General features: G+C 42.1%; 9 protein-coding genes across 11 annotated transcripts; 5 read left to right on the forward strand and 4 right to left on the reverse strand.

Moving 5' to 3' along the window:
• Window positions 1-691: 691 nt before the first annotated feature.
• ldha (lactate dehydrogenase A4) lies at window positions 692-7,778 on the forward strand. The gene is made up of 8 exons (XM_073472514.1): window positions 692-774; window positions 2,927-3,052; window positions 4,008-4,125; window positions 4,235-4,408; window positions 4,540-4,713; window positions 4,865-4,982; window positions 6,218-6,341; window positions 6,453-7,778. Exons 2-8 carry the CDS (start codon window positions 2,927-2,929, stop codon window positions 6,615-6,617), a joined length of 999 nt encoding a protein of 332 aa, XP_073328615.1. The 5' UTR covers window positions 692-774; the 3' UTR covers window positions 6,618-7,778.
• Window positions 7,779-8,405: 627 nt separating this feature from the next.
• On the reverse strand, window positions 8,406-16,457 carry tsg101a (tumor susceptibility 101a). Its single transcript, XM_073472149.1, has 10 exons — window positions 16,075-16,457; window positions 14,967-15,054; window positions 14,796-14,861; window positions 14,043-14,206; window positions 13,550-13,676; window positions 12,737-12,794; window positions 12,405-12,499; window positions 10,651-10,853; window positions 10,312-10,551; window positions 8,406-9,855 (listed from the first exon to the last, which is right to left on the reverse strand). Exons 1-10 carry the CDS (start codon window positions 16,114-16,116, stop codon window positions 9,766-9,768), a joined length of 1,173 nt encoding a protein of 390 aa, XP_073328250.1. The 5' UTR covers window positions 16,117-16,457; the 3' UTR covers window positions 8,406-9,765.
• A 1,420-nt stretch (window positions 16,458-17,877) lies between these two features.
• On the reverse strand, window positions 17,878-19,124 carry LOC141000863 (tumor susceptibility gene 101 protein). Its single transcript, XM_073471744.1, has 6 exons — window positions 19,083-19,124; window positions 18,909-18,993; window positions 18,738-18,803; window positions 18,441-18,604; window positions 18,229-18,331; window positions 17,878-17,996 (listed from the first exon to the last, which is right to left on the reverse strand). The coding sequence occupies exons 1-6, from the start codon at window positions 19,122-19,124 to the stop codon at window positions 17,878-17,880; spliced, it is 579 nt and encodes a 192-aa protein (XP_073327845.1).
• Window positions 19,125-20,739: 1,615 nt separating this feature from the next.
• Window positions 20,740-40,392, reverse strand: LOC141001586 (GTPase HRas). The gene is made up of 6 exons (XM_073472707.1): window positions 40,068-40,392; window positions 30,070-30,226; window positions 29,082-29,260; window positions 27,445-27,604; window positions 24,622-24,746; window positions 20,740-23,686 (listed from the first exon to the last, which is right to left on the reverse strand). Exons 2-5 carry the CDS (start codon window positions 30,178-30,180, stop codon window positions 24,627-24,629), a joined length of 570 nt encoding a protein of 189 aa, XP_073328808.1. The 5' UTR covers window positions 30,181-30,226; window positions 40,068-40,392; the 3' UTR covers window positions 20,740-23,686; window positions 24,622-24,626.
• Window positions 40,393-41,519: 1,127 nt separating this feature from the next.
• lrrc56 (leucine rich repeat containing 56) lies at window positions 41,520-52,720 on the forward strand. The gene is made up of 14 exons (XM_073471745.1): window positions 41,520-41,567; window positions 41,851-42,022; window positions 42,574-42,661; window positions 43,179-43,190; window positions 43,499-43,559; window positions 44,791-44,887; window positions 45,590-45,787; window positions 49,388-49,546; window positions 49,656-49,872; window positions 50,164-50,231; window positions 50,761-50,903; window positions 51,601-51,809; window positions 51,973-52,312; window positions 52,425-52,720. The coding sequence occupies exons 2-14, from the start codon at window positions 41,858-41,860 to the stop codon at window positions 52,606-52,608; spliced, it is 1,941 nt and encodes a 646-aa protein (XP_073327846.1). The 5' UTR covers window positions 41,520-41,567; window positions 41,851-41,857; the 3' UTR covers window positions 52,609-52,720.
• Window positions 52,721-56,939: 4,219 nt separating this feature from the next.
• On the forward strand, window positions 56,940-94,788 carry rassf7a (Ras association domain family member 7a). 3 transcript variants are annotated; one of them, XM_073472206.1, is made up of 7 exons: window positions 56,940-57,021; window positions 63,241-63,373; window positions 87,715-87,913; window positions 88,711-89,639; window positions 91,719-91,893; window positions 92,854-92,961; window positions 94,483-94,788. In XM_073472206.1, exons 3-7 carry the CDS (start codon window positions 87,811-87,813, stop codon window positions 94,512-94,514), a joined length of 1,347 nt encoding a protein of 448 aa, XP_073328307.1. In that variant the 5' UTR covers window positions 56,940-57,021; window positions 63,241-63,373; window positions 87,715-87,810; the 3' UTR covers window positions 94,515-94,788. The 3 variants fall into 3 exon arrangements, with proteins under 3 accessions (XP_073328307.1, XP_073328309.1, XP_073328308.1); XM_073472208.1 differs by lacking the exon at window positions 63,241-63,373 and having other exon boundaries at window positions 56,957-57,021; XM_073472207.1 differs by lacking the exons at window positions 56,940-57,021; window positions 63,241-63,373 and adding an exon at window positions 72,074-72,379.
• A 6,721-nt stretch (window positions 94,789-101,509) lies between these two features.
• phrf1 (PHD and ring finger domains 1) lies at window positions 101,510-114,592 on the forward strand. Its single transcript, XM_073471432.1, has 20 exons — window positions 101,510-101,572; window positions 102,187-102,262; window positions 102,397-102,543; window positions 102,694-102,828; window positions 103,124-103,320; window positions 103,419-103,502; window positions 103,618-103,751; window positions 104,162-104,253; window positions 104,632-104,810; window positions 105,148-105,280; window positions 105,437-105,558; window positions 105,724-105,917; window positions 106,218-106,340; window positions 106,892-107,046; window positions 107,473-109,309; window positions 109,427-110,799; window positions 110,894-110,970; window positions 111,586-111,735; window positions 111,837-111,965; window positions 112,075-114,592. Exons 3-20 carry the CDS (start codon window positions 102,456-102,458, stop codon window positions 112,216-112,218), a joined length of 5,346 nt encoding a protein of 1,781 aa, XP_073327533.1. The 5' UTR covers window positions 101,510-101,572; window positions 102,187-102,262; window positions 102,397-102,455; the 3' UTR covers window positions 112,219-114,592.
• Window positions 114,593-114,754: 162 nt separating this feature from the next.
• Window positions 114,755-119,048, reverse strand: irf7 (interferon regulatory factor 7). Its single transcript, XM_073471433.1, has 10 exons — window positions 118,981-119,048; window positions 118,496-118,649; window positions 117,131-117,302; window positions 116,938-117,038; window positions 116,775-116,826; window positions 116,533-116,649; window positions 116,234-116,430; window positions 115,929-116,130; window positions 115,712-115,827; window positions 114,755-115,603 (listed from the first exon to the last, which is right to left on the reverse strand). The coding sequence occupies exons 1-10, from the start codon at window positions 118,986-118,988 to the stop codon at window positions 115,412-115,414; spliced, it is 1,311 nt and encodes a 436-aa protein (XP_073327534.1). The 5' UTR covers window positions 118,989-119,048; the 3' UTR covers window positions 114,755-115,411.
• A 6,963-nt stretch (window positions 119,049-126,011) lies between these two features.
• Window positions 126,012-126,688, forward strand: ascl1b (achaete-scute family bHLH transcription factor 1b). The gene has a single exon (XM_073472939.1). The coding sequence runs from the start codon at window positions 126,063-126,065 to the stop codon at window positions 126,675-126,677; it is 615 nt and encodes a 204-aa protein (XP_073329040.1). The 5' UTR covers window positions 126,012-126,062; the 3' UTR covers window positions 126,678-126,688.
• The last annotated feature ends 15,448 nt before the right edge of the window (window positions 126,689-142,136 follow it).

Here is a 142,136-nt window from a genome sequence, read left to right on the forward strand (position 1 = left end):
TCAGATCTTTTGCTCCTGTGGCCACTGTGTATTATTTGTATTGTTGGATGTGTCTGTCTGTGTTTATGTTTTGAGGAGCGTTATAAAACACTGTATATTACTGCTCCACTGAGATAAATCACACTCAATATCAATTTTTTTTTTTACATTAGACACATTTTAACCCAGAGCTCAAGTTACATGAGTCATGGGAAATACCCATTAGGATAATCTTTACACTCATTACACTACTATATCGTGTAATTTTACACATTAGAATTATACATAAGTGTTGTTAAATTAAATCAAAGCCTGAATAAAATAAAATATCCAGGTCCATTATGGTGATTACTAATGGTAGAAAAGCCTCATTGGAACATCTTGTTCATTTTCTCCACCATCCTTGAACTACATCTTTGCTACGTCACACAGTCCAGCCAATGAAGTTGTGGTTAACCCTTAGTGTTTTTTTAAATAAAGCTGGCACGTGCGCTGTGATGACATGATGATTAGGAGCGAAATTACACGTTTTTCTTGTTACACCTCCATCTTATTATTAAGAAGAGGCAGTGACACACACTCTCCCACTGCCGCATCCTGCCCGGGACGTGACAGGACACACGCGCAGCCAAACCCCAGCGTCATTACCACGAAGCACGTAGCGTCTGCGCGGGGGCAGTCTTTAAATACCGGGGCGCTCCCCCTCCGCGGCACCACTTCTGCGGAAACGCTGCACTGAGGAGGAGCAGACACATTCCAGCTCGTTGTTTCTACATCTTAACTGAAGCCTGAAAGGTAAGACCACACCGCATCCTGGCTAACACGTTAGCGCGTAGCACTCCAAAACGTACCCGGAAGTCATCGTTCAGGTCTGTGCGTAAAGAGTTTGGAGAGACTTCACCAACCTGATGCGCATTTCTGTGAGGATAGAGGCAGAGAGGGGCGTGTCCGCTCAGTGTCGATAGTGTTGATTGGTTGTGATTGAGGCAGCTTCATCTTCTGACTGCCACTCTACATTTGTGTGATAAGGATTTTTATTTTTTTTTATTTTTGTGAAACAGAAGCAGAAGCAACAGGAAGTGAGCTTGTCAGTGCGCTACTCGTGTCAGCTAATTGAATGGGTTTTTAATATGATGTTATAAATTATTCACATACACTTAATACAAATTACTTACACCACAGAGCCCGCGCGAATAAGATATATAATAAGCTATAGGACATATCACATGTCACATCACCATATGATAAGGTCACCGTTGCCTTCTGTTACATCAGTTGGATGTACTGGAGTAATATAACGCAGTGTTACACAAGCCGTCACGCATGCCCCCTGCTGTCTGTGACGAGCCATCGAGCAGACTGGGCCACAGTGAACTTGGCACAGGAAATGGACTGCATTCAAATGCTGACCCGTGGGGAGGCAGATCTTAATGAGAGTGGTGCAGATATGCCATCGCTGGAGTAACTAATGCAGTAAAATGTCACTTTTATGAGTGTATCAGGCACTCAAAAGATTGAGCCACCAAAAAACTTTCTTCTGATTAAATAAACTAATGCCATTCTTGGCAGAGCACTGGTGTGGATGAATATTTCACTTGCATCCTGTTGGCAGGTACCGCCTGGCTACACTCTTATCAGTGCACTACGAAAACAAAATCAAGTTTTTCCTGCTGGTGAAACTGCATTTTTGAAAAAAGCAAATGAAAGTTTGGATAGGCTGAGCCTGTGGCTGATCACAGAGCCTGAAAAAACTAGATTCTGAACCTCAGCCGTGGCACCTGAAACCCCATCAGAGAGGAGCTCTGCAAAGCCTCATTGAACCCACAGGGATCATATCCAGTAAATGTCAAATGTACTGGGAAGTGTGATTATGCATTAGTGTGCAACAGTTGCTTATTTTAAGTCCCAGGAAAGCTCGACTCAAAACATCCATCTCCCTCTCTCCTTCTGACTATATCACATTAAGTTCTTTCAGCTACTAATAATCCTTCTTGTAATCCTCAGTCGGACATGCTTCAGTAGTAATTTAGCTGATTTGTGCAGCATATTTTCTACAGTAAAGAAAGGAACTCTGACCAGAATCAAACATCTACAGTAATCCTGTACTGTAAGTGAACAAAGGGTCCTCTTATAAAGTGCAAACCCAGTTCAGGGTCAGCCCCCTGGTATGTAAGCTTTCAGCTCACCTCGGCTCGGAGTGAGAGATAATTGGATAAAGGGGATATTAGGTATGACTGCCCCACTTATATATACTGCTATTGTGTGCAAACTCACTGCGGAGAGAGTCTTAAATATCCTCTTAAGGAAGGGTATTACAGTGTATTAACGCTGTGGGGCGATCCACTACGTGCTCGCCTGCACATCAGCCGAGTCATGCTGGTGATGTAAAGCTGGAGCGGCTGCCACAACCAGGAAACATAAATAGTAGTGTGTGTGTGTGTGTGACGTCAGCCGGGGATGGTCTTTTCTGCACAGAGACAGGCTGCAGTACCTCCCCAGGCAGTGGTTGCCATGGAGACCCAGAGGGGCGCTGTGAATGGAGAATTAAACCATTTAAGGCGGTAACATGATAGTGAGTGTGAGAGTGAATACAAAAAATGGAACTTGTGGTTGTTAGAGGTCGTGTTTTCGAGGTCAGGGGAAGGGCGCACTTTCAGTTCTGTTAATGAGACAAAAAGGGAAACCCAAGTTTAAGTCAGTCATTGTTGGTTCAGCGCAAAGTCACGTACGCCACTGTCTGGACCTGTTGGTAGTAATCCATTCAAGCTGGCACATACATTATGCAGGACTGCTCTGACTCTCTTTCCACCCCTGCCTACTTACTTTTTCCTAAAACCTCTTTCCCATCACATCCTCCCCGTTTCCCCACTTTTTCCTCTCTCGATGTCTCTCACATGTGGTCGTCTATCCCTCGCCCGCTTCACACAACTTTTTTTTCTTTCCACAGATGTCCACCAAGGAGAAGCTGATCACCCATGTGATGAAGGAGGAGCCTGTTGGCAGCAGGAACAAGGTGACGGTGGTGGGTGTCGGCATGGTGGGCATGGCCTCTGCCATCAGCGTCCTGCTCAAGGTGAGACTGAAAGAGGAAGAGGAGGTGTGAAGTGAAGTGAAGTGAAGTGAAGTGAAGCGATAAAGCCTGCTGATGTGTGTGTGTATAAAGAAGAAGTGTTGAAACGAGCAAAGAGGAAGTTACTTGGTTACTACAGTACAAGAAACTAAAGCGTACTCATGAGAGGGTGTAAGAGGCTTTATATTAACCTTTATAAGTACAAACTTACAAAACTTAAAGGTGCACTATGTGGTTTTGGTGGAAGAGAAAGACCTTCGCTGACTGATCTTTCATGGCTAAACAAACTCTCTTTATTTCATGACTGAATAAACAAACTGACCTTAAAGGACAACACTTTGATACTGTTTTACTTTGTTTATATGTGGCGGACCCTGCCACCCTGCTAGCTTCAAACAGAGTTGTGGGGACCTTGTTTTCTTCTGAGAACAGTTTGTTTATTCAATCAGGGAAAAGATAAACATTTCTGAGTTTGGATTACGACCTCATTGAAGTCTGAGTTTGAATTTCTTTTCCAAAACTACACAGTGCCCCTTTAAAAGTTTTACATGTACATGAATGAGTAAGCAAATCCATAACGTCACTAGTCCTAATATTATAAAGATTTGCAAATTAGTCTCCGATGGATGAGTGTGTGCTGAGGGAAATCAACTTCAGTGTAAAAACCCTGCATGCGGCCTTGTTATCCAAAACTGGACAGGAAATATCACATTTCCCTCATATTGTCCTGCCCCGTTTCACAACAAGTTAGCTGGATCAGTGCCAGCTGAGGAACAACAGAGGCTAAACCAGAGAAACCAGGTCACAGGTTCTTACAGCTAACTGCTGCTGAGTAGACAAGGCAGAGATGAACGGTGTTTTTCCTCCTTTTCATATCAAGGTTGTTTACTGAGACCAGCTGCTTTGAGTAAGCCTCGCTGCAGCTTTATCCCCTCATTGTATTTATGTCTATAATCAGGACTTGTGTGATGAGCTGGCCCTGGTTGATGTGATGGAGGACAAGCTGAAGGGTGAGGTCATGGATCTGCAGCACGGATCCCTCTTCCTCAAGACACACAAGATTGTGGCCGACAAAGGTGAGAACGCTCAAAACTAAACACAACCTGTGACTGTTAAGAAATTAGTTTTTAGTCACTTAAACTGTTATTTTATTTATCTCAACCCAAATATTTCTGCTTTTGTCAGACTACAGTGTGACAGCCCATTCCAAAGTGGTGGTGGTGACCGCTGGTGCCCGCCAGCAGGAGGGCGAGAGCCGTCTTAACCTGGTGCAGCGCAACGTCAACATCTTCAAGTTCATCATCCCAAACATCGTCAAGTACAGCCCCAACTGCATCCTGTTGGTTGTTTCTAACCCAGGTGAGACGGACGGGGGAGGAGGAGGGAAATGTGATGAGAGGATGTGTGGTGTGGCTTGAAATAGTGTTGCTGGAGTAACACCTGTAGGTCATCGTTTCTAAGAGTTGTCCCCTCATCCTGTAACCTTCCAGTGGACATCCTGACCTACGTGGCCTGGAAGCTGAGTGGCTTCCCACGTCACCGCGTCATCGGCTCTGGCACCAACCTGGACTCTGCACGTTTCCGCCACATCATGGGAGAGAAGCTCCACCTCCACCCTTCCAGCTGCCACGGCTGGATCGTCGGAGAGCACGGAGACTCCAGTGGTACGCAGCTCTGACTAAAAATAATGTTTCCCCCAGCCGTCCACTTTACCTGTGTGATGGTGATGCTGAATAGCTTAATAAAGCATCATATGAATGCTTTATAATTAGTTCGCGAGATAACTTATGGCTATTACATGTCTGTTTCTTATAGTGCCTGTGTGGAGCGGTGTCAATGTTGCTGGAGTTTCTCTGCAGAGCCTCAACCCAAAGATGGGGGCTGAGGGCGACAGTGAGGACTGGAAGGCAGTTCATAAGATGGTGGTTGACGGGTGAGTTCAAATCATTTCCCTACAAACCACATCTCTCCCGATTCAATCTGCATAACAAACAATTATCCACGTGCAGCACTGAGGTTGGAGCCTCAAGTGTTGTATTTTTTGGAAACAGACCTCTTAGGTTTAATGCCTTCAGTCACCATTGAATATTAACATAAAGAGTAAAAGTGCCAACAGGCTCAATTCAATCCAGTGAAGCTGACTAACCCTGGAGAGGAATCTGACCTGGGCTGTGGTCCAAAAGGCAAGCTGAGGCAGATACACAGTAACACTACTGTGTTAGGGGCTCACTCCTGCCTGGCAGGTGCCACTTTACTGTACAGTAGAGTCATATCACACTTACACGCCCAGGTCTGCATGAAGGAAATAGCCAGTTATATTACAACTAATAAGTCTACTGAAAAGACGGGTTCACCTGTCTATAAATAACTCATCCATGTTACCTAATCTGTACTGCGCGTTTGTTGGATTTCTTTGAATAATGAAGTCATTTCTTTGAAAGTTAAGTGATGCAACAGTTTTTCCTGTAAACTTTGATATTGCACCATGTTTTTTCATTGTCAGGAAGTCAACCTGACTTATCTTCAGCAATGAGGCGTTTAAGAGTTCAACCATGTACAGAAGAATAGTTTTATCATGTTTGCACAAGATTAGGTATGAAATAAAATATTTCAAAAGTAGGACAAAGACGAGGGTTATATGTACATAACGGATGTCGCAATTTTAAAGGAGACATTCTGCTCATTTTCAGGTTCATAATTTTATTTTGGATTACTACTTGAATAGGTTTGCATGCTTTAGTGCTCATCCTCGTCTGTTCAAGTTTCTCTTCAGAGTAATTGAGGGTTAGGATTATTTTAAAGGCATTCATACAGTAGAAACTGTAGCGTATGTGTCCAGATTTAATAACAGATGTGAGTTTATGGCACGCTACCTTTTATCATAGCTTTAGCTACCTTACATGGACCAGACGTACATACATATATCAAGCTCAGCTCAGCAGCACATGCACATGCTTCTCTCGTGGTGATAAACAGCTGGATTCTCGGCATGAAAACATCTGGAGGGAAGATTAATGAGGGATATTAGAGGAAAATGACCAAGTCGGCGCGAACACAGTCCCAAATACCAAAGCAGACGGACAGCTTGACTTTCTCTTCAGTCCATCGAGTCTACAAGCTGTTCTCACTTTTAATTTGTTGTTTCTTTATTATGTGTGTGCACTGCAGAGCCTACGAGGTTATCAAGCTGAAGGGCTACACCTCCTGGGCCATCGGTATGTCCGTGGCTGACCTGGTGGAAAGTATCACCAAGAACCTGCACAAGGTGCACCCTGTGTCCACACTGGTCAAGGTGAGGAGAGCCATTCATTTTGTGATTCAACATGTTGATTATTTCAACCAGCATATTGTACCTTCTTCAGATACTCTGAAATGACCTTTCTGTGCTACCTTCATCTCACAGGGCATGCATGGAGTGAAGGATGAGGTCTTCCTGAGCGTCCCTTGTGTCCTGGGCAACAGCGGTCTGACAGATGTGATCCACATGACACTGAAGCCCGATGAGGAGAAGCAGCTGGTGAAGAGCGCTGAGACCCTGTGGGGAGTACAGAAGGAGCTCACTCTGTGAAAAGCCTTCCTCTAAATCCTCACCTGAAACCACAGCCCAACACCTTGTGGTTGACTCCCAACATCTGTACTTCCTGTTGTCCAAACAGGCGAATGAAACCTCTGAATATCTAACAAGGCCAAGTGTTTGTAGCTAAACCAGCGGAGGCTAGATTTTACCATCAGATAATCATGCATGGGTGTCATTTTCCTTTGCTGCCTCCCACCCGTCCTCCTTCCAATCCTTGACTGAATCCTCAGAAAACACAACTCATACCTTTTGGCCTTTGAGCTCAGCCTGTGTTGGTGAGAGGTGATATTATTCGTTGTCCTGTCTACGCAAGAAAACAAGGCCATTGTAAGCAAATTGAGCATATACAAGTCTATGTACTGTACGTTACCGTGCACTGTTGCTTCTGCTGTACACTCCTTGTCTGTAGTGTGTATTGTGTGTAATCTGTGATTGTTGCCAGTTGGTTTTTTCCATTTGGTGATCTCTGTTTATTTTTTATTTGGAGTATAATGGAGACATTCCATTCTCTATGAGGAGGGCTTCCTATCCACATACAGTCATAACAACACTGCTGCAAATATCACATGGCCAATATCCTGTGATACCAAAGTACCTTATCATTTGAGAAAAACAATGCTACATCTACTGGTTAGCATTGAAGCCTTTTATAAAAACAAACCTAACCACAAGTGCACTGATAGAAAAAACTATTTAAGGGTAAGAGAAACTGGCAAGAAGCGACACATTTTTCACCTAGATAATTAAAAAGGTTTGCTAACGAGGTGACTAATCATAATTTTACTCAGCATAGAGATAACAGAGAACCAATGGGAAAGACTCAGCTACAATCATGACTTAGGATCAGGTTTTGAATCCGCACAGAAAGAATCAATCCTGAAGGTGTTGTGTGTCTGCGCACACTAAATCCCCTCAAAGGGGTTTTGTATTTATTTTACTCCACCTGACTCTGGAAAAAAAAAAGGATATAAAGAGAACTATGATGGTATTATTTATAACTGTTAATACTGTTCAGATCTATTTATGTATTAATGTTACAGCGTTAGATACGGTCTATCAATCACCTGACTCAGTGAAGAACTGTACCTGCCATGGCAGCTGGTTACTGATTTTTATTTGCCGTAACATCAAATAAATCTGCCAGGTTACTGATACGAGTGTCCTTTGTCCCTTCCTGTGTTTGTCATCCAACCAAGCAAAAAGGCAGTTTGTGTGTGTTCAGAGAGCTGACTCAGCTGCCCTCAGTGCACAGCTGTGGGTCAGCACAGGGCAGATTAGAGGGTTTTTATGCAGGAGATCAAAATGTGGTCACTAGAGTCTACATGTGAGTGTTACAAGGTGAGCATATACACCTGAATACTAGTTAAAACAAACTTTCATTATGTTTGTGTGTGAGAGAAAAAACTTTTGGATTTTACTTTTCTGTGCTTAGGAACCCAACACCTAAACCAGGGTTCCTACGCCTGCTCCTTAAATTCAGAGGACTTTTCAATGACTTTCCAGGCCCAATTCCCTGAAATTTAATGACCCTATTCAGCAGTTTGAGAAACAGATCAATGTTAATTAACAGTTACAACCAGAACCATTTTTATGTGAACCAGCAGCCTTTACAGAAGACCACAAACAATTTTCTGTGCTTGCATAAAATATATAAATTCAACCCCCTTCAATGACCCACATCTATTTTCAAAAACTCAAGACTCTTGTCCCGTTAAATACACAAACTCTAAGGATTTCAATGAAACAAAACTATAATAATGAAATGATCACACAGAGATGAACATTTTTTAAATCAGATTTCTTTTATTTGTACTGATTTACATAAATCTACAGATATAAAAGAACAGGTGGTCTATGGTTGAATTGGAAACAAGAAAAAAAAAACAGTAGATATTCTATCATACAATTCAAAGTGCATTTAGTAAAAGGCTAATTTAAATGAGACCTGTTTGCAAACTTTACATAAGTTAACTTTTTTTTTGATTAGTACAATAGTTCTTTCCTTTTTGTACCTCTGTACACTCAGGCTTCATTCACAACATCTTCCTTTATGTTTACTGAAAAGCTAAAGCTCTCAGCAGGACTGAGAATGAGTGTACAGCACAAAGAAAAAGTGAAGAAAAGACATTACAGAAGTTCCTTTGTAATACCTTAGAATAAAGTACGTCAAGACCGTCGCCCACCTTGAGCAGAGACACTGTACAGAGTAAACCAACCAATGTACATGATTGACTGGTTAATGCAGTCAGACTGGAGGGTCGGCCTGAGCAGCTGACACACAATGAATGAACCTCACTCACACCAGTGGAAAGAGACACACACACACAGAAAAGGGGGGGAAAACAAATAGTAGTGAGGACAGGTGGGCATGGGGAGCTCAAAATGAAGCTCATTAATAGACTCAAACAACAAAACACAGTTTTGTCCCACATTCAGCATCACTTTGACACCATACTGAACACGACCCATACCTCATACAGCATTTAATCCTGAGGCTGACCCCGGTCCTCCCTGAAAGGTTGCCCCGGGTATTTATATCAGAGCTTAACCTTTTCATTATGAACAGCGTGGATACATGGGGCTTGCTACAAAGCCCCTCTCTACTAGCCCCTAACAATTTGTGCTTACTCACCAAATGACTTTGTTTCTGGCAAAGAACCTGTGGGCCACCCTGCAGCGCAATATGTATAGGTCGACACACTAACTCACTGTATGCCGATCCAGTTACACCACACGCAGGGCGAACGCAGAACAGACTCGCATCCACTGTTCTTGTGTGAATCGCAGTACCTTCACAGTGATTTTTACTTACATTTAGAGGGAAAAAGGTTAATGCTGTCATGTCTTGCAAATGAGTCGCGACCGTTAACGAATAAGGACCTCAAACGAGTATTTGGTCTGATCAAAATACAATGATGGCCACACAGTTGGAAATATCACTGTGCTAAACAAGAGAGGCCAATATGTTTTGTGATTCACTGTTGATGCTGCTCAGATTTCTGTCTCACAAGAACAGATATTATAAAGATTAAAATGATGGCAGCTGTCTATAAGAAGACGTTAAAAAGGGAATAAAAGAGGGGATGAAGAGAGTAAGGGGTGATGAAGATTTGAATGATTTCCAGGTAGTTGGTGCAGGTCAGTAGAGGTCACTAAGGCCGGCAGTCTTGCGGGCTTTCTGCATGAGGGCACGGAGCTGGAACTGCTTCCTGGACAGAAGGCGTACATGCTGTAACAAAAGAGAGTACGAGTCAATAAGGATAAAAACCACAGAGGAGTCAAGTTTGTGTATGTCCATGTCTCTTATGTCTTCCATGCCTCTGTGTGTTTATATTGTTTATATTGTATATATTATAGTCACTGTTTGTTTGTTTGTTTATTGTCTTCAATGCATGCACCTTATTCACCAAGAAAAATTCCTCATCGGTGTAAAACCCCTCTTGGCAATAAATCTGTTTCTGATTCTGATTCTGATTTCTTAAGCCGTATATCTACACAGCAGGCGTTTCAAAACACCTTTTTCACACCGCAGCCTCTGCATATTTTTACGCTTCAAGTCTATCGGGATCGGTGCCTGAACACATCCTGTGTAGACACAGGTGGAGGACTGAAGTTGCTGCTCTGAGTATGCGGGCTGTGTAGACATTATGTTGTGAATTACTGGCAGCTGTGTTGACGTGTTCACCTTGAGAAAAACCTCCAGGTCTATGACACCCCTGCGCAGGGCCTCTCCCAGATAGAAGATGGTGTCCTCGATTGCATTTTCTTCAGCATAAAGGTTCAGGATCTGTTTGTACAGCGGAGCTGTAGGCACAATGACGTCATCAATGTCATTGTTCTCTGATTGGTTCTCCATCTTCTCCAAGGCTTCACTCAGCTCCTCGTCCTTTCTCTTCAGCAGCTCGATATTCCTGTCAACCTCAGTCTAGTGGAAACACAATGATCACAACCACGTCATGTTTGTTACTGTGGAAAAACAAAAACAGAAAACAGAAGAGGACAGAAAAAGAGGAGAAGCTCTCACCACTTCCTGGTCAAGCCTCGACACCATCTCCTCCAGTTTCTGATGTCCCTTCTTCAGATCCTCCTCTGTTCGCTTTAGGGCATCCAGCTCTGCCTGAGCTCTGTCCATCTCCTCCTTCATCCTCCAGCGAAGCTTGTCACTCACAGCTGAAATCAGAGATGCACGGATGGTGTCCTCGCCAATGGTGCCATCTCTGCTCTGGCCTGGAGAGGAAGAAGACAAGAAGAAATGTGAGACAGTGGACAGAAGAAATGGAGATTGTTTTTTGCCAGCTTTTCTTAGGCAAAAGGTTTATTACTACTGTATATTATTGACATGAAGTATTAACTGATGACTCCAGTTTAGAATGAACATACTGAAAAATGCATTTATAATGCTAATATATATCACAGCCGTGCCCGGTTTCCTCATTATGGACACTTTTAAAATAAATGATCAGCAGAACAGCATCACCTCAACATACCACCTTTTTTCCTTTTTAAAACGTGGTGCCTACATTACCCACAATGCCACTTAGCCACTGAGTGACATCACTTGAAGAAATTTATCAGATTACACGCAGCTTCCTCTGGAGCCACACAAGGCTTTATACTACTTTTTTCATATATGCAGTCCCAAAGACCTCTAAACACACATTTATGTTTAAAATTGGTGGAGTTACCCTTTAACAATTATATCGAGTTACTGGAACAACTGTAACAATGCAGTCCAATACAATACATGAGAATGACCATACTAATAAAATATAATTTGACATATCAGTCAATAAAACACCATTACAAACTAAAGCCTCAGAAAGTGGTTATTATGTAAGAGAAACAGTGCTGATGGGTGTCCTGAGAGTCAAGACCACTTCATGTACAGTCTGGAGTCAGCACTACAAATGTCAGAGTTGACATTACTAAATATAGGAGGCAGCTAAAGCTCCTTCTGTCTGCTGGTCCTTGACCAGCATTTCACTGGTGGTAACTGATGTTGGGGCAGCAGATGGATCCCCTGATCTTAGGTCTGTCTTTGTGAGGGGTTACTGTTCCCATCCTAAATATAGCGCTACGTGCTTCTGGGGTGTAGGCTATGAGGGCTGAAGGGGGGACTGGTCCTTCCCCTTCAAGTCCATCCCACCCTTTGGCCTTTAATGCTCCCTATTTAAGTTACACTAATGACCTTTCACTGGCGGCTCAGCGCGCCACCGAAGTCACACAGTGGGTGAGAGAGTCTGAGTCAAAAGGTCACATGTATTAATTCAAGGTCAACTAAAGACCATGGAAAGGAGGGAATGTTTTGTTTTTTTAGGGGTGAATTCAAATTTGGCTGAGTTTTGAATCACTTGTATTGTAATATTAAGACACAAAGGAGATGTGCATGGAGAAGTGCAGCCAGTAACAATTACTAATAGTACACATTGTTCTGTGTCCTGCTGTGCTCAATATTTGTGTAAAAAAGGTTTTATCTACAGGTGGAAAAGAGAGGAAGGGGGATGATTAACACATCCTGAATATCAGGGTAGGATACAGGATATAGAGCCTGGTGAGGAGGTGTCAAGCAACAAAGCACCACCCATAACCCGCTACTTCATTATACAGTGGTTTAATCAATAATCATGCGATCAATGCATCATATTTTATCAGCTGCTCTCACTGTATGTTTTGAATGTAAAATATTTAGTAGTTTAAATTCTGTGCCAAATTTAAACTTTAAAACATAGTCAAGAGAAAGAGAAATAAAGCGCTCCAGATACTAAATGTGATACATACCCACTGTGGAAACTGGAGTCTGGGAAGGGTAGTGTGCTGGTCCAGCTGTGGCCGGATAAGAGTTGCTCCCTGGGTACTGGTATGCTGGGTAGCCTCTGCAAATAGTTACATGATCAACAAAGAGCTAAGTCATTTAATCAAATGTTTACTGTTAATGTTATTTTTAACTCTTAGCTATAAATGTAAGTGAACCAGCTGAACTGTGTTATCAAGAATAAATATGCTTCTATGTGATTTGCTGCTTAAGAATCTATGAAAACAAACAGGCCAGGACAGGTTTGGTGGGAAACACAGTGTGTGTTTGTTTAGTTGGTGCTTGGCAAACATCTTACCCTGGGTTAGGATTTGGGCCATAGGATGATACTGCGGGCATGCAAGGCATGTAGGAAGCTGAGGTACAGAGAGGTGAGAGTGAAACAATCAGATCTGATAACATACATGTGAAAATATTCTTTATCTCTTTGGTTCCCACACGGACACGGTTACTTTCATTTTCCCATGGTGTGCTGAAGTGGTATCTGAGCTCCACCTGGTGCTTGAGGAAATAAATGCATCACTTACAGCACAATGCATCAGTAAGGCCAGTGTACCAATAATGTTGAGTATTGCCAAAGCATATTCTGTAATTTGATGAACCTTTAGCCAAAACTTGAAGGTACAATAAAAAGCCAGTGAAGATATGGCAACAAAATTGGAGAACATCACTTTGACTAAAAATTCCTATCATCAGAAAATGTTTTAATTAATTGGTTTATTAGGAAATACGACTCAGTTGCCAGTTTTGCAGGTACACTTGGCTAAAGCTAAAGCAATCTAAGGCCTACAATTATTCCCACATTTAAAGAAAGGTTGTAATATGTATTTTAAACTGTTTTATCAAGTTGTTTATTCAACTTCTTGTAAGCTGTATTTTGTGGTGCGTATTAATTTATTTATTTATCATAGAGAGGTGTTTCTAGTATTTAGACTCATCATTGATATAAAAGGGGCTTTTTCTCCTTTCAGTGTACTGACAGCTGTTCAGTGTGTAAATACTTTGATTAACACCACATCACTTTCTGTGAAAACAGTCTTTCTTACAATTCCACGACAACTCAATGGCCACTGAGATTACCCTCTTTACCACAAAAATGCATGTCACTCACGGTTAGGGGGTCCAGCTGCTTGGAAGGCCTGGTAGGGGGCTTGTGTGGTGGGGCGAGAAAACACGGGAGGCTCTTCTCCAAAGACCACGATCATCACCTGAATCAGACCGTACAGATCTGACTGAGGCTGTGAGACACACGGTGAAGGGCAAGTTTTAGTAACCAAGACATCAAATGCAAAATGCAATTGTAAATTATTAATAGGCAAGCCACCCTTCAAATATTATCTGACGCCACAGTTACATTTATGGCCTTAATGACGGCGCCATTTTGCGCTGACTTTCCACAAAGCTACAGTTTATTGTCTATAGATTTAAAAAATGTCACTGCTGGAGTCAAATCTCAAATCTTCTACAACAGCATTACACAAAACTTTTGATTTATTGCCTTTTTTAAATCTGTGTCTTTATATTTTACACATTCCACATATTTTCATGGCCTAAATAAACAAACAAACCGTCTATAATTAAACTTACTGATTCATCATACTTACATGCTTCCACTCATGCAGATAAGGCAGGTAGATCTTGCCGTTGGCGTCGATGTGCTTGCCAGTTTTGATCATCATGGCACTGGTAGGTTTGACAAAACATATGGGAGGGTTGTAGGGATATGTGTCCAGCAACCACAGACACACTGGGATGTTGTAGATATTGCCTACAGGAAACATACACAGACAGCATGTTGCAAAATGACCCTTTTAAGTCTCAATATTCTCATCGCTCCACCGATTATACTTGACAAACTTGGTTATTTTGAGACACATGTCTGTATCCTGCTGAGTACAGGGGACCGCTACATGAAGGAAACCCCAATCACGATACGCTGTACAGTAAACAAATATACATTTTACAGTCTAAAAGTTAAAAGTTTTGATTTCAACCATCAATATATGTTAGCAATCCAAATCCCTAAGTTGAGAAACTTTGGGGTTAGAGTAACACAGTGCAAGATGCAGCCTGTTTGCAGGTACATGCTTGAGTGATTCTCTCTCTGGCTTGCCTCAGCTGGCACAGGAAGGCCCATTTGCTGCTTACTGTACTTGAACCAACAGACGACAAGTTTGAGAGTTTCTCTTGCATTTTTTTAAAACCAAACTAGAGTGAGGATACTACAGAGAAAGAGTAGGTGAGCGAATAGGCAAAACTAAACAGAAACTTCCTTCCTATGCCTCAGTCTTTCAGATTCTATGAAGGAACAATACGTGCAATATGTCTTTATAGACTAACTGTTTTTAATTGTTTACCTCTGTAGCTCACTGGGACAGTGCCTGTCAAGCTCATCAGGTCTCTTGTGGAGCCATCATTAAAAACTGAAATACAAGAAGTTCTCATGTCAAGCAAAACAAGTATACCATCATATAAGGGTAAAATAAATTATGCAGACCAGACAGGGGGATCAGTTTCATTTAATTTACCATAGGCATCCATAACTGGCTTCAAGTCCTTGTACTGGGAGATGACATTGGTTATCTCCCGAACGGTCAGATCTCTGTATTTGTATTGCTGGACAGAGGCAACAAAAGGAGAGGAGGAAAAGTCATGAATGTTAATATACTGACAGTTGAGACACAATTGCTGACACTCAGGATCCTACCTGAGAATGAACAGACAGAAACCTGTTATTTGTTTAGGTAGTAATTTTTGTGTAGCCAATAGTTTATAGTTGTTTAGTCACTTTCTGCTTATATACAACAGTGATTTATATCAGGTCCTGAAAGGCAGAGTTGCCTATTTGAATTTGAAAGTCAAACCTAAGGACTGAAACCACCTATCAACCAAATCAGATTGGTTCAGACATTTGATTAATTTTCATTCTGATCCTCTGGCATCTGTAATCCTTGTTTTAAACACCTGAAAGGCCTACATCTAAAATTGGGATCAGTTATGAAGTACAAAAAATGCTTATGTTTGATCTGTTAATAAAATTCTTAGTAGGTTTGTAGTTTGCATGATCTAAGATGTGGCTGAATGAGCTCAAAAGAACTTCTGCATTTTAGTATGAACGGGTGGCCTGCTTCTAACATGGGAAGCATACATAATTTATATTTGATACAAGTACAAATACTCAACAATGTAGTATTTTCTTCTATATTAGGATAACAAGTAACGGTCAAAAAGCTCTTCTGTAGGCTGTGAAACATCTCATCAGCATGTGGTAGCATTGTTGTAAAAGCAATATATGAAAAATGGTCGTATTCAATCCCAGAAATGCTTGTTGAAAACATGTTTCTAGTTAGCATATTGGTGATGTTTGCTAGCTAGGTGGCTATGCTGCTTTGTAAATCACAACACAAAGATTAATACGAGGGATCTTGGCCAAATGTGTCATTAATGACCCTTAGAACCAAATTTAATGTTTAAGCTACTAAAATTGAGGAAAACGGGCCGTTTATTAAGTATTATCTACACCAGGAAATGCAAATCTGCTAACTGTAATGCGATCATGTTTGGTATCGGTACATTTAGCTAACTAGCTACAGTTGGCTACAGCAAGTGCCCCCAACAGTTGAGCATCAAGCTTACCTTCAGCATTTTCTTCAGGGCTCCCTCGTTGACAACTGCCATGGTTTTTAAATGTTGGTTTCAACCGCACTTATTAATTAGTATTAACGATTGAACAGCTGACTTTTAAGACAGCTGGGGTGACAGCTAACGCTAGCAAGTCGGACTTCAGTGAATGCTAGGCTAAAGTTAGCCCAGCCTCGGGCCCGACTAAGACTGAGACACTGGTTCGTGTCTGTGTGAAACTCTCAAGTTCAACACGACTTCAGTCTCTGTTGTTGACGCGCCAAGACTCAATATATTCAATGAGAATAGGAACTAGACAAGAAGAGCTATTCAATAGTCCTCAAGAGAGGCCGAAAAACAAATATCCGACAGTCAACAAAAGGAATTTCCGGTATTCCACCTGACTATTTCCGGTCCCCGTCTGACGTCAGCAGTAGAGGCGTGGTTCCCAAGGTGTGGTCCGCGGGCCCGGCGTCCAGAGCATGTTTGTTTGTGTGTTTGTTTGTTTGTGTGTTTGTTTGTTTGTTTTTGTCTCTGTATTCTTTGTCTTCTTTTTCCTCTTTCCATAAACTTACTATATTCAATTTTTGTAGATGTACTGAGATGTAGCCATTTGGCCTTACATGGTAAATTACAAAAAAAGGAGAAGAAGAAGAAGAAGTGAAGAAGAAGAAGAAGAAGGAGAAGAAGAAGAAGTGAAGAAGAAGAAGAAGAAGAAGAAGAAATTTAATAATAATAACAATAATAATAATAACAATAATAATAATAATAATAATATATGAGGATAAGTGCCTTCCCACATCATCTACAGTAGGCTACAGTTACAGGTATTTTGATTTTAAAAAACAAATATCATCATGATCTCTTAATATATATTCCTGATATACCGCCCTATTTTAATGATTCTTCAGGTAAACTATAAATTTATACGATTTTTTAATTCTCTTAAAATCAAATAATAGCCGACATTAAAGGTGGATATCAAGTGCACACCACTTCTAGTAGTGACAGCATATAACAGTAGAAAAACAAAGAGAAAGTAGAGAAATTGTTTCTAAAACTTTGATGATTGGATTAAAAATAAAGAACAGTGTCAAACACTGTTCATGGCAAGTCGACCGAAAGTTGATCCCACAGTGAAAAGGACAAACTTGTTTAAAATTGCACTTTATTTACAACAGCAGTCACTTTTTATTTTACAGGAGGTTGTTTTATGATGTAAATCCACAGTCCTGTCTTTGTGACTCATTTATGACTTTCCATCTTATAACAACGACTTAACAAATAAGTCACAACAATTTAAAAACAGTAACAGAATTATATACATTTCAAAAAGCCTTGCTGGCTACAGCTTTTCAAAGCAGTTTATAACCGAAGCGCAGTCAGAATTTCTGTTGTATATTCTCAGGCTTTTATAATAAACCGTTCTACATTGCGCTCCACCTGGCTGTGTACGTGTTCTCCAAATAGCTAACTGCTCACTTCACTGGTCAAAAGTCCAAAACAAATGGCTTCAGGTGCAGTTCAGGGACGGTTTTACAAGTCACTCATAAAGCAATTCCAGTCTATCACACAGACATTCAAATCCCAAAGAAGTTATGGTTCTCATGACCAACATCAAAGACATTTTTTAAAATAATGCGGCACATTCAAGCCAGAGACAGTCAGTGGACATTAATAGTCTTGGTCAGTTTAAAAAAGTACACATACAGGATATTGTTGAACATTACCAATTAATGAAACATACAGTAAAATACTCAATGGATACCATCTGACATTGTGCACAAAATAAAACACAGGCAACACACAAACTCATTTTCAACAGTTGGTTTCATTTTGTTGCAGGAAAGGTTGACCGTCCTCTCTGTCTATGTACATGTACAAACTTCCATCTGTCATGGAGTGCACCTCTAATTCTCTCTGGAACTGCAGCCAACCTGAAAAGAAATACATATATCTCATTTAAGAAGGGTGTTTATTATCACAGCAAACTCATAAACATGTCGACACGGGAAAGATATCTTCAGGTGTGGCCTCGATATGAATCTTGGATCTGTCTTATCAACACCAGCTTGTATCTGGGGCAAAGATGCTGCTGTTGTTTTTGAAACTCTTGCTCTCTGCCTGTGTGTGTGTGTATGTGTGTGTGTGTGTTTGTGTGTTACTTACAAGAGGTTTGTTCAGGCTCTGGTTGTGGCTGCATACACACAGGAGGGAAGTCTCCAAACATGGCAGCCATCACCTGCAGTAGGCTCACGAGATCACATTCGCCCTGATAGAGGAAAAGATGCTTTAAAACACATCGTTCTGTACGTTTTGATGATGCCATTGTCTCTTTTTACATTCAGTCAAAGATTACAAGATAACGTTTCAATTCTCACACTCTTCCACTCCTCCAGGTAGGGCAGCATGACTTCACCGTTGCTGGAGACGTACTTTCCTCTGACGACCATCATCTCAGTCGTGGGTCTGACGTAGCAGATGGGGGCAGACTGCGGGTAGGTTTCTTGAAGCCAGACGCACACCGGGATGTTGTAGGTCTTGTCTTGTGTACAGAACAGAGGGGAAAGGTGTTTTGTCTCATACGTTCTGAGCTTTATCTTTTCAGAGTCAGCTTGAAGTGAGGATTTAGCCATTTCAGAGGTATAAACAGTATAAAAATGCAAAGTCATTATTACCTTGATACAGGACAGGAATGGTTCCAGTCAGACTCATCAAGTTCTTTTTGGTTCCATCGTTGTAAACTGTAAAACAGATGAAGAAAATGCTGTTTCATTAACATCCACAAGTTCAGCAACAGATTGTGAGCTGATTAATTAATTAATCAATTAATTAATTTTTGTTCTTACCATATAAATCCACCACAGGCTCCAGGCTTTTGAAGCGAGCCAATGTAGCGTGTATTTCATGGGCCACATGCTTGTGAAGATATGCCTTTAAAAAGACAATAAACAAATCCATGCATATAAGTTGTTGTTTTTTTTAATGTTTGATGAAGACAGATTGATTATTTCAATTCTTACCTTAGGAAGCATTTTCTTGATCCTCCCTCCAGAGAACGACATGATTACAGTTTATCCAGAGGAAAGAAAAATCTCACGTTTTTCTGTGTTTCCTTTCCGATCGACAACACTCAACAGTCCCTGTCTTCCCGTCCGTCTGGGGTTTATGGATAACCTGATGTCTTTTATGACCCCTTGAGAGCCAGTCACAGGAAGGCCTCACGAATTATGCAAATCATTTGCCCTGAAAAAGCAGCGACTAGGATACAGGAACTGAACGTGACCTGAAAAAACAACACGCTGTATCTAGACTATATTGATATTATTGATAATGATTATTTCTGACTGATAGAGGAGCCATGCTTTGAGATGGTAAAACTGTCTAATCTCTTGGATCATTAGTTTATTTTGCCCCCTGCAACTGTATTGGCTCATGTTTCCTGCTTTCTCACTCTCTTTTACATCTATTCAGCACTTGTAATCATATTTGCATTTCATATTTGATGAGAAAACATGAATACAAGCAGTAATAAAATGCTACGACCTTCCACATGCTGTGTTTTGATGTTTACTGACTGTACTTCAACACATCAGTAGAGATTCTGTAGAGATTTGTACATCATAAGAGAATATAATAAACCACATTAGTTAGTTATATTCTTATGCCATGCCTTGTTGAGCTGCTCCCCCTCACTCAGTATTTCCTGCATACCCTCCTTTTCAGTTTTCTGGAAGTGACCAAAATAAAAAGCCCAATCAATCATACATCAGTTGTATAGAGAGGCTTAATATCTACCAAATATAAATCAGATTCACATAATCATAAGCCGAACTTATTGACTTTACAAGAACCAAAAACCTTCCTGTAAACGGGCACCGCTGATGATGACAGTCCTCTGCAAACACAATATTTACGACTGTCCTTTGAGCTTTGATAACAGCTGTACTCGCCCACATTGTGCAAACAACACATTATTATACATTATGATATCAAGAACATTTATAGAGTTCAGGCGTGTTCACTGCTGCATAAAGTACCAAAAAGTCATACTTGGCTAGTAAAGGTAACAAAATGTTACTCTGTGTAAAAGTTGAAGGTAAAGTCACCACGTAAGGAAGAGTAGGAATAGTACTTGAGTAAAAGTATTGAAGTCTGATATATATATATATATATATATATGAAATCTGATAATAACTATAAGTATTAAAGTAATTTTCTGGCAATGATTTGAGTCTCAAAAGTACAAGTAAAAGTGAATGGATTTTTTTAATTTCTTAACTTGATTGCTGATTAAATAAAGTAACTTAAAAATGCCCTAATTTGGCTCTGATACAGTTTGAATCTGCAAAGTAACCAGTTATTAAAGTCATTAAATACGTGTAGTGGAGTAAAAGTACAGTATCTGCCTTCAAAATGTCGTGGAATGGTAATTAAAAGTAACACAAAAAAAATGGAAATAGTCAAGTAAAGTACTAGTAGGTCAAAATATTACTCAAGTACGGTACTGGAATAAATGTACGTAGTTATATTCTAGTGTATACTAGATGAATAACAGTGTGTTATTCAGTGTGTATGTGCAAAAATACACACAGCAGCCTGTAGGTGGCAGCAAATCTCAAATTTGAGAGGAAGCCGATGTGAAAGTTTGACGACTGAGAGATCACAGACAGAAGAGGGTTCATCTTGACATCTTTATTCCTGTCCTGCAATACAATTTGCCACATTTTCAAAGAGTAAATACATCTTAAATAGCTAAACAGTTGACATTTTTCACAAATTCCTTCCACGCCTCTGTTCCACAGTTTGCAAGGGAGAAACAAGCCCTTGAGCCCACTGTATCCTTGTGCAAAACTCCCAATGGTCCGTACAGTCTTTGTCATGCTCGCCAGGTTTCGCTGACATGTATACTTGTGGTTTTGCTGGCTGGAGTATCGCTGCGGCAACATGACGCTGATATTCTAATGCAATGGGAATTTGAATACATAGATTTGTGGAGGTCTATGATATTATTATTATCATGGGTGAACTGTTTAACGATCGACAGGGAGAGGGGGACAAGCGTACTGTAAGGACTGTCATTACTTGTTACAAACGCCACACTCTTTTTCCATTTAAAAAAGTTTGAGTAAAATGGGTGAAAAATAAATGTTAGGAACAACACAGTCAAAAGTGGGACCAAGGATCAACTCCTGCATTATTTCAACATTGTACTTTTTTTTTTTTTAAACACGAGGCTTCTTTCAAAACAATATCTAAAGACTCAAACACGTTCACAGTTCATATCCTTCCTCCAGAGCAGAGAAATGAACAGTAAACTGATAAAAAAAAAAAACAATTGACCACTACCATCCACACAGTAAATAGACTGAACGTTTTTTCTCTCATGAGTGGAAAAAGAGACATTTTAACTGTACAAATTCAATTTGATCAGAAATAAAAAAAAATCTGAGACGATAGCAAAATAAGATTTGACGTCTGTCATGGAAGAGGTGCGAGATGTCTGTGAGGTTTGCATCTGAAGCCTGTTTGCCAAAACTTGCCTGTAGTGTTTGGAAACTCTGTACATTATCATACACGGTCAATCATCTGAACTGTTAAAAACATAAATCTGGACTCAAAGCAACAATTTGTTTCCAGTGTGATGGGAATGAAACGTCACATAAACATGGAGAGTGAGACATCGTGGCTTATACTGGGCTTTTCTTAAACTATGTTGTTTTTTCCAGTCATGTTAAACAGAATCACATTCAGATGCACAAAACCCTTTTTTAAAAAAGAAAAAAAAAAAAAAAATCAGTGTAGTGTTTTTAGGGGCTTTCAAATTCTATACAGCGCACGTCTAAACTCAACATACTTCTATAGTTTTTTTTTTTAGTTGCACACATAATCAAACATAAACAAAAACAACGCAGCCAACAGGACATATACTCGTCTCAGGTAGAGCTCGCTGCATACATGAGGTACAAACTAGCTAACAGATAAGGCAAAGTAAACACAGAGCAGTCTTTCTCATTTTTAGGCAGCAAATTAATGGAGTCATGGAGAGCGCAAGCTGGTCAGTATTAAGAAACGAGCAATGCACTCCCATAACCTAATATCCATCACTTATTACACACAATAGTCCCACATATACAGCACATATGCTTCTGACATGAGTAGCACCTGATCTGTTATTGTTCCATTGTAGAGTTGAGGTGGCAGAGAAAGAGGAGCAGTTTGAGGATAGTATGGTGTGTGTGGAAATAAACGACGTTCGACTTCTGAGGCAGGGCTTGTGCGTTACACTCTGCAAAGCTAACCGGTGACATCCTTTAACCCCGGTGTCCAGGAACTGTTCCTGGACCCCGATTCCTGAGCCTTATTATCCACAAGAAGCGACTCTTGCAAACTAAAAATTAGCTGTTTTTTTTTAAATCAACGTGTAGTAAATAAGAGTTGTACACCATACAGAAACGAAATGCTCGAAAAATCAACTGGTTTAAAACCCATCTCCTGTCATTCTATAACTGTACAAGTGTAGGGCTTTCCTCCTATTCTACAGGCAACCTTCTCCAGCTGGAAAAATGACAACTACACTTTTCATGCACGGTACCTCTCCTTCCTAAAACGTAAAAACGAAAAATAAGTAGCCATGAAAGGTGGTTTATTCCCAATACTCTGTGGACAGTAAAGAATCCTATTGCACCAGAACCTACGTACACTAGCCATCACTATTAATATTCCACAAAGACAACTCTTAGCAAAGAAACATCTGTAAGGAGAGAAGGCAGCCGCAATCTGGAAGTCCGTCTATCTTTATATTCTCAACATCTATCTCCCGAAAAGTCATTCCGACTACGTCAGGCAGGTCATAAAAAAAAAGTCAAACCAGGTGCCGTCTGAAATAAAACACCCTTGCTCACATATTGCTCAGTGAGAGTCAAATTCTGCAACCACAAAAAAAATTATTGTATTGTTTTATAATTCATATAAAAAACAAAAGGTTTTTATTCTTTTTTTTACCGCTAGGCTAACTGTTAAACACCAACAACAACATCATAGTCATTCCTCAGCCTCCGCCTCCTGTATCCAGTATAATGAAGGGACTACACAGCCATTTGAGGGGTAGAGTAGGATATGGGGGTTATTTATGTGAGAGGTGTTTGGGTAACTAAATGTCCATTCCAGTCCTTTCCATTTCAGTCGTCAGTCCTTCCAGTGGGCAGGCAGGGGGGGAGTGGGATTAGGCTTTCAAGGTGGGAGGAGGTCACAGACGCCCCCTTTAAGACCAGTGTTGAGACTGAAAACAATAAGTTAGCAGGAAACTTGTGGAGCTACCCAGCGAGACCACACTGGAGTTGACAGAGAGTCATTAGTGGTGTTGCTCACAGGTCGACGTGTGGACCGAAAAGGGGGCCGGACCGGGCTAGTTCAGGTAGCCACAGAGGCAACAATCCAGTTCCTCCTTTCCGTAAAGGTCTGTGGTTCAGTCAGCTCTGGTGGTTTCCTTGAGAGCTTCTGCTTCAATCGTCCTCTTTTTGAAAAAAGTTTATATTTCATCATTGACTTGTTTTTAATCGTTCTATCTTTAAGTCCATGCTGCCGCTACGCGCTGTAGCATTTCTCTTCGACGTGCAACTGTCAGCTGGGGAATGAAATGACACAAGAGTGGGGACACAGATGTTAGAGCCATTATATTGTTTGAAGGAAAACAGAGACAGTGAAAAGTTTAACTGGTTTCACATTTGTTTTAACTTACAATGGGCAGTTATATACATACAAAGACTGTAGGGCTGTACTGTATAGTTCAAAGCTTTATTCATAATGTTGACATTTAAAATCTGCTGCACAGCTTTATTCATTTATCCTTTTTTGTATGATTATTCACTGTTTATATATTCTGTTTCAGATACAGATTAGGCTACACTTATATTATTAGTATTACACCATTTGGAGAATAAGATTCCAGTGGAGGCTGCCTGGTTTTTCCCGACACGTGCAATCGAAAAACACTGCCAATAGTAAGTGTTGTAAAGTCCGAAGGTCAAAAATTATTTAAACATTCACATGTTTTTATCTAACAAAATCTTCTGCTTCAATCCATATTTGTTGGCGTTTAGCCTTTCAAAAGATTTTCACTGCGGTCAAAAAACTGTTCACTCTCCCACACAAGAGGGAGGCATGCACCTGTATTATCAGGGCAGTCTAGCAGCGATGTGATAGCACCATAAATTACATTTACATAACCACAATAAAAAGAAACATCTATTTTGGCTCCAACACTGTTGAAGTATTATGTTGCTATAAGCCTAAGGACAAGATTATTGTTTTATCATTATTATATGGCTTTACTGGATAAGCCTGCAGCCTACATGTATTTACGCTGACAAAACTGATGAGTTATGTTCATTAATGAAATTTGTTTTAATTTAAAAAAGACATTCGAAAACAATAATAGAAGTCTCAAAGGTGCAGGAAAGGGACATTCGGTACAGCCCTAAAGATCAATTTGGAGATTTGTTATATTACTGTGTAGCCGTCCAAGAAGATAAAGACATTTCTGGAAAAAAAAAGGCTCACCTGCATCACGATACCACACAGCGACAGCTCATACAGTCCTGACCGCTCTCATCAGGTGGGTTCAGCTTCCTCAGCTTATGCTGTCTGATCTCCCTTACCAGTGTGTAGAAGGCGTCCTCGACTCCCTGTCAACAGACAAACGCAGAAATGTTACAGAACAGTACTTACAATGGTCAATTAGAAGTGCAAGCACCTCTTGTAAATAACAGAAAACCTCTCAGGTGTACTCCGCATTGAGAGGCTTGGTAACATCGCCATGGCAACCCTGAACAATTTAGACACTGTTAATAACGATATAATGACTAAAAAGAAGTCAGCGCTTAGTTCATGCATCTCCTTGAATGGCAGACTTGTTGCCGGTTCAGTGTGCTGAATGTGAGATAGTGTATGCTGCTACATAATGTGTGACAGTGAGTCAGAGACAGTGGGAGCTGTGCAGCGACTTGTCCCTATGAAGGCCTTTCAAATACTGTAGCTCTGTTCTCAAGCCAAGGTAACCTGGCTATGACTCACTGCCTGCGGCATAATAAAATGTTCCCAGCTACACAAATCACATCGTACTGCAGCCCATTCGCTGCTCTTCATGTGCATGAATACACATGCAAAATGTTAGATTGCAGAGCCCATTGCAAAACACTGTCATCACTTGTTGGCTACAGTACGATGCAGCACTTCTAATTTACATCAAATCTGAGTGTTGTAGCTTGCAAAGATGGGAGGAAAAATTAAGATAACTTAAAGACAGAAATGTAGAGAAGAGTAATTCTGTTTCCAGTGCTTTTCTTCTTGTTCCTACAGCTGAATGTTTGATATTATCTGTGGAGAATGATGTATGTGCACAGTTTGAAACTAGATGGCTGTTTTCACATTTTTTGCTGAAAGTGTACACTTTCTCTGTGCTCACTGAACTCTGTGCCAACAAACATGATTTGTGACATGACAGACAGTTTTGACATCTTGCGTCCAGCAGTTCAACCTGTAAAATGAAAACGTATTTATATATTCTGTAATTTCTAACGAGGGAGAAGCAATACGCGTAATTTTATGGATTTAACTTTTTTAAATACACCTTTTTCTGCAAAGAGGATGCCAGAAACACATTGTGCCATCATACACTGCAGCATGGAAAGAATTAGAAGGCACGATGATAAAGGGAATCCCAATAACAGCCCTACTAAGTGACAACAAATTACAAAGAGAACAGGAGATCCCAGAAGACTCTATAACAAGCAGTCTACTGAAATCCTGGCAGGAAATAGTCAAAATTTGCAGATTAAAAGACGCATCTAAAATTATGAGGTGGTGTGCCTATGATTCAGACTTTACACCAAATAGGATCGACGGCAGATTTAAGATTTGGATCACAAAAGGTTTAACTACCTATTATTCACTTGTCCACAAAGGGGCATTTCAGAGTTTTGAAGCCCTACAGAAGGACAATCGTCTGGGAGGAGACGATTTTTATAGGTACCTGCAAGTGAGACATTATTTTTAACAAAAATCTTAAAAAGGTGTTAGGAAAAGGTGAGTCAGGGTTCATGGAGGTATTTTTATCATTAACTAAGCCCGGACCATGCAACAAAATTATCTCCAAATTATACAATGCCATACAATTATCTAAACAAGAGAATACAGAACACATAAAGAAAAAATGGGAAAAGGAAGCAAGGGTAATGATCACACAAGAGAGCTGGGATAAAATATGTCAGCTACAATGGCTCTCAACCGGGTCAAACACATGGCGGGACTTCTGCTGGAAAAACATTGCAAGATTTTTTTATCACACCCATTCAGAAACGATATCAAGGCAGCAGGGACGCTTGTTGGAGACTTTGTGGGTCTAATGGAACCAACCGCTTCCATATATTTTGGGACTGCCAAGCAATAAGACCTTACTGGGAAGAGATCCACAAACACATTAAAAATGTATTTAATGTGAACATTCCATTTAAATGTGAAACTATGTATTTGGGCAATATATTGTGTGAACCATGGACTTTTTTTTTTTAAATGTGATGTTTTGATTGTCAGAAGTGGAGCGCTCCCCGGTTCTGTTTTGTTCCCAACTGAAAAATGAGTGGTCCGTAAAAGAAAACCCCAGAAGGGCAGTATGGACAAAATCACTTAAACTTTCTACATCCATCCTTTCCTATGTCCTTGAATGACTATGGCTGTAATTGATGTATGTGATGGAAGTTTGCCTTTCTAAATAAAAAGAGAAGTTAAAAAAAAAAAAAAAAAAGAAACACATTGTGGAATTTCTCATGAGATCATGTCTAGGGGAAAAAACACAAAACATATTTTTGACTGGGGAATAGTTTTCTATATTACAGTGCATTTAATTAATTGATACAAGTAATAATAACACAAGTTTTCGGAAGCCCAGAGATCCCAAATTGATTTGAAAAAACATTACTTATACCCCTTGGTGCACTGTCAAGCTTATGCACCAACTGCAGACAGTGTGTGCACTAACACTTTTAGCTTAACAGCTATAGTGAAGATTTTGGCTTAGGGCCTCCGGAGACTTGCCACACAAGGTGTATGGAGCCATTTTAAGTTTTGTTTTTTGGTCCCCATCTACTTCAGTTTTTGAGGAGAATGCTGCAACGCTGTTTTGCTCTGAAGCTCCAGAAATGTTTTGTGGACTACGAAACTTCACCCGACTCTCCATCGGCATGTGGTGAGTAGATAATGACTCAATTTTCATTTTTGGGTGAACTTCCTTCCTTTAATACATGTGTGGGTGGTACCTTTAGGATAATAACAGGGTTCTTGATGAGTGTATGGCATGAGGGCGTGTGCTTCTTGTTCACTACCTACCTGTCGTGTCTTGGCAGAGGTCTCGATGTAAGGGATGCCGTAGGAGCGGGCGAGCTCCTGGGCTTGCCTTGTGTCCACTGTGCGTGCCGGGAGGTCACATTTGTTTCCCACAAGCACCATGGGAACGTCGTCTGAGTCCTTCACACGTTTGATCTGTTCTCTGCAAATTGTAAAACAAAAAAAAATTGCAACCGTTGACATCTTATTTGCAAAGCATTCACCGCTTCCTTAGCCCACCCCAGCACTGTGTTTAGTGACAGTGACATATCTCTTGTTTCACAAACAACAGCAGCTCCACCACTGGAGAGCCAACCACCCAGGGAGCTCTAGGACCCTGAGGAAGAGCCAGGGCCCGCCGGTGGTGCTGGGCTGTGCTGCACTGCTGAAGGAGGGAGGTGGAGAAGAAAGGAGGGAGGGAAGGGGGGGATGGACAACAGGCAGGCGGCGAACAGCATTACCTCATCACTACAGCAGCCAGCGCCAAACGCCAGGCAGCCAGGGGGAACTGAGTGAGAGGAATGGGTCAGATCAATCTATCAGCTCAGCCCTTCTTCTCCCTGAGCCACAATACAGCAGGATGCAACCACTCCAGTCAGACCTGCCCTCCTGCAGTCAACACTGCTAATAATTATGAACACAGTTGATCTGAGTCTTGATGTCATACCAGGCATGGTACTCTATTTAGATCGCTGACTGTATATGCTGGTGAGGCAGGTATATCAAGTCTAATAATATGTGATCTCATCTTATGTACGTATGGTACATTACTACTGTTTCTTTTACTTAAAAGAAGAAAAGAAAATCACAATGCACTGGCCAGTTTTATGCAGGTGCAATGCTGCTATATGCTACTAGTGGAGGAGGATGTTTCGCAAAAAATGTGATAGACGGTAATAGTGATAGACAACAGGTCTTTGAATAAGTCAACAGCTCTAACCAGGCCACCAACTACTCCAGCACCCATGTTGCACAATGGCTTTACAGTGATACCAGCAGTTAAAGCTGGGCTGCAATGGCTGCGAGCCAAACAAATGCGTGTGTAATAAACTCAAAAACCCTGCAAATCTGCAAGAGGAGGTGGCAAAGTTAACATGCAGCCTCTTCCACCTTCCATGTGCAAAACTGGCAAGTGCACTTCTAATGTGATGAGAAAGACAAAATGTGGGAAAGAGAGAGAGCACTGTCATCTCCAGCTGAATCTCTCCCCGCTCCCTCCCTTTCTCCTTCCCTGCCCTTGAAAGTGCTACCTCTCCCCGCTCCTCTAATTGAGTCAGGATCGATTTCATTGGCATCGTGCTGTAATCCTCCAGTTGGGGGCTAAGCTTTCTTTAGCCGTGTTAAACGCTACAGCATGACATCACCCAACTACTGCAGAGAGCTGGCACACGTACGTATACACACCCCTCTGCATCCAGACCCCGTGGGAGTCCCTGCAACACACACTGCATTCACAAATACACAGAACATCTGAAGGGAACTGACAGGAATGATTTTGTGTCTGAGCTCCACCCCGACTAATCTGGCAAGTAAATACACATCTGCAGCAACAGATCCCATCATTCTCTTTGTCAATGTCATGATTTGTGAGGCCCCTGCATCCCTTAATCCTAACCCCTCTTTCTTTGCCTCATACACACCTGTACTGGTGAATGTCCTCAAAAGACTTGGTGTTATTGATGGCGAAGACACAGAGGAAACCCTCCCCTGTCCTCATGTACTGATCCCTCATGGCGCTGTACTCTTCCTGACCTGCAGTGTCCAGGATGTCCAGCAGGCAGGTCTCCCCGTCAATCACGACCTGTTTCCTGTACGAGTCCTGCAGAAAAAGGGGGAAAACTCCAACATTTAGACGGCCAGTAAAGATATAGGTGGAATGTGTGATTCAGGAGGGGTTTGAGGCAACCATCACTGAGGTTGTCACATCTTTGGCATTTGTCACTAAGCAGCATGTATATATATTCTGTGTATTAACTGGTATTAATTCCCCTTCCACTCCCAGGTCAAATGTACATTAAGAGATCAGAGGAGCAGGGTACTGGAGCCAATGTTTAGCCTTCCAACACGCAGCCACAAAAACATGGAGTGCCGTCCCTTTGTTTGTTAGAGCATAGGGGCCAGGAATGCAAACACACAAAAAGGACATTGTCCGGCCAGACGCAGGCGTGGTGAGAAAGAGAGGGAGAGAGTGGAGACAGAGAGGGAGAAAATGAGAGAAAAGAGACGAGAAAGCACTTCTCACTGGCTTCCCTCTAGTCTTCGCAATGTCTTATTTTCATGAAAATATAAGAATTACTGAGGGGCGGGATTAACATTTCCTCTTAAAAGAAAATTTGAAATTTCTTCCACAGCCTGACCTTATGTTGTATTGCCACAGCATTCGATTAATGTAATTAAATTAACTTGATTTAGACTGAGCTGTCGTCTCAGTAGGGTCCAGGAAATATTGTTCAGCAGTAACTATGGGAGTGGGCAATTGATATACATACATACATACATCAAACTAATCAAAGAGGACCTTTTTTTTTTTTTTTTTACTGGATGATCAAGCCTTCTCTACCTTCCCACTGCAAGCCCAAGAAGCCTCCCACGGGAATAACACTGAGAACATGCTGAAGAGAGCCATACCTCTATGGTGGGGTCATATTCATCCACAAAGTGGTTCTGGATGAGCTGGATGGTGAGTGCACTCTTGCCCACACCTCCAGCTCCCACCACCACCAGCTTATACTCCGTCATCCTTTGCCGCTGCAGCTCACCGCACACACACACACGCACGCCGCTTCTGGAGAGGAGAGAGGAGAGAGACAGGAAGATGCAGGTTAGCATTTTGACAGACGTACGCACAGCTGGACTGGAAATGATGCAGTCCACAAGTGGCGATACAGACAAAGCATACAGATATTACCATTACTGCCCAGTGGTGAGAAACATAAGTGGTTTGTGTGTGTATGTGTGTTGGAGTGTGTGGTGTGTAGAGGGGGCTGAGGTTGAGACCCTCAAAGGGGAATGTGAAAAATGTGCTGAAGGTACTCGATGTTCCAATCCTCTCCCACTCAGTGTGAGCAGCAGAGAGTGTGTATGAGGGGGAGAGTGAGGGAGGCAGTGAGGGAGAAAAGGGAGAGGCATGACACTGGCAGACTGACCCTCATCACTCAGGATTCATTTACCGGTGTCTACGTTTGAACCAAGAGCGACAGGCACCAGAGTGAAAACGATCAAATAAGAAAATAAAAATAGAGCAATTAAAAACACATTGAACAAAAGATTTAAAAAGGTAAAAATGTGTATGATTTAAATCACCACTGCTTACACAGCTAGCCTGCTGCCGTGAACTGTTTCTTGTTGGGTTTGCCTTGCTTCTTCCATAGGGATCAATCCATAGCAACAGAATGAAGGGCCTTAAAGGGGACTTTATGACTCCAGGTGTGCCTGCAGTTGTCCCCTATGGACCCACTGAACCTGCTTAATAGGTCTAGTCGGTGCAGCAGGGCCACCATGAATATAAATCAAGGCATGTTATTAAAGAAACATGTCGGCCTCTTGAGGAAACGTAAGTGATATCCATTTTCTGTTGTTACAGAAAGTTACACAACACAGGTACACAACACCTTTAGGAAAAAATAAGGGCGTAAAGCAGTTCCAGCATTGACAGGCAAGATTTAAAGTACACTTCTGGCTTGGAAGGACATGGAAAATCTGCTTGATTATCAAAAAAAAAATAATGGGAGACTTGGCTGGCCTCAAAAGACATTTTTTCGCCTGTGGATGTGCATTTGAAATTCGCAGGGCTCAACATCTCAGGAAACATTCATTAAATGCTTAAAAGCTTTTGAAATCATTTAGTTGTAACTCGAGGTCGAGATGTTGTAAATTGGTTGGGTTGCGACACCTTAATCAGCAACTGTCAACAGCAACAGATACTGGCAGAACTGATGGATAGAGCGGGTAGCAGCTAATCTGGATTTCACCGGAAAGACCAGGCGTGTTCAAAAAATGTGGAAAATGTGTAGAAAATGTCAATTTTACTATCACAGTGTAAACTATGTAGTCAGCTGGAACCACACATGGACGTATATCCATGAATAGACAGCCGGTACAAAGACACATACACACAGGAACGGTTCCCCTCACAACCCTGATGTCCAGTGAAATTCCAGGCATGTTGAGTCAACGTGTAGAGAAAGTAGTCATATGGGTGTTTCCACCGCATGAAGTGGCAAAGTGTGACTCAGCTTATTTCAGATTTACCACAAAGTTACCAAATCTATGACCTGAGAATGACCTGATGCCAATCCTGCGAACATGACGGCACACGATGAATCAGCGTTAGAAACACATGAAGCGATCGTGGAGATTTTGAAAGATTAAGTCAAATACAAGTTGGGGCTCGTGTGACCACAGCCTCCTGTAGTTACGGCGTGAGCCTGACAATATACAGACAACAATGAGTGGTTAGGTGAGGTCACCACAGCGATGTCATAGCCCAGAGGAAAATCACTGGGAAGGCCTGTTTCTCCCAGGATGCAATTGCCCTCGAGCAGCAGTTTGGTTTCACTTTCTGTTTGACGGTAGTGACCAAAAACTCAACTCCAGCAGTTTTTATACATTCATACTATGAATTCAATTGAACACTGCCAATGACATCAGAATCACATTATGCCCCGTTAGACACTGTTATCTACATCTGCAGCACCCTTACACCAGACGCAGCCTTGTTTCTCTTCCTCAAAATCAGTCTGTCTCATGTCCTGTGTGGTTCAGATGAAGCGGCTCACAGTAAAATAAGGTCAAACGGGGCTAAACATCTCGCCGCGTTCATCGACACGGTCTCACTCTGCGGAACGTTCCTTAAGTGAGCTCAAGTAGAAAATCACTAACCTTCACCACCTGCTGGCGTGTGTAATCAATCTGTCGGGATTTCATGAGTACGTCAGGTCACATATGCTGGTTTACCTTCTCCAGGGCACCGACTGTCATCCCTAACATAAAATGTACTCCATGTAGCTCTGTTACACGAAGCCCTTGCTCGCTGCAGGGCGGTTGAACATAGGCGCTGTAGACAGCCTGAGAGGAACACGCACACACCCTCTCTCTTGTGCTTTATCTCCCAGAGGAGCACACGCAGCTGGAGTGAATCTTAAACTCGTCTCTTAGAAAAAGCGGAGTAACAGGTGGACAGTTTAATGGCAAAGAATGCAAAGAAAAACTAAATTTATGAAGCCAAATTCGGTCGTGGGGAGTCAAAAGTAACAGACACGTTCACCTATATTTGTCACTGGGAGTGGTGTATTATTAATAGAACCTGCATTCACCTCTGTCAAAACCTATTTGTGTCTCAGATGTGTGTGTGTGTGTGTGTGTGTGTGTGACTGTGTTCATGTGTGTACAGACTAAGATTAGCCAAGACTATGACCGGCTCACTGATGTTAATGACTGACAGAAAAGCGGACTTGCTAACTGACAACACAGCCATTTAGCAGCTCTTGTTCAATCACACACACACACACACACACACACACACACACACACACACACACACACACACACACACACACACACGATCATGTTAGCCTTTGCTCGCCTTAATGGAACAGGTAGCTCTGAACACCATCACCAATATCAACAATGGCCTCCTTGTAAAAATACCCTCGCTGCTGTAATTCTCAAGCACAACAGGAAGGGAATTATCCTGACCCCCTCAATCTTGTGGCCAAAACATTTAGCTTCCTTTTTCCCTCACTGTATATAAATCAACCTGGTACACAGTGCAGCCCGCCCTGGCTGGAGTACAGAGACCGTGGCAGCGCCGCAGAGCCAGCCCAGCTCCTCACAGCCTCCTTTAACCAAACAAACAGCAGCTGTGCGTAGAGGAGAGACTTGTGCAGGGCGGAGGGATGCTGGAACACCTTTGGTTACTGTCGGCTTTGAGCTGCAACTAACAATAATTGTCATTATAGATATAATCTGCAGATTATTTTGAGAATTCAGCGATTTCTCTATCAAGTGAAAGAAAACGATCGCTGCAGCCTTATTGGGCTAAAAGCTCAAGACAGGGCAAGGATTCACATCATCTACTTGATGGGATGGAAACAGCATGGATGCGAAGTAACATGTGAAAGTATAGACTGGTCAATGGGATTAGAGAAATTAGACTGAAACTGAAACTGTATAGTATTACAGGAACAGTAGTCAGTAACAGTAACAGGAACATATGCGTCATAAATATCCGTGTAGATGATTAATTTTCTTTTAACTGTCTAAGTGATGAATGGAGTGACGTATGGTTTATATAAAAACGGAGACAAACCTGTGTAATGATTCCCAGTCTAGTCTTGTGGATAAAGGTGACAGGACAAAGACAGGTGCTGACCACAGACTAGTCAGCCAATTTCCCTGAGGGATACCTGTATCCTCCTTCCCTCCAATATTTCCCTTCTGTTCTGCCTTCTGTGGCGACTGTACGATAACCTTCCACACCAGCAACATAACCCAATTCTTAACCTTAGTCAGAGCGTCATTAGTCATAACTGGTCTGGTATTAGTAATTTCTCCTGGTTAATCAGATTTTCCCAATACTTCCAGCTTACACACACCTACCCCAAACTTTACTCATACATTACCTGGCAATACTGCATGATCATCATGACATATTCATGCGTAAAAGCATTTAAATAAATTATATGGATCAATATGTATCAAAACTTAAATCCTTAACAGAAGCTGATATGTAGTAAAGACAGAAAATGTAGGGCACACACACACCAAACGAACGAGATTGACACCTGCACTCTCTCCCACAACAACAGCTCTGCTGATTCTGCCACGGTCGGTTGCCACATTTCTTCTGCATAACCAGATCTCGAGTGTACACCTGCCAAACATTTAAAATTTACAGTCTGAAATGCAAATTCAACGCACCCGCGCCCGCTGCTGGGAGACTGGGGGAAGGAAAACAGACAGCCATGCCATCTCCTCTCTCAAACTAGGCCACATGACAGCGGCTGATTAATAATCCACACATACATATGGAGATGAATAGCAAAATTAATCATTGATAGAGATGCCGTCTCTTTCTCAGACCCACTTGTTGGCAGTGGGGGCTCATACAGAGCTGGTCTTTGTGCAGACAGAGACGAGGGCTGAGGACACAGCGGCTGGAGATCACAATCATCCATGCATCATCGATCTTTTTATATATTTCACCCACATTTGTTTTTTATTCAGTTCACGCAGATAGTTATCTTCCTGCCCCTATAGCAGTGTTGTGCACTCCTCTGCTGTCCTGATTTTCATTTTGTATCAAAGTGCATAGGTAACCTGTGAAGTCCTTATCTGCTCCAGCCATGTAACAGTCTGCCACATTTGCACGTGCACATACATGCATAAGTACACCTGCAAAAACCATAAGTAAAACCATGATGAGGGCTGCAACTAAAGCCTATTTTCATTAATGAAAAATCTGCCAATTACAGCTAAAGACACTTATTCTGGGTGAGCAGCACGTGCATGCGACATAACTTTTTCCTTTTCATTTCGGCGCTGACGTGAGCAGCGTGGCTGACATGCGTCTCATGCCGCGGTTCTCTGCAAATATCCACATCAAACCAGCTTTTCACTATAGTTTTATTGTCTGTATCAGTAGTATATGTCACATTACCTATGCTGTAATATTGCAAATTTCCCAGTTCAGGGACTAATAAAAGATAATCTTATGTCTTGTCTTATCTTAGACATGAAAAGACCACACGCAACAGGTGAAGGCCAGTATTTATCCTTTTTCTTTCTCCCTCTCCCTCATTTTCTCTCTCTCTTTCAATGAAGGTAAATCGTAAAGGAAAATCATGCCATCATATTTATTGATAATTATCATAGGTAAACTCCATGTAGAAAGATAGGGCTGGCAATAGCAGCACTGCAGCAGCAACACTGTCTTTGCGGACACACATGTGAGCCGCAGCAATGCAGCCATCATGGGCCGCTCGCGCAGGTAATGCGTCTCGGATGTTATTCTAATTAATTGTTTGGCCTGACAAAATGTAAAAAAAAAAATGCAAAATTCTCATCACAGTTTCCCAGAGCCCAAAGTGATGTCTTTAAATGACCAACCAATAATCCAAAAACCAAAGACTCTTCATTTATTATCATAAATGAGAGAGAAAAGCAGCAAATCCTCGCATTTAGGAAGCTGGTACTCGCAGTTTTATTCGATAAACTATTTTGACAGATATTATGGTTGTGAATATGATTCATGATTAGCGGGAATGATCATTTTTGCATCACAATTTTTCACCAAAACCTATGAAAATCATGATGGTGTAATATTTGTTGGGGTCTGTACCAAACTTGAGAACAAGATTTGTTGACCAAGGCATCTCTGGAGCACTACAATACTTCATTATAATGCTGTTCTGTCACAGATCTCATACAAGGTGCATATCAACCAGCCAAGGTATACTAACAAATCAGCACATCAAAGTGAATAGAGTAAAGATTCCTCCTACCAATGTCAACATACATGACTCTGAGATCATCCACAAGTTGGTAACCTACTCCATTTCAAAAAACCCCAAATCTTTGCATAGCTGTCCCCTTTTTTGATCAAGGAGCATAATACAGTCTGTATGTCTGTGTTTAGAGTTATTTATAGCATGCCACCTCCAGCCTGGGAAATTAACAGTTCGTTTTGAAACCCTAGAGCCCCGCCTGGACCAAGAGGATAATCTTACATGACAGCTTACGGAGGGTGCGAGTACAGAGCAGCGAGAGAGAGGGGTGATGGGAGGAGAGCGGCTGAGGGCGAGGGAGGGAGAGGGCTACTCTTACTATGTGCCAAGGGCATAGAAAACCACAGGAGGGAGGGAGGGGTCGACCTGGAAACTGAAAAATGTATAAAGGAATCAATAATGAAAACGCTCAACGTTCTCCAGGATTTCTCCCCCAGCTACTTCAGCTGTACGATTAACATCTCTTTACTTTTTCTACGATTCCTCATAAGCTTGAAGACACTTCAAAACACATGATGTAAGAAGGGAGGGATCATGGATGGCCATCTTCCTCAACATGCATTTTGATCTCCATTAAAGTGCTTAATTGGTTAAAGAATCCATACTGGCAGAGCCACAATCCCGCTGCAGAGATAATAGATTTTTAATGGAGAGATGATGGTAAGGAGACCCTCTCTGGGGAGGTATCACGGTCGAATGCTGAGACTCCAAGACCCATTCTGGAGCCTCGATAGCCCACCGCACCCTCCCACAGCTCTCCAATGACATCATCCCCCTAAACGGCATCCAAACATAAGTATGGACCGGCAGCTGAGGAGTCACTATTCTGCTATCTGAGGCCAATGAAACACAAGTAAGTGAAGCACTTCTTATAAAGTCTATTAATTCAGAGATAAATCTAGTTGTTAGACTTTTAAAACAGGACCATGCATTTTATTCCCCCTCTAAGGCAGAAAGCCAGAGAATTTACCAAAACATGAATGAAACCATCATTTCACTCAAAGAGAATCCTTTAATAAACAATCCCTCTTCTCAACGTTTTCCCCTCGCACAAACATTTACATAAAGGGTTTTCTGCGTGCATCTGTGTGTATGCCTGCATGCTTAAACAAGTCGCTCTTAAAGGCACGGGAGTACAAGTGACCTTTTCCCCACTGGGTCATCCTTTCAGCTCGTCGGGTAGGGTGAGACGGTGGAGGCAGCAGCAGAGATGAAAAGGCCAGCTGACCTCCACACAAAGGCCTGCCAGTTAGAGGAGCCATGAGGCTTATCATCGGACACCAAACACCCCGAAACTCATCAGTGCTCTCTCTTTTTTTTTTTGCAATCAGAAGAATGAGTGAACCTAAAGGACTCCAGTTGTTTTAGTTTGCGAGTGCACGTGAAAATAATGCACAGAAAGCATATAGCAGGTCACTAAAAACATGAACTAAGCTGATAGTCAACCTGTAGAAGATCCCATCCCATGTTTGGCGAGTTCTCCAAAGAAAAACACATTCAAACTGACTCTCCTTTAGAATTATAACTCTAAAGAAGTAGAATCTACAACAATATCAGGTCAAGCGTATGGCTTAACATAAAAAAACACCACTAAAATATGCCTATGCAAACATTAAACAAATTAAAACTAGAGCTGCAACTAACTGTCGGATTGTCTTGTTAAATCAAGTCAGCGAATCAGTTGATTGGTCAATAAAATGTCCAAAAAATGGTCGAAACATGACGTCCTCAAATGTCTGGTTCTGTCCACAACCCAAAGATATTAATTTTACTGTCACAGAGGAGTAAAGAAACCAGAAAATATTAGGGTCACGATACATCGATCCAGATCAATATGTCGATTCAGTGATCAATGATCCAATAGCATTGATGCAAAGTGAAAGCACTGATTCATATTGCTGACATCGTTAAGCTACGCCTTTATTTTGAAATTCCCATGGAACGTCTGTGTCACTGTTTCCGTCCATGAGCAACTCCTTTCCAAACAGTGCTTTCCTTTAATTAAAAAGAATAGACTGTTTTCCATTTAAATGTCTGGAACCATTAGTTCCATTGATATTTCCACTGAAGACTTCAGTAATAAAATTGTCAAATCATATTTTAGTTGCTTTTTGTGAGTTGACATAAATGTAACTGATTGTGTTAAATGGGCGGATGATATCATCTCATATCGATCGCAGGCCCCTGTATCGTATCGAACAGAAATCGTATCGTGGCAGACTTTGTGATATCAGCAAATATCGTATCGTTGTCCAAAGAATCGATATAATATCGTATCGTGATGCAACTTGTGGTTTACACCCCTAGAAAATATTCACATTCGAGAAGCTGGAATCAGATTATTAGGGACTTTCACGAGATCAGATATTCAATTCACGATTATTATAGTCAAACGACTTCACGATAACGATATCATCAAGATATATATAGAAATTTTGAAGAAAAAAAAAAAGGTATCTGTCAAATTCATCTTCTTGTTCGTACACTGTGTGTTTTGGCTCCTTTTCTTTTGGAAAATAGATTAAACTTAAAATCTGAGTGTAGGAGAGAGTTTGCAATCATAACTGTGAAAAAGAATAAAATAATAAAAGATTTATAACACCTAATGAAAAGTAAAAAGGCAACCAGGTGTTGTGTTAAACAAAAGATCTGCATGGCTAACATCACTAACATCTGCACTAGATGTGTTACTGACAAAATATCAATACTTCATATATTAATATCATGGTAATTGTCAATATTGGAACATCGCAACACCCCTAAATAACATATATATATATATATATATTCAAACTGATAAATCAAATGGCAAAATAGTTGAAGACAAATCAATAGATCATTGCAGCTCTAATTAAACACACGAAAGCTGCATCAAGTAGTGTGTCATTTCTAAAAATCTTGGCATCCACAAAAAGTCACACTTATTTTGGCATGCAGCTGGGCACCACCCAGGCTACAGCTGTTCAGAGAAGGGGACAAGAGATTAACATCACACTTCTATCATTGGCTGCTGGACCACCTCCAGCTGTTTTCCAGCTGCCTGAATTCTTGCCTTCACTCTGAAAGGCTTCAGACGCCGATGTCAAATTCACACGACTTAAAGACCGTGGACCATCAAGTCCACAATGCACTATATGATCATGGAAAAACTATGCGGGGTGACTCGTTGTATATTACTCATATGTGATGCAGCAGCAGGGATGTTTTGGTGGATAAAAAAGATGAGATGCGATGAGGAATCAAGTTATAACTACATGCCAAAAAAAACCTAACAATAAAGAAAAAAGCTGAACAATTTATGCCACTTTTTTTCTGAGAGGGGCACCAACTTCAATGATGCTACTTCTTAAGATGACAGGATTTTTCTGTCAGCTTTGTGATGTTTCTGAGGCCATGCACATATTTAACATTAAGACTTGTCTTTGCCCATCCTTTTTCCTTATTTAAAACTCACTCACACTGTTTTAACAAGACAAGCCTCCAGAGAAAGAAAATAAGCCCCAGTCAGCTTTCTAAATGCCTTGTAATGGAATCTAACTTCCGCAGTGATACATTCAGTTTTTACTCAGTGTGACGGGGCGTCACCCTGCTCGTCTGTGTGGCCACTATCGGCAGCAAGCAAGCACCCTCACAGACCCAACACTGTCTTTACCATTACACCAAAAACACAAGGCCACACAAAGTGAAATCCCCCCACTCCAGCTATGATCATTTAACTAAAAAAAAAAAAATGCCTTCGGTTTCTTTTTCAATGTAAAAATAAAAAGGGGGGGAAACCCACGGCGGTGTAATTTCATTCCTCCATAACCAACTTACAACCCCCGAACTACATGGAGACTGTTTATCACACATAGATTAATTGTGTTGTTTTTTTTAAATAAAAAGGACAAAAACATCACGTATGTTATTCCCTTTACGTGTAGATAGGGCTGTATAGCTAGCACGAGTTGTAAAAGCTAATTTTAAAAAATGTTATGATAGCTAGCTAACATGTTTCAACTGCAGTCTCTCCAGCGGTTCCCCCAAAAAACACTGAAAGCATTTTTTTTTTTTTTTTCAGTAGAGACACAAAAAACAGCCGACATATTTCGGACACAGGAATGTGCCCTGCATACTTACAACAAGCAGAGGTCTAATTAGCGACGAGAGCGACGTTTCGTCTACCGGAGAAGAAGAAGAAGAAGAGGGGAGAAAAAAAAATCTCTCAACTCTGTTGCCTCTCAGCAGTAAATCAGAAGGAAACAAAATGTTCTTGCTTCTTGCTTCCTGCCGTCCTCGGATATCTGCACCTTATTCTCTCCGAGAAAGTGTGTAATTTTCAGTTAGCTGAAATGCACCGGGGCTTTCATTGGTTCTGGGGGTGAAAACGAGCCCGCGTTGAACAATGTGCTTTCCACAGAGAGACGAGGGGATGAGGAGTGTCGAGCCCACGCCCAGCTCTCTCAAACATGGACCCGCCCCGGTTACCATGCATGTTACTCTGCGTTCAGGGGCCGTCGGAATTATGGCGACTCCCACTCGGCTGACACCCAGTTGTTTTATTCAGTAATCCTAGTTTTTAAAAATAGCAAAAAACACTTGAATGTAGTAATGAAGGTATGTTTAATTATTAGGCTATATAACCGCACAGTAGCCAGGATTAAAATAAATAAATAAATATAAATACTGGTCCAAATGTCCCAACCACAACCCCACCCACTCAAACTAAATTTCAAGAAAACAATCACAAAACTTCCTATTTTATCTATTCATTTAAATGTATTTAAATAATAATAAAAAATAAATGTAATTATGGCCCGAGTGTTGTTTTAAAAAGCTCCCTCTTCACTAACAAGTATGTACTTCTGGTTGAGAATATAATAATAGTCTCCTGTCAGAAAATAAATCAGAATCAGGATAAAATGGCCAATAAATCTTAAGGGTAAACTCCTCATGTTACAATGCCAAGGACACGGCCTCAGTCTCCTCATGATAGTTATTATTTATTTTTGCACTATAGATAACTAACCAGATTCTACAGTGTTAATTTCTTTGAACTTATAAAAGCAGTTTTCAGTTTCTTTATTATAATAGGCTTTATTAAAAGAAAACTATTCTGCCTCCATGACTCCTCTGGATCCTGTTTATTTTGACACTGTATCAAAAAGTAGCTCTATGCAATATGGTATGTGATTTTGACAAAATGTTTAACATGTTTTAAAAAAAAAAACATTGTTAGATACACCTTTTTAAAATATTATAATCGCTAATGTGTGAATTGAAATCACACAATAGAAAAGCCAGAGTTTACAGAGAGCATTTGAAGGCAACACCTAGACCAGCGCTAGGGTTATTGTGGCAGAAATGGAGGTTCAATCTCTGATAATAGTAGCAATGTAAGGTAACTATTAGTTAAATATAATCTTAAATTTTAGTGTTATACAGCCATGGTTGGTCCCAAGAGCTGAGCTGACGAGCTAACTATTAGTCGTGCACTACATATCCCAGGGAGCCACGGGTCTGTCAGTGCCGTATCCAGGAAGTCGTCTTTGGTTGTCAAGCAAACTTTTGCTTGAAAGCAAAGTGCCTTCAGTCTGTAAAATGTAGAGACCTTTTTAAGTCTACAGTTTCCTGCCACAGGTAAATATATGTTGTAAGAAAACTACTCTATAATATTCATATATGAAGTACACGTCGTTGGTATTCGAGTAGAACATGAATTAATTGGCCCTTTTCACGTTAACAATCAACGATAACCATACAACACTAGCCTAGTTAATGCTAGCTTGTTTGCTAGCTAGCTAATTTAACGCTTTTTAGGTGAGATAGATATAGACAGTTTTTTACTCAGCATTTTCTCCTTGTTAGAAAACCAGTAAACCATTGTTGTTTAGACGTGTTCTTTCTTTATTGGTTATTTCAGGTAGAAGATGAGTTGCTGCCACGCATCTGTGCCCCAGGAGGTCCGTCCTGGCACAGCACGGGTCCTGGTGACTGAGCTGAGCGGATCAGGCCACATCAACCCAACTCCTGCCACAAAACCCTGCGACGACTCTGAAACAGCAGTGGAGCCTTACCTGTCTCCAGAGAAGCTGGTAGGTTTACAGAAGTGCACAAAGATACAGTCAGTATTCATCCCACTGATGCACCTTTTTCCTTTTCCCCCTTGTTTTTGTCCGGTGCATAAAAGGCTACCCTCAAGTAAACCTCTTTTATTTGCGATATCTGTCCTTTTAATGTACAGCAGTGGTAGAGGCATTTATGCAGGTTGATTGCAAGTTGTCTGTGAAGACTGGGGTTGAGGGATCACATTGCACACGTCAACATAGAGATAAGATTTAACATATATAGTATTTTGATTATTCTGACAGTTTTATTACGTGTGTATTACGATAAAAAAAATATTCTGTACCATCCTGTTCCTGGTGAACTGCTCTATGAACAGTAACTAGGCAGCACACAGTGTGCGTGAGGTGGGAAAACACATCATTTCACATCGCGGGCTTCACAAAGGTTGTTACAGCAGAGTCAAAGGTGTTGCATGTCTAAGTTGAATATGGAATCATGACAAGTAAAGACAGAAGAAATCCAGTTCAGCATGCCAGTACAGGTCATCTGGTTTACTGTTAGTTTCCGTTCCTTACAGGAATCACTGTGCGGAACTGGGGACCTCTCTCGTGTGACGTCAGTGGAGATCTGTGTAGACACACAAGAAAACACACTGGGTAACTTTGGTAAGATATGCAATACAACATGGCATTTATACATATAAATCACGGCACATATGGATTTTTTCCAGCCGATACATAACCGATAATTACCTGCTTCTCATAGCCAACACCGATCATTTTTAGATTTTTGAAAGTTCTTTGTAAGTTCATAACCTGTACTTTACGCACACCCGAGAGTAAGAAAGGCTAAGGTGTAGCGAGCAAAGATGGATCATTTAATATTCCACAGTTCAGACTCAACCAAATGTAGCTAACATCACTCTTAAAACAAAAATAAAGAACAATGTTGAAGCTGAAACTGCGACAAAACATCTACACTGGCAATAAATTATTGACCTGATAAATATGGTGCATCCCTACCACACATTCACAAACAAAGAAATCTGATAGTATTTTTACACTGTGTGCAATGATGAATCATAACTGTGTTTTATAATGACCACATAGAAAATCACAAACCAGAACTAGATAAGAGACATTTAAAGACATTGCTATGACGCACACACTGTATCTGTCCCAGACTTCCTGTCAGGTGTGCCAACCTCGGTGCAAGATGACTGAGCTGATAAAGGTGGAGGAGCATCTTAATTATGCTCACCTTTGTCCTTAGAAAATCACGGATTTCACAAGTGCAGACATGACAGAGCACGTGTGAGTCACACATAGCCATCTCACGCCTGCTGTACGTTGTGCTCTTCCTTTTGTCTAATTGAGTTGGAACACCTGATGAGGTGAATTTGGAACTGAGCCAAGAGGCTGGTTTAAAAGCCAACAAATAATCACCCCACTGTTACATCAAAGTGAGAGACATAGTTTTGTTTATCTAATCTTGTTTTGTAGGCGCCTACTTGCCCAGACTGGTGCAGCTAAGAATGAACAACAGCATGATCATGTCAGTAAGGTAAGTGTGAAGTTACATAACATAAAGACCATCTACTTGTTTTCTGCCTGGCTTGCACACTCAATCACACTCATATTATGTCATCATTACTTCATGGAATACTACAGCTTCTTAAGAAGCTGCAAATATCGAAACCAACGTGAAATACAGTCTTACACAAAATTGAATTTGTGCAACTGTCGTAGGATTCCTGTCAACATCTGACCAGTCTCATATGTAGCTTCCTTAGAAACAAAGTGAGTAAGACCTTACCAGAAAGAGAACTGTCATTTGACTGACAGCAGTACAGACGCATGGGGTTTACTGTCATGCTCCACACTGGTCACACCTGTGCTTGCAGATATGTTTTTAGTGAGAGGCTCTTGAATCCATAAAAAGACGGTGCTTTGAAGCAGAATAGCAACTCAGAAGTCACAGGGATGTGTACCTGTTGTGTGTAGCGTGGTTGCAGTGCAGGTGTGGGGCTCTGCTCTGCCAAGGTTTTCCAACAGGGACTTGTAATAAAATGTTTCTGTATGGATGATGCATGTCGCTGTTTGCAAAAAAGACAGATGTGGTGTACTGGTCTCAGGACTGTTTTTAAGGATAAATACACATGGAGAACAGGTTCACCCACCTGTCTCACAATAGGACAAAGAGGGGTTTGTGGCATATCAGCTTTCGGATTTGTCCACTTGGACATTCGCTTTTAAAAAAGAGAGGAAATATGCAGAGTTTCTCCTGGATTGTCCTACCACTTTGGATGCAGCCACAGCTGTGTCATCATGGAAGTAAAGCAATAAACCTCCAGGATGACACACACATACACACAAACATTGTAAATTGTCCTTACAAGAAGACAGGTGGAGAATTGTTACCCGAGAGACGGAGGGATCAGAGAGCACAAACAGAAAGATAGGGAGCTGTCCGCTCCACCCTGAGAGTTGCAGAGCAGAGCCAGCCGGACGTGCACTGCCTCTGATAGCATTTCCTGCTCTGGGCTGTGGGAGCTGTTGTGGAGAGGGTGTTACGGAGTTGTAGATACTCTGACTGAGACTCTGCTGGAAGGGTCAGAGCAGGGGTGTGCTGTGGAGACAAGTGGGCGGCAGAGGAGAGGCCTGCATATTGGGGAAGAGAGAAGAGCTTCTAGCTTGAGTGGCCGAGGGACTGGATAGCCTTTCCCATGGTTCACAGTGTTGTGTAACTCCCTTCCCTGCTTTAATATCAAGTCTGTTCTATTTTGCCTCCTCAGAGACCTGGGAACCACCCTTTCCCACCTGCAGGTGCTGTCGATGTCTTGCTGCTCCCTACAAGACTTAGATGGCATTTCTACTTTCTTCTCCCTCAAGGTAGAGTTTAAAGGTTACAGATTGATCTGTGGAGAGACACTTCAACAACAAACTGTCTTGGGGTAAACGTGCAATGCTTCCCTAACTTTATTTTAAACATTTAAATGTGCATATAGAGCAAAAGAAAAAAGCAATTATGATGGTCTTGTCATAATTTCTCAAATTGTTTTTTACATTTGTTCCTTAAGTTGACATGAGTTATGAGTCTAACAGTGCTGCAGGTCATTCTCATATATCAATTTATCTACTATTGACTCTGTGTTTAAAGGTCCCATATTCTGCTCATTTTTAGATTCATACTGTTAAATGCTGTAATGTTAAAGAAACACATTATCTTTCTGGTACTGTCCATTGACCATCTGTCTGAGAACTTAAAACTTTTAAGCTGGCTCTAAAATGGAACGATAACGTATGACTATAGTGGAATCTGGGAGTCATATGTTATATGTCAACGCTATCCATGCTTGTGATGTTTATCTTGTTAAAACGGCAGTCTGGTTGCCATGGTAACAACTACTTATGACTATTAACCACACTCCCATTCCCTGTTTGAGAGAGAATATTGACCATTGAACAGGAAGAACAGGTCTGAGCATTTTGATACTTTCACAGTATTCATAGTATCTACACCTGCTTTATAATCAAAAAGACATGTAAATCTTACTTTCTTACTTACTTAAGTAAACCCTCCCTCTGTTTCAGGAGTTGAATGTGGCCTATAACAATGTGTCAGACCTGAGTCAGGTTGGCATGCTGGAGAACCTGCAGCTTTTGGATCTGGAGGGGAACGATGTGGATGACCTGGTCCAGATTCAGTATCTGGGGCTGTGTGGCAACCTCCAGAGACTCATCCTGGAGGGAAACCCTGTGTGTTTGAGCCCTAACCCCACTGCCACCCAGGTATGTTCTGCTAATTTTATTTATACCATAAAACTAAATATTATACATTGGTCACCGCCTGCTAAAAGGGATGGCACTCGAATAAGGTCACATAGATCAGGTTGAGCTCCGAATGCTGGTTTGTTTGTTTTTTCCTTCACCAGACCTTTCTGCCTGTCCTTGTCTGGCTTCTTGTTTGTCCTTTGTGATTCAGCAGACACGGATATTCGACAAATAAGCATTTTTCCATAGGGAGTGTAGGGGAATTGGAGCCATCGGGGAGAGACAATATTAGCAACAAAAGTCATGCATCTGCCTGTGCTGTACTTAAGACAGTAAAACACTTATTACTGATCAGCATTCATGACACCATCCAGACACAATAATGCACTGATGATGATGCATGTAGTCCTTCTGTTGGAGGTGTGCGTGTTACAGTGTTTCAGCTAATCTTTTTATGCAGATTAACATACAGCAGTAGACAGTAGAATACACTTAAAATTATGGATTTATGTCACTTGATGTAACGGTTTCTGCAGGTCCTTAAAAAGTCTGAAATCCAATAATCTGAATTCTGACAATCTGAAATTGTCTGAAAATGTTATAGATATGATTTTGACTTTTATAAAGTTGCAGTTTCAGTTAACTTTGTTTTGTTTTTAAATGTGTTTTTGGAAAAAAAATTGTATTAATCACGCTGTTACGACACTGCACAACGAAAACGACATGGAACCAATAACCACTTATCTATTGGAGCACACCCAGATTGTGTGTTGTGATGTGGAGTGTGGACTAATGCAGCATTGCCTATCATCAAAAACATACTACTTCTAGAAGTAGAAGTTAAGATGAAATAGTTTCTGTTAACGTTACTTTTATCTGATATGATCTATCATATGATATAATAGGTCTTGATTGCGTTTATAATGTTTTAAAAAGGTCTTTAAAAGTCTTAAATTTAACTTGTTGAAAGCTGCAGAATCCCTGTAGCCAATACAAAGTGGTGCAAAGATAAGAGTCACAAAATGTTGCAAAAGGTAAAATGAAAGAAGATTAAAAAAAAGAAAAAGAGAATGGGTGGAGATGAATTAAAGCTTGTGCAAGAAGCCAACCGTAGTTCCTGAAAATAAACTGCTTGCTTGATGTCGTAAAAGCCAACTTACAAAAGCAACTTTTGATTTTGATTTAGGTATCATTCAGTTAGTCTCCCCTGTGTTAGAAGGCTTTCAGCCCTTTGTCAGATAATGACCAAAATGTAATTAGCATGTGCTGAGACATGAAAGTATCCATGTGACCTCACCGCTCTGTATCTGGGTCTTCAGCACAGCGGATAGGACACAGGGAGAGCACGAGGCATCAAAATAATCAAACATAACAGCCACGAAACTGGCACCGTCCTCTGTGGAGACAACATGACACAGACATAATGCTTTAATATTACATTACAGTGCTATTTGATCTCTTTGAAAACTGGCCAATACATTTTTATTTGGATGTAAATGGCCGGAGCATGAAAGGCAGCTCACCATGCACACATTCAGTTATATTGAGGGTAGAAGCTGCATTTCCACCTTCTGCTGATTGGAGACACAGTGTGCTGTGAGTTTTTTGGGCCACTGTGAATGTGTTTATTTACACCCACCAGCAGAGCATTAATTAGGAAACTGGGGCAATGAGGGGAGATGCTGAGCTGAATATGCATTAGGCCTGTGCTTTGTAGTGAGTGAGGGGTTCTTGGGTTTTGCTCTCTTGCCAAGCTATCACTCTTCTTGCTCTCTCTCTTCCCATCACACACACACACACACATCCGCTCACTTCCTCTCACCCAGCCCTTATTCTCCTCCTCTTTTCTCTTTCGTTTCCTCCCGGCCAGCCTTTCACTCTCTCTTCCATTCATGCATCTGTGTGGTTTGGTGAAGGCCAGGAGTGCTGAGCTCTAATTTGATCGCTTAGTAGCTCAGTGATTCACTGGACTCCCTCTGCTCTCTCTCCCTCCCTGTCTCTCTCTCTCTCTCTGTCCATCTCTTTCTCTGTGTGTGCTGACAAAAGACCAGAACTCAGTGCCTGCATAGTTTTATGTCGTTCCACAGATTCATTAAAACAACATAACGGTCAAAACCGAGTGCAAAAATATGTAATGATGCTAGCTCATATGTATTATCTTAATATGATGCTAGTATCTATTGACACACTTAGAACCGTCTAACATTTGGACTGCTAGTCTATCACTGATTTGGTTGATTGGATAAACTAAAACCTTTTATAATAAACTTTATGTACACATTAGAACAACAGGTTGCCAAGGCAATGTGTGCTCAAGGTACTTCATAGAACATAATACATAAAATAATACATGAAAAGATAAAGATATAAAATAAAAAGGTAAACATTAAACAAGATTAGATTAATTACAGATAAAATTGAAGACATGAGGCTATAGTTTTCACAGATTTAGTTTCTTCAAGTAGAATTTTAAGAAGGACGTGAAGACAGAAAGGTTTGGTTTCTGTTCTGCCATGTATGGGGACTTTTTAAGTAAGTACAAATTAAGTAGTGAAGTTATTAACATACATTTTCCTTATAGTATTTTATGTATGAATGAGGTAATGTCAAAAGGTCTGACTAAAGGTACAGTCCCAAAAAAGATGAGTTTTTGTTTTTATCTGTGAGGTGGCTGATGGAGCAAAGAGGGTCAACATTTAGTCTATATTTCACAATAGCCGTATTAAGTGGACAACACCTGTGGAATATTTTCAGTGACACATAAACAAAAATGTTGTCTTTTAAATGTGCAATTTGTAAGATAGTTCATCATTGTGTCTCATTCCAAACTGACGAGTTGGGGAACGCAAAGCATCAGTGTTTGATTGAGTTGGTAATGAGATTCAATAATCAATTATCTTACAAATTGGACCTTAAAATCTAGGTCAAGATAAGGGTCACCTGGCATCTCCTTTACGTTAGCACCTATAGGTTTTCATGTAGCCCATAATACACTTATGTAGTTGAGTATTTTTCAGTATAACAAAAGTATAGTGTGCATTGAATGGATGAGTCTTATTTCGAACACCGACCTGAGTAGGCTGTTCATTACATTAGTCCTTTATATCATTGTCACTGGCACAAATTATGAAATCACTGCATGAATATGTGCATCAATGATGTTTGTGTTACAGACAGCAATGCCAAAAACACTGTTATATAATGCACTCATCGCTTTTAGTGATCAAAAGGCTACATGCCATTAAACTGAAATAATTATCTCTGCACAAAACAAAGGGTCAGCTTGTTTGGCGTGATGGTGCGAGTCATTTAAGTGAAACAGTACATGCAGCATCTCACTGTTTAAACAGAATGAAATGAAAGAATATGAGTTCATATCAATATCAGATTTAAAAAATGTAATTTACTTCTTGAACTGTAAGATGTGTTATATTACTGTAGGCGTGACGGTTCATAGACCTCCCATGAGACACCTGAATCTTCCTCACAAAGTGCATGTCATTCAAGATATCAGTCATGATATTTGAAACAGATAATTTCACTTCACTGTGAATACATTTAAGTCACACTTTCAAACTAATTTCAAGCTCCGTACACTCTTTCCTCCCTTCTACCCAGACGGCAGACTATAGTTATCGGGCTGCAGTGAGGGAGTTAGTCCCTCAGCTGCGTTACCTAGACGATTTAAGGGTTGAGGAGGACGGGCCTAGCGGCAGCACCACCATGGGAGAAGACTTGGCCATTCTCCGAAACTCCATTAGAGACTCCACTCAGACAGCCACTGAAGACGGTGTGTGTTTTCTATATGTTGTTCTGAGTCATACGATGCAGACCGGTTAATTACAGCTGTGTATTTAATGGGCCACTCACGTTTGTCTTTGCAGAGGAAACAGCAGACGATGCATGTTCTTACAGCAGACCCGCCTCAGCCAGGCGCCCTCCTTCCAGCCGCTCCTGTGTCTGGCCCCTCTCCAGACCCCCCACTGGCTCCAGACCCGTGTCAGCGACTAGGCCTGGAGTTCTCTCACCTCCTGGATCCAGACCTGGTTCTGCAGAATCAGAGCTAGCAACAGTGGCAGCAGAAACCAGCACTTTGACGCATGGTTAGGCTCTCCAGTGGCTGATCGTTCACATCCAGTCTTAACTTCACCAGTGTTATAAAGTTGTCTATTTTCCTGCTTTGGTGCCTTGATTAACTATATGTGGCAAGACCACTGACCCCTGAGAACCATTTCCATCTTTGTATTTTTTTTGTTTTAGTGCCGGGTGTTTTCTTATCAGCGTCACCCTGCACAGTTTGTCAACTTTGCTCCACAGTGCCACCATGAGGACTTGATTGTGTCAGAAAACAGTTTCACTTATATATTTTTTTTTACATCTGTTGATTCTCGAAGGAGCTGGCAAGATCCTGTTCTGTGGAAACCCGGTCCAGGCTATTCGAGCGAAGCGAGAAAAGTTGAGGGTAGGTGGTGTGCGTTGGAGGAAGAAAACAAAAAAATTCCTTCATCTCAGTGAAACAACAGCGTGTTCTTTGTCAATCAGATATCAAATTATTCCACAGCAGTCTTTCATTTCTTGCTTGCTGAAGAATATTTAATGTCAACTGAGGGATGCAACAAGCTTTATGGGCATTGAGAGGCCATATTGGCTGTCTGACACCACCGGCTCGTCTCTTAATGTCATGTCAGTATAAACAGAAGGAGTAAATTATTATCAGGAGTCATCAAGAGTGACTTGACAGACGCGGCTCTCACTGCCACCACCATGTGATCTGTCATACTGCCAAACACACACCGCTGCTGTCACTCATCGTCTCCCTCTTACCTCCTGTTCTGTCCTTCCCTCTTATGTTTGCTCTTGTTCCCTATCTGACCGTTACTCTACCATCTATTCATAATTAATGCAATCAGCTCTTTGGCCTCTATTCTGTTATGTCTCCATGCCTCCCTCCTTACCCCTCACGCTCATTTGCCCTCTCTTCCGTCTCATAGACAGCACCCACCAGGTCTGCTTTCACACCCCGTGACCTGCCCATCCATGTGCCAGAACACACCTATGACCTTGAGGAGTGTGATGTTCGAGAACGTGTTGATGTGCTGGCAGAGCTGCGAGCTTGGAGAGAGCAGCACAGCAGGTACTAACTAGTTGCACACTACAATATAAAAAATTTAATAGGTATCACTATGAAACGTCCCCAGTTGATTACTAACATTTAAGGTGCAATACATAAGAACTGGTCACCTTAATTTCATCACAACAAAAAGGGGCAGCAGATCACCAGAGTGACTGCTAACTGCTGCCAACTATATTCTTTTTATACATCCATAACTTTAGCTACCACTAGCTTTTGAGCCATCTCAGCCATTAAAAACAAGTTTCACCATGTTTTTAGGAGTGAGATGTTATATAAATCAGGCTATGAGTGATACACCACCTATCTTAATACCTTAGAATATAGATAGGAATAAAACTGGAAGGAGTATTCAATTTAAAAAAAGATAATGATAATGATAATAACTAATAGAAATCGCCAATAAACTTATTATGTAATCAATGCTAATAAAATTAAATATGTGTTAAATTGCCCTAACTATATATTTTGGACATTTTCTACCACTCAATAGCCCAAAATCTCAAAATGTATCAGTGTATTAAAAAAACAATGCCTTCACCTGGAGTGCCTTTCCGAGCTGGTCCATTCACAATCCATGTGGTCTCCGATAGTTGAAGTTAGACGTCCTCTGGTTCGTTCCTCACTTCAACCGTCATCCTGGCATCCTCTTCACATGTTACGCTGATCGAACTTAAAATCTTTCTACGCTGTTTTTTAGGCGTCTCCAGTCCATAGAGAAAGAAAGATCACCACAGGTTCTGGCTATCCGGCATAGTGATGAAGAAGAGGGGGAAGATGATGACGAAGAAGAAGGCTTTGGTGGTGTGAGGAGTGAGGAGAGTAGTGATGAAGAAAGTAGAGAGGAGAGGCATGGCGGCAGTCTCGATACTGCCTCACCAGATTCGTCTTTCCTGTCTCTGTCCCCAGGTGAACACTCGCTGACTGAACAAACTTGATGTTGATTTTGAAAAAACTGAGAGAATTCATAATAACATCTAAGTTGAAAACAAAAACATTAATGATATCCCAGTAGATTAAAAAGGTAAAGGTAGCTACTAAATCTTTTGCAATGATTTTGTTTTGTTTTCAGACCTGCATCACAAAGAAGCCTTGTCTCCTGAAGTAGCTCGACTGTCACTCTCCCCAGACACTGGCCTGTCCCCTTCTCCCCCTCTCAGTGCCACAGCAGCTGCTGGAAATCACAAGCCACCAGGGATCCGTGCACGTAGGCTTCGCCAGACTAGCTCACAACATTTACCTGATTTCCACAGAGTAGGGTGCCTCCCTAGGACAACCGTAGAAGACAAAGCACTGACTTCCCAGAGGGTCCAGCAGGTGACCAGGACAGATCTGCCTGAGTTGCCTCTGCCTCCACACATACCCCGCCCACCTCCAACAGGTCCCCTGGGGCAAGGGTTCATGGATCCATGGTATGGTGTTATTCAAGATTACTTTATATGTCAATATGTATGCATTTATACAGTTAAAAAGGGACACAGGGGATCTTTAATTGTTCTTAAAGACATGTTCTCTGTCTTGCAGTACAAAGATGGACAGTACAAGATCAGATGCACGGTCTCGCAGCAAGCATCTACCAACTCCTCAGATATCCAAACCCCTGGACAGACCGGCGATCAGTCGTCCTCACACAGCCAGGGCAGCCCTGCAGAAACATCATCCGCACCACATACCCCAGCCCTGCAGAGGGAGCTCACACCCAGACTGACATCAGAATGGGCAGATGTTTGGCTGCCTGGCCAGTGATCAGTATAGTGGGACTGTGACATACTTGTAATAACAGAGTGGTAGCATGATGGCCATGGAGGGGGATACCACACTTTTCAGAAGATAACATTCCCAGGCCAAAATCCAGTGAACATATATTGCTTTATCACAAGTAAGAGTGTAACTGGAGGACTTTCTATACTGAGATAATCCTTCTAATTCTACTGAGCTGCTGGTTTACCTCTGGCTGTTTTGGCTGGATGAAGATGTGACTAAAGCCTCTCATATGCAATTCTCAGGTTGAAATATTGAATGATTATAACTCAAATGCTACCTTGTCTTTCACACAATAAAAAAAGTCTTTATTTGACTTTCGATTCTCTACTTTCATTATAACTGAGCCGAACGGTTAATAAAATGTAACCGTTCATTCCAGCTCGGGTCTCCTGCTGTGTCTGTGATTATTTTGAAATTCATGGTGCAATAGTGAAACGCCGCCACTTGAGGGCACTATCTGTAAACACTGAATCAAAAACCCATTGCTTCAATCACCTTGAGGAAACAATCCTTCAAATCCACCACCTTGAAACACAAGATTCATTCCTTCTGTTGCCTTTTTGTCAATGTCTAAGGCGGCATTTACATCAAAGAGAGTGAAGTATTAAGCATGCAAGCTTCGGCCCTGCATACTGCCAACACAGGAGGAGAAAATGTTTCATGATGTCCTGGCTGGTGCACAATACAACTAATGGAGTGGAACAAATCAAGTCTATTTAGGGTTTTTTATATTCCAGCTGTGACGTATCCAATTGTTTTCCAAGAGCTCAATGGGAAATTACCCATCTATTGCTCTGTGAATAACAATCTCAGACTGATTTCCTCCCAAAGACCACAGAGGCAGCCACATTACACCTTAGCAACTCTTAAGGGCATATAAAGTTGAGAGTAGCGGCTTGTTTTGAGGCTGTCACACCAGTCTTAACATGGAATTAACATTCAGTTTCAGGGCAACAACTATAACTAGCATGCGGATGTTTCCAAACTTGCCTGGGCTTTTGTTCAAATACCTAAGCATACACACGCACATTAGAAAACCCTACCCATATTTCTGTCATCCATGCTTCAGTTTTGTCCATAGTAACAGGATGTCAATAAAGGAAAAAGAAAGCACTGGCTGTCATTAAGCATCGAGAGTGCTCCAAACACTCCTGACCACAAAGTCGGATTAGGATATGTACACAAATGACAGACAGGAATGTATGCTGTGTGTTTACATGTGCCGATGCACCTCCAATCAGCCATGAGACAGCTGTTATGTAACATTTTTTGTTTTCTAGCAACTCCTTCCATCAACTATCACCTTCCCTCACTCCCTGTCAGGTGTTTTCAACCACACTCCCATCTCACTGGGGCTCTTAGGTCTCAAGACACAGATGGAGGAGAACAGAATGAAAGGGAAGAGGCCTTTTATGGTTGGGAAAGTGGCCACCTACTCTCTCTGAATAGTCTTGTAATTTCTCTGAAAGGGATCATTCTCACAGCTGGTCAGGACAGGGGACCTAATCTGGCTTGTGAGCGGCTTTCTTTCACTCTCCGGTTACGAGACGATGTGACAAACCAGAAGGGCCTGTTTTTTTTGTCAATGCCTTTGGGATGACAGATACTGTGACAGAAGCTGAAAATTAGATTGTAAAGACAAATCATGTCCTTCAGCTTCAGTACACTAGTGACTCATTTGCTTTATAGGATTTTGAGTTAACAGTATTGTCAAAAAGAAAATGGCTTCTTATTAAAGACATGCCTCTATCCCTCTTTTATCTAATAACCACCACTGTTAGAAGCACCAGTGTCGATTGAGATGGGCTTTTCAACCCAAAATCAAATTTAAAAGTCAATTATAGCACTGCAATGCCACAGTGTCATAAATTGGCTTTGTAAAACCTTTTCCCCCAGAGTTGATTGTGCAAAACAAGGGGAGGATAATGTTATTTAGGCATACTAGCGTATATAATAGCAAAATAAGTCTCAAATCCACACGTTCAAGCCCAATCAAACAGTGCTTGCTTTTATGTCAGACTGTAGTGGAGGAAACTGTGTCAACACATGCTGTGCTCACCACCAAAACAAATATCACATGAGGTAGATGTGATCCGGTTAAATCCATGATCATGTCAGGCAGGTTGTCGTTACATTCCCCAGAAGACTCCATCAAAGCTATCAGAGACAGGATGTTCATACAATCGTGTATCTGCGTGCAACTGCAGCTAGCATGACGGGTGTGAACAAATTACAGGGAAGCACATTGTGGAAAAACACACACATCAACATCACTTTTGTTTTAATTGAAAGGAATGCACAGTTGATTTCATTAAGCATATGCTTCCCTCTAGTTTTGACTTGAGATGGGTCTTTACTGTAAGGCGCTGTCACTGGAAATACCTACAGTATGAGTTGAGACAGGCCTAGGAGGAGAAGCTGTTTGTACAGTGCATATAAGACCACAGGATCCTGCCTGAAGGAACATACCAATCACTGCAAGATATGTAGACTGATATAACTCATTGTGTTGACGCCTTTACAATCAAATGCAGACATGCACTCTATAATGGTATTCAAGTGGCATAAAATGAATCACAATCACATCATCAAAACAATTAGTGTGCACATGTAAAGTGTCAAAAACAAAGTGTTTTTGTGTTAATATACATTACCTGTCAGTGTTCCACTATTAGTGTTGATTTACTTTGAACATGGCCGAGCCCCTCAGCATGTCAGAGAATCATTTGTGTTTTATATAATACAACCAGAGATAAAGGAGATTTGAGGCAACTTACCACTGTATGGAGAGGTTGTATCAGCAATAACAACGTAAGGCTGACTCATTGTTTTGTGAGGCTGAATTAATAACCGCAGCTAATACTGTATTTTCCGCTCATTCTATTCCAAGGTCATGTGTTCAGTAACTATGAGCAGCAGGAGGCACTGGGGATTACCTGCTGCTCAAGAGGAAGAGAAGCAATGTTGTGTTATGAGAAGAGAAACCTGTTTAATATAGCATACATCAGTTTTAAATTAAAGTATCTTGGCATGCTTTTAAATAAAGTGTTGTTTAATATATGTCACCAGAACAAAGCTTCCAACAGCTGTTGTTGTTTTCTGCTTTGTGAATACTTTTTAGCTGTTTTCTCTCAAAAAGTTGTGTTTGAGAGCCGTGATTATAATTTGTGGGATGAATACAAAATTCCTTTTGGTCTTGCATGTGTTGGCAAAGCCACCCGTCATCTGTTAGGCATGATTCAGAAGTTTGGGGAATTTTTGACATAGAAAATAAAAGTAAAACATTTAAGACAGCATTCATTTTCGTTTTTTCTAATTTTCTAAGGTAAAGTCATACCCAATTGAAACTTTTAATGCAATAAATAAGCTTTTTAGCACTTCAAAAAAAAAACTTTTAAAACACATTTTTCATTCAACAACAAAAAAGGTCTATTCTGTTGAATGGCATTACAGATCGCAGTGACCTTAGCCAGTCTTGTTGACGTCAGTGATAGTTCCCTTTTCCTTTTGTCCAGGTAAAAGCATACACACAAGTTATGAAAGGTTAGTTCAGAGGCAATTACAATCTGTCACCTCTTACACTTCCTCCTCATCAGAGCTGAAACACATGCTCTGACATGTTTTAAAGAGAACACTCTTTGCATCAGTGCCACATTTTGTTAGATTCTATCTCCTCGTAGCCTCTATGAATGCTGTCAACCACCCAGATCTCAGATAACATCAGTTTTAGTCTTGAAACCTGAAAGGCAGGTGCACTTCAAAGATTAACGTTTTGAAATGAGTTGCAAATCCTAAAGCTTTCACAACAATGAAGCTCTATAGAAAAGTGTATCTTTTCCCATCTCAGTCACGTGTAATATGAAAGCTTTATTGTTCTTATAACTTGGAATCAGCTACAGCTACTGCTGCCAACATGCTTTCCCAAGCAATGTGTTGACACCGGTTAACTAGACTTGTATTGTTTTTGTTTTTTAAATTCTATTGGCATGGAAAATAAAATAAAAACATTATACTGGTAAAGGTGTATGTCTGGGTATTACTTTGAAACTGACCATCATCACTTGTGGTAAGTTTTTAATATGGATTTTTTTTCCAGAATTTTATTTCTTTGAACATTTCTTCTCAGAATTATACAAATTAAATATATGTATATTTTTTATTTTATTTCATATTTTTTACTTGAACTCCATTTATTTTTTTACATTCTATATCAATGCTTTTACTTTGAAGCTGCTCACCGGAAACCGTATCCTTTCTACTTCCGGGATGGCTTGACACCAACGGACTTTTGACGACAGGGTCCAGAGGATGAAGCACTCGGTCGTCCGTCGTTTCAAGCTCGACTACTGAATCACTTGTAAGTCGTTTTCACGTTGTGTTTTACTTTCTGTCAGAATAAATGACATTGTGAAATGTTTTTGAACGTAAAGGATGCAACAAGTGCTGGTTAGTGAGCTCAGCGCGAGTGCACCTGCAGGGTCATGGCAGGCTAACGTTAAACTGGGATACTAAACTTTTCTAACTCACTTTGTTGTGTAACTAAGTTAAGTTACGCCGACGAATTTTGCTGTTTGTACGTTTTATTGGCTTTGTTGCTATGCTAATTCCTATATTGTCAAAGAGTGGTAAACTCGTTGAACGTAACTTGTTAACCCTGTTAAGCTTTTAGTGTAAAAACGTAAGCTTATATTAAGTTAAAGAGGTCATATAAAGCTAATTTTTAGGTTAATGCTTTTATTTGGGGGTCCTAGTAGAATAGGTTTACATACTTTAATCTTCAAAAAACACATTATTTTTCTCATATGATGCATTACTGCAGCGTCTCTTTACACACTGTGTTTTGAACGCTCCGTTTTAGCTACACAGTGAGACATCTCATCTCTGTTCAATCTTTGGTGAGAGTTGCACATGTGCATTACTTAAAGGGCAGGATGTAGCCAATCAGAGGCAGAGGAGGGCAGGTCATGCCGAGCAAGGTAGTGCGATCTAAAATAACGTCGCTACAGCAGTAGCAACTGTGTCTTCTGACTGATTGGAGTGTATATATTTTATAATAATAATAATAAAAATATATATATTTATATAACGCTTTGTACATAGTGACTCACATAAGTTACGGAACTAAAGGCTTTACATGCATAAAAATGCTGCATAACACAATAAAGGAAAGGCAAAACCCAAAACAGCATAATATGACCTCAAATGACAGTAAATCTGCTTCCTTGGCAAATTGTGTGAGGACATTTTACAGTGAATTAGCTCACTATACACATGCACAATAATTACAGTTTGCTTGTTGACATTTGAGAAAAGTAGGAGTGCGTGCCCCTCTTAATTAGATTTTGAGAAAACCTTGGTAGTGCTAGAAAGTGCATGAATTGATTTATTGAGAAACTCCATTGTACTGACTGAATCAGAGGCTTGGGGCCCCTTGAGTTTTGAAATGATTAATCAGCTAATTACAGATTATTTCTTTCTGTCAATGGACACGCTTATTCAATCTTATTGTTTGAGCTATTCTCGTATCTATTCACTTCCCGTTTGTTTATTTAGTTTGTTTAAGCATGAAAAAAAAAAAATCAGTCTATTCTGATTAAAATGTTGTTCCCCAAAACTACATAGTGCTCCTTCAACACACCCCGACAGCATCCTAACAGCAGCATCCTTGGAGGTGCAGTCACATATCTTTACCACACAAGTTCTGAATGCACATGCAATAGGGCTTCATGTTCATACATGTGTTTACCACATATCTGTCCTCGTCATTTAAGCTGTTGTGTTCAGTTTTACATTATGTATTTGTCTCTTCCTTTTCTTGATGGTCCATGTGCGTGTATCTTCTGTCAGTTGCTTCTGCTTCCTCCATTTATCCACCGTTGTTTGAACCTTTTTACTCTTACTTCCTAGTTTTTTATTTGTATCGTGCTGTCTTATTCCCTTTTCTTTATCTTTCCCTCTTCGCAGATTGACCAGAAGCTTTGTAAATGGTTGTTATGGCCTCTTTATGTCTTCGCCATAAGCATTTTATTTATGTCTTTGGAAGCCATAATGCTTCAACGTTAGTGTGTAGTTGTCCCTGTCAACTGTGGAGTAATTCTTGATGGATTTTATCAGATAATGTTCCCGTGAGTACCTGCTTGAGAACGAGGCTGAGATAGGCTGTTGTTCTGAAGTATTTTTGTATTGGACATCTTAACAAAATCCTTTTTAAATTGATCATCAATGCAAAAGACTCTTAGTGGAATTGGGCCGATGACACCTAGGGGAAATAATATTTAAATGGCCAAATATTTCTGTTTTGGGGAATGGATTTAAGCTTTAGTGCTTCAGTCAAAATTTATATAGTATTTTCTTGCTAGTGTTTTAAAATAATAAACATTTGCAGCACGTAATGTGTGAATAAAATGAAATGTTGTACAAAAAGTGACAATAGAGGGTTTAGTTGCTTGACCTCTATGTCCCCTCCACACTATGAAATCACTCGATGGTGACTCATCTGTCCAGCTGCTCAACACTGGAGAATATAAAGGCTTGTCTACCAGCTGAGAATCGCACACACACACACATGCACACACATACACCCAATCTTTATGTCACTAAGACACCAAATTATTGCACCATCCCCTTATACTAATGTTTTCACTGTCAGAAACACGGGGGTGGTTGAGATCCACTTTATATCATGCTAGCATGAGCAGGATTCTTGGATTGTGCCTTGAATAAAGACAGATCTGCCTTTTGAATTCTGATGATGGGTGTTAGAGGAAAAATACAGTATATCTAGATTACCAGTTGTCCTGTAATATGTTACCAAGTATTGAATCACATATTCGACTTAGCCTCCTGTGAGCGTAAATATAGCCCCACAGGCTCCTTTTGATTTTTCTATTAAACTTAATAGCTATTATAGACAGTCTGAAGCAGAATGGGCAGGCAAGTGCAGCTTTGTGAACAAAACCGAGCAGTTTGCATGCTGTAAGTTATTGTTCTCAAACCGGTGAAGCTGTCTGCTTTTGTTGTCATTTCATGATGGGGTCTAATCTCGAGCTTGCATGATCCATCCGCTGGAATATCCCAAGTATCTGCTGTAAACCCTGCCGCCTGAATGTGCCTATTATCTATTGACAAGCTGAAACATGATTGTTGATTCTCAGGTAGTCCTCTCCATTACCTTTTTTTAAATAAAATCAATGGCTAAGGCTCAGACTTGTCATTGCTGTCCATGTGTCGGGTACCGTCGGCTTTGTCACCTTCTCTTGCTGTGGCTCATCAGCTATCCTGTCACACTGACACTGTGGAGAGGTAATTGGGGCCCCTTTTTACTTGGTAAATGCTGTTCCGAGGACGAGACCTGCCTGCCACAGCTGAAGTAGGGTAATTTACTGGCGCTGAGGCGATATATTACACGGCGGATGATTGTGTTCAAGTGCACAGCACATTGCTGAGAAAGTGATAGATGTGTGATTTCAGCCTGAGTAATAAACCCGCTGCCTAACATTTGCAGACTGTATCGTCTCACTGTTCTGCTGGGAATGTATGTTAGAGAGCCTCACTATAATTTAGTTTATTACTGTGAGCAGATGCCAGAGTGCATTGTAAAAAAAAAACAGGGTTTGAACTCTCAGGATTCAGGGTATAACAACTAATTACATTTAGGCTGAAGAACTGTTGGTCATTTATGCTTTCATTAGATTACACTAACCTGCAAACTAGTGGTTCTCAAACTGAGTAAGACCAGCTCGAGGGTTGCTGGTTGATCTACTGACCTGATGCACCAGATGGTTATGTATTACTGGCTATCAAGGGCTAACTTCAACCATTCAGATCAACAGTAGGGGACCGCTACCAGTGGAGCCAGTTGGTTAATCAAACTCTTTCCAAAGCAAGTCAGAGAAGAGTAAAAACATACCCTTGAGTGCTGTTCTTTGCTCAATTAATAGATGCTCTTCATTTCTTGCATAGCTGAGAAGACACCATTGTTTTCAAACTAACAGTCGCTTCTCTTGCTAGTCGTCACACCTAAACCATGCCTGTAGCTAGTAATAGTTCCTCCTAGGATGCTGATTGATCCGAATAACTGTTGTTCGCCACAAGCCAGGCAAGATGGATTCTTGAGATTTCATGATCACTTGACGTTGCAAATCCATCTTTCATCCATCAGCCTTGCAATATAAGATTAATAGGGGGACATGAAGAGAAAAATAACTTCTACTAGCCTGTACAAATGCACTTTTTAGGTCTCCAGCCATCTATTAATGCAGAATCAAATTAATCAACCTGAAAAGGGATTTCTGCATCACTGCATTTTGGAAATGATTTTGCTCTACTGGCTTCTCTGGGCTCTGACATCCGCTGTGCAAATGGAGTTGTTTGAAGACAGGTGTAAAGAGTTGAAAGATGAGGGTCAGCACTTCTGAATATAAAGCATCGTACTCTTTTGGAAAGAAATAGATTGCACTTTTGAGTTTATAAGCTAGGTGCTGCCCTAAATGAAGGAGTTCAACTAACTCTGGGCCCTGTCATGTGTGATTGGCACAGCTGGATTAATCTCTCTTCTGTTTTATGTTCCACTTCAATCATTTTGTGACTGCAAACATGAATACATAAAGAAAGTGTGCTTGGGTATGCTCTCATTGACCTCACATGACCGACTTGTTTTCATTGTTCTCTACACCAGTGCCTTTAAAAGAAAGGTGTCCACAAAGTGAATTGCAACAGACACAATTGAGATAGTTGTGTGTGGCAACAAGATTCTGATGATAATAATATATACTGTATACAAATGAGTAAATAATATAAAACAAAAGAACAAATGGACAGGTTAGACAAAAAATAAGAATAGCGTATGTCGAAAATAAATGTTGTGATTCATTGAATATCTTTTTTTTTTTTTTTTTTTTACATCTGACAAAACTGGCACTATAAAAATCCTGGATAGGTCTCACACCCCAGTAATCATCTCTGAATGATTACAGAGCGGCATTAAGGACTCCAATGATAATGCATGTGTCATTTTTACACCTCATAAAACTGCCAAACTGAGACAGCATTGCTTTTGCCAGTGTCACTACCAATCCATCTGGTTTTCCAACGGTAATGTAGCCCCACATTTGTGCTAACAACAGTCCCTCCTTTGTTTGTTGCCATGAGATACCATGTAACAAGATGTAAATGCTCTTTGATATGACTTGCATAACTTTGATTATCCCAAAACAATACGTCTTTTTCAGTAAGAAAACAAATTTCTGTTAGCTCCTAGAGTAATAGCAGAGCCCTCCAGCATTTGCTAGCAACTAGCATCCCCAAAATGTGGCCTTCGTACTGGAAATAACATTAAGTTAAAGACCGGGGTGTCATTTATACCTTTGCATGTTTTACTCTCGTGTTTTTCTGACTGTTGAATTGAAAAACTGCAGATCGAAGTATATGTTGTAAATGCTGTCTGATTTTCATCAGTTGAGGAGCATCCCCTTTGTAATTACTCGCATGTTGACAGGTTAACCACCACCGCCGTAAAACTTGTTCGACCACATGAGCCAGCATTGCCAGAGCTAATCATCAAACTCCCATCATCAAAGAAATTGTCTACACACTTGCACTTGAAAATGCTGAATTCTATGAAATAAAAGCACATGGTGTGAATTTGGATTTCTCTTGTTTTTCCTGTTTCCAGTAATAAAATTGTAAAATCATATTTTAGTTGATTGTGTTAAATGGGCACGACGTCTCATATCGATCACAGGCCCCTGTATTGAATCGAATGAAAATCGTATCGTGGCAAATATCGTATCGTGATGAAACTTAAGTTTCCACACCTAGTGACCTACGTACATTGACAACTTGGTGGTGAACTGGTGATTTCTTTTTGATTTCCCCCAATAAATCTACTTCAGTGATTTAAGAGAGATTGTGACAAAGGTGAGGAGGCACCTTTAAAAGTGACTATATGGCTGTAAATTAACGGTCAACATTAAATGGGTAGAACACAGTTTAGGAAGGAACTTGTATAGCCTAATATGGAAGTAGATAGGTAATGTTTGAGCGTGCCAGCTGGAGATGGAGCTGTACTATCAGTGTCACAATGTGCTACTCAGCATTGTTCCCGTTAGCAAACAGAAATAGGCTACAGAAGATGACACTGTGAGAAAGATGAGGGGGGGAAATAGTTTGTTCCTCCAAGCAGACAGTTATGGGATGGAGTCAGGCCTGGTGACCTGTTCCCTGCCTGTGTAACTCACATTGTCTAATCTCTACCACTATCTTCTTTACTTCACTTATTTTTCTCCTTTCTGTCCTCGCTTCTTTATTTTTCCCCTCTTTATCTCCCTCCACCCCCACAACTTCTTTTTTTTTTCTTCCCTTCTCACTCCGTGCACAGGGAGTGGTGTTTTGGCAGTCATGTGACTTTTTGTCCGAACACAATTGCCGGTGTTTGCCATTGGCCGATGTTTCTTTGAAAGAGCGTTGGTTTCCCGGGTGACAGGGAATGGCGGCACCACTTCACTTTTCTCTGCAGCTGCCTCCCCCCCTCCCCTCTGCATTGCTCTGAGCTGGTCTCTCTCTGTCTCTCCCACAGGCTGTGGTAGATCAGGTAGCCCGTGAGCACGACACACACAGACAGTGACAGGGCTGTGCAGCTCTTCCTCTTCTCCCTCTTCTCCTTTTTCATCGGGCAGCAGGCAGTCACAGAGACCATTAGGCTGCAGGAGGTGAGTGAAACAAATGGCCTTGTTTGTTGAGATTTACGTGTTTTTCTTCCACTGAGTTTACACTTTCTTTTTTGTTTCTTTTCTAGTTGAACAACACACGCTTAACTTGTTTCCAGTTGTACAAATAACATACAAAGTATATGGAAAAGGCCAGGACAGATTAGTCATTGATTAAACAATTACTTACAGTGATAAAGTTAGTCTTTGCGCATCAGATGTATTAGTCACCATGGTCAACATCCTTTGACATGTTTGGGAAATTCCACACCTAGCACTGTGATAATATGTAGCCTAAGATTAAGTGATCTCATCATGCAGAAATCTTTTTCAGCACCAGTGTAATCATCTATTGTGATCACTATTGATTCAAGTGTGTGCGTCTTCGACAAATTTTATACATGTGTTATGTTATGGCACTTAACGTAAACAACCATGCTTGGCATGGCTTTTTAAACGTCTAACAGGATAGACCGTGACTAAAAGCATGTGTAAATGACGGAGTCTAGATGGGCCGAAGTTATTTCTCTGCTGTGATGAGAGCTGTACAGTAGGCTTAGTTCCTTTTTATGTTCCATGAAAGATTCAACAGCTGTGTGCTCTCTCCGCTCTGCTCGTCATGGCACAAACACAATATGGGTTGTGTTTGGGAATCGGGCCACTTTAGGAGGATTTTCTGGCATGGTTACCATCCTGAAGTGGTGCCCTTTCTGCCTCCCGAGTCGGTCGCCACCAACCAGGTGGTCGCTTCTGTGTTTGGTAACCGTGGTAACGCTCTCTGCCCCTCCCTCAGGTGCACTTTATCTGATGACCTGAAGGATCCTCCTGCACACACACAGACACACACACAGACACTCCCATACACAAACACACACTAGCATCTGTTTGCTGACACTTGACCCCTCACATAGAAAAAGGACACATGAAAGAAAGGTTTGTTGCTGATTTTGAGAATGTAGTCATGCATGTTGAGCTGGTTGGGTTCGCTGAATTTTCTGGCAAGAATGCCTTAAAGGATACCAAACTATGAAATGATGATTAAAAGCCTCACTTGGGCCACCAACTTCTGTTTATTGAATATGAGGATTAAGACCTCAAGAATATGCATCGTAAACTCATTAATCTGTACGAAAGATAACGTAGAGTGTTTGCGCTCCAGCACAGCTGATTCAAATGATGAGCTTGTTATCAAGCTCTGCTGAAGCCTGATAACGACCCACTCATTTGAATCAGGTGTGCTGAGGCAGGGAAATGTCTAAAACGTGCAAGGAAGGGGCCTCCAGGACCGGGTTTGAAAAACACTGGACAATCATAAACAATCAGAATCAATCAATAACGCATTTAACTTGCTCTCAAATCCATCACAGGGGACCATCCTTAAAAAAAAGGGAAAGTAATAGCCAATTCCTTAATTCAGTCTCAATTCTGGAGGCTGCTACTAAGGTTTAGGGTTACTAACTACTAAACCATACAAATTAAAGAATAAATGCAACCAAGTAATGAACAAATCCAGGAATGCATCAACAGACAATGAGTTAATGAGTCAGGACCTCAGTATACCAGATGAAGCAGTGAATGTCACCCTGGCAAGATATATTTTGGTATCCTTTAAGTCAACCAGCATGGACTTAAGTAGTCCCAATGAATACTTCACTAAGTTGTCCTCCCCTCAGGCTATACTCTTGTCTCTTAGCAAACAATCAAGCTATTTGTGTCTGGCTATTGACCTTAGACCACCTCAAGCAGGTAAAGAGTCTGGAGTCTTGTTGAAGCCCGTGTTTTGTGTAAGGTCATTCGTCGGGGCTTGTTAAAATGATTGAGCCGACTCCTGTTTGAGGCCACAAATTGGACCATTCACCATTTCAAGTCTCTTGTTACCTTGAGGGAAACAGATTTGATCTGGAGCTGCATGGTCAGATGAAATCAGATTTTTTTTTTTTTTTTTCATCAATTCTATGTCTGTATTGAATCTTTGAACGCTCATAAAGCGAGCAGGGCTGGAGTGGGTGTCATTGATCCGCAGCCTGGCATCGCATAGCTGATGCAACCAGGAGGAAACTGGTGCTGAGGCCTTGTTGTTGCGTCTGACAGCCTGCCATGATGTCACCACTGCTGACCCCACAATCCTCACATTCCTGCTGATAGGGTTTTACGCAGACGTGAGGGGGAATATGTGGGAGATGTGTGGGAGAGATGCACAGACTGGCACACATATGGCCTTTGTCTAAGCGCTGATTAGTAATCTGGCATATCCACCTACACACACACACACACACACACACACACACACACACACACACACACACACACACACACACACATATGCTTATACATACATCATTAATTCAGTATCATGCACATGCCCACTCCAGCCCACACTAAGACCATCTACCATCCTGATGAAGACAGTGATGGCTGTCTCACTGGCCTTGTTAAAATTCAACAAGTCTTGAAGTGTCTGTACTTGAAGTTCTGTTGAATCAGTTTTGCATATATCCTCTGCTTAAAAACTGAAATGCCTGCTGTTAGAATGGTATGATTAGAGAGATCCAACTCCATTATGCACTGGTGTCATCATGTCTTTGTGTGTACGCATGCGTGCATACATTTCTGTTTGTGTGTGTGTGACTGCAGCTACAAAAGACTTTCTTACTATAACACAGCTACAGCCCTCCTTTGATCCAATAAAGCCACAGAAGGAGAGAGATGACAGGGCCGGTGCAGTGAAAGCTTTTAAATGCTGTTTGTGCCGTTTGAGCTGCAGGTGTTTGGATAGTCCCCCCCCAAGACACTGTGTGGAAAAGACCAGCATTGTAAACAATGTTTTGAGTAAATGGACAGAAAAGTGAGGTTGCCTTCTTTGTGTATATGGAGGACAAATTGAAAATCGTTTAGACCTGACAAAAAGATGTAAGGAAACGTTGTCAGACAAAACAAACCAAAGGTGGAGGCGTATAGAGAAAGGTGTAGCCAGACAGACAGACTTGGCGTCAGCGAGTGCGTCCAGGGGGCCTCTCTCTCGCTCTGTGTGGGGCTTACAAAGCTTTTGTTCACCTTCGACCCCTGACCTGTTCCCACCTGATAGCTCCTGTGTCAGTAACTCGCATTTCCTGTGCTTCCAGTGCCCCCCTGTACTGGCCCTGGTTATTACTGAGATCATCATTAAATCAGCAGTTCCACCCACCATGCAGGCCAATATCTCATCTTGCCTCTTTTACCCCTTTCACACTGGTCAGAAAACCCACTATTACCCACTAAGATCTGGCTTTTGGCTCTAATTGGAAAGGGCACAGTCGAGTCATTCTTGGGTCAAATGACTCAGCAGTAGTCACAGGTATTTCTCGGCTCCTGCTCTCATCGGCAGTGATGGAAACATGACACTCGGGTGGATATGCTAATTTTCGCAACTTTTCCGGCACGATGCTTTGACACTTTGAAGTTAAGGATGTCAGCGTGTAAATGCTTTTCCATCCATTCGGCGTTAAGTTTGAAAGAGAGACTGAAGTAAAGGAAATGTTTTCAGCCACAGTTGTGAAGTTGAACTTGACACAGTAGAAAGGCCACCAGAAAGGCCATCTCATCTACTGACAGCGGGAAAGGATTCAATCGCTTGTTTTTAGTGGGTTTACCCTTGTTTGAAAAACCTGCATACACGCACAAAATGTGGTGTAAACAAATGGTATAAGTCTTTGGCTCCTTGCTCGCTCAGTGCACATGTATGTACCAGCATTGTAGCCTGTGGATTGGGTCCCCCTTCTGTCCTGAGAAATCCTCAGCTCAGCCAGGACCTAAAGCTTGTGCGGAGGGGGCTCACTGGCAGTAGGGTCTTGTTGACTTTGGCTCTCTTTTGTCTGCTGGCTCACTTGCACTTCTTGAATGATGACCCTGATGAAGGCCACAAGATAAATGCGTCAGTCTAATAATAATGTTGTTTTATATACGTGTTGCTGGAACTTTTTGACCTCGCTAGACTTTTTCCCTTCTCCATGCACCTTGGAAGTAGGTGAAGTTGTGCCAGTAACTTCTACTCTGCCTCTCACTTGCTCTTCTTGTTATGGAGAGAGACAGCCCCCAGGCCCACTGTCAACATCCCATCCAACTTTGTGCATGAGTGAAAAGTTGAGTCCTACAACGGTCACAGCTTTCTCTGCCGTTAGCCCATTTTATTTACCGACAGGAACAGCACCGAGCAGCACAGTGTGACACTAATGGTACAGCTTTATCTCAAGAGACAGAGCATGGCTATACATCTCGATGTGGGATGAACACAAACTGACTTATGTAGTGAAGGAAGGAGATGAGACATTTTGAGTCACTAGTTAGCTGCGTCAGGAGGACCACTTGAAAGCACTGAAGGACAATTCTCCTGCAAATTATTTCACCTCTAAAAATACTTTGTCATGTAGCCCCTCAAAAAATGCAACACAAGGGCATATGAGATTTAGGTGTGGGTTTTTTTTGAATGGCGGTCTCTCAGAACTGAGCCAGTCTGGACTGGTCCTGAGTAGCAAGGGAGAAAAAGAGACGATGAAGAAAGGGTGCCGGAGCTCAGCCAAAGTTCTGACAACTTGGAAGACGCTAAAAGCCAATCGAGACTCTCTTATTTGCTTTGTTAGTGTGATCTGAAGAGTGTTCAGAGAGTAAAAAAAAAAAGCAGGTGGGTTTTTTCTTCGCCTTCGTTCCTATCTGGTGTTTGAAGGAACGCAAAGTTTGTTTACCAGCAGCATATATGTTAATCCAACTGACCCTCTCTTCCTGTCATTTGCAAGTTTCAAGTTGTACTCTTTCGTTGTCCTCAGGTTCACCTTGACATTGTAATTTCAATATAGCCCTTGTTATTTGTAAAGAGATGATATAGATGACGTGCATTTGCTTCCAAAACATGAATCATCTTCTGAGCCAGGTTTCTGGGAAGAAAACAAAAGTCTTTGTCTGTTCCTGGTGTGGGATGATCTATATTTACATCTCAACAGTGCAATTACCTTTGCTGGTGAAAGCCATCTCGCCTGTCATAATGATACACAAGGCATAGCCACACTACTTTGGCAACAACATCGGCCTGACCATAATGAGACAGCAATGCTATACTTAGGCATGTTTGGCACAAAACAGAGCATTACTACCTTACGTTGCTTGCCATGAGTATGAAAAACCGACGTCAACAAAAGTTCAGGATTTTGTAACTTGTTTGCGCTTCTGAAAATAAGGCTAACGTAGTCTGCTCCCATTCTATTCACTCCCCAGGCGTTAGTCTTGACCGATCTGTTGTCCACCTGTTGAAGGCTGTTTTAGTGAAAGGCTGAATAAATAGAGAGAGAAGGGGTGGGGGATTTCAACAGGGAAGACTGGAAAGGGGTGAGCCGTAGCAGCAACTTAATGCTATTCATTCTCGGTGAATAATGGCCAACAAAGACACTACCAGCATGTATTCCCCTCACTCTTCTCCCTTCCACAGAACCTATTGAACTGCTGCCAGACCCAACCAGTCTATTTCTCAGCCCGAGAGACATCTTCCCGTCTCCTCTGAGCTGAGTTATGGCTGGCTCACCACTCTTTGGACAAGTGTAGTATCACTTGTTGAGGTATTCGCTTAGAAGGCGGTGGGGATTGAGAGCAGAGTATGATGTTGAGTGTATTTCAGCCTTTTTGAAATGGGGATGAATGATACTTAATGGGGGGGATGGATGTCTTCTTCAAGGGCAGGTTTTAAAGATTATTAGGCCTCGTCTTTGTTTTCTTTAGCGTCATTGCTGAATGCGGAGGGAGGGTTGGAGGAGGAAAGGGGGTTGCAAGAATGGTTGAGTCACCCAGCAAAAGAGGGATGATATGTGGGGTTTGACAGGGGAGGGTGGGATGAGGGAGGCACAGCAGTGGGAGGTGCCCTTAGGAATGCCTGGAAGGTGTCAGAGAGGTCTGGGAGACTGTGGACTGATAATCCTCCACATCACATTACAATAGCCTCACCCACCACTCTGATTTCAGGCCTGTTGTCTTTCTGTCTTCAGCCTCTCAAACCAACAAGCAGGACTCAGGACTGTGTTAACCTTTGCTTAGTCGTGTCTTACAAAAGCCCTTAAATGAACTTGGTTTGGGTCTAACGATGGACAAACATATGAACCACTGAAGGGTAATAGTCTGTCAGGATCTATAAAGTGTACTTAACTTCACTGCTGCTTTTCAAATGTCACTCCTCCTTTGCACCTCAGCCTTTTCTCACTGTGGCCTTTAGTACCTAAGCAATGCCTCAGGAGGCTGCCCCCCCATTTTTTTTTTTTTGAGTGTGGTTTAAGTGATTTGTCAGACAACACAGCTCATCGATGTGCCAAAAGCTTTGCTTTATAGACAGAACAGTGACATGGTTCACATAGATGTGAATGGACTCTCTGCGGGCCGCTGTGACTCAGCCCTGGCTTAAAGCGCCAGCATTCTTCACTGTGGTCTTTTGTTTGCATGATTTAATTCATCAAATTAATGCAATTAATCCAAGACATCTATTTTTGGAACATCTGCTTTATACAATGTGCACACTGGTTATTAGGCACTGTGACTGCATGTCCTCATTAGTCTGTTCAGATAACAATGTGACGTCAGGTAAAGTAAACACAAGGAAGAAGTAGGTTTTGTCGATGGCCTGCTGCTGCTGAATCATAACATCTGAGGTCCATGACTGCAGTGATTATGTGCAGTAGGTAGTGACGTGTTGTTATTGTTTTTTTAATATTTTGTGCTATTACAGTTGAAAGTGAAACTTTATATTTTTAAATTTTCTAATTTCTTTTTTACCTTTTTAATTCCCAACCTCGACCTTTTTGTCACAGAATTCTAATACATTTGCTTACCTATTGATTATCCAGTGTCTCTGGCAAAATAATAAAGTATGTGTTTGAAATAATAAAAAAATATATTATAAAAATTAATATAAGCAAAAGTAGTCCACCATTCTGAGAACACTACTTCACAGTGGTTGTAGGAAGACAAAACCCCCTAAATAAATACACCAAAAATAGGTTTAAATTTGGGTTAAAATAAGAACCGGACTGATAGCTGATATTAGCGTATCACAGATATATTGGTATTGGCATAAATATGTGCCCATAAGTAACAAGAACATAAGAAAATAAGCAATACTGGAATGCCAAAGATGTTTTTGAGGTCATTTAGTGACATCATAGTTTGTTCGTCAGAGAGCAGAGAGATTTTTTTTTTGGCTGAAAAATGTCCTGCTCAGAACAAATGTCACTGTGATCTTTAAAAAAAGACATATTTAGGGCATCTTTATTAAAGCATATGTTGATGTTTTGTGTCCAAGTAAAAAAAATAATAAAGATATGTTGTCACCAAAATTTGAAACTCTCAAGTAAAGACATCTGTATCATCTGTAAAAATCCAGTATAGTTGGGCTTGAGGGAATGATTAACACATTCTGTAATAACTTTATTAAACAAGACTGGACCTTCGAAAAACTTAATCATAGTTTGTTTTATCAATGAGCAGGCTCATTTATATCATCATTAAGTCTTGTGGATGTACTGTAACCTTACAGTAATAGCTCATTACAGCAGGCATTTACTTTACTGTATGCTTATTCATATGGTTTTATTATTCATCTTATGCAAATAGTCCGCAGGCAAACCTGTTTTAATATATACAAGTTTTTACTCTTTACTGTATCTAGGTCAAAATGAATCTGCTGTTAGGATATCATGATGGACTGTACAGACAGAGTTTCATCACATTTAGGAAGTCTGCTTGGTATCAGGTCCATCTTCAGTGAAAGCTCTTTAGTTTCAGGTTAAGGGGGAAGGAAAAGAGGCTGTTAATGGCTCAAATTTAAGATTAAGGGAGATGTGATGATAGAGAGAGGAGAGGTGTTAGTGGGGAAAAAAGGGGTGGGCTCATGCTGAGGGGCTCCCACACATTCTGCCTGGCCCATTGGTCACGCATGTCTTAGCTCTGTGTTTGTCAGTGTGAGAGCGGCTGTGGAGATAGAAGTAGTACAGTTCAGGATGGTGGCATTGTTTTATAAATGAATGTCGAGTAGTTTCTATAGGCCATTAGGCTTTTGTTTTGTACATGTGTTGCTCTTTGGACTAGAGTGGTCAGATTTAGGTTGCTACATTCTCTCATTTTCCCACAGGGCGTTGTTCAACTCAAACACACACACACACACACACACATACATACACGGTCTCTACAATTGCACCTGGTCTATTGGACTATGACCTCATTCCAGGAAAAGGAAGAGAAAATCACCTGACAGCCTCATTTGTGTAATCAGCTGTTCTCGTGACCGGAGGCCAGAGGGAGGATGTCTCATGCCTCAGGTTATATATCGTACAAACAGTAGAGACTCATATGTAAATACACATGCATACAAAGAGTGTATTCTGCTCTTATCTCTGTAAGCGTTCTTACAGGCAGTCATCTGTGTCATTTGGGAATGTAGAACACAAAGAGGAATAACTTGAGAAAATTTGATACAGAGAGAGAACGACAAAGCTGAACACTCGCTTTCAACTACCTGAAAAGGGGGAAGTACCTGATCTGTCAGCACAGCAAGAAAGGGTGGGGAGGCAGAGAGAGGGGAGTGACTGGGAGGGTGTGTTTCTGTGTGGGTGAGACACAGGGAGAAGGAGGAGGGGTGTAGACAGAGAGAGAGAGAGAGAGAGAGAGAGAGAGAACTCCAGCAGCCAGATCTTAGCTGTGGTGAGGACACCCAGGAGAAGTGCATTCCTGAGGCAGCAAGCAAAGGAGAAGGCAGCAGAGATAGAGCGGAGAAGTCGCGGCATCCTTTAAATCTCTCCATGACCACGTCTGACTGCCTCTGACCTCCTCTGGACTCGCATACTCCTCTCTCACACACACAAGCGCGCACTCGCCGCCAGCACACACACCAGCGGCACAACCGGCTCTGCTGCTCGTCAGAAGTAAAGGATTTCACTGAGTGAGGAGCAGAACCAGACGGAGGAAATCACAACACCGAAGAGAAGGATAAAATCCTTTCACTTGGTGAGTGTCAAGGATTCGGAGATTGTTTGAATGTGTCCTTGTCTGTGTAAATGTCAGTGAGGGGAAGTTTCTGTGAAGTCGGCTGATCCGTCTGTCGCTCTGCTGTACGTTTCAACATGCATGTCGAGAGAGACGTTATTATTAGAAAGTGTCAGTTTTTGTGTGTTTTTTTTGTTGTGATTGGCAGAGAGACAAAGACAATCATGTGTTATGTCTCCAGGGAGCTGAGCTGTGTCTTCACATGTACCTGTTGACACTAGACCCTCCACCCAAGTATTCATTAATGAAACAAAACAACTCAAACCTGTTTGGGTGAAACTTCACTCCTGTTTTTTTTTTTACTTTTTGTGTGTTTTTTTTGTGTTTTGTGTGTGTGTGTTTGGAGTAATCCTAGTGTGAGTCAGAGAGCCAGCTTCTGTGTGCACATTTTTGCGTGCAAGTCATTTACCATGTTGGATCTATGAAACAAGTGCAGGGTATGAGTTCTCCTGTCACACAGGCTGCTGTTCCTTTTACCACTTCAGGATTAAAGATTAATTTATGGAGGGCATGGGCAGAGTTCAGCTCACTCACTACATGTTCACACTGCATTTAACTGTTAACGTGCCACACATCTCAAATGCCAGCACTGTGCAAGCCTGATGCACCAAACCTCTCTAAGCCTGTTTAAACACTGACTCATCATTATGCATGGCTAGTGTCTTATTTAACATTTCCCAGCATGGTTTGTGTCAGATAGTGGAACTTGGAGCTCATTAGCAGGCTGTATTTGTGATCCAATCAGGGCCATCGATTGGTAAACCCCCCACACACCCCAACCAACCCCTCCGGGAGGTGATTATTCTTTTTCCTGACTGACTGTGGGAGTTGCACAGTTATTCCTCGTGTGCTATCTCTGTTTGTGAGCTTAACGCAGTGAACTTGGTTCCAGAGAGATAATGTCATCATAACGGATGGTTGTAGGAGGAAACTAAAGAGCCAACTGGACAACTCTGACTTTAACTTGGCTCACGTTAATATAATAACTTTTTCTCTCGTTTTAGATATTCTGCTTAATTGTTGGCACCTCTTTCTCTGTCAGTCATGTGTACCTGCACTTGGTAACCGTTGTTCAAACATGTTCGTCCCAGTTGACCTTTGCTCATTTGACTGTGATAGGTGCTGATACTGACTCTGCATACCACAAGCTCCTTTAGAAACCAGTTGTCTTGTGCATAGAATAATTATTACCTGGAAACAGTAAGATTAGGTCTGACCCGAATGCTTCTGAGCTTTTAAGCTTCTACTGTTGCCATGGTAATCAGCGTCCAAATTTGTATTCGCGTTGTGTTGGCTGAACCGAAAAGAGGCAAAAGACTGATAAAGCGCGAGAAATGGAGCTCGTCTATCGCGATCAAATCGTTTTTCAACCTGTGGTCATAAAAACCAGCGAGGGGGCATTTCTGCTCCGTGTGCACAAATACACAGAAAATTTCTCAAGATCAACTCCTGAAGGGGACACCAAAGGTGCCCGCCAAAAGTATTGTTATACTAAATGTATACAAAGGAAAAGCTGATAACTACTATCAAACTATATTGGATAATTGAAAGGTAAATACCAGCTTGTACCAGCATGTTAAAAGATGCAGCTGCTAAGCAGGCATCGTGTGTGGAGGCCAAAACAGGTAATTTAGGCAAAAACACTCCTACCCGTACTAATGTATGTGCAGGCTGGTAGGCGGTGGAACAAACCACTTTGGGGCATACGAATGGGGGAGCCGATCTTTAATTAGCACAACTATTTTCAATGCATATTATTATATTATTTAGAATTATATGTTTACAGTGATATTGGTTATTGAGGGGGACAAGTCTGTTTCTTGTCCTGACCTCCCTGTCCTCACTGTTGTTTCTGCCTATGCTTCAGAGGCCAGGATGGTCGCTAATGTCTTCCCTCCTGTCCTCTCCTCTCATTAGACTCATATTTACAGTCATACCAAAGTTTATAAAATAGCAACCGCAAGTTTGTTAGCTTGTGTTGCATTCCACCCAAGGTCAAAGCTCCGAACACTCGTGGCCCCAAAAATTGTATAGGCCTAAGTAAAATGTAGAAAGTTCATCACATTTTGCTTCAGTTATTTGTCAGAGAAATGATAATACAGTGTTCTGCTAAATGTCGCCTCTGTTTGAGCCACATAAGATATCGTACCTAAAGCAACTATCAGAAAGCAGGCTAATGATGTGGTTGCCAGCAGTCTGAATGCATTATGAAACTTTCAACTTTCTTCCCAGCCTTGTTTGGTTAGCACTCCTTTTCTCTCTCCTTCCCTTTGTATCTCCCTCGCTGCCTCGATATTTTGTATTTTCTATCACATGAATGAGCCTGTTCAGCACGGAGAGAGCAGAGAGAGTGTCCTCTGAGAGCCGTCGTGCCTTGTTCACCGCGATGTTATTTTTACTGCTTTTTCGCTGCTCGAATACACAGATGGACTCCCCTCTTCTTCTAGAATCGTCTGTCTGTGTGTCTGCCTGTCTGCGTCTCTGTCAGTTTGTCTGTCTGTCACTCAGCTCGCAGTCCACCCATGTACACTGAGATATCTCTGGGGATTCTTGATGGGAATTTTCAAAGTCATTTTTCATGCTGTGAAGTGACTTAATTTCTCGCCGTCCTTATCAAGAGTGTTTCCCAACTCCTGCAGATGCACTCAGGGCCAGGGGTAATTGGAAACGCTCTGACAGCATGACGGTGAAATAATATGTTTGCATGTTTCGGGTTGTGATTATTTTTGGGATGGTGGTTTGAACCACTCTCCGTCTCTCTCACTCTCTGTCGCTGCCATTCTTTCTCATGTGTAGCTCAGTCTACCTCTCTTGCTCCCACTTCTTGTTCTTTCTTTCCGTGCGTCCTTCCCCCTGCCTGTGCAATGTGACGGAAAAGGTAGTGCTGTGCTCTGCTCATGTCGGATCCATTAGGGATGAAAGCACACTGCAGTGATAAAAGATTGATCCAGTCCTCCTTGCATCACATTCACATCCCTCACACCCTGCTACCTCATTCTCCCTCACACCCCTATTTCCAATCCAAAGTCAACCCAGTTTTCAATTTATCAAATCACTTGTAGTCGTCTAAATAAATCATCTGCACCAAGTTTACTATGGCAAACTTTTCTCAAGGGATTTCATAAACGGGAACACTCTGTTTTTCTTGTGCAGGATGCTGTACTCAGCCTGTTGTACAAGGTTACAAGTTCTCAGTGATGCAAAGAAAATATCTTCCTTCTTGTGAAATTTTCTGGGCAGTACATTTAAAATAAAAGAATAAGACTGTTCCTCCTAAGTGTGTTTGTTGTACCAGGAAGGGTAACATGTACTTGGCCAGCAGAAACTAGTAAGAGACTGGCATCCAGCCCAGCACACACAGGCTGTACTTCACCTGTTGTATCCGAGGAGGCAAAGACAAACACCACAGACCTGTAGTTTGTCAGCTGGGAGGCTATAATTACTGAGAGGAAGGAGGGGATTTGAGGAAGGAATTTCACTGCGGTTCTGCTTTTGGATCTTTGTGTTGTAAAACTGCAGACATTTCTGGACTGATCAGAAACAAGCGTACAAGTCTTTGATCCCAGCTGGTGGTTGGAGAAACATTTCCCTAAGGGAAGAGTTTGTTGCCAACTGAAAGCCATTGTACTTTTTTTTTTTTTTTTTGTCTTCACTCAACCTTTTTACTGATTGAAGTTGAAATATTTTTAGGTCATTGAGTGACATACATGTCTGTAGCCTGAATCTCTCTTCATTCATCCAACGTGCAGGTCAGAGGTTAGATTAAGCCACCCACATACTTTGAGAAAGTCCCTCCTGAGCTTCGTCTACCTAAGGACATGTTCCCAAGTGAGTCCAGCTGACTTTAAAGTTCACCTGAGTGAATGCTGTCATGTCCTGTCAGGTTGAACTTCCCATGGCCTTCATGGGTGTTTGCTCTGTCACATCATCAAACCCAAAGCTTAGTGTTTTCTGTTCTGTTTTGTTTGAGTTTGAAACCACTGGCAGTTTATAGTTGCCGGGGTTATGGATGTCTGTGTCTGTTTGTCTCTTTGTCCATGGCCCTCAATTTTACCGGGTGTAGTGATTGTAGCGCGGTAAACATCTCTGCCAACCCCCTGGGATGGTCATGTGACTGAGTGTGTGTGTGTGCGCATCTGTGGATGCGTGTCTGAGAATGAGCAGCAGGTTGCTCCCTTGCTCAGCCAGCCATGCCGTGTTGACTCCCTGCACACAGAGCTCTCTGAGCAGTAAATAACATGGTGCCTCAGCCAAGGGCCCCGGACAGGGCCAGTAGGGGGGTCAAGACGCCAGCAAGAAAGAGAAAATGTCTGCCTCACGGCCCAGAGATACTAAATCAACAGACGGGACAGGAGAGAGGCAGGTGGATTTGACAGACTCGTCCCTCACGCTGAGAGGCTTGACGTTAGACCTGTCATTGAATGTAGATGTGATCGATCATGCACATTAGAAGCTAAACAAGCGAATGTTGCTCATGGGTAGATGGCAGCTACCTGAACACCAGACGTACACGTTTGCTGTAGAGCTGTGCAAAAATCAGAATTTCTCAGAAAATTATAATTATCCAAGACATAATGATGTGGCAGCAGGTTGCAGCACCCGGGAACATCTTTTACCAAACAACCAAAGATGAGAAAAATTAGATGAGCCTAGATCAATCTGTGACAAAGCACCCAAAGCGGACACTTTTTCATCCATAGAGATGAAGCGACAAGCCATATTTTCAGTGTCAGGTTACTGTCTTGTCTGTGGTTTAAGGTGCAGTGTTCGGCTCAGACCTGGGCTCTGCGCCAAGACGCAGGTTTACTGAGTTGCCTGGGTACCTGGATCCCCCGTCAAATGCGGAACACAGACAGCTCCAGGATTTAAACAGCAAAGTTATCCAGATATTGAGACAGGTCCTTTATGAAAGGCCTCAGTTATCATCTCTACGAAAGCAACATTAGTTACTGTTTGGTTAGTTTCTTGTTGACATATCTCAGACTTGGTTTCTGTATCTGTCTGCCTGAAGTTGAATATTCCCCCTTTAACAAACAATTGTCTTTGTGCTGTCTTGTCCAGCTTTGCCTTCATAACTCCTCCCCCTCCTCTCTCTTTGTTGTTCCCTCGGGTAGCTGACTTATCTCTCACATATAAACTCAACAATAGCAGCTTTGTCAGTGTTAAGCTGTGTGTATATGCATGTGTATCCATGCCAAAGATCACCACGGGGATCTTGAGTCAGAGGGGTGAACAGCAGCTTTCTGGAAGTGAAGATGCAACTCAGGCAGATATACCGTCTTTGTCCCAAAGGTGCTCCTAGGATACTGGGAATCAGCCATAAATCTGCACCCTGCCCTCCTGTCTTTTCCTTACTCATCTTGACTGTCCGCACATCCTCCCCCCACTGCTTTGATAGGCGTGATCGTTGCTCCTCCTCAGAGTAATGACAGGGAGAGAGTCGTGTGTGACACCTCCCCATCAGACTATAAATCAGGCTGACTGAGAGGCCCACCCTAAGCCTTGTGGTCCACATGCAAAACAAACAGATTACCCCCTTGACTATTTTAAATGGGTACATTTAGGGCTGGGTATGGACCCTCAAACTTATGTGAGACAGACCAACCTCTGCTCATCAAAATCCATCTAGCTGTTTAAGCTTGTATCAGATGTCTGGTCTGGGTTTTTTTTGGTCCAAAAGTTAGCTAATGTTTGACTATTTTATTTTGGCAAAGTTCTTGTATGGCTGCTCATGACAGTATTTAATATTAAAGATGTATTGTCAAATAAAACATGTATTTCTCAAAGCAAGATACTGAAAAAGTTTTGTCATCATCATCAAAACTCTTGGCATTTGTGTTCGTCCATTCAACGTAGCCATCTAGTTTGCTACATCACTCGATTGGTTTGTTCATGTAGCTCAGATCTGCTAGTGGTAACAGAAGTCAGAGGACCTTAAAAATCCCAATCTTTACAATTCTCCTAAAATATTAGATTGTTGACGCCTTAAAGAGCGATCATGATCTGAAAAAGTGTAAACGATCTCCAGCCATAGTTGCATTAACACCACCCATAACATGATTTTATCCTCCTCCCAACACATAAACACCCCCAGCCGATACCACAAGATTCAGTCCTTGGCACTGATGCTAGAATTATTCTATACTGGTGGACATCCGCATACAACATACAACAAAATATCTATCTCATTGAGGCCTTTGGGGAAAGATGCACTCTGCCTGACTGCCTTTGATAGAAGTCCCTTTGTTCCTTCTTGTAAATGTTCTTTTGTGATATCTTTTGTCTTCTTCATCCTTATGTTTGAGAGTTGTTTCTAAACTGTTCAACTCCCATTATATGTATCACTTGTAAGAAGTTGTTTATTCAGTATTTGACTATGAAACCTTACCTACAGCAGTGTGGTTTGATGATTAGGTGGGAAGTGTGTTCACAAAACAAAATCTCAATCAGTAACTTAAGTCAAAACATTGTTTATAGTTTTGTTGTACATTCCACAGTACTTGTCTCTTCGAGCAGCATTTTTGCAGAATGAATCATCTACTTTACCATACTGAAAAACAATATCTTATCTGTCTGTAACAGGATTTTACACGGCCCTGCTGTGATAGGTTACCTGAAGGTCTAGACACACACACACATGATGACTCCATGGCAGTGTTTACCTGTATCCCTCTCTCCGAGGGGCAGATATGTTGGAACTCCCAAGGTAAATATTGGGATAGTGCGAGAAAAGATGTTTTACATAGCAGACCGTCCTCCATCGATGAAGTCACATGTTTATCGGTACAGCCTGTGGCGTTGCTTCAAACTTCCTTTAAACGTCCTGGCAGATGTTAAAAGAACGTCACAGTCAGGAACTCATGCTTTCAGTTTCAAAGTTGAATCTAATCTAAACCAGCGGTGAATGGATTGCATTAGTCATAGTAGTAGTTTGTGAATTGCCCGCGTAATGTCCGTGACCCAAGATTGATGTCTTGGGAGGAAACTGGCTGGAATTCTTTACTTTCATCTGTGAAAACATTCATTCAGCAGACAGGTCCGTGTTTTCTTTATGTTGGAGTCATATATTTCTGTTGTAATATTACCGTTCCAACCCTGCACAAGAATGTGCAGCTGGTCTGTCTTGGATTGATAACTGCCTTACCTTTGACTGAACTCAAGTCTTGCACATCACTGCAGCTCATGATGTGACAGACTGAGCAGTGAGATTACATAGGTCTGTGGCTTTGAGCTCTCTTGCATGCCATTTTCTTTACAGCATCACGTTGATATTTGTTTCCTTAGGCATGCGAATGGCAATATTCCCTTCAGCTCAGATAAGGACTGGCAAGTGTATGTTGCGTCACATTTTGCATGGAATCAAAGCATGATGAAAGACCAATGCCAATCTTACTCACTTACAAAATAGCCTTCCTTAAAAAAAAAACTCCTCTGTTGAATGATTTTCAAGTATATGAATTAGATTACGTACAGTTGCTTCGATTTAACAATTGACAATTTCTCATGTATAATTTAAGGCCTTATTTCGGGTTGTGCTCAAAGGATGGAAGGTGGCAAAAAAAAGAAACAAAAAAGTAAAGTGAATAATTGATATGAGCAGACATGGAAGCGACCTTTAAATTACTAATGAGTTTAGCTTCAAACCTGTGACACTGGAGGCCCTGGCATTACTGACTCCTCAATGACACGCACGCACACAGGAAGTGAGAGTTGAGCGCCTGGATATGCACCTGCAAAAAACTCACCTATAAATAGCGTGTTGCTAAATTTTAGGCTACTAATTTCCACTCATGCACTGTGTAAATTGCATCCTTTTAAATTAGTGGGTTCACTTTTACAGTTGCATGCTGCTTTAAGCTAAGCATTATCATTTAGTTTGAGTCAGCCTGTCTGCCATCCGTCTTTCAGCTATATGTAACATATTATTTTGGTCATGTGATAACTGAATGTCTATATGACTATATGTATGTGTATGTGTTACTGAGTGTGTGTGCGCTGTGTATGAGTTTGGCTGGGAACAAAGCGTTGTCCTCCTTCCCTGGCAAGCATTGCTGAGTCAGGTCGGCAGTATATAATTTCACATGGGTGCCCATCAGCAGTCTGAGAGCCTTCTTCCCTGGCTCACCCAACAATACAAACCCCTGTGCTTGCAGGGCTCAGCCTGCAAGCAGCCAAACCACTCATCCTGAGCCGAGCTCTCAGCTCTGCCTGCCTTCTCCAGGCTCGGTGTAAACCTGCATTATCATTCTCACCATTAGCTGCTGGCTCTGTGGGCGGATCCATGAGTCAGCGCAAACAAATTCCTGGTCGCTAATGTACTCGCCTCCTCTCAGTTTCCAGGGTTGAAGAGAACAAGTGAATGACTCCTGCCAAAGCAGGTATGAGTAAGTCTTTCACTCGCTGAAATGAATAATGTAGTAGTGTTTTATTGTGGCCGGGGTTGTGTAAACTATTGTGGCCACATGCTTATGGGGCTGCACCTTATTGCCTTTCATTGATATTCAAAAGTGTGTCAGGGTTTCTTTATCTTTCAAAGTAGAAAAACAAAAAAAAGCTGCTCTCGAAGCATTTTCAAGAATTGACATCAAATAATGATTCCTTCTCTCTCGCCCTCGTTCTTTCCTCTCTTGTGGTTCAGGCCAGGTTACCATCTGTCTGTGTGAGTGCTGTTGGTAATTCATGATGACTGGGATTTCACACTAAGTGCTGTTTTACACAGTGTGACTGTAGTGGTAGTGACAGCCACAGGTGATGGGCAGACGCTGAATGTCCATGTCGAGGCCTGCTTCAGATTAACTGGAGTAATTGTCTATAACCTTTAAACCCTCCTCACTCATCAAGTGCACGCACAGCGGTTACACAGCTTGTATGTTTAGTTGCTATACATGTTGAATAACCCCATTTGTCCAGCTGATCAGGGATGTGAGCTTGCGGCCTTTTTGCTAACGAGCCTGCATATGCAAATACGAGGGACCGCTGTCTATATTTGCCCTTGATTTAGAGGCAAAGGTGTCCCCTGTATAAATGAACCACTAATCCACTCTCGCTGGTATTTCACACTCGGACAAGCCAATCATTATAATGGAGAAGGCTGAAGGCTGCAGCGACAGATCCCAGTATGCAAGTATGACGACTAAAGCTTATTAGTGCTGTTTCTGATTCCTTTTGCGCTGAGTCATTAGCATGTCAATAGAGGAGAGACACAGGCGGACGGGGGACATTTTCAAAGAGTCGGTCGGGTCACAAGCGTTTGGATTTTGTTCTGAGAAATATTTGCTAAATTAATGTGCTGTGAAAAAATGCATTATTCATCAGGTGTGTCGAAGCGTCGATGAAGCACCGTTAGCAGGGAACCAGGCAACCGTTCAGTCTAATTAACAAGCAGCGTGTCTGGAGAGCCTGCTGCAGCCCGGCCTTTTACTGTGAGGGAAGTAGGAGCAACACATTTACTGTCATAGTAAAACACACAGTTTTACACACATGGATACACTAATTCCTGCATGCAAATTAAATGTTACGTTGGCAAAAACACACATAACCCAGCTTTCAAAAGCAGAGCTTCAGAAGAGACACTCGTAACACCAAGAGAATAGACTGCTGTTTGATGTTTTTCCCAGACAAAATAAGCCATCCAGCTGTGACTCTATTGTTTTTCCTACATTTTACTGCCTTGTCGCACACTATAAAAGCCAATTATCTTCTGCGAGAGAGGTGTGTCTACATTGGAAAGTTATTATGTTTTAATTCACCCAATAGAAGCCCTTAGATCTTGAATCTCGTTTCCCAACATGCCCACTAGACCACTCCCTGCTCTCTAACCGCAGGCACTGGAGCCCTGCATATCATGGCCTCTGCATGAGAGTTATGGTGCTTTGGGAGTTATTGACGGCCCCTGGAGAATTAGGACACAGCTTCACTTTTTTCATGACAGATATAGAAGATGATCTGTCCATCAGAGATACAACCATGGCAGGTAAACACATAAGGCTGGGATAGGCCTGTAAGTGTTATTATGCAATGTAAACCATCTCTCCAAATATCTGTGGCATTTGCCCGAGGACTAAGTTGGTCCTATCTCGGGCCCATGTTTTTTTTAAAGGGATTAGCGCGGTTCAATCCTTGAAGCAACTTTTACTTTTAGCAAAGACTTCAGATCTTTTGAAATGAGATGTTAAAGAGTTGAGCAATACTTTGTGGCAAAAACATGCAAATTGAGATAAAAAAAAAAAGAAAACAAAGAAAAGAAAATGGGAAATATAAAGGCAGCAAAGAGACAATTTTAAAAAGCCAGTTGTTCATGAAAGTGTTATGAGGGAAAGCTTTCCTAAGCCCAGGGGCTGTGACTGCAAAAGCTTGCTCATGCTTAATAATGATGATGACGTGTTTTTCACCCAGTTGGTTGCTTCCAGCACCACCTGGATACTTCTGTCCAAATTTAAGCCGTCACTTAGGCAAGTATAGAACTCTGTTGTTTGTTTGTATGCATTTTAAAATTATTCCACCACTGCACAGCAGACGTTAGACATTTGATTTTTTTGTGCCTCAGATTTACCCACATGATTCATCATAAGAACTCCACAGAGAACCAGTCCTAATTACAGAAGCAAAAGGATAATTTTCTACCATCAAGAATAATTATTGTGCCTCTCTCAACTACGGGCATGTTGCGGACTTTTCTGTTTGCTTTTGCTCTCATCGGTCTTTAGGCACATAAACTGTGCATACTCGGTAGACTGAAACGCTGTATGACGAAGATGGGGGAGGAGGAATAGAGAATGCAAAACAGGAGGCGAGGGACAGACAAAAGAAAGTATCTGTTCTCCCTTTTTATTAGTTTTATCAGTGGTAACATGTGGACGCAGCAGAATGGCACTAAAAGCTGGCGAGGCGAGGCAGACGAGCCAGCGATGCCAGGGGCCACAAAAGAGGCAACACTGTCTGCTGAGTGTGGAACCAGAACAACAATGGTGTCTCTGCAGTACAGATGAGACCGGGCTGCTCGGTGCCAGCGTGCAACTGGCTCTTTGAGTGTTTGTGTGTCGCTGCCAACCTGGACCAGAGTGGCACTGAGGGCACAGCTTCTCCCAGCACTGTTCATTGTCCTCCAACGTCGATGTCTGACCTATTATGTACACTTTAACACAGCGTGGGACAGCGTTCTGTTTTCTCTGTCGATGCTGATAGGGATAACTGTTTGTCCACACTTGTTGTACGTTTGTGTGTTTCTGTGGCCCAGATCTGAGGTAGTGTGTCATGTATGCTCACTGCCCTTTACCCCTGCCATTGTTCCTTGGACTTCTGTTGCTACAGAGATAGCTCAGTAATCACTCCGAGCGGGAGGAACCTCTCATAAAGATAGGCCTAAATGGCACGTCTGCTTGCGAACACGCAGCAAGCTTGTACATGAAGGCATACAACCAAACCTTTGACCATTGCAGTAGTACACAGTGTTCTGTACTTCCGGCACGCGCATGCATACCTACGCATTACACACCCAGTAAGCTTCATGTAGCCTAAGGGCCCAGGTGTGGAGAAGCTAAAGTACATTAATAACCTTGTTTGGAATTTTTTGATAAGCTTTTCTTCCCCTGAATGTTTCCCAATACGGCTCATGACTAACAGAAATACATTGTTCAGACCTTTGCACAGGAAATTGAGGGTTAAGGGTGTGTCTGTCCATCTACACGAATACTTGTGTGTTTGTGCTTGTGTGTGTTTTCGTCTTTAGCGTATTAGTGTTTGTGCACGCTTTGCACACATTTTTTAGACACGAATGAGTGGAGAGGGGGGCGTCTCCCACAAGATTCCTGTCAGAGCCAGATGTTAGGGGTTTATTTTGAAATTGTAAAGAAATTGAATCATACCCCGCAGTTGGTGTCCAATGAGAAAAAAAAAGTCTAAATCCACAGATGTTCATTCTCAAGCTGTCATTTGTTTCAAGTAAACAGCTGTGTTCTTGGTAAACGGACACTCCTCTGTGCCCAGCTTGTCCAGAAGGGCCCATCAGTTCACAGCCTGACACTGTTGCTCACAAAGAGTGGCACACAGACGAGCCGAATCATGCCCCACCGTGTGTCTGCAGGGCTGTGATGCTAACCACTTCTGCCTTGAGCCAAAATCACAGAGGAGCCAGGAGGCTGTCATTGAAAAGAGACAGACAGAGGCACAGACAGGGTGATGAAAGACGCAAAGCGGGTGAGCTGGATCGGTGAGTGGTGATGATGAGATAGGGAGAGAGGGAATGGCACACGGCTCCAATCTCTGCTTTTTTCTCTACCACTCTTTCTCCCTCTTTTATCTGTCTACCTGTCAGATTTTTTTTTCCCACGTTTATTCTTTCTCTTTCTCATTTGTACACTGTCAGTTCTCCTCACTGTCTCTCTTTCTCTGCCTTTCATCATACAGTATGACTAGTCTGTTTTCTTTATTCAACTTAAGATCATCAGGTGCCTCTTTTTTGTGGATGTAGGAAAATATTTGATTGCTTCAGTTTGGTGATTACCTCCAAAGTAATGGTACATTTCCTTAATTCCCTCCTTTGAGAAAACATGCAACAGGCCAGAGCTGAGAGTAGAGCTGCAACAATGATTTGATTGATCGATTGAAAATCAGCAACTATTTGGATAATCGATGATTCATTTCAGTCAGTTTTCAAGCAAAAATGTCAAACATCACTGGTTCCAGCTTCTTAAATGGCAGTAAATGAAGAGTCTTTGGGTTTTGGTCTGTTGGTTGGACAACAAAAAGTAATTTGAAGAGGTCACTTTGGGCTCGGCTGAGCATTTTTAGTAATTTTTGAACATTTTATTGAGTAAATGAAAAACTGTGAAGATAATCCTTGGTTAGGGTTAGGGTTAGTTTCAGTTGAAACTGTAATGTGATGGGTTAGTGGGTGGGGCTGGGGTGAAAGTGAAAAGTGGGAGTTGGAATGTGTTTTTCTCTTTCGGGGGGTGGGGGTGACCTGAGGTTTAAGGGTGTGGTTTGGAGGTGTGAGTGGCTGTCATGTGTTTTAAAATTATGAGTTTTGGTTAACTTTAGTGGCTTGGATCGCCGTGTGTGTGTGGTGACTCTGAACACTTTCTAAGCAGTCTTTGTCGACAGATTTGCATGTTGACTCTTAAGTCACCCTCCACTTTGCTTAGCAAATATGTCCACTGACAGGTCGTCTTCTGCTTTACTGTTCTGTTCAGAGCCGACGTTGATGGTATGCGTACAGGTGCCTCTCTTCTATCTGTATTTCAGTGAGAAATGACACAGGACTCCTAAGCTGTGCTGTGAAAAGGAGCTGGGTCAGGCAGGCGGATGTCTGGTTCTCGGTGTTGTTGTGCCTGTGACAAAGAGAATAGACAGCAACCTGAGACTCGCAGGCCTGTTTGTTTCCTGTTAGTGCAGATTATCACATTTCAGCAGCCAGGAGGGACAAGAACTAAGCATCATGGGAGAGTGACATTCTTAGCTGGGAGATGTTTGTGTGTTTTGTGTTCTCATTTAATGAGATTGTTACGGTACATAGAAATCCCAGACAGATATAGAAACATTTCCTTTAGGTACTGTCTTGTTTGCATGAACATTGCGTCACCTCTATGCAGGTGGGGACTAATTTTCCTATACATGCAGGCATGTATTTGGAGAAAATGTGAAGAGTTCAACCTCTGTTTGAGCTATGTAAACAGGTTTCTTGCAGGTGACTCCAAGTTATGAGGATGCTTTCGATTAGAGGAACGTTTGACCTGTAAGGTGGCATTGCACCGCACACGGCTTGAAGATTAAAAAATGTTTCTTCCTGTTCACCAAAATGATCGTCTTACTCATTCTTTGACTCACCCCTGATTATGTATTGCAACACAGCACATTCTGTCCTCGTAGAAAAATATTGACATCTCCGCTGTGTTGAAACGTTGCGGTGTTTGATTTGGAAAGCACTCCCTTTTCATATTGGGTTTCTTTCAAGATGAAATCACCTCGCTCCTACGGCTCAAAGGAATTTCTACCACATGTGATCATCCGTCTCTATCTCCCGCTTGTCTCCTGTGATCTCGTGCTGCAGAGTTCAATCTCCAAGCCGTGCCGTCACTCCCTCTGTATGTGGTGTGTCATGTTGAGCTGTTCTGTGTGATGTTGTTGCCACATCAGATAGGCTGTTGCTCCCCAGCAGAGTTGGTGTTTGGTGTCCAAACAGCGGAGAAGTAATGGTGGTGCGGGGCAGTCAGGTCAGCGGCAGCAGCGGAGGAGGAGGAGGATGGTGGGGTGAGGGCTTTGTTAAGAAAGGCAGGAATTCTTCCGGCTGGCAGATGAAGTCAGTGCATTCCTCCAAAGCAGCTCCCTATAGGCAGCCAGTGGAGCAGAGCCAGGCACTGAATGAGGGGCGAGATAATGGTGGGGCTCAGTATTGAACACCTCCCATTGGGAACTAGAGAGACAGACAGAAAGAGAACACCATCTGTCTGACTTTGGGTGAGGAGTTGTCTTTTTTACCCACCTAGGCTACAAAGTTTCATTTACTGTGCCAAGTTCTATAGATAATCCTACCACTGCCCGAGGCGTTTCACTTTTTATGAGCACTGCGGTATTTTATTACCTTGTTTTGAAGCTTAGCTGTAGAAGTACAGACAGGCAGAGCGAGGACTGAACGAGAACGATATTCATTTAGGTTAAACCTGCTGCCCAGACGCGCGTTCGGCTACCTGCTGATCTGCTCTCTGAAGTCTGATGAGACCCAGTTCTGGTCCTGCTGAGGAGGATCAAACTAAGTTGCGCAAACACACACACACAGACACACTCACTTGTTCTGTCTCTCCTGCCATGTTTCTATGTATTTTCTACCCGCACAAACACCCTCTCCCAAACATAGACACACTTGAGTTGCTCCACTTTCCCTGTCCGTTCCTCTCGGCAGTAAGCTATCATAACGGCTTTGAAGGAGGGCAGCAGAGCGTTTAATTGGGTTACAGATTGGCATTTATGCTCCCAGGTCCGCGAGATACTGCCGGGGCTCTTAACTAACCACTAGGAACTTAACAAAATGTTACGCTGCTGTACCCCTCGGCTGCTGGTCTTGATATTTACAATTCAATGATGCTCTCACTCAACACGGCACATGTTTGACGTCAGAGTTGTTTGGTGTAGAAACTGGTATTTCAACAAAATGACTAACAAGTGAGGGCGCTTTGTATTTAACAGCTTCCATTGCGTTTTGTGCAACGCAGTGAAGCCTTTATGTCATCGGTGTGGTGTGTTTTTGTGTGAAGATTAGATTTCTCACACCTCTAATATGTGCCTCTCTTCTTGTCTTTCAGATTCTGTGCCATGCAGTTTTGAGTTGAGTCAACCGAAGCTGAAGTGATCTGTCTGAAAAACCGTCTTACTGTTCGCCCCGTCCCTCCTGGTGTCAGATGGAGCTCAAAGTGTGGGTGGACGGAGTGGTGCGGGTTGTATGCGGCCTGTCTGAGGAGACGTCCTGCCAAGACGTCGTCATTGCTCTGGCTCAGGCCATTGGTGAGTATCCCGAACCCTTCAATGCTGTGAAATCATTGTGTCATCATGTTGCAATACACGCTTCTAAGCTGTTGTTAGTTGGCACCATGTTTGTGTGCTTGACAGCTAATCTAATGGCCTTAAGTGATTAGATAACAGCTCTGCAGAGAGAGTTTGTTGACGACAAAACAAGAGTACTACGCTTAGGTTGCAGCAGTTTGCTTCCGTACTCACCTTTTCATTCTTCGCTGACCCAAATCAAACACTTCACTGGATTTTCTGGGTATGAGACGGATTTGAGCCGGCTCTCTGTCCCTGTATCCTCCGGCTTCATTCAAGCCATACGCTGGAACAGCGTCGAACAACATAACTCCAGATTTAGCACTCTCCTTCTTCCATGAGTGAGCTGCCTGCCAAGTCATTAGGGAGGGTTTGTCCTAATTTCAAGGTCCTTGTGGAAACTTCAGTTTATTTGAACATTTTTTACATGATGTGCGAGTCTTACACAGCAGCCTTTTTATTCCAATCCTCAGAGGCAGAGATTTAGAGGTATCAGCAGCATCATAATGCGTTTGATGTCATTTGTTCACTTAGCGTTACTTGCGTAGAAGCAGTGGGAGGAGTCAGTCGAACTGCTTTAAGTACACTGAAGGAGAAGAAAGGTCTTCCACAAGTAACTTATGAACACATTTACTGATTTATGTTGTGCTTTTTTATGAAAACAAGAGTTGTGCAGCTTCTTCAGTTTTATCTGGTGTTGTTTTTTAGTTTGTAGATACATTTCTCTGTCCTCACTCTCTGTCTCTCTCTGTCTCCAGGTCAGACAGGCCGTTATGTTCTGATCCAGCGTCTTAGGGACACAGAGAGGCAGCTGTTGGCCACAGAGAAGCCTCTGGAGTCTCTGGCTAAGTTAGGCCAACATGGCAGTGAAGTTCAGTTCTTCCTGCGCCGCACTGGCCCCAGCAGCAGCGACGGACCCAGCTCTAAACAAGACAGACCCTCTCCCATCCCACTACCCAAGCATCCTGAGCCTGAGCCTTCAAAACGCAGCCAGCCTAAGAAAGCACTCACCTTTAACCTGGGGCCATCCACCTCTCCTAGAACCAAAGTCAAACAGTTTAAGAGGTCTCCTCGGGAATCTCCAGAGCAAAGAGCCTCCCCCTCCCCGTCTCCCAGCCCTGTACCCAGTCATGTGCCATCACCCTCTCCCTCACCACCCATAGGCCCATCCAAAGAGGAGGTCTTTAGGAAGGTTCTTCAGCAACAGGAGAGACTGAGGGCTTTCGAGGCCCAGCTAGAAGCCCTAGAGAGGGAGTCACATCCCTGGGAGCGTTCCTACCCATCTCCGTGTCCTTCACCAGTCTCTGACGCTCGCTTGCAAGAAGAAGTGGACGCTCTGGAGCAAGCGATGCGCAGGAACCAGGCCGAGCTTGCTCACGAGCAGTACTGGGAGGAGGAGCTTCAGGCGGAGGTGGAAAAGGAGCGAGGAATGAGGAGGAAGCTGGGGGAGCTCCACGCCAAGCTAGATGACTGTGGACGGCGGCTCCACGAGTTCTCTGTTCGCTCTGCTCAGCTGGAGCAAGAGATCCAGAGGGAAAGCCAGGCGGAGGGGAAAGCCAACAGACCCGAGGAGTCCCTCGATGTTGTGAAGGCAGAGCTTCAGGGCCGGGAGAATCTCGGGAAAGATCTGGAGGAGCAGCTATCTGAGACTGACAAGGCTCTGGGGAAGGCAGAGTCTCTGCTGCAGGTAAGGAGAGAGGTCAAGGTTCTGGAGAAAGGGCTGTAAATACAGCCCATGTGTGTGGTCATTTGAGGGTTGTAGCACAGACTCTCCTCTAGCAAAGCTGTAAAACTGTATCCCTCTCCTACCTACACACTGCAGCAGACACAACAACAGTGCAGAGACACTCGTAAAAAGGAAAAGAGTAATGAGTGAAAAGGAGACATGATTTATTGTGGTCTGTATACTCACATCCTATCTTCTATGAAGTGTTTTATTGTCTGAAGATCTATTTACAATCTAGCTGAACTGGTTCAGCAGGTGTCATCTTGTATGCATGTTCTGAACACGTGGTTACTAATGGTGTTTATATCACATTGCCAGTATCTATATATTTTTGTACCCTGTATATGAAAAGAGATTAAAGACGATTGATTTGTAGAACAAAAGCTCCTTTCTTTGGATTGAATTAGCCTCAATTTATCGCAGTTTGTGCTGTCACTGCTTGTTTACTCTTGGTGGTTGTCATAGACACGGCTCTGTCAATAAAAGCCTAACCCAGTTTGAAGTGAAACTCGAGTTTCCTCATAATATTTCACATGAAACCCAGGACTCCGGTATCAGGTATATGTTTTCGTGGAGCTCATTCAGACTAGTTCTCAGCCACGGAAGTGTAGGAAATTAAATTCCTCTTCACTAGTATGTGAGATGGTGTTGTTTTTTTCTCTCCCAGGAAATAGAGCACCCAGAAAAGATTTTTAGTCTAGTGTTTCCGTGTTTTCTTTACCAAAGACCATCCGGACTGAAAGACTGTTGAATCCCGTTCCCAATCCACTGGGCCTCAAGCCAAGCAAACTTCAAGCAAACTGGCTGAAAAACTAATTAAAAACAGCTCATTTGAGTCATGGGCAGTCATCCTTATGGGGATATGTGTGACTATGCGGGTGAACTCAACAGATTTAGTGCCCAATTGATGAAACAGAGTCATGATCAATTTTATAGCTCTTTTCTTTAGCATCCTGCTACAGGACAGAGGTTATATAACATAGTGGTTTATTATGTACCATCATGTCAAATCATGCATTGCAAGAGTCTATAATCCAAAAGTAACTGCAGAGGCATTGTGCCAAACAAGATGCTTTTATTTCCTGTTAGTGACATGTTAACAGTAGTAGCATGATACAGTATCATAAAGCTAAATCCACAGTAATGTAAAGGTGCGTATGTCTGGCAGTGTCAGTCACCCGTCAGCTGATCAGCGAGGCTGCCAGCCGAGTGTTTAAGTGTTGGTGCTGATGAGCACAGCGCTACTGTAATTAAGCTAATGGAGGCAGACCTGCAGGTGTGAACTGCCTCAGCAGGCTGCCTCAGTCCAACATCAATTACACGTATACACACACATGCTGGAGTTGGTGGACTATAGCATGCTGCTGCTGCTGCTTCCTGTGCTGTGTGCAGACACATTGATTAAGCACAAATGGATAGTCGATTAAGACTAATTGACTGGCTTGTCGCATCACCGTTTAATCTGTGGGCGCAAAAGGTGATGCCGCTGTCTCGATGGTGGATCTCTGAACTACAGGTCTTCAATAATTACAGCTAATAAATATCTTTCCCCCTGACACCTGGTCAGTTAGGAAAGCCACAGAGAAGTATGACTTAGACTACTGGAATCTGATGGAATTAGAAAAATGCTTATGATAGCTGTGATGATTCATTGTAGCTGAATGGTCTGACGATGGCTGATGGGTGATGGTGTCCATCAGTGACTTGAGACTGGACTTTTAGACTCTGCTGCCCCCCTATGGTGAAAAGATGCATGGCACTGACAGTAATAATAATGTGACCTAAAAGCAAAATACAGCAGTCCTGCCTTATAAACACATGTATAGATTCTGCTCTTAGTTTGTTATTGTAACTGCTGTCATTGTTATCACGCAGAAGAGAATTGTATCTACCGATTAGCAGTTTGGCTCATCCCATTTTTTGATTGGTTGACAGACAGATGAGGTGTCGGCGTTCAATGAGTCAGCGGTGACTGATCTATGCTATAAATCGTCCTTTTGTTCTCCTCACTGATCCGTTTTTTTTATTTTTCCATCTCAGGCTAAACAGGAGGAGCTGGAGGAGCTGAATAAGGAGCTGAGGCAGTGTAACCTGCAGCAGTTTATACAACAAACAGGTGTCCTGCCAGCGCACACCCACTCACGCACAGAGCTTCAGGAGCAACTGGAGCAGTTAGAGCTGGCACATCTCCTGCAGGAGGGATATAGTAATGGAGGTAATGGAGGCAAAAGTAAATATATTAATACTCAAACTGTAGCACTGTAGCATTGTAAACGTGGCTGTTAGAGGTTCATTTGTTCCAAGGAACCAAGAGGAGTTAACATTAAGTGATACAGACTGACTGTAATTGGACATTTTTGGTTGCATGCCATCCTGTATCATCAGGACCCACATGGGGAAATCAAACTCTAGGGAATGACAGCAGTTTCTGCAGCACTTTAATGCTTCTTACGTGCATTTTTATGTTTTTTGTGGTCAGTAAGAGCTTACGAAGAAACTTACTGAAGAAATGACTAATTGCATTTTTAGTATTATTGGATTGTAAAACAACCACATTGTGAATAATGACTAACAAGTACAGACAGGATGGAAACGTGGCTTCTTGTAAAGTTATGATTCAGGGCTTCTTACTATGGGATCACTATCACACACTTGTTAATGTACTTAACTACACAACTCCACCAATTTTACACAACAAGGTGTGTTTACAGGTGTTGGAGAGTACTGCTGCATATGTGAAAAATATGAGAGTATAAAGTTGCATTGTGGGTAATGTAGGCGTCAAATAATCAAAATCGATTCAGCAGAACCAAAGATATGACCTTTTTTATTCCACACATCCTTTTTCATTTCAAAATCTGGTGCCCTACATTACCCACAATGCAATTTAACCACTGAGTGACATCACTGGAGGAAGTTCAAATACACTTTAATGAGTAAACCTTTAATGAAGTGACAAAGTAGTTACACAAAACAGGAAACAAGCACAACCATTTTAACAACTTTTGACCTATTTACTATAATAATACCCGTGCTGAAATGCAGACAAGGTACTATGGATACTAATGATTTACATAAATATACTGATCGATTGATTGCTTCCTGGACAGCTCACGTTCAGCAGGTTGAAATCATGCTAAAATCAAATGTCTACTGTCTGCTTTCTCTCCGTCAGGCCACAGCTTAACTTCAGTGGAATCACCGCCTCGCCCCACCGCCAAACAGTTCCTGGGACATCCACGCAACCTGCAAAACCCTCTAGTGTCCAGTCTCAACCCTGAGGGTGTGTATGTGTGAGACCCTGCCTGCCGCTTCCCGAGTCCATCCTGCTCTGCTCCTCTCCCGCCCTGCCCGTCCCCCGGTCCCCAGAGCCCCTTGCCCCCAAACTTTTTACCCCGGTTTGATTGGGTTTTAAGGCTGCTGTTCTTGGTGTTGGGTAGTGAAACCATCTGTATGGTGGAGGTCTTTCCTACTTCTCAGCAGCTCTTTCCTGCGCTCTACCTGAAAGACTTCTAACTCTCCGTCTCCTGCTGATACCTGTCCTTAACTTTCTACAGCTGACTTACATTCTCTCACATTTCCTTGTATGCTTTAATTCTCTATCGTTTCATGTTGTCTCTACTCCCCGCCCTCCTTCTCTCACTGTTTGCTTCTGGACTAACAGTAGCTGCTTTCATTATACTTTAATGCATCTGGGAACTCGCTCCTAATTTCCCCCCTCTGTGATACAGAGTGGATTTCCCACCCTCAAGTCAACAATTATAAAACCGACAGCTGCTTTTTCACCGTATCTCCATGTAACACATCAATCGCACTGGGAATGACTGTAGCAGACATTCTGATTGTAGCGCTGTTTTTATACTGTGACATGGAAAGATATGAGACCAATGTCATTTCAGTTTGCCTTTTATGTATGGATACTATTTATATGTGAAGTGGGAGGTGTATCTATACAATGCCTTGTACTTTGGTGACGCTTGACTTCCAAAGAGCAAGAGCCTTTCACAGAGGGCTCTGCAAAAAAATGTATTGCACTGTCCCATTCTCCTCCTGTGTGAAGCCTTGGCCCTTGTTTTGCTACTGAGAAATGTATCTTTCTGTCCTCTTTCTGCTCCGCTTGAAGTCAGAGCGACTTATTTTTAGGAGCTTCCAGCTTTTGCCAGTCTATTTTTGTCGAGCTCCGTGCTAAAAGAAGGGATACATTTCAAAAGTAGTGCCACAGGGCCATGGTTTTTGAGATTTTGTTTCTTTGGCCTGGTCCTTTTTGCTGTCATCACACCTAACATTTGACCTGTCATAACTCGCAATGTGCCTCAGTGGACTGTAGATTTAGGATGAGCTTTACTTACTAAAAATCCTCATAACAAACATAACGCAAACAAGGGAAGCTGTTGTTCTCAGCGCTCTGGCTCTGTTTTTCCACAAATGACTATCCAAACCACATAAACCAATATTTACATTGTCATAGCACTTAGCGTTTTATTACATGTCTCTCTATTACGCTGACAGGTCAAAGTGTTTGAGTGTGCACTCTCTTCTTACCGTCTACAGTGTGGTGTTTCCTTTGTGGGATTATACAACCGCTTCTTGCTTTTGGAAACTACAGACATCTCAGTGCTTGTTATAGAAAAACATGCTTGAAACTACTCTGACTTCAAGACTTGACTCATAAAAGAGTTAACTGGTGTTGTGTCAGCTTCTCGTAAGCATGTGTGATTATATCCTGTTTGACGCAAGTCTTAGCTGAAAACTGTTTTCCAAACAAAGGGATCATCATCCCCACTTATTTTTGTGTGTCTTGCAGTCCTGACATCCAGAGAGTCGTCATGGAGATAAAACATGGACCGCATGGCCAATGGAAACTTGTTCACTGTTCTGTCACCGTCACCTCATATTTAACCCCTTTTTCTTTGTAACGCTATTTAATCTACCATGATATACATACTGTATATACATAAGACAAATATATTTACAGAGTTTTGCTACTGTAAACACTACAAATGATATGTATGAAATGTAAAAAATAATTTAGAAACCTTTTACCTAGAGCAATTATTACTATTACTATGTATTTAAATATAATAAAAATGTGCATTGTGTTTTAGATAATCTTTTTGTTGAGTGTTTGTTTTTCTTAATACCCTGTTTATGAAATCACATTTTATTTATTTATTCATCCTTGTAATTCAGAGCTGCATGGATTAGTTGATTAAAGGTGCAGTATGTAAGAATTTTAGTTGACAACATTCACAAATTTATTAAAATTATCAACAGAATATGAAGAAATAACAGTTTTGACATGTATTTGCATAATGTATTTGAATTATGTTGGGGCGATATTGACAGAAGATAGCATGCTAACCAACTAGCTAAAGCCCGTCCTGGTCCAAAGCTGTAAGCACAAACACTACCCTCATCCTACGACCACTAACTGCACAGTTAACTGAGCCCGCTAGCTAACGGCAGCTACAGTTAGCAGCAATTAGCAGTTACATGCTGCCCCCCTATTTGTTTTGAGCAAGAATTCGGCACTTGGCCAGTTCTTACATGCTGCATCTTTAATCGATTAGTCGATGGAAAGGTTATTCATCTGTTTGAGTCAGTTTCCAAGCAAAAAAAAGTCAAACATTTGCTTTTTCCAGCGTCTTAAAAGTAAAGATTTGCTTTCTTTTCTTTGTCAATCATGATAGTAAATGAAGAATCTTTGAGTTTTGGACTGTTGGGCTCTGGAAAATTGTGAGGAGCATTTCTCACCTTTTTTTTAAAAAAAAAAACAAACATTTTTTATAGACTAACTACATTAATTCCAACCCTATTGGTCTCTACAGTAACTAAGAGTGAAGGTGCAGCACATCTGGCATACCCTGCAGTTAATAATTAACACATCGCTGTACACTTTCTAAAAATTACAGAGCCATGAAGCTCCTATGTGAAATGCATTATGAATATATTATAGCTACTGAATTATGCATGCTCTCCTCACTCACTTTGTGGTACAATGGGCCCTGTGATGCACGATCATAACTGGGTATTTTAAAGCCGGTATTCACAGGTGGCTGATTTAGAGTTCGCAGAGTGCATCCGTGGCAAGAATGGGAAATGTGCCAAACATCCCGGCATCACAGCGGCTGCTGTTATGGATGAGGTAACGCAGTGTATCTACAAGACATGTGACCATAAAGGCACAAGGGGCACGGCAGACTTGAGAAGCACTCCACTGAGTTATAAATGTACCTTGTCAGTAGTTTTTAAAGTTCCTTTGCGATCAGGAAACTGTTTTTTTTACCATCAGATTGCAGAAAATTGTGGTCTTTACCCCTGAGTCTGTGTGTTTTCTGTCTGTCTTTAAAATGCCGACAAAAAAACAAGTGATTCTTTAGTTATATTCTGTCATCCGTGATAAAAATCACCCTGGCATGATTGGATAAACACAGTTGCACCACTATGGGCTTAAGCACAACACTCCAGTCCTCCACCCCTTTCCTGTTTGTTTACCCTGTAGAGTAAATATGCCGGCTGTCACACTGACTTGAGCTTCCCTTGTGCTCTGGCTAACCCCTGACTGAAACCCTGTGGATTTTCTATAAATACTCTCATCCGCTGTCACTTGGCAGGTACGATCGCAAAGCATGCACATATTTTCTTTCCATGTCCATGTAGACGTAAATGGACATCAGAAACTCTCTCAAAGCATCAAAAATATACTTTTCCTAATCAATAATTTATCCCTTTATGCTTATGTTATCACTTCCAACCATGTGTTTGGAAGTAAGGAGATAGTTATTATGATTAATTATGTAGAATTGGATTTTGCTGAGAAGGTTTAGAGCTGTCTGGCTTGGCAGGGGTCAGATAAGCTCCAAATCCTTGTTTGGTTCCCACTGACTGTCTGGATGAACCCACGGCACGGTGCAACACTGACGCCTACCTGTGGATGCGAAGGATACTGCACATACTCATAAAGTCAAAACAAGTCTTTCTCTTTCTATTTCCCGCCTAATACATTCACATTAAAAATACTGGAGTATTCAATACAAAGTCATGTGATCCCTACAAATTAAAATCTCTGAAATTCATTGTATTTCTTGTGGATTGTTTGGATCTAATGTTTTTATTTCTAAATGACCTCAGGCCAGTGTTTTACATGTGTTTTCTTCTGTTACTCTACATACAAAGTGAAATAAATCTAACCTCACCCACTTCATATCTAAACCTAGGCGGGTCCAATCTCATAAACAGCACATTAACAGATTATGATGATGTTCCCCAGCGAGGGAATTATTTTCTACAATGGCACTCCACATGAACTCCATCCCAAATCCACTTTGGAAGGTTTCGGATGAATGCGAAAAGCTGAACGTTTGACCGCTTTTGGGTGAAAACTTGACCGACCGGGCGAGCTGTTGTCTGGGGGGAAAAGAATCTCCTCTAGGTGGCCGAGAGTGAGCATCAGCACGTCCACACTATGATGATGAATGCGGCCACAAGTTAATGAGTCTGACATACTGCACTTATCTATTCCTCTGTGACACAGTGAGTCATTATGCACCGATGGGAATACCAGGAAATGCATTCGAGCTCAAACAGAAAGTAAGATACATAATGCCACAACTGATTTGAGTAGAAACTTTACTTTGCACTTGAGGGATACGTTTCACAAACAGACACATTGTAGTACATGATGTGCGGACACAATTGATTTGGACGTACTTCTTGGAATTTGCTTCACAATTTAGGAGTCAACTGGAAAACTGCCTCTACTAGCGTGACACAAGTTCAGTGTCCTTTTAGTAATGCTCATTTTCGCCGGAGGGGCCTCCGGGAACCTCCTCGAGAACCCCTGCGGGGCCCCTGACCTCATATTTGCAAGCAGAGACTGTGATGATGATCCTAACACAGATGAAACAGAAACAGAAACAAAACACTCACCAATAGTCTTGACAGTAGGTGGCATAAGGGAGGTCGGCTCCAAAGGAAGCAATGCAAAACCCTACCGGGCCCTATATAAGGGGACAGTACGGTATGTGATCATAAGAGGAAGTAGGCTACAGTACACATGGAGACCACTGGGAGAGCAGTCATGTTGAACAGGCCTGTCCCAACAGCAGCAATGTGCACAGGACATGATCAAGGAGGTGGGTTGGTGTGCGTCTGCTCCGGCCGGGGCTGGTTTCTTTCTTGGACGAGGCCAAAGATGAGAAGCGCTCCCAAAACCAGGTTAGCCGCTGTCACACGCACAGTGGAACTGGCAATTGGCACAATGTGCGTTAGTCAGTGGCTTACCTGCTTTTAGATCTCGGGCATATTAAACTGACAGCCATGAGGACACATAATCTGTGGAGTCACACAGACAAAGGCTGAGTGTCATAAGGCAGTAATGAAACAGTCAACATGAGGAGTGGAGGTTACTAGAAACCCCTGAAAGTTAGAAAAATAAAATAAAAATAAAATAAAATTAATCTACACACAAAACACAAAAATTACACAACAATTCAATTAAATTAATTAGGTTTAATATGTAAAATCACAACAATGTAACTCACAGAATTTGATATTGCAGCTGGCCTTCAGTACACGATGTATGCATTTGGCCACCACAATATAATGAACGGCTTTCCCATTTCAATTCTCATGAAAAAAAAAAAAGTTCCTAAATAATTAATAATCACATCTGACAGCTGTAAAGAAATGTGTGAATAAATTCCTCACAGCCATAACAGCGGATCCGTCCACACCATATAGGCAGAATAAAGAATAGTGGCGGATAAAGGGAGCTACTTACCCAGTCCCAAGTTTTTCTTTTTCGGGTTAATTTTAAAAGAGGAAATCTTCCATTTTGGCCGACAGGAGCTCGTCTGTCACCTCTCCACACATCCGCATTGTTTTTTCTCTTAAAGAAATCACAGTGCATGACTTAAAGTTAGCTGTATTTTAGGACTATAGTACACCGACGCAGAAGTTCAGTACACTTGCACTACCCCAACCCTGCCCACTCCCCTGCATCTGCAACCCGACCTGGTTATGCAAATTGCAAAGAAACGTGACGTGGTGCGCGGCCAATGAGCTGCCGCGCCGGAGTAGAACGCCCCGCCCGCTGGGGAGAACAGACGAATAGAACTATCCAGGAGGCGGGGCTTGCGCGGGCAGCACGTTCGGCTGAGATTTAGAGTTATAGTTGGGGTGCGGCGCGTTCAGTTCTGCACGTCGTACATTAGGAATGAACCATTATCGTGTTAACAGTTTCCTGCCCCGCGCGATTATTTACGACAAACAACGGCGCGACGCAGGTATCTTTACCCTTAAATAGACGCCGTGCGACGCGACAGCTGCTACGGGAGGTGGGGATACGTGTGTTGTAAGCCGGTTGGACAAAGGACGCCCCTACCCCTACAGTGTGAAGTGGTTGAACTCGGCTTACTTGTGTACAGTGTTGCCATGAGCGGAGTGTGGCTGTGCACGTACCAAGGATGCAGCACGACAGTCTGATCTGATGATGACGGCGGGGAGGAGGAGGAGGAGGAGGTGGAAGATGATGATGAACACTCAATTATTTAGGGAATGAGAGTTTAGGACTCCCTGACGTCATTAACAAATTGTACATCCCATGATTTAGAATCGGAAATTAATATTTAATCTGTTTTTTGTTTTTTTTTTACATTTAAAAATCATATTAAAAAGTTAACATTAAGACTCAAACTCTTTACTCATTTAAAGAGTTGTAATAGCAGATTGGGATGCAATATTATTATGATCATAATGCAACTTTGTCAAGGTTAATTATAAGAAAACACCTTTTTCTTTAGGTATATATATACATACTTAATGTAAGTGACCCCCTCCCCCCTTTTCTGGAACATGATGTTCTTTCTTTGTCACATGATGTTCTCCTCTCTCTGGTGGTTTAGGGGGTCCTATACCCTACACTTTTTTTTTTCTTCTCAACACTTTTTGCATATCAAAGCCCTGTCTGATTATCCACAGCCAGGGCACACATAACCCCATGACAGAAAGTAGTAAATCAGGATTACATTATATAGTATTATGTAACAGCTGATATTGACTAGTTCAAGTTACCACTGGGGGGCGACAAGGGCACCGGATTACTGTATTGACTGCTTGTTCAGTCCTGGCACCACCACGAGGGAGTAATTATAGATAATAACCATAATATCAGACTTTAAAAAATAAAGTGAGGGTTAGAAACTGAATGTGAAATACAAACTTGTCATAGTTTATTATTAACTTTCTGATTTGTGATTAACTCGTGTGTCTGAGAAGTGACTTTATCAAACAGCTGACAGTGTGATCAGTGTCTGCACTTTGAACCACATTACTAAACTGAACCACTGTGTATAATCAATTTGAGGCCATGCGTCAGTTGTGTGAACGTGGGTACCATCATTTAAGTTGTGAGCGCGCAAATATTGCAGTGTATGCATTGAATATTCAAACTATATTTTATGTTTTTAGTAATTGAAAATATAGGCCTATTTCTCTACTCGAAAAATGGCAAAACATTTGATTGTTTTGTTATTGTGTATTAGTCATGTATTATTTAATACGTGTTAAATTGTAATAAGTAGATTATTAGTAGTCATAGCGAGGTCAGCCTTATGTTACCTAGATTGCAGCATGTGTCTTTAATGGGACTGGACACACTCTAACAGACATATATACACACTAACTGCCAAACTGATACATAAATACTATATATAATATAAAATCTTACGTTGGCAAAAGTGAAAGTCATCCATACAAATAGTATTTGAGTAAATCTCTTAAGATAGATGATATTAAGGCATGGCAAGTTTATTTGTATGGCACTATTCAGACACAAGGAAACTCAAAGTGCTTTACAGCGGCATAAAAATGACATTAAAAGACATTAAAAACAAGTTGGAAGACGTCAAGAAACAAAACATTAAAACAAGTTAAGAAATAGTAAAGTAGCAAAAATAGAAGAGGTTTAAAAGAGACAAGACTAGAAAATAAAGGTCACAGTGCAGTTCACAGCCTTGAAATTGCTTCAGTGAAAGGCTGCAGCAAACAGGAAGGTCTTCAGCCTTGATTTAAAAGTGGAGCGGACCTGCAGTTTTCTGGGAGTTTGGTCCAGATATGTGGTGCATAATAACTGAACGCTGCTTCTCCGTGTTTAGTTTTGACTCTACGACTGAAAGCAGACCTGTACCTGACGACCTCAGAGGTCCGGATGGTTCATAACGTAGCAGCAGATCAAGATCATGTATTTGGGCCCGAAACCATTCAGTGGATCTTTGACAGACAGGAAGCCAGCGTACAGATCTAAGAACCGGAGTGATGGGATCTACTTTTTTGGTTCTTGCTAGAGCTTGAGCTGCAGCTGAAATGTACTTATGTATCAAAAGTACAGGTAAAAGTAAATTTCCCATATGTTTACATGTGTGTATTTCAGGGTCGACCGATCTTTTTTTTTTTTTTTGTTTGTTTTTTGGGATTATCAGAATCAGTGTTTGTTTTTGTTTTTAAAGATGATTGCAGATACAATTAATTAATTCACAAATGTGGTGCAGAATGCAATCAACAAAATAACCAGTAAACAAAGTTATCAAAAATATGCAGTGGGGTAAAAAGTACAATATTTGCCTATAAAATTTAGTAGAGTTGAAGTATAAAGCAGCAGAAAAAAGGAAATACTCAAGTACAAGCACCTCAGCATTGTACTCAAGTAAAAGTACTCAGTTACATCCCCCTCACTGTAAACACTGTACCCATGTCAAATAAAGGTGTACTGTCTCTTTAAGAGTCGCATACGTCAGAGCGCACTCGGCCATTTCCGTCCACAGCCAGCCGGCGGTGTCCATCAACAACCGTGGAGACTTCAAATCACCCGAACATACCTCCCACTTTTTGATAGGGTAGGTTTGAAATAACCATTAAATGCAAGAATAATGACATTGTATTTAAGAGGTGTGAATAGGGGAACTCGTGTACATTGCTCCACATTTGGGTGTATTTCAATGTAGAAGTCCGAAAGGAGCTTGTAGTTGACGTTAGCTAAATTTAGCTGCAACGAGGCTAGCGAACACGCTACACTGAAGCTAATGTTACGAGCTAGCGTCGTTTGTCCACTAAGAACAGCGTTACAGGCTAGTCCCATATTCTTGACAGTGCATTCATCTAAAATCTTTGTATCTACGTTTATTCTGCATGTATATTTTACGTGAGACACAGAAGAAGAGCTCTGTTTGGTGCCCTGTTTTCTTCTTTGTTTACAAATGTAGCGTTAGCATTGTCTGCAGGCAGCTGCTGGTTAGCTGGCCAGGGTTACTTAATATTTCCCCTTTGTCAGCACACAATAAAAGTAATTTACAAGTTTCGGTCCATTAACACTGCTGTGAAATAGTGTCAAATGTCACTCGCGGGTTGTAAGAAGATCTTGCCTGCTCGATTTCTCTTTGCTCTGATGGGATTACTGCTGCACAAAAACAAGAGCACATGCTTGATGATCATTTTCCCTTTTCTGCTTAAGGACTCAGGAATAACATCAACTTGTCATTCCATAAAGTTGGTTTAATACTTCTCCTTCATCCCCTGCCCTTGACACAGTAAGTAGATTAGCTTACATGTCCATGCACTTAATGACATTCAGTCAGACCCAATGTCATAATAGCAAAGTGTATACACAAGCAAAATCTAGACACTATTATCTAAACACTATGTGCAACTGTTGTCTTGTGAGGATCGTTTCAGAGAAAAGCTGTCAGAGAATTTGTTCAGCCGATCTTCTGATGGTCAGCCATGGATGACGAGGACAGCCAGGATGAGCTGATCAACCGCAACACAGCCCACAGCAAAGGGAAAAGGGCTGCACTGTGGGCCATCTCAGGTAGCTTGTTTAACAAGTTGCCTATGTATCATGAGCTGATGAATAAATGAGTGACTTCTATTCACAAATTGCATTCAGTACAATATCAATAAAATCTCAAAGCTTTAAAAACCTCATGCATTTTTTGTGTGTTTTTATGTTTTTTTAAAGATGACTCAGACAATGCTGAAGAGGAGTCAGAGGAGGGAGAATCTGACAGTGGTCAGGAAGAAGAGGAGGACCACCTAGATGGAGAGGATAATGAGGAGGAGGAGGATGATGAGGAGGAAGAAGAAGAGGAGGATGGTAGGAGTGACTATTGTTATATTGTTGTCAAAGACAGTCATGGTGTTCTGCTTTTTGTTTGTTTGTTTTTATTACTAATTATCATATAATTATCCTTGCTCAACTTGATTCTCTGATTAAGATTTATGTAATAACAAAAACACTAGTCCTACATTATTGTCTCCTGATTCATTCAGCCTACACACAATTGGAATTTTTATAACTTAGCGAGCATTTGTTTTCTGTAGAGTTGAAAGAGGAAGAATAAGCTTCTGTGATTCACTGTTGCCTTATGGTGTTTAATCATTTTTATCAGATGAGGAAGAGGAGGAAGATGCTAAGGCCGAGGATGGAGCTTTTGGGGGGACCTCTGCGGACCTTGAAGGGATGAGCTCGGATGAGGACGCAGACAAGTGTCCCATCTGCCTCAACTCATTCAACAGCCAGCCTGTTGCAACACCAGAGAGCTGTGAGCACTACTTCTGTCTCGACTGCATCCTTGAATGGGCCAAGGTGGGTCTAACTTCACGTTGTCTTAGCCCAAGAATAGAGCACCTTATGTCGTTTGATTATCAGTGTATGTGAGAAGGTTTTTTTTCTCCACTACTTAGAATGCAAACTCGTGTCCTGTAGACCGTATTGCCTTCAACAGCATATACCTAAGGAAATGTTTTGGAGGCAAAGTGAAGAAAATGGTGAGTGTCCTCAGTCTTTGGTATCGTAACTTAATAACATAAATGTATCACTTTTTAAACTTGATTGATTGACTCATCGCTCATGTGAGATTTATGTGATTACTTCTTCATTTAGATCACAGTGCAAAAGCCTGTGAAGGAAGGTCAAGAGGAAAGAGTTGATTTGGACCTGGAGCAGACCAACTGTGAGGTGTGTGGGGGCAGTGACCGTGAGGACCGCCTCTTGCTCTGTGATGGCTGTGATGCGGGGTGAGATAGATATTATTGTACCAAATTACCCTTTCTTTTGCCAGGGAAAAAGAGGAGGCGGAAGAGCCGCAAATGATCATTTCACACGTCAACAGTAGCCTGGCTGTTCACAACATAAGCACATTTTTCCTGGCTGCTCATATAGAAAATAGAACAGATGCCAAAACAATCGCGGCAGATCGCGAGCGGCTGCGGTGCTCCGCAGTGCAGTCTGTGTGAACAACCCATTAGGTTAGCATGACTGCCAGAGGAAGCGGGGCAGTGCTTCTCTGGGCTTGGCAACGCTTCCGCCTCCGGTGTGTCCCTGCTGTTAGTGTGCTGAAAAGTCAGTTTTTGCCTTTTTAAAAGCCTTCAAACCTGATCCTGATTTCTTATCAATAGAGAAATTTGTTGTTTTTTTTATTCCACAGGTATCACATGGAGTGTCTCACGCCACCTCTTGACTCTGTTCCTGTAGAGGAATGGTTCTGCCCTGAGTGTGTAGCCAACAACCGTCACTCAAGTGAGCCTTTAAGTTATTTGCCTTGTTGAATTCATACATGCTCAAACAACATTTTGGACTTGGTAGTCCTTAATTCCAAAACTTTCTGAACATGCAAGCAAAGACAAAACAAAAGTCAGACAATAGTGTATTTTCTATTCCATTCTAAATCTGAATATTGTGTAATATACAGTATTTTACATATTTAAGTGAATTGTTGAAATATTGTTATGGTATACCCTTTCTTCTATCTTCTTTCCTGAAATGCTCTATATGCATGTAGTTCACTTTTATCAAAAGGTTATTTAAAGATAAACAAATTCATAGAAAAACTGTGTTGCTTCAGTCATTACGGCGCTCATTCGCATCTTCTCACAAGTCATAAATCTTTTGACTCAGGGGGTTCAGCTGAAGAAATTAGTGATACAGAGAGCCTACCTTCTACTGCCCGTCCTGCCACCAGTCGCTCCCAGCCCCATGCTGCAGGTCCCACCAGAGCTATCGCCCGCACTCAGCAGAGCGAGAGGGTTCGAGCTAATGTCAACCGACATCGCATCACACAGGCACGCACGTCGCAGGTTTGGCATGAGGCGTGATGCTTCAGTCTTGGCTTATTTTCTAACCCACTTCCACAGCTTATATGTGAGGCTGGATTTTACATGAATGTCTTGATGTTGAACAATGTTTGTTGTTGTGCTAAATGGTTTTACTGACTCACTGAATTGTGTATTTGGGTAACGTACTTCAGTATCGCTGACAGCAGAAATGATGGCATGTGTTACTGACATTTGTTGTATTTGATTGGTAATTGAAACGTGTGTGTTAAGGAGAAATGCATGTGTTTGGGATGTGTGTTTAGACAATAAGGATTTGTGAAAGCAAACCAGTGGAGTAAAGCAAACCTTTTCTTACTAGTTGGCTCCCACGTATATGATTCAGTCAACTTGGCTTGATGACACTATTAATGCTGTGGTGGCTGGGCTCAACACGTCTGTGTATATACGAGACTTCACACCTCGTGCCCCATCTCGCCGCAGGCGAAAGACTGGTAAGTAAACACAGACATCAAAATACATAACAATTTTTTAGATAGGGTTAACATATCCACTAGCACACACAAACAGATGTAGTTGAAGGAAAAGCATAGGATAGCTATGAAAAAGGGCTATTTTTTTAATGACAGACACATTTTCTGATTGAACAGGAAAGCGCAGAAAGGTCAAAAGGAAGACATCTTCTGCTGTGGGTACAAAGGGAAAAGTAGGTAGTACAGGAGTCAGGAGGAGGAGACGGAGAGTGAGGAGGACTAAAGCCAAAAGAAAGCTGGTGAGTGTGTCATCCACGTCAGTCTTGAGATTTAAGTGATTTTGTTTTAAACCTTTCACTAGATGTATCTAACCCTTAATGTGAGTACATGAATATTTAATTTCTCGTGTAGCCATAAGAAGCTTTTCTCTCTAGATAAACCCTATACCTGTGTTTTTCCTCTAGATGTTGAAAAAGACAGCCACTGCTCGAGGCCGTATTGCTAATAATCTCGGAATCGTAAAGGACAAGAAGAGCTCTTCACTTCCTACAGTATACCGGCCGTCGGAGCACACGCTAAGCGGCATGCGTGCTGACATAGGTGCTGCATCCCTGTCTATCTATGGAGATCCATTTGACCTGGATCCATTTGATGATCGGTACGTAGACTTGTTCATTTTGTAGGGCTGATCCGAATTACATTTCACAGACTTGAGATATTTGTCGATGTTTCTGATATCGTATAATCTATATGGACTGCATAGATATCAGTCACCTACTGGTCTAGTGGTCCCAACTCCTTGTTACAGTAACTTTGTGCCAAGCTATTTGTCTTATTATCTGAGGATATAAAATGATCCCACGCAGCTGATTTCTTTCACACATGTACAGTGTTTCACTGTGTATACGTCTTCTCATATATCTGAGCATATTGTCTTTTGTGATATTGATTTAATCAGAGAGGAGGAAGAGCAGCAGGCCCGCGTTACATCACTGCTGGAGGCCAAGAGAAGAGGGATCTCTCGCTCTGCTCTTCGCTCTCACCAGCCTGTAGCTCGACCCGTCACCGCAAGCCTTTCAAGGTAATATCCCCTTTTTGCCATGGTGTACACGGTTGGTTATCCAGAGCAGGTTCTGACTTGGATCTCGTCCATATTTATAGCTAACTTAGTGGCATGCTTTTTGATTCTGCTAATCATTCCCTAAAATGTCCGCACAGTTTAAGAACACAGAGTTTTGAAATGTCATCTGTTCTAGTTGACCCAGTCATCAGCTAATCCCAGCAGGTCAAAAGTGACAGCAGTTGTGAACAGTAAACATTTTCATGGCATGTTGGAGAGTACCATTATTGTGACAAATGAAATGCCTAAATCTGCTAAAAATAAAGGGCTTTGCTTTGGACATATCTTGGTTTTTCTTTTCTTGGTCAAATAAAATGTTTGCTGAGAAATGAAACCGATGAGCAGATTAAAAAATACAAAATGGTTAAACAGCAGCTCCAAACCTTACTAATGTACATCATATTTGCTAATATATTTGCTGATATGTGTACCACATTTTAATTGTGAGATTCTGTAGGTGTCTCAGTCTTTGCGATCAAGATGGTAACTAAGAGTTTGTTGTGCTTTACCAGGAGAGGTATGGATGTCCCCCAATCAGGGGGTGTTGTGGAGGCGGCTCCTGTGCCTGACCTGCTGGGCAGCATCTTATCGGGACAGAGCATGCTCTTGATGGACAGCTCTGATGTCGTTATCAATCGAGATGGTTCCCTTAAAGCTACAAAGCCAAGTAAGTGTATGTGGTACCGACAAAAGTCTAAACAGTCTAAAGTGTTGTAGCTGTTTGATTGATCAGCCACTTGATAAAGGCAGACGGGACGAGAGTATGGACTTCATCTTATTTCTCATGAAAGTAATTGAGGCTATCAAAAGAGAGCCATTTAGATTAGGTCCACCTGTTGAATATCAAACAACTTCTAATGAACTTCAACTTAATGTAAAACAAAGTGTGTGTCCAGCTGGTGAATATCAAACTTTAAACTGGCAGTGAGTCATTCCTCACTCATTCTCAGCTGATTGTGACTGACTGAGGATGTTCCTGTCACCATTTCCCATTTCCTGTTTTTTCCCAGCACTCTTTTATCAAGAATAATAACAGTGTACAATGTGTAAGTCAATGTAATCTGCAAAGTAAACTTTTCTTTCTTTGTTACAGTAATGCCATCCGCATCGAAGCCAGGTTGCAGCACAAGCAGTAGCTCAGTAGATGCCTGCACCCAGGTCGACCAAGTGATGTCACCCACCCAAAGAGACCGCTCTCTGTCTCCCCACTACAACGGAGACTTTCCAGGATCCTCCCATAGCTCCACGAATAGACCTTTATCCCAGAGCTCTTCTCGCCCACCCACCCACATGCCCTCCTCAGCCAGCCACATCCGACCATCTCCCCATTCGGATTTACCACCCCGAGGTCATCCGAGTTTGCAGCCACCTCGTCCAGTCAGACCCCCCCACCCTCCTAGTCACAGGGGGACCAATGGAGTTGGAGTCCCCAGCTCGTCCTCGTCCATTGAGCTCACCATTGACTCCAGCTCCAAGAGCAAGGGAATGTCCCCATCCGAATCTAAAAAAGCACCTTTAAAGCCCATGTGGGAAGGCGTGTCAGTGCTTCCAAGGATACCAAAAATAAAAAGGGAGAGCAGTGGTAACACAAATGACAGTTATAGCAGTAGTAGGGGAAGTAGCAGTAACTCTACCGGCAGTAGTAATGGTTATGGCATGCCAGAAACTGGCATGAACAGCCTTGCTGGGGACAAGGGAAGGCAGCAAAGTGTAGACCAGCAGAAGGGCAGGGCTGACGGTCAGGGCCAAAGGTCAAGGCCTGATGGAGCAGGCTCGTCATCGACCTTCTCCAACTCATTCTCCTCTTCTTCCTCCTCCGCTGGCTCTCCTGGCAGCCACCCTCGTTATTCCTCATCCTCATCATCTTCATCGTCAGTGAGTTTTCGCATTAACTCCAGCGGGAACTCCTGGAATTCAAGGCGGCTAAGCGTCACATCACCCTCTGCCAGTGGAGGCAGTGTGCGGGACCCCTGGAGAGAAAAGGAAGATGAAGCAAAAAGGAGACAGCTGCGCAGGGATAAACAGATGCTCCTGGCATCACATACAACGGGCAATAAGGAACAAGACAGTAATAATATCTATGATCCCTTTAATCCCACTTTGTCAGACTCAAGCGGCTCAGACGAAGAAGCTGAGAGCACGAGCCTGGGCGGTAGCTCCCGACACACCACACACGAGGGGAAGGGCCTGGCTCGTGTTAAAACTGAAACACGGGTGATTGAGATCTCAGACGATGAACCAAGCAGTTCGAGTGCTCAGGAAACAATATCACACGAGGTCAAGTGTGTCAAGGTTGAAAAAGAATCCAGACTGATCAACACTCAGACCAAGAAGCAAACAGAATTAACTAACACTAAAGTTAAGAAAGAGTCAGGGTTAGATGATGCAGGGGAAGCTGAAGGGTTTCAGGACAGCATGACAAGGTTGAATTCAGCAGACACCACACTACCTGTTCATCACAGCCTGGATCTTGTAAAGACTGAGAGAAAGACTCTAGAAGAGGAGTGTGAGCATAGTGCTGGCCCCAGCAGTGCTCCCCCAAACTGTAAGAACAACTCCTCCTCATCCAGCTCTGCCTCCACCAAGAAGATCGTAAAGGCAGAATCTAAATCAGATTCCAAATCCTGCTCCAAGTCCCCTTCAGGAGATTTAGGCCATAAGAAAAAAGTCTTCCAAGCTTTGAAGGAGCGACGCTCTAGCAGTCCGGAGACGGACAGAGGCCGGAAGGGAGACCATCACACCTCAGGTCAGGGAGGCCGGCAGAGAGAAAAGAAAGTGGGTGGAGAAAGGAGTTCAAGGCGGTCAAGGTCCAAAGAGAGGAGAAGGAGAGCACGCTCAACCTCAGAAAGCTCAAAGTCCAATTCACCTGACAGGAACCGCAGAAAGAGACGGCGGTCCAGATCACGATCCAAAGACAGGAGGCGATCAAGGTAAATGTAATTGTCTAATATTCCCGGTATCAATTATTTAGTAACCGTCTGTTTGACATTTTGACCTTTTTATTGAAGTTCTCTACAGTTAAGTTTTTTTTTCTGTCATTTTTTCAGGTCTGGTTCCAGCTCTAGCAGCAGGGAGCGTTCACAGAGGAACAAGGATAAACAACGGATCAAGGAGAGAAGTGATGGCAGAGAAAAGGACTCTGACAGAAGGCGGGTCTCAAAGGACAAGAGACGTGGTCGGTCTCGCTCAAAATCTCAGTCAAAGTCACGTTCCAGATCCAGATCCACATCCCGATCCAGAGCTAGATCAAAAGACCGCAAACGTGGTCGGTCTTGCTCAAAATCACGGTCGAAATCACGGTCCAGATCCAGATCCAGGGATAGGAGAAAAGACCGCACACGACCGCAACAATCACCTCCCCCCTCCAGAGACAAGGCGACTGCTCGCCCAAAAGACAAGAGGAGGCACAGGTCTAGATCCAGCTCGCGAGAGAGACGGAAAGAAGAAGGATCATCATCCAGGAGTTCACAGAAAACTTCTGGCTCCTGTGTTACACCCTCGAAAGACACCAAACGGTTACAGGACAAGAAAAAAGAGAAGGATATCGCTCGAAGCTCCATCAAAGAGGAAAAAGTTGCTTCTGTGAATAAACAGGAGACTCCGTCCTATCCCACCGCCTCTAAAATTGAAAAGGAATGCAAAGATGTCAGCACAGATAACCAGGCCACAACAGCAGGAAAGGCGAAAGAGATTAAGGTTGAAAAAGAAATTAAGAAAGAAAAACAACCATCTCTTGATATGTTTGAAGATTTGCCTATTACTAAATCAATTAAGAAAGAAGAAACTGACGTCCCTGCTTCAACGGTAGTCAAAGGCATAGATGAGGAGGGAAATGAAGAAGACCCCATCAAGACGGAGCCTTGTAAAAATATCAAGATGGAGCCTTGTAAAAATATCAAGATGGAGCCTTGTAAAAATATCAAGATGGAGCCTTGTAAAAATATCAAGATGGAGCCTTTTAAGAATATCAAGACTGAGACTTGTGAAATGCCCATAATTAAAACTGAGCCAAGTTCCCCAGAAGTGTCTCTGTCCCCCTCTGTCACCTCATTTTCTACACTGACCACATCTGTTACAGAAGACAGCCTGGAGGACACAGTGTCTCAGTCTCACCCAGTGTCAATGGCCTCCCCTGAACAACCAAACACCGTTAGGTTGACTGTCCCTGTAAAGCAGGAAGTTCAGATACTCTCAGACTCTGATGATGATTTTAATGTTGATATGATGCTAGACAACCTGGACTATGTGAAGTCTGAGCAAACAGAGGGAATCAGTCAGACATCTGTCAAACAGGAGAAAGATGTAGACGAGGGGAAAAATGAATCGACTGTAGCTGGAGCAAAATCCAAGACTCCGGTGAAGAGGGTTACCTGGAATATCCAGGAGCCTGAGGGGCCTCAACCAGAGAAATCGGCAAGCAGTAAGTGTTGCTGCTAAATTGCTCACACAAGTTCAATAGATCGTGGTCACAGATGTTTTACTGTCAAACGTTTTCTGAATTCTTTCTTAAACAGAGCTGGCTCTGTATAAATTGAAGCTGAAGCAGGAAGGAGCTCGCAGACCGTCTTCGTCAGCCCAGACATCTAGTCAGGTACAACAGAGTCATTTGTCACTGCAGAGATCAAGTATTTGTAGAGGAACGTCATATGTTCAATGTGATGAAATGACCAGAGGGTGGCAGTGTTTATCTAAAAAGAAGCAGTTGTTTTGCATCGATAAAGTCACGTGGCTGAAACAGAAACTGATACTGAAGCATTTTCAGGCTAAATGAAAGTAAAGCTTTACTGGGGAAATGAAAACTGTTTGTCAGTTTTTCTGTCAGCATATCTGATGTAGTCACATTTTCCAATTTAAGCCCTTGTCACTTTAATATCTATGGGCATAGACATATTATGTAAGTCTGTATAAGACACATAAGACACATAACAGCCCTTAATACTTAATAGGTGATACTTACCTTATCTTTACAGACTTACATATTATGTAAGCCTGTATAAGACACATAAGACACATAACAGCCCTTAATACTTAATAGGTGATACTTACCTTATCTTTACAGACTTACATATTATGTAAGCCTGTATAAGACACATAAGACACATAACAGCCCTTAATACTTAATAGGTGATACTTACCTTATCTTTTCCTGTAATGTTTTAGACTTAGTTTGATCTTTCAATTTTTGATGTAACTTGACTTTTCACAGGACACCACTGGAGCTGTCTGTGACCCTTCCAAAAAAGGTGCTGGCGGTCCGCTCAGTCGCTCCTCTACATCTGATGGTTCACTTACTGACGGTTTATCAACCACTGGACAAGCAGAGGGAGATGAAGGGGATTTGTCGAGGAAAGACAAGGCGAGTCTGGCTTTTGAATGTTTAAGCTTTGAACTAAATATCTCAAGTAGTCTCTTTCTTCTTTTGTCATGAGTTTTATGATGTTTAACTTCTTCCAACAGTACCTGAAGAAGCTCCACATGCAGGAGAGAGCTATAGAGGAGGTGAAGCTAGCCATCAAGCCTTTCTACCAGAATAGAGACATCAACAAGGATGAATACAAAGAGATTCTACGCAAAGCCGTCCAGAAGGTGGGTTAAAACGTTTGCCAAGATACTGAAAGGTTTGCCACTGGGCAAGAAACGCAGGCATTTCTCACAGTCTCCATAAATATGATTTTCTTGTGTTCGTCATTGTCAGGTTTGCCACAGCAAGAGCGGAGAGATCAACCCAGTGAAGGTGGGCAATCTGGTCAAGGCATATGTGGACAAATACAAACATGCTAGGAAACACAAGAAAGGAGAGGACTCAGGGAAGGCACAGGAGGCTTCTGACAGCCCATGAGGGGGCTAAAGGCAAGGACGGCCACTCCCGTTGCAAACACTCATTCACATGTTAAGTTACAATATGTTTAACTTAGTGTCCTACTGCTGGATATGATCTCAAACTCTCTGACATAATTGTTTGATTTGCTCACAGCTTCAAGGTGGAACATTTTTCTGATCCCAAGCTTTCTATATTAACTGAACAATGAGGATAAACTTTTTTTTGGTGATCACTTGAACAGCACCTTTTGGTGTCTTGTGTTTGGACTGTCACTGCCAAGATCCGGTTGTTTTCAGGTAGTGCAGCTCAGAAACTTAACAGGAGACAGTGAGGTTGTGCCTTAAGGAGGCAAATCTCAAAAGACCCCTTCCATGGAGTGATAAATCAGGTAGGTTTCTCCACAGACATATCACTGGGAGGCTGCAGCATGGGCTTTGAGTTTTTGATGATTTTTTTTTTTTGTTTCGTGGGAGGGAGGGGGTATTTATCAGTGGAAGGACTCATTTTGTTTGCTGAGAAGTGGTATAAAAGTATGCAGAATATGCATATTAAAGACGTTTGTCATGTTAAGGAAAGACACTGTTATGCAATTTTTGTAGAAGATTTATCAGTAAACAATTTTAGATTTGGTTGTAAATAATATAGATTTGATATATCCACATATGTTCCTTTCATCTGTGTTGCCTGTTCTGAACAACTGACTGATAAATGGTTCTAGTTTGTAGAGTTGATTTGTTTATGTTTTGTATTTGAAAGCCCGTAATCTGTAACCTGTCTTCCACACCTCTAATATCCGTGTCTAATGGGCTAAATGTAGACCAGTGGTCACTACATGTGAGGATCAGTAGTTTTGAAATGAACAAAGGAGTCACTCTTCTCAAATAACAGCCTCTTATCTTTGGGTGTACTTGTTTTCTTATGTTCACAGCATTATCGTTTTTTCAACCCATGTCTGAAATGTAGAAAACCAGGTTTTTAGAGAACCAGGGAATATTTTGTTTTTGTGCCAAATGCGTAAAAATAATAATTACAATAAAAACAAAAAAAGAAATGCACCATTTCCCTGAATAAGTGAGATTTAATTTGTTTTTGGGCATTCTGTTTTTAAATATTAGAGACTATGATGCAACAGTTAAGTAGGTGATAAGGATTATATTTTGGAGTGAAAAGAACTATAATACAGGCTTGATGTCTCAATGGCCAAGTTACAGCCTGTATTATCTTGAAAAAATGTCAATGTCTATGTGTTATTGAACATTTTAACTTTTTTTTGTATTCCATGTTTCTTCATATATATTAATGGTCCAGTGTGTAGGGTTTAGTGGCCTCTTGCATTGACTGTAACCAGTAACCTCAAGCTAGCATCTAAGCATGTTGGAGAAACTTTGTGGCTGTGAAAAATGTAAAAAAGCCCTCTCCAGAGCCAGTGCTTGGTTTGTCCGTTCTAGGCTACTGTAGAAACATGGCGCTCTCCGCTCATTGTAAAGTAATAAAAACAAAATGATTCTCAGTTTCAGGTGATAGTACACCAATGAAATCACAATTATGAATATCTTTTCCCCATAGATCCCCCATAAATCCCACACACAGGACCTTTAAGCTTATTTTATCATAATTTCATGGTTTTGTGAGATCAATTTATCATCCATATTATGGAAAAATAATGGAACATCTCAAGTCAAAGCATTTCCAAGGTAGGTTTGATAGAATAAGCACATGCCTTTAATCGGGAACATCAACAGAATTTATTAGTGATTTTGACTGAAACGATGTCTGCGGTACTTAATTACAGCCTCATTATGACTGCTTTGCCATCGTGTCTTTAGCCTGAACCTTACTCTTGGTGATTTACTTTACTACTCTGCATTGCTTTCTTTAACAGAAATGTGATTCAGCTTGTTCACCATTTTGTTGTCTATTAGAAGTATTTGTTTGCTCACTGTTAAAACTGACTAGGAGGGCGGTTGGACATGCCTTTTTCTTTGGTGTCACGTTTAATTCGGCTCTGGAGTGGCAGGATCTCAAAAAACAGGTGCTCATGTTTTATCTGAATGTAAGTTTTGCTTTTTTTTCTGCATTTACTTGATCAAACAGGACAGGTGTTTCTGAGAGAAAACACTAATGACAATAAATCACTGCTGATAAATAATGTTTTGTCTTGATTTAATTCAAGCGTTTGGTCATATGCTGTCCCATCTTTACGTTTCAGTTTTCGTCAATTGGTGTCAACATTAGAAGATGTAGTGATGGCAGTCGCTACATGAATTTTGTCTGCCTGTGATCACCTTGTATGTCTTGGTATTACAATTCATACTGAAAACAGCCACTTTGTAGTCATTTGTTTTTCTTTTCAGGAGCAATGTTTTAATAAAAAAAAAGATCTTTGTCTTTATTTCTTTGTGTGTTATGGTTGAACCTGAAGCTACCCTGTAATGGCTCAAAGCCTAATTTTTCTGAAAGCTTGAGCGTGGTTTGGCTTCGAGAAAGCATCTGACTGTATAATACTTCCCAGCATTTATGAGTCATACAGTGGTAGTAAACCAATGAGACCTCATTCAAGGTTAAACCATTTATTGGGAATCCAGTTAGCTTGAGTATGAAAAGTGCAAGATGACCAGCAAATTATTACAAAGGCTGACAAATTCTGAAGTGCAAAACAAAATACCATAGCTGTGTATATACATATATGTGCCTTCATTAGCTGTATGACATAAAAAAAAACAACTTAAACACATACAATAGTTAACTTTATCTTCAGCTCATATTTACATACATATGTGATCAAAAAGCTTTTCACTGTTGAATGGATTTACCATCATCTAAGGCATCATCTGGTTGCACATATCAATTTTAAATCAAACATTTCAGTAAGAGAGAATTTAACATTTACAGTACTCGTAGAAAAGTTTATTCTAAGGCAAGTTATACAGTAATGTAACAGTCCACAAGTGAAGGAGTCAGATTGCTACGAGTGATGTAGTGATACAAATGTCAGTTTTTTTCTTACAGTGTGTGACTTATGTGATAATAAAGTGAAGTGGAAATGATGCAGAGCAGAAGGGTAAAGTTGCAGTCGTTCCTGTTTCGTCATTAAACAGGTCACCAGTTATGTTTTCTAGCTAAGCTTTAGGTAAGAGCATGATGTGGTGTATCATGTGGCCCCATAGGTAGCTTAAGTAGTCGCTGTTAGGGGCAAGTGCAAGATCAAATTTCAGTGTTGAGGTATGAAAGGTGCAGCAGCTCGTGCCGGGTCGAGCTCCGCTATTGGCAGACCCAAGACCGAGTTAATGAGATCAAAGAGGCTGTTGTGTGACATCTGTAGGCTCACGTTGGCGCTGTGAAGAGACGAAGCTCCCTCCATTTGGGCCATCTCGTGAAACTGTCGACAGATCAGAGGGACCACCTACCGGGACAAAGAGACGAGACATTTTTACAACACTTGTAACTGTAACTCAAACACTGCATGTGTCTTTGAGGTGAAGCTCAGAAAAAAAATGGGAAAGAGTGTTACCTTGACTACGATGAGCTTCTTCTCCAAAGCTTTTCCATCAGGAAACTTCTCTCCGAAGCACATGTTGATGGTGTATTTAGGAGAGCTGCCGTTGTTGTCTTTAAACTGTTTCAGTTCTGAACACAGATACGGGAGGAAACATTTATCTCACAGTGCAAACGGGCTTCAAATGAAATAAATGAATGATTAAAAAAAAAATAAAGAGATTCACACTTACCATTCACATACTTGTCGAAGCTGAGGAGCTCCACCATGGTGTTCTGGGGAAGCTTTCTTGGGTCTGGGTGAGCCACACTGGGGTCACTGGTGCTGGCGAACACATGGCACCTGTCCTGCCTGCAGGCGTAGATGCCAGTCTCCCGCACCTCCAGGAGAAGACCTTTCTGGATGCTGTTCAGGATGCGGTTGGTGAAATCAATCTGGTATAAAGAAGGTTGAGATTAGAAAGTCTTAGACATAAAAAGAAGCTTTGCCACATTGAGGATGTACAGCAGCATATTGCAGACGGATGCAGTCATGTACCTGTTTGTGGTCCAGCAGACTCTCAGTGGAGGGGAAGCAGATGTGATGGGCTTCGAGCTCAGGGGCCTCGTGGTGGTAGTGGAGCTGCAGACGAGCAGTGTTGTACGTGACCTTTAGCATTTCTCTCTTCCTGTAGTGGATGGAGATCTCCAGGTCCATCGCCTGCAGAGGTGAAATGAGGACTTGCGGAAGATTTGCTGTAAAAAAACAAAACATAAACACATTAAATAAATGATAAAATATTACATCTTTACATATAATTAGTTAGAACATTTTCCATTTAATTTAGCTGAACATACCTTCATAGTAAGCCGGCTGTACTGGTATCAGTTGTGGGTGGATCTCGGCTGCTACAGGATAGCTCCCCAGGACATCTTGATTATGCTGAACATAGCTCTCTGCCCAAGGTTGCTCCTCTATTAAAGGCAATAAAAATCTGATTAAATTACATTCAACCTTCCTTATAAGCCATGGTAACTCATAAACAGGTGGAGAGAATGTTGTTAAATTATATGACTTCCTTTGCATGAGACTACCTTACCTGACGGATGGTTCCCAAGATCCAAGGCGTTGAAATTGTTGAGCAGATTGTGCTGTTTGGAGGGAAAAAGACGGTGTCATCAACAACTATAAAAAAGGGAAGCAAAGCAAAGTGAAGTGAAGTGAAGAGAAGAAGTGAAAGAGCGCTCTAGGCAATATTTTACCTCAGCTCCCGGGGGGAGGCACTCTGTAGGAGAGCAGTAGATATTGTGAGTCATGTCAGAATCCTCCTGGGATTCTTGTATTGGCTGACTTTCATAGTTGTCTGCAGAGAAAGAAAAACACATCCACTTACATTTGCATTCAAACTCTTAAGTGGTTCCACAGCGGTAGGCTTGGATGTTAAGTTACACTTACAGCCAGTGTTGAAAATCTCGTAGATTTTATGAGGGTCGTCTGAATTCCTGGAGTTATCCTGGACCATCTTGAAGCGCACAGAGAGGTTGTTGAGGGCGCACCGGAAATTGGTTTTCCACCTGGCCTTGTCGGTGGGGAACTCGCTGATTTTACCACTCGCTACTGCCCACGCCTGTCAGCCAAACAACGAGAAACAACCACCACTGCTCATTAAAATCTATCTGACATGACTCGGGCAGAAATGTTCTTGGATGAGAAAATGTTTTGAAGGTTTATTAGCGACACATTTAGTCACGTTCGTCGACTTCCTTCCTCACTCTCTGACACTCTCCAGGAAGTTAGAGCGACAGGCAACCAAAACAAATTCACTGCTACCTTGAACAAAATTACTGATTTCTCTTGGATTTAAACTATTGGAAACATTTCTGATAATTTATTTAAAGGGCAACTCCACCAATTTTACAGATTAACATGTGTTTACAGGTCTTGTGGAGTACTACAGCATGTATGAAGAAAGTAGTATAAAGCCTTTTGTGGCTTTTGTGGAAGCTGCATGTAATCTGATAAAATTTCCTCCAGTGATGTCACTCAATGGCGGAGTTGCATTGTGGGTAATGTAGGCGCGTTTTGAAAAGGAAGAATGCATGGAATACAAAAGGCGATATCTCCGGTTCTGCCGTATAGATTTCGATCATTTGCTTTTAAACTTTAGGAGCGCAATGCTGGACCAGTGGACCACTTTTCAAAAACCTGTCACCTATATTACCCACAATGCAACTCAGCCACTGAGCGACATCACTGGGGGAAATGTTTCAGATTACATGCGGCTTCTTCTGGAGCCACAAAAGGCTTTATGCTTTACATTACTTTTTTTTTCCACAAATGAAGTAGTACTCCCCTAGACCTTTTAATGTGTAAAATTGGTGGAGTTACCCTTTAAGTCGACAAAATATAAAAACAAAGGTCTGCTTGTTTTTAGGCATCTTAATGCAGACGTGTTCATATCTTTGACAGCAGAAGTGTTTCTCTGAGGGTGCCGTTGCCTACTTTGACTCAGTGAAAGTGGAAGTGGCAGGGCTGGTACTGGTATGCTATAATTAACCTTGGCAACACCTGCTGTACATCTGCACCCCGAGGGTAATGACATGAAACAATCCCAAATGAATCTTCATTGTCATGTTTTACAGTAGCTGCCAGTGAGGAGTGTTTTTGCCACAATATTATTCTTAAAAGTTTTACCTCAACCTTTTGTAAACACAATGGTATTACTGTGTCAGACAGATGTCAACACAGCCATCAACATTTTTTATAATCAGATAACGCCAGTATCGCTGTGACAAATTTAATTGAGACCTTTGGACCTACCCGGAAAATTTTACTGTCCTCATCGTTGCAGTCCTTTCTTGAGTTGTGCTTCCAGGGGACTCTGAACTTGTTTTGCTCCACGTAGCGCAGGCCGGTGTACTGGCCCGTCTCCACCTGCTCTATGAGCCAGCTGGCAAACTGGGGCTTAGGAGGGCTGAGAAGAGAAACATGACAGTGTCAGTGTTTTGGCCCTCATATGGAACCATATTAACAACAGGAAAAGACAGAGGAAATGAGACAAAGCACCATGACCACACTCACAAAAATGCACCAGACATAAAGGCTGCTGTGGTGAAAAGCCAGTCAGACTACACAGTGAGGGGTTCGTCACTGCACAAACATTCACAGAGGAAAAACACACATGCAAACACAACACTGCAGCATGCACACTTCACTAGACTTGTCAGTTTAACACAGGATTTCGATACCAAACAAAACAAAGACATGAGGATAATAACCCCTAAATAGGATGTGATTCTCCTTACCTTTGCATGTCTCAGTGAAGGAGTTCCTCTTTGAGGAGCTGAAATTCTGACTCCTCAGACAACCTTGCCTGCTTTTATGAAAACCAGCCCAGTGACATCATGAGGTTTGGATGTCTCCTCCCCTGTTGTGATGTAGGGAGGGAGGGAGGTAGTGAGGGAGGTGGGGCATCTCGTGGAGGCATTTCCGACGAATGGGTGAGTTTGATGCACGGAGACGGATCGGGGCATTTCCTCATCACACATGATTAAAGAAAAGCACTCCGGCTGCTCGCGGTCAGTAAATGGAAGACACCCTCTGCAGACCGGATGTGAGGACAGGGGTGGAATTTCTTGTCTCAGGGAAATGATCGAGCGAAACTGAAAGCCTTATCGATGATATGTTGCATCATCTGCATTTCATCACCCACATGTTTTTCTCCCATTAGTTGCTCACTGACCTGCATGTGTCTGATACTTTCACAATCAAAACAGGTTTCAGTGGAGCCTGTGATCATGTTACAGTCTCAAACAGGTTTAATGCTTTTGGATTTATCTTAACGTCTCCTGCCAAGACAGTGATCCTACTGTAAATGTTTGCATTGTGAACACGTGGGCCATAAGTGTTTATTGATATTAGCTATAGCCTGTATTTTACAAAAGGTTGGCACTATAGTTGTGATGTAGTATTGGAACAGATACAGATTATTTGAGTAATGTGATGGAAACACTCAGTTTCACAAGTGATTATAATACATCTACTTTCATTTGAAGGACTTATTTACGTCAGTATTTCCATGTTATGCTACTTTATATTTCTTCTCCCCCACATCTCAAATACCTGGATCGCCGACCGAGCCGGCTAACTTCCGGTTTAGCGCCCGGCTAACTTGAACGAGGCTAAAATAATTTAATCGTGCGGCTCTTCTAGACTTTTTTTCCAAATGTTATTGGACCAAATGGCTCAAATTATGAAAGTGAAGAGTCATTTCGCGTGGCTCAAAATAATTTATCCACCGTTTTACAGACGCTTCTTCCACTTCTGTTGTTGTTTTATCTTCTGCTTCCGGCGCATTCATGACGTGAACGTGACGTCAGTGCTGTACGACGTAAAGCTTCAGATAAAAATCACAGAAGGGCCGCCTCACCTGTGGGAAGTGGGAATGGGGTCAATTAGCGATTTTATTGAGTTTACCCACGTTTAAAAAAACCGTGCAGACCCGCTAATTTTGGTGGAAAAGGGACATTAGCTAAATAAACTTAAAACCCTCTTGGATGAACCGGAAAACAGGCTGTTTTTATCAGCTCATGGTAAGTTGACTTTTTGGAGATGCATGGTTCCTATAGGAAACAAACTCTACAAACATATGAGGATCTTACAGAATATGATGCACTGTTGTAGATTAAAACAATATAACAATAAATATTGCACAAGGACTCTTCATACATAGCATATTTAGCTGACGTTTATTTAAATGTATTGGTATTAGCGCTTTAAAGCAACTACAATGAACTGTCATTTCTGGTGATTCTGGCGGCCTCTGTGGTAAAAAAAAGAAAAGATGACGATGGTGAAACATGTCAGCATGTACAGGCGGTACAAACAGAGTACTGAGCAGCTTCTTTCCTCGGGCTGTGAGACTCCTCGATTCATCCTCAGCGCCATTAGAATAATTTTAATTTGATGAGTTATCCAACCCAGATAAGTCAGGATCCGCTGATGCGCTCGTTTGCTTATGTAGGTCATAAAGAGGCATCAGTATTAAAATTGAGACTCTTTCACAACATAAAGTTCCTTTTAGTAGCTTTAAGCAAAGGATCTGAAAGATGTGTTGTAGGCTACATGTTGTGGTATAAGAAGGACACGATCGTCTACTTCTATTCTGTACATATCTCTCCATGTTCTCCCAAAAGTTGTTTTATTATTATTATTATTTTATAATAATATTAAGGTTTTAGGTTACATTACACCACAGCTTTCCATTTTGAATTTTGAATTTCTGCTCAAATACTGATGGTAAGATTTAAGGTCGGTGGAACATTCACGAGTAGTTTCAGCTCAGATGATAACTCGTGGCTCTGTCAGTTTTGACGCAGATGGATTTAGCCGATGTGGTATTGCTCACTGAAAATAGCGTGCCATGAAACCACCCAGTTCCAGTGAATGTATACAAATGAATCTACCAACGAATGTACCGTAGTTTTAAAAAAAATCTGCAAGTGTTTTTGGGGATTTTCGGAGTCAGAATCCTGCAGGTGTGCAATATGGGTCATGTGTTTGAATGAGACAGAGTATTAATAACCAGTGGGGATGCCCTTGTCTTCATGAATAAATTTTAATCCATCACTACACAGCTTGTTCGATACAAGTCTTCACTTCTTCTTTCTAATATCAGCGTTTCCTAATTTTACTGCACTGGAAGCACAATTGTGAAAACGTTCTCCCACCTCGTGGGGTCTTATCCAACCAATATATGTACAGTCGTGGTAGCAAAGGTCAGCTACTCTGCGTTGCATCAGTGTGCATGCTGAATGTCACTCTCTCCCCTTACTTCTCTCAATTCTCCCCTGGAGAATTTCTTTCTATTGTCTGACCACAGACTGTGTAATGGATAAACTGAGGCATTGTAACTCTCATGCATGCCACGAGAAGTATGGCTTGTATCGGCCTATACAACCCAGCACACATGTGTCAGGAATGGAGAAGCGAGATGTGCTCTAATGAAGCACTTCCCTTTTCCTGGTCATTGGAAGCCATGCTCAGTCCTCGCAGACGTCCGCTTTTGGAAACATAGGCTCCATCAGAGCCACTGAGGAAGGATGGAGTGTGGTTATTGAAAGGTTCACGTTCTATTTCACACTTTCACTCACAATGCAATGGTAATATCAACTTGTCTGTAAAGCCAAGAAGTTATCTAGAAGATTCTGAGGCAGGAGATGGAGCGGATCAGTCCTACATGTGACATGTTTTCATATCTCCTCGTGAGATCGCAGACTTTTAGCTTTAGCCATCACAAACACACATGCATGAATATGAGTGTTTGGAGGTTGCATAATTAACATTAAACCTTTGTTTTCAAATAACCTCTAGATTCTAGATTCTCCTTTCTCATCCGTATCTCCATCTTTATCTCTGTCTCCGTAACAGGTATGCTGATAAAAATACACACACTTTACTGTCCTTATCTCACTCTCACCCGTGTGTGGCTCATATGAGCCGCTGTTGACTTGAGGCATTGTAAACGTCAGGAATCGTGGGTGTTGTGGTTTCAGTCAGTGTTAAGTTACCGGCTATTGCTTTGCCGTAAACCGCCACACCCTTACCTATGAATAAGACTTCAGCAGGCTTCAGCTTGAATTGGTGTGTGTGTGTGTGTGTGTGTGTGTGTGTGTGTGTGTGTGTGTGTAGGCGAGACTAAGACAACAACAATGTTAGCTTATCTAAGATGTGATGCTTTAGTCATGAGAATGTGATCTTTATCGATTGTTTCTGTACTATATATACACAGGCCTCGCAAATAAAATGTTGCTTTAGATGAAGTTCTAGGTGCTTTATCGTAGGCAACTGGACTTGTTTCAGTTTCTTGAAGACGTTTCACCTCTCATCCAAGAGGCTTCTTCAGTTCTAACTAACTGGAGGGGAGTTTGCAGGCTTTAAACTCTGTGTGGGACTGTCCTTACAGAGTTGTTAAGGACACGTGTGAGCTCTGAGTTTCAGAGTTGTCAGGGCTGCTTGTGGGTCGTCGGTCCAACCGGCCTTCATGTGGGTTGCAAAGGTTAGGTGAGCCCAGGTGTGAATGGTTGTGAAGCTGTCTGGGGAGAGAACTCAGTACAGCATTGTAGGTGGGTGATAAGTAATGTCGTAGGCCACCACCTCTGTTCAAAGACAGTCATTCCAGTTTGAGTTGAACATAGTGTCGTTCCAGTTTGACATCTATAGATGTCATTCCAGTTTGACATCTATAGTTAAGATGTCGTTCCAGTTTGACATAGATGTCAAACTGGAACGACATCTTAACAACCATTCACAGCTGGGCTCATCTAGCCTTTGCAACCCACATGAAGGCTTCATGTAGTGTTTAGATGTAGTGTTTTTTGAATACCTGAGACTAACATTGTTATTGTAAACATACACACATTCCCGGATTTGTTTAGCCAGCTACACACTACACACCTCTCTGTGGGTTTTAGACTGCCGGTGACTCATTGTTGACTAATTGAGAGCAATTTCCGTTGAACCACTCCTGAGAGCTTTGGGACGTGTGTTTTGAGGTGCTGTCCTGAGTGCCTCAGTCTGTTAATAATTCACAAGATATCCCTAATGACTCTAAATTGTCCGTAGGTGTAAATGTTAGGGCGAACGTGTCGCCCATTGTCAGCCGGGATCATCTAACCCTAATCCTCCATAAGGGGTTATGATGTAATAATGAGGAATACAACAGGTATATCCGGAAGTGAATCATTCTCTTAGATCAAAAGAAATATGCTGCAGGTTCCAACAAATCATCAGATGAAAATGAAACCATTTTTCTTTGATACGGTCATAAAAAAGCCTACGTGACTTGGACATGTCATGCGGGTCGACATTTTTCATGGTTATTGCAACATAAAAGAAAAACAAAGCAGCATAAAGTGATATAAGACTTCCTCGTTGTCACTGACATTGGCAGTTTTATCAGATGCTGGGTGAGACGTAGCACGAGGGAAGATGGGTTAGATGTAGACGGTCAGAAACAGCTGTAATCAGTGCAGTGGTTTGTCACAGAGGTTCAGTGCCCTCTGCTGTTGACAGGCTGAGGTAGTGAAGGAGGAAAGATAAGAGGTTGGAAAGTGGGGATTGCCACACAATCCATTAAGATAAGCATGAAAAAGTACATAACGTGGTTCCCAAAGCACCATCACACACACGAAAATAACTTTTATAGCAGAAAGAATATGAAGAAAGTAAAAGATGCTGATGTTTCTTGGACATCAGTTGAATAAGTGTGATGGTCACTGTCTTTGCTCGAATGTAACTATAATGAAAGTAACTTTATTTTCAAGTTTGAAGTACAATTTTTTTTAAAAAGTGCAAAAAAGTGAAAAATATGTGACAGACGAAGGATTGGCGCTGAATCAGAAGCTGCATCTTGCTGATCTCAAAGCCGAAGATCCTTCGCTGCGTAGTTCAGAAGTGGTGTTCTTCCTCTGGTCACGTAGTCGTGCAGATCTAAAGCAACATTATGTATGTAACACATACACAGTAAACGTGTGTAACGCTGTGATCCTCCCCTCTCACTGTGGTTACATAGAGCAGAAAGAAGCCCTATTACAAGACACTGAACCATCAACACGATTTTGTTATTTTAAGGTCAAAAAGTTACACAATGTTGCTTTAATAGACCCAAAGTGGAAACAGATGATGTCGGCAGTATTATTTTGGAGAAGTGGAAAGTCCCATTTTCTTTTGTATTGTATTTATGATGATTTAAGAGTAAATTTTCCATCAATGGATTTAGAAAACCCCTGAAATACTCAAGTGTACACATGATTAAGGAAGTGAATCTAAGACTTTAAAAGAAAACAAGATGGATTATTGAATTAGTATTTACTGTAACTGATTTCTCCAGTTGTATACAGTTAAAGCTTTGCTCAGTGATTTATGAATTTTGTTCAAAAGTCTGTGAAAATTGGAGAATGTATGGACTTCTGGTCTTGTGACTTGTCTTTGTAATGACGCCTGTGAGGGTTGATCAAAGATCAGAGCAATCTCAGCCCAGAGGAGGAAATGTTTAACCAGGAGCCTTCAGGGAATCCCCCCCTGCACCAGAACCAAGTGGAGTTGAAGGAGGAGGTAGTTGCCATTTTTAGCCGCCAGAGGACGCAAGTGTCCGAGTTTTACTGCTCTGTGCGTTTCCACACAGACTGTCTCACTGCCAGAAGTTGATGTGAAGGAGACTTTTACGCAAACAAAACGTGGACTATCTCGAAGGTCTTTGACAACATTGAATATAAACTACACGTGAATAAAAAAAAAAAATTAAAAAATGTACGACTCAAAGATAAACTGAGAGGATTAAGGATGCTGTTTTTGTTTAACTGTCCAGTCTGATGTGGTGCTGAAAACGCTGCACCCGTTCATCTGCACTCTGACTTGAGTTTGGCTTCAGTGGGCTCCGTGCGTAAAAGGGGGACAAACATATAACGCATTAGGAGCTGTTTGCATTCATACAGGAGTGACAGAGTTACTGAACTTAACAAGCGTGTGTCCGAGCAAGTGCCAACAAACTGGACCTGCGGAGCGCTGAGCTGGGAGCTTTGACTTTATTGCGCTCTCTCGGACGCCTGCATGTCATAAACATGATGTTTACTTTCAAATGAATCGCGTCCCTGCATGCGCGAGCTGTATAATTGCCAATTATTGTGCTCAGAGACACGCTTGCAATTTCTTTAGCTGTGTGGAGCTGTAGCCTGGATACAGGAGAGTGCGTCCTTGGTATTTGTGATTGTAAAGAGCTGGAGGAGAAAGATGGCCGTGGGGGGAAGACTGATAATTTGAAGACTTGCCAGGGGTACATTGTCAAATTCAAAAGGCATTTCAAAGAACCAAACCATTCACTTTTTTTTATTCTCTCTTCTTTTTTTCTTCTTCTTCTCTCGCTGTCTTTTTTTTTCTTCTTCTCCTTTTCTTTCTTTTCGCACGGTTGCAGGCCGTTTGAATCGACCAATGGGCCTTCAAGTTAGAGACATTGGAATGTAAATGAGCTCAGCGCGTGCTCCCGGCGCAGTGAAAGCTCGGGATTGTTTATTGAGCTCCCGGAGCCACGCGCCTGGCCCGGGGGAGTCGGTGCGCAGAAGAATCACACAGCGGGGGCGGGGCCTCGCGACGAAGCGTGCGTCTCCGAAAAGGGGTGGGTGGGGTGTGTGTTGGGGGCGCGTGTTGAAAAAGAGGAGTGCTGCCAAAGTTTGGGTCAGATCGGCTCGTGGAGTAAGCAGTCAAGAGAGACTTGGACTAGAGTTAGCCACACGGTCCCCCACGCGAAGGACACGAGAGCTGTGCACTGCCAAACCTTTTCCGCTCCTCATCCTCTTCTTGCATCCATCACTTCGTACGAACTGTCAGCGAGATGGAAACAACGACCATCACCACCACGCAGACCGCATTCACCTTTGGACTTACTGAAAGACGCACCGGCCTCACCCTGCACGCCCCGGCGCAGGACTGCACCGTGCCCGCCGTGCACCCCAACACCGCCACCGCCGCCGGTTTCCAAAGCAAAACCAAGGTGCTGAAGAGACAGCGCTCCAGCTCGCCGGAGCTCCTGCGCTGCAAGCGGCGCCTCAGCTTCAACGGCCTCGGCTACTCCATCCCTCAGCAGCAGCCCGTGGCCGTGGCCCGGCGGAACGAAAGGGAGAGGAACCGGGTCAAACAAGTCAACATGGGCTTCCAGACGCTGCGTCAGCATGTGCCCAACGGCGCCGCCAACAAGAAGATGAGCAAAGTGGAGACCCTGAGGTCCGCGGTGGAGTACATCAGGGCTTTACAGCAACTTCTGGACGAGCATGACGCTGTGTCGGCTGCTTTCCAGTGCGGGCTGCCGTCCCCGACACTTTCCAACAGCTACTCCGCCGACCCGGAGTCGCCTCATTCCACCTACTCATCAGATGAAGGCGGTTATGAGCCCCTGAGCTCCGAGGAACAGGAGCTGTTGGACTTTACAACCTGGTTCGACAGGTACTGAGGCTGACAGCATCCACAGCACACAGCGGCGCCTGTGCGTAAAAGCGGCTGAAATGCTGACAAAGACTTGACTAAGGCTTCAGATCAGGTCTTGCCCTCCGTGCCTGGAAGTGATCTGTTGCCTCCCTCCCTCACCCGGGCTGCTTCTGCAGGAGCAAAGCAATAGTGAGAAAGAGAGAGAGCGAGCGAGAGAGAGAGAGAGAGAGACTGTGTGTGATAGAGAGGGAGCCTCTTGTTGCATAGAGCATGAACAGTCCTCCACAGGGGAGGAGGGAGTTGGACTCGGTGTCACGTTGACGCGTGGAAGTAAAGAACTGTTGATGTTATGATTAAATAAGTGCAATTAATACGTGACACAGCAGGCTCTGCGGAGACGGTGCTGCAGCTCCAGAGGAGCGCTGAGAGTTTCATCAGGAGCAGGGCTGCCTGTCCTCAGCCTGTCTGAAGGCACGACACAGCAAAGATGATGCGTCGACAAGACTTTCTTCGTCATGTACATGTGCCCCCCTCCCCTTCCCCCCCTTTTTCATAACAAAATTGTATCATACAAATAACAATGAAGTTCTATTTTTGTACATTGAGTCAAACAAACAATTTCTTGAACAACAGCCACTGCCACTTTTTCCTGACAGTGTTGTGTGGACGAGCTGTCAGTGAGGCAGCGAGTTGGCACGTATGAGTTGTGTGACTGGGCAGCAATATCAAGGCTACTACCTGTGACAGATTGTAGTTGTTTTGTTATTTTATAGGTGGTAACGAGACTTTTTTTTTTATTAATGTATGCACTTGTTCTCCGTTTCCCCGTAGCCTAAAAAATGTAAATATTCGATTTTAACAGATATATTTTGTGTAAAACAAGTTTTATAAATAAAGATGAATCTATTTATATTACATGATTTTGTACTGCTTTGGTTCTTCAGCTGATCTGCTCGGAAGTGTGTGTGTGTGTGTGTGTGTGTGTGTGTGTGTGTGTGTGTGTGAGTGTGAGGGAGAGGGCTGTGTGTTGGTGGCGGTAATTGAGCAAACTAGGGAGCTGCTCTTCTATTCAAAGCCCCTGCATGACCTTTTCCCGACTTGGTTGTGCACACGGGGGGAAAATTGCGCAGCTGGGTGAGCACTCAATAACCATTATGGACGCGCACCTTCTACAGCGCTTTGTCCGCATTCAGGACGGGGGAGATTAATATTACGTTTCATGCATTGCATTGTTTCTTTTGCACACTCTGCCTTTACCCAATAGCCCAGAGGGCCTGCAGCGGAGGGAGAGAGGGAGGGGGGAGGTAGGAGGGGTGCAATTCACTCCTCTCAAAGGGCATAGACACTTTGAAATACGGCCTGGGGAAAGTCAGCAAGACAATGAGACGGGTCAAAATTCTTATTGCCCGATTGAGATCAATCTAAATAAAACCGGGGGTTGTAGACTAGTTGTATCCCCGACTGTGTTTTTCACGGCGCACACAGCCCAATCAAAAAGCCCATCTCCTGCAAAATGGGGAGCGCAACAGCACATTGTGAGCACCATTGTGTGCGCCTTTTGCGCCTCATTATGCCAATTATGGCTGATCTTCTATTGTAATTAAACACTGATGCCAAATTCGGCGAGGCAGAACGAGAAATAACGAGTTTAATTTCACCTGGTGCTCTCTGTGGGAGTGGAAAATTGGGAACAAGAGAGGCTGATTGAAGCTTATAGTATTTTATAATACATTCAAAAAGTGAAAGACAGCACACCAGCCTGAATTAATCCAATAAAGGGGGAGAGAATATAAAACATAGTGGTGGGCAAAAAACAGAAAAACTTTTATTTCTGGACTTTCTGAAATCTTACCAAAAAGAAGCTGACTTACAAAATGTGTGCTACGTCTTCTTCTTCTTGCAACTTAAAGTGTGCCACACGCACACACACACACACACACACACACACACACACACACACACACACACACACACACACACACACACACACACAGTCTGGAGCCTGCAGGTGTGAGCCACGTGCCTGTACTCGGTGACAAATGCCCGAGCGCTCCCATTGGTTAATGGCTCGCGTATGTGAGCCCTGTCTGTGCAGGCAGTGACAAAATCAAACAAGTGATAAATGACATTAATTACGCTCTGCTTTATAACCTCCTACGTCAGCGGGATTCAAAAAGACCAAATCAATGTTGGGCGCAAAACACCCCGCTGCTCCATTATTATACGGATGAAATGGTGCTTCTGATGTCCTTCAGAGTCAGGCAGAGGCCAGGGCGCAAAGTGAAAATAAGCGCTTGTCTCTTGTCCCCGAAGATGGATATGCAATTTTCTCCTCAGCTCACACATCGAGGAGCAGGGGCGAAAATAGATTTATTCATGTCATTTTGTCCCTGGGTCTTTTTCACTTTGACAATACATAGGGGCGATGTTAATTTTCGCGTAATCCAATGGTGAATAATCAATCACACACAGCTCATTTATGCATGTGTTTTCGTGCGCAAAGCCGTGATGTATGCGTAAACCATAGAAACGCCAAACGCCACATACACAGACTATAATGTAGGGCTAAGAGTGGGGTGCTGAGGGGTCATCTGTTGCTCTGAATGCAGTCATCAGAGTGCATGGTGGATTTTTAAGCCATTTTGCACGAGCAGGAGGTCACCCACCCTTCTAGCGTGTGCGTAAAAGTGCGCATTGCTGAACTAGTTTTTTTTTTTGTGTATGAACCCGAGCTGCTTTTATGTTTTAACCCCGTCGGCAACAAACGTTTATCAGTGTATGCAACACAACGTGAATCATTTTCAGAGTCAGACAATATTTACATGATAACAGTCCAACTGCCACTAACAACACAACCATTTTCAACCTGTCAGTTTAATCAAAGTGTGAGTCATTCAGAAGCACTACAGTGTGGCAAGAGTGAGAACATAGACAAAGTAAGGGAATTTTGCATGTTTTGTTTGTCCCTCAGTTGTTTTAATGTCAGCAGTGATGAAGTTATCTGATCTAATGTCAGCCTGGATTCTAGTCTTCATTGTTACTTTGTTGTTGGCACTCAGTTTTCCATGAAAAGTGGCTCATATGACATGCGTGATTAAAAAAAACAAACAGCAGCACTTCTCCATTATCAGTGGCTTTAATAAACCGGCAATACACCATGAGTCAGTACCTGGAAGATGTGAGTGCATGTCTCACCCAACCACAGCTCAGAGACACATCGGCCTGCAGAGCAACAGGTGCATCAGAGACTGCAGACTAGAGTAAAGAGTCAGCTGCAATCACACCTGCCTACGTCTCTGATCGTTTAATTATTCAGAGCTGCCACAAATCCAATAAATACCTGATTTCATTTTATTATGCTGAACAGAGTCAATATAAAATCATGCATAACAGGTGGCTTTTGTCAGATAGACCCACTCCAGTCCTTTAAATAAGTTAACAGTGAACTTGAAACCACAGATATTACTTTAAACTGATGCCAAAATCATATAAAACACCCAGACAAAACACTGATTAGAGCCACACAGCTGTAGGATGCAAATATGATAAATACACGTCAGACAGGAGAGTGATGAGCTGAGACGGAGCAGTGATGTGGATGAATGGAGAGATGGTGCACAACCTTGAGCAATGCTTACAGAGTTGTTAATGTTTAAGCAGAGGCAGAGGCACGTTTATATTTAACATAGATGGGGAAAAAAAGAACTGATTTGGACACGCAGGGCTGTGCAGCTGGTTCAGGATGGATCTGTTGACCCCTTGGCTGTTGATTGAGTAAGGTTCTGGGTAGTAGAAGCACTATAGACGCTCTGGTATTTCGCACTAATCAGTGCTGCTGCTGCTCCTGATAGAGGTTCTGGTCAGTCACTGGCTCTGACAGAGGCCTTTTAAATTCAAAGTCTCGTCCTCCTTACCAAATTTGCAGAATTTCTGTTGTTGTGGATGCTGCCTAAGTCTTCTTCATAGAGCAAGTTGTCGGAAAAAGAGAGGCTTCTCCGGTCTGTAAGCACACAGGAGCTGACATTTGCACCAGCGCAGATGCTAATATTTGCTCTTATGAAGAAGGCCCTTAAACGGAGCATTCTCAGTCATTTCATTTCTGCAAGGGATTTAGATTCAGAGTTCATTTTTCAGAGATATACTTGAGAGATTTATCCAATCCACTGAATATTTGCTAGAGATGTGATACAGTTAGAATCATGCAGTCTGTTGGAAGGATAGTACATGAATCATTAAAGTCCTCTTTGTGCCAAAACGGGGCCCATCACATTTCATTTAATCATTTCTCTCATTGCAAGTAAACAACACAGAGCCACTGCCTCTTCCCCACACCGCCAGAAGTCTCACTAAATAGGAGTCTTGCTCACAGCCGCCAAGTCACTCTTACTTTCTGACAAAAAAGTCAGTCATTCGACTCGTGTTTTTCTTCTATCGTTCTAAAAAAAGAAATCTTTCTCTTTTCAAATGAAAGTTTGAAGGCGTGCAGCTCAGCACTTTTAACTGACACCTCTGTATGTGTGTGTGAATAGGGCCTAAACTTCAGACGACCCAGCAGAGGAGGAACCAAGCTCAGGCCTGAGCGGTGGAGGGATGGAAGAGGTGGGGATGTGTGGTAAGGGTGGAGGTGGCGGGGGCTGTGATTTGCATGGGCCATTGTGTTGCACAAGTTTGGGTGCTTTTTTTTTGCCCGGGCCCTTTTGGCCATTTACTTCCACTCTGGCTGGCTGTGGCGGGCTGTGAATAGTCTCTGCTCGGAGGAGACACAAAGGCGCTTTTGTGCTACGGCCGCACCATATTCATCATGTAATGCCTGTAAGACAAATCTGATTGGACGTCTCTGTCACTTTGATGTGGGTCCAGAGTGCGAGTGGCCCTGAGATTGCTAACTTCACTCTCTATTGCCTATTCTGCTGCATTGATATGGGGGTGGAGACAAGGGGGAGAGAGGAGAGGTGGCTCGGGGGGAGAAGGAGGAGGGAGAAGGGAGAGCAGGCAGGGGGTAGTCCTCATTATTTGCAGGAGCAAATTCATAATAAATTTCCCCATTCTACAAAACCGGGTCGAGATGATTGACACTACTTTACGCCAGGCCGAACAAAAGCCCTGATTTGAGCAGAATACCAAATGAATGGGGCGAGCGTGGACTCAATTCAAACAATTTTAATCTCTCCCTGTCCTCCCTTATTTCTCCTCTCCTCCTCTCTCCCCCTTTTTCCCTCACACTTACCCTCTTTTTTTCAACTCCAACTCTCCTGCCTCTTTTGTCCGGAGCATTCTCGTTTTACAGGGTAATTCTACTCCAACGGATGTGCTAATTGTGCTGGGTTAAACTGGATGCTGGTGGACTCCTGTGATACAGAGCTTATTCTTGCCTAATGACTGTAATGATGGTTCAGAGAGACTGCAGCCTGCGGACTGGAGTGGGCTGCTTGTCCAGAGTTCGAGAGGGAGATGTTTTTTGTTTTTTTTAATACTTGTGTGGGCTGACTGGGAAGGTAGAGGAGCAGAGCTGGAGCTGATGTCTAAGGTTAGGTGTAGGATAGAGGATGATGGACACAATGATGAGCATGGAAAGTGCAGGATATGATGAAAATATGTTCTTGAGTTATGAGAACCAAGTTATGATTGGGACAACGGCAGAAGAATAACTTTTATTATTATTACAGATCTGTTGACTTTAATCAAACAAACAAAACATGTAGCGTCTGTTATGTTGCTCACAGGTGTGTCAGTGGACATTTTCAAGTTTAAGTTTACCTCCACTTTCAGTCACAAGAGCCATAAAAGAGCGAATGCGGTGTAGCCTTGGCTGAGCTGTGGTGGGACAAGCAAGAATTATCCATTACAGCTGAAAGTTGATCGACGGAGACACCTGTCACATATCCCCCAACATGCATCTTTGTATATTTCACATTTATTAATTCAGCGGACATTTTTCTCCATATAGTGACGGTGTAATCCAAGACCTTTCAAGGGTAACTTTGGTGTTCTTCAACGTGGGGCCTATTTTTCTGTATTTTTGTGTCTTTTGCACTGTCCACTCAGAACAGAGATACAAGGAGTAGTGGTTGAAATATCCCCTTATGAAACTGAGCAATCACTCAAGACCCTCATCCATCATCAGCAGTCGTCGATGGTGACTGGACGTTTCCTTCAGCTGTAGGGGTTCCTCATGCGTAACTGTGGAAATCCTGCTCCTACCCTGCCAGTCTGCACTGACATTAGAGGAGTGATACCAAGTGCAGTAACTCCGCTGCTGAATTTTAGTTAAATTTGACATAAGCCATCGAAGGGGTGGGGGGGATTCGTCAAAATATGGGACTGTCATGCACAAATCAGCATTAATAATGTAATGTTAGCTTTCTATCTATTTTGTAGTTACTGTTTTACGCTTGTTCTTGTTCTCATAACACTCAGTTTGCGGTGTGGCTCTGGAAAACTTCCATTCGGAGGGCCATGTAGCTTCAACACTTCCCCGTCTATCCAAACAAGAACTGGGACAGCATGTCCCTCAACGTGGTAGCGCTAAGTGGTAGGGGCACGGGGTGTATTGGGATTGTGTATGACAACATTATAGGAAGGATCCCTACAGAGACAGGACGTTTTGAAAAGGTAAAGTAAATAAAGGTGAAGAGTAAGATCCATTTTGTTTAACCTGACATGGCCACGATACCATTCTCACCAAAGCAACCAGACTCCATTCAAAAAAACCCATCATTTTATCATTGTAATACACACTCAAACTCACCAAAAACATCTTTGCACTGTTCAAATAATCACCAACTCGGCGTTAATTCACAGAGTTAGATATGAAAATAGCCGGCTTCTACTTGCTGTTTTCTCCCGCTGCTTCTCCGATGTCGGCCCTCCCTCTCACTTCTCTCCCGACATTTTCACAACTATGTTGAAGAATTAAGCAGCATTTACATTTTGCGAACAAAACCCCAAACTTTATGACAAGAAAACGTTTTCGTTGAGGCGGCATCTTGTGGTCATCACGACAACTGCATCTGAAGACACTTTCACATCACCCAACTGTTGCTCAAACTCTATGATATATGACAATATATCTCATAATCGCTTGAATGTTTTCTTATAAACTGTCAGTAGGGTCATGCCAATGCTTTTTTTGGTTTATTTTCTGCTCTGCAGACCACACTGTCCTGTTCTGCCCTCACTTGTGTGTATGTGTGTGATGACGTGAGATGTTAAGTCACCAAAGAAAACAAAACAAAATGGTAACTCCCTTTAACTGTCTTTTCTAAAAACATGTTATGTGTGGGCGTGCTGTGTGTGTGCTTTTGTCTTTTGTGTGTGTGTGTGTGTGTGTGTGTGTGTGTGTGTGTGTGTTTGAATAGCTTTCATCCATTCTTCTCTTGAGATCAGGTGCATTCCTTCACTCAACAATATATTGTAATGTGTTATAGTTTGTGTGCATTTTATGTTTGTCTGCATGTCAGAGGTCACACCTCTCACCCTGAAAACCACTTTTGTAATGTTTTTTTTATTTTCTTTTTTACACAAACAAGTTATGTCCCTCCCTACACACACATACACCCATCCAGACACACACATAGACACACAGAGTCATGTCCTAGGGTCCTCAGCAGGTTGGAGCCTGCCCCTGGAGAACCTGTTCACAGTGACACACCGCGGCCTCATCAGCCTCTGACACGCATCGCCCACAGTTTCAGATCACATGCTTCGTTCTCCCATTGTTCGATTCAGACGGACAGTAGCACACTTAGATGTTTTCTTTTATACGTCTCGTGAATATCTCTGCGTGACACAATGGAAGTGCCTCCTCTGAAGTATCAAAGCTCGGTGTACACTTGCTTCTGGCCGTGAATGGTTTGTGTGAAATGACTCTGAATGGAAACATGAAGGCACATGCAGGATTAGGATAAAGAAGAAATCAAGTGAAGGTGGTTCAGTGAAGTTTAAACACATGTCTTGTGTGATTTTGGCACATTTTATTCATAAGCCTACATATACATATTTGATTATTATCGATCCTCGTGCTATTTTTCTTGCCCTCTTTACAAGTACTGTACTTGATTACAATTAAGACATACAAACTTGAGTATTTAAATGTTATACTACTTAAATGTGCACTAACTAGTTTTGGAAAAGAAATTCCAAACTCAGGTAACATTTACATTATTAATAAGGTAATAATACAAACTCAGAAATATATTTTTTATATTTCCATAACTGAATAGGTGGATACTTAGAAGAGTCCTGCAAGTATGAATAAAGTAAAACGGCATGAAATTGTGCTGTCCTTAAGTATAGTTTGTTTATTTTTTCTCTTCTAATTAACATTTCTTTCCCAAAACTACATAATGCACCTTTAAAGGAGCAGTAGGTGGGATTTTCTATTGGTGTGGATGCAGATTGCGACAAACAACACACCCCTCGTCTCACCCTCCCGTAAGGTGGTCACTAAAATTGTGAGAAACATGAAAGGCATGAACTGGATCTTTAGCCAGTGTTTGGTTTGTCCCACTAGAAGGTGGAGGACTGAATGGACCAGAACCTGCTCCTACCTTAGCAGAGATGTGATCTGTGGGACTTGAGTTGGACTTGGAAGTTAAAGACTCAATACTTGACTTGAGACATGATGGCTTGTCTGTGTCCATTTTATGTTTTCAGTTCAGTTTTTTGTAGTCTGTCTGGCAGTTTTTTTTACTGCTTCCTGTATCTGCTTGGGTGCAGACGCTTTCCTGCTTGCTCTCGCTTCTGCTTGCCTTTTTTTCCACTGTTATCATTTTTCTTCACTGAGAGATTGCAGGCAGCAACTCCTGGACATTTAGAAACCACTGGGAGTATAATTAATCGGAGGTAAAGTAGGCTGCTGCCTTATTTCAGCATTTTTTCCGAACTCTTCGGTACTTTCTGAACGAGGCCTAAGAAGTAGCACAAGCCTATTAGCAGCTAAAGCTAACTAGCATCAAAATGCCTCCCTTTACTGTGGACGACTTTCAGAAGATCATTCAAAAAATTGCTGTTCTGGAAACCAAGGTCCACCAAATAGAAGTAAATGTGGAAGTGAATGGACTATGTGGGAACGAAACTACTTTTCCATGGAATCAGAACAGCAAACAAGAGCCTGCTATCACAAGGCTAATTAGCCCCAACAATGTTGAACGACGAATGACGAAAGAGGAGTACTGTGGACTGGATAATAAACCCAGAAATATTCTTCCTTACGGGAAAACTCATGGCGCAAAGCCTAAAGATAGGCAGAGCCCAGCGCCCTGAGATTTGTGATGCGACTGGTTGGCCTGCACTGCCATCTGAAAGGAGTACCTCCTCAGCCCCCGTAACAAGGAGGCAACAGCCGTGGACAGCAGCGAAAACAAAAAGTAAGAGCAAGCCTACCCAATTAACAAAAATACATCTGAAAAACAGATTTGCTCCGCTTTCACATGACCTCGCAAGCTCTCCGTCCCATGACCTGAAAAACACCAGGAAAAAAACATGAAAAATACGAGACCAAATCTAGAAGTAAAGGGCAACAGAGAGAGCTAATGACTGGGCCTCAGACACTGATTGTGGGTGATGTTGCTGTGAAGGAGGTAAACAGCTTTTGCAGCAAGAAGAACACCAGAGTAATCTGTTTTACCAACCAAATCTCTCATTTTACACACAGGGGGCTGTGATGTTGTGAAGCAACAATCTGAGGTATCGAAACAAGACTTCATTGATCTGCTGAGCAAAGTCAGATCTCTCGATACTGTGGTGTTTGTCAGCGGCCCTCTACCGACCGTCCGAAGAGGTGATGAGAGATTCAGCAGGTTGATGTTGAACAGATGGCTCAAAGCTACATGTGCCGCTCAATTAGTGAACTTTATTGACAATTTTAAAATTTTCTGGGAACGCAGACACCTCTTTAAGGCAGATGGATTTTGCCATAACAAGTCAGGAATAAGGTTGTTGACCTCCAACATATTTTACTGCACTACACATCAGTTCCTCCTGCCAAGGACAACAAGCGAGACAAACCAAAACAGCTGATAAGTCGGGAGGAGAACTACTACTGCCTGAGATAAGCTTCGAACAGAGAAGACAGCTGTGAGGAGTCTTCACCGCCGCCATCTTTGCCCCCCAAAGAGGAGGGAACTTCCACTCTCCACCACCCTGAGCCCCACCCAACTCTGGATTTCACGGATGAGATGAAAAAGCTCATCAATGCTGGAATCAAACTCACACCACGTCCAAATCCCATTTTCTCTCCCCTAAATCTCCCTCACCATCACCGAAATGTCATCGCGCCCCTCCACCATCTCCACAGTCTGATTACAGCAGAGCACATCGTGTCCATGTAGACGATACAACTAACTCTAACTGATATGTGCCGGCTCCAGGCTACGAAGTTGATTTCATCAATGTTTTCCCCCCAGAAAAGCCGGGGCAACTTGGAGTTCAGGTAGCCTCCTCAAATTCCTGTGTTCACAAGTAATAGAAAGATGGTGAATTTGCTGAGAAACAATCTATTAAACTTAGCTTTCATTCCTCGTCAGCCACAAACTGTCACAGAAAATTGCACAGTTGGTTTTGACTCTCTAAATTTAGCTTTATTAAACATCAGGTCTCTGGCAGGAAAATCTTTTTTAACACATGACGCTGAGTAGATGCATTGAACAAATCAATGATTGCATGTAAGATAAGACTGAAGTAATTGTTTTTGGAGCCAAGGAAGAACGACTAACAGTCTCTGCTCAGCTTCAATGTTGAAAACTACAAACCAGAAACCTCGGTGTAATCATGGACTCAGACCTGAACTTCAGCAGCCACACTAAGACAATGACAAAGTCAGCCCACTATCCCCTTAAGAGTGTATCCAGGATAAAATGACTTATGTCTCGGCAGGATTTGGAAAAACTCATCCATGACATTTATCTTCAGCAGACTCGAATACTGTAACGGTGTCTTTACAGGACTCTCTAAAAAATCCATCAGACGGCTGCAGCTGATTCAGAACGCTGCTGCTGGAGTCCCAACAAGGACCAAAAAAGTAGATCACATCACTCCAGTTCTTAGATCTTTACACTGGCTTCCTGTCTATCAAAGAATAGATTTTAAACCCCTGCTGTTGGTTTATAAAGCACTGAATGGTTTACATTTCTGATCTGCTGCCACGTTACGAACCATCCAGACCTCTGAGGTCGTCAGGTACAGGTCTGCTTTCAGTCCCTAGAGTCAAGACTAAACATGGAGAAGCAGCGTTCAGTTATTATGCACCACATATCTGGAACAAACTCCCAGAAAACTGCAGGTCTGCTCCAACTCCCACCTCTTTTAAATCAAGGCTGAAGACCTTCCTGTTTGCTGCAGCCTTTCACTGAAGCAATTTCAAGGCTGTGAACTGCACTGTGACTTTTACTTTCTAGTCTTGTCTCTTTTAAACCTCTTCTATTTTTGCTTACTTTACTATTTATTAACTTGTTTTAATGTTTTGTTTCTTGATGTCTTCCAACTTGTTTTTTATGTATTTTAAATGCAATTTTTAATTTCTTTTAATGTAATTATTATGAGTTGCCTTGTGTCTGAATTGTGCTGTACAAATAAACTTGCCTAAAAGTGACAGGGGCTTTTGACTGACGAGAAACTGAATTTAACTGAATATTAATAATTACAGTAATATTGTCAAACTTTTTCAGCAGGTAGATAAGTTGGCCAGTAATATTATTATTAGACAGCTACCAATACGTTGTCTTTTCCCTTTATAATGATCAAATACTAGAGGTGAGACAGCAGTATCTTGGCCGGTGGGGGAGGGGTTATAGCTATATGACGGCCATCGTTCTGGTTACTTTGCAGATTCAGCTTTTACATAAATCATATGACCAACAATAAAGTTGTTAAAATAAGCTCCACCATAACCAAATGTAATGTAACATGCTGCTTATAATATTATAATATAATATACAGTATAATATATCAATGATGTAAGTATATATGGCTAACAATAGTATTGTACTTTTTAATGCAAGACTTTTACCTGTAATAGAGTATTTTTTACCATGTGGCAATGCTTTCTTCTCGCCAATATCTTAAAACTGGGGGAATTCCACTCCTCAATAACACATGATTATGTAAAGCTGATTTGCATTAGAGCAACTGAAAAGGTCACGCCTTCCTGTCAACTGTTTCACTTGTTTTAAGAAAAGTACGTTTTTGTGATCGAATGAGACGTTGAGATGGATGTTATTATTGTTATTTGCAGGCCCCCCCCCCTCTCGTTCTTTCACACACATACGCACACACAAAAACATATATACGTACACGCACATATCCATAGTCCCAGGTCCCCCCTTGCACCCCACAACCTATTATCAGCAGAGGTGCCCTGGCTTATACAGAGTCCTGCCCCCTCCCTAAAAACAAGGTAAAAGGAGGATTAGTGAGCACCATTTAGGGGCTCCTTTCAGCCCCCCATTTCATTTCATTAGCTTGTGACCTCTCCAGTTAATTATTTTGATCTGGCCAAAGGCTCGGCCTGCTTTTAATGATCCTGACTGCCTCACCGCCCCCATCAGAACGCACAATACTTAACACACCCATTGAGGGCCAAGGAATAGGAGGAGTGAAAAGGAAGGAGGAGAGAAAGGGGAAAGATTGAAAGTGGCATTTACCAGTCACCGGCAGTGGCTGTATGGAGGGGAACCTGGTGACGGCAGGGTGGCGTAACGCCCTCAGACTTCTTTTTCAAGAATATACCATTGTCCCTCATTGATGGAGTGGCTCTCCTTTTTTTAAGGCCCGAAATCGTTGCAGAGCTTTAAGCTGATTTCAGTGGAGAGAAAGAGAGGATAAAGGAGAGGGGATCCACTGCAACTCCTTCTTAAAAATAACAGTGATGGAAAAAAAAAAAAAAGCGGTCTTTAGAAATCATTCATCTGAAGTGTCACGGCACTGAGGAGTCGTTCGGTTGTTATTCAGAGGTTACAGATACAGTTTTGTGATGACGGTTACATCTGAGTGTTGTTGTGTTTCACTGAGGGGAGAGCACACACACAACTGATAATACAAGACATGTTGACAGTGAAAACATGTGTAGACTTTCCAGTAAATCTATCTCATGGCACTATCACATGTCATCACAGCAAAACTATAGTTCAGATACAATCATCTTTTTTGCAACACTTTATAATCAGGTCCTTGTTTTAAGTGTTAGTTAATAAGTAATAAAGCCCTTATAAGTGTTAATTATTCATTAAAATCTGGCATCTACCAAGAATGTTGATCACTGACAAAACACAGATACCTCGTGGTACAATGGGCAATGTTTTTAAGGAAAAAATACTTTTATTCTGCGCCTTTCCACAAGCTCTCTAGATGCATTTTATATAATTTTATCGATAAGCTTTGTTAGGATTGATACATCCTTACATACAACGACCTTATTCGGTTAATAAATCAACAGTTGTTGGTTCGTACAATAGAAGAAGGTTGGAATTGAACCCAGGCTACCTGAGAACCCAACTTTTTAACAGTTTACTGCAGGTTTTAAATCACAATTGAATCTTTTACAATTTTACAATTAACCCCATTGTACCTCCTCTCCTCTCCTCTCCTCTCCTCTCCTCTCCTCTCCTCTCCTCTCCTCTCCTCTCCTCTCCTCTCCTCTCCTCTCCTCTCCTCTCCTCTCCTCTCCTCTTCCTCTCAGTCCACCTGTCTCTCTGTTGCTGTGCTGCACTAATTGCCTGTATTTGTTCATCCTGCGGGTGTTTGCGAAGGGATAGCTTCCGTTTACCCACGGCCACACAGCTCCATATTGAACGCAAACACAATAAAATCTAAGCAGCTTGTGCTATTTAACGCCTTATAAGCATGCCACCCAATACATTTCTCATTTTTAACCAAACACGAAAGGATGAAAAGTTTTTTTTAGAGGTGGAGCAAGCCGATGGGTCGGGTTGGTCTAATATTCCTGTTTTTTTGTTTTTTTTTCCGTCTTCTTCTTTCCGTTCACTCTAAGTCTGTTTTTGTGCCTTGTATTTGCTGGCAGCGCTGCTGGCCAGTTTACTCTGTCTGGCTATGCATGTAAAGAGTGTCCCCTCTTTGTTCCAGCCTTGGGCCCACAGCCAAGCTCCCCCTTCAAAACTTAAGCCACACACACACACACACACACACAAACACAAACACACACACACATGCACACACAGTACCCCACTCACCCCTTTTTTTTTTTTTTACTCTCTCAAACAACTCTCTCCCTCTCCCCCTGTGCTGCCCTCAAATTGCAAATAACAAAAAAGGAGGATAGAGCCGCGGAGACAAGCATCACTTTAAAAAGCAGGTGTCCAGAACTTTTCAGCGCTCGTCGATTTCAAATGGAGACCCTTTAACCTCCGTGCTTTTCTAGCTGGTGGCTGAGGTAGCCGGTCAGAAGCCTAATCAGTCTCGTCTGACAATACTGGGAGGTTGAGGGCTGTCAGTCCTTCTTTCAGACAGGGGCTCAGATGAAGCCGTGGCAGGGGAACCCCTGATTGATTAGTGCCTCTTTATTGAAGTGCGTGTGTGTGTGTATGTATGTATGTGTGTGTGTGTGTGTGTGTGTGTGTGTGTGTGTGTGTGTGTGTGTGAGCGTGAAAGTGTGTCTATAGGGGCCCAGCCAGGAGTCTTTATTTAAATCCAGCCAGAGAGAGTACTATAATTATGACTTTTTCTTTCTGTTGGCTGGTTAAAGCTGACAGAGAGGGTTCTTATGGCTCACTTCACCCTCTCAGCCTCCTAAAGAGAGATTATTACTGGCCCTAAGAGCTCGGGCCAGTCAGGCTCATCAGCGTGGCTTTATAGACCTGAGAGAAGGGCCGGGTCCAGAGCAGGACTCAAAATAGACACACACAAAAAAAAAGGGTGGAGGACGGAGATGAGGACAAGTCACTGTGTAATCCCATTTCAGCCTTATTCACTGATGCCAGGGGACTGAACAATGTATGTGCCCAGTATGTCAAATAAATAAATCCAGGCGAAGTTGTAACAGAGAGCAGCGTGCCAGTTCACAGCTACCACTGGTATTTAGATGTCTTAACCCCCCCCCCCCCCCCCCCACACACACACACAACAAACAAACAAGCAAACACAAACCGACCAGGGGTCAGATAAATTAATAAAATGTGGCTGATCCTGTGTGGCCCTGTTGATAGGAGGTCTTCCTCCTCTTTTTATCAGGTCATCCACTATCAGTATGTGTCTGTGTCCCCCTGCAGATGCAGCGCTGGCCGGGCCTCACAGCCCTGCTTCCATTGTTCAGTGACAGCTCCTATCTGCTGACCATTTTAAGATGTGTGTGTGTGTGTGTGTGTGTGTGTGTGTGTGTGTGTGTGTGTGTGTGTGTGTGTGTGTGTGTGTGTGTGTGTGTGTGTGTGTACTCACCTGCACTCGTAGTCGTAGTTTAGACATTTGGCTTCACTTTCATTTGTAGATCTTTTGTTGTACGAGTTTCAGATAAGCAAGCAAACACATTGTGGTA

The sequence above is a fragment of the Pagrus major genome, chromosome 8 (genome assembly GCF_040436345.1).
Source record: "Pagrus major chromosome 8, Pma_NU_1.0".
In the NCBI taxonomy this organism is placed as follows: Eukaryota; Metazoa; Chordata; class Actinopteri; order Spariformes; family Sparidae; genus Pagrus; species Pagrus major.

What these genes read in the sequence shown, in the direction of transcription:
- ldha (XM_073472514.1), top strand. Translation starts at nt 2,927, where the DNA reads ATGTCCACCAAGGAGAAGCTGATCACCCATGTGATGAAGGAGGAGCCT. An exon ending in GTTGGTTGTTTCTAACCCAG is followed by an intron (nt 4,409 to 4,539) that starts GTGAGACGGACG and finishes GTAACCTTCCAG; the next exon opens with TGGACATCCTGACCTACGTG. An exon ending in AGAGCACGGAGACTCCAGTG is followed by an intron (nt 4,714 to 4,864) that starts GTACGCAGCTCT and finishes TGTTTCTTATAG; the next exon opens with TGCCTGTGTGGAGCGGTGTC.
- tsg101a (XM_073472149.1), bottom strand. Translation starts at nt 16,116, where the DNA reads ATGGCAGTTGTCAACGAGGGAGCCCTGAAGAAAATGCTGAAG. An exon ending in ATCTGCATGAGTGGAAGCAT is followed by an intron (nt 13,677 to 14,042) that starts GTAAGTATGATG and finishes TGTGTCTCACAG; the next exon opens with CCTCAGTCAGATCTGTACGG. An exon ending in GACTCCAGTTTCCACAGTGG is followed by an intron (nt 10,854 to 12,404) that starts GTATGTATCACA and finishes CTTCCTCTCCAG; the next exon opens with GCCAGAGCAGAGATGGCACC.
- LOC141000863 (XM_073471744.1), bottom strand. Translation starts at nt 19,124, where the DNA reads ATGTCGTTCTCTGGAGGGAGGATCAAGAAAATGCTTCCTAAG. An exon ending in TCAAGAAAATGCTTCCTAAG is followed by an intron (nt 18,994 to 19,082) that starts GTAAGAATTGAA and finishes GTCTTTTTAAAG; the next exon opens with GCATATCTTCACAAGCATGT. An exon ending in ACCTGGAGGAGTGGAAGAGT is followed by an intron (nt 18,332 to 18,440) that starts GTGAGAATTGAA and finishes TTCCTCTATCAG; the next exon opens with GGCGAATGTGATCTCGTGAG.
- LOC141001586 (XM_073472707.1), bottom strand. Translation starts at nt 30,180, where the DNA reads ATGACGGAGTATAAGCTGGTGGTGGTGGGAGCTGGAGGTGTGGGCAAG. An exon ending in GAGGACATTCACCAGTACAG is followed by an intron (nt 27,605 to 29,081) that starts GTGTGTATGAGG and finishes TACAATTTGCAG; the next exon opens with AGAACAGATCAAACGTGTGA. An exon ending in CCTCTGCCAAGACACGACAG is followed by an intron (nt 24,747 to 27,444) that starts GTAGGTAGTGAA and finishes GTCTGTTGACAG; the next exon opens with GGAGTCGAGGACGCCTTCTA.
- lrrc56 (XM_073471745.1), top strand. Translation starts at nt 41,858, where the DNA reads ATGAGTTGCTGCCACGCATCTGTGCCCCAGGAGGTCCGTCCTGGCACA. An exon ending in CTAACCCCACTGCCACCCAG is followed by an intron (nt 45,788 to 49,387) that starts GTATGTTCTGCT and finishes CCTTCTACCCAG; the next exon opens with ACGGCAGACTATAGTTATCG. An exon ending in TTAGAGACTCCACTCAGACA is followed by an intron (nt 49,547 to 49,655) that starts GCCACTGAAGAC and finishes GTCTTTGCAGAG; the next exon opens with GAAACAGCAGACGATGCATG.
- rassf7a (XM_073472206.1), top strand. Translation starts at nt 87,811, where the DNA reads ATGGAGCTCAAAGTGTGGGTGGACGGAGTGGTGCGGGTTGTATGCGGC. An exon ending in GGAGGGATATAGTAATGGAG is followed by an intron (nt 91,894 to 92,853) that starts GTAATGGAGGCA and finishes TCTCTCCGTCAG; the next exon opens with GCCACAGCTTAACTTCAGTG. An exon ending in GTCCAGTCTCAACCCTGAGG is followed by an intron (nt 92,962 to 94,482) that starts GTGTGTATGTGT and finishes TGTGTCTTGCAG; the next exon opens with TCCTGACATCCAGAGAGTCG.
- phrf1 (XM_073471432.1), top strand. Translation starts at nt 102,456, where the DNA reads ATGGATGACGAGGACAGCCAGGATGAGCTGATCAACCGCAACACAGCC. An exon ending in ATTTGTCGAGGAAAGACAAG is followed by an intron (nt 111,736 to 111,836) that starts GCGAGTCTGGCT and finishes TTCTTCCAACAG; the next exon opens with TACCTGAAGAAGCTCCACAT. An exon ending in TACGCAAAGCCGTCCAGAAG is followed by an intron (nt 111,966 to 112,074) that starts GTGGGTTAAAAC and finishes CGTCATTGTCAG; the next exon opens with GTTTGCCACAGCAAGAGCGG.
- irf7 (XM_073471433.1), bottom strand. An exon ending in CTTCGACAAGTATGTGAATG is followed by an intron (nt 115,828 to 115,928) that starts GTAAGTGTGAAT and finishes ATCTGTGTTCAG; the next exon opens with AACTGAAACAGTTTAAAGAC. An exon ending in AGAAGCTCATCGTAGTCAAG is followed by an intron (nt 115,604 to 115,711) that starts GTAACACTCTTT and finishes TTGTCCCGGTAG; the next exon opens with GTGGTCCCTCTGATCTGTCG.
- ascl1b (XM_073472939.1), top strand. Translation starts at nt 126,063, where the DNA reads ATGGAAACAACGACCATCACCACCACGCAGACCGCATTCACCTTTGGA.